The sequence below is a fragment of the Pinus tabuliformis genome, chromosome 8, assembly GCF_031772625.1.
Source record: "Pinus tabuliformis cultivar Carrire ecotype Pingquan chromosome 8, CPIR1, whole genome shotgun sequence".
Lineage (NCBI taxonomy): Eukaryota > Viridiplantae > Streptophyta > Pinopsida > Pinales > Pinaceae > Pinus > Pinus tabuliformis.
The window spans coordinates 1,516,799,247-1,516,943,425 of NC_142294.1; positions in this window are offsets into that span (position 1 = coordinate 1,516,799,247).

Consider the following 144,179-nt stretch of genomic DNA (forward strand, 5'->3'; position numbering starts at 1 on the left):
ACATTTAGCATTTAAAAAATAGATTACTCTTGGTATAATAACTCTTTCATTCAGGTGTTCAGTCTTAAAGTTATTTAGTCATAAAATTTTTCCATAATTTCATGCTTGAAATATTTTGAAAACTTAAGATTGTTTTGTAGTCATAATCTTTTGTTTTAATTCCATGGTTGAAAAATTGTCAAGATTTTAATGTTTTTCTAAGTCATGATATTTTATCTTTAATGCTAGGGTTGAAAATAGTTATAAGTATTTTTTCTTTAGCACCATGCCTATAAATTCTTGGAATATTGAGGTTTTTCAAAGATGTGATATTTTAAATTTAATGTCATGCCTAAAAAGCATTGGAATTTTAAGGCTTTTCAAACACGTGATATTTTATCTTTAATGTTATGCTTGAAAATCGTTGGAAATTTAAATTTTTTCGGAGTCATGATATTTTATTTTTTACTTCATTATTAAAAAATGTTGAAAATTTACTCTGAAAAAAAATACGTTATTCCAGCATCAACACTTTTTGTTTTTAGCCTATTTGTTCATGTTTTTTTTGGTCGTTTTGGCTAGAGTTCTCGTTTGACAACTATGTTATAAGTGAAAAGAATCAAAAGTGACACTTGTGACAGTAAGAAAAGTGAAAACGACACTTGCAAACGCTAAAGAAAGTGAAAGAAACACATTTTATAGTGAATCAAATAGAAAAGCGACACTTGTTAAAGTGAAAGCAAACAAAAATGATAGCCACGAAAGTGGACACGACACTTGTGAGAGTAAAAGTGCGCGATATAAATCCCCAAGGTGGATCAATAAGAAAAAACACCATATAATTACCATACCGAGTTAAGGAATGAATATTATAAATTAGATACAGGCATCAAAGTTCTACTTATGGATTTCCGTTTGAATGAAATATATTTTCCATTCAAACATCATTAACTTTAAAATATGTGTGGCCCCAAATAAAAAAGAGCAAGACAAATTAGCCAAGAGTTTCTCGTCATCACAATTTCCTTTTCAAAACTTTTCCACATTGACTTTTGAGCTAGATGAGAGAAATTTTCATACATGGTTTTATCTAAAAAAACAAAAAATAAGATACATGACAAAACAAGAAAGAAAAGGCATGAAAAGTAGCATGCAAGACAAAAACAACAAAGCAAGTGCAAAATTAGATGGAAAGCAAAATTTGAGGTCAATGCAAATACAAAAGAAAACTAAAATGAAACCAGAACTACTCCTAATGTAACCTACTAGAAGGTCAAGGTTAAGTGTAGTGAAATTTCCAATGTACCCATCGAGGCTACTCCCGACCTGTAAGTCAAAAGGTAAGAGAAATTGAAAACAATATAAAGCAATGTCTAGAAGTAAATATAACAACTGGAATATCTTGCACAAGAAATTGAAAGTCTTGCCTACTGGTAGAAAGGTGTGTCATAACAACTAACCTTAACCATCTTGCAGCCTTACCTTTTAGGTTAGAACAATAGTCATACAAACCTTGAAATATTCTTGTGAATATACCTTTATTCATGTTATCATCCTTAGAAAACAGCAAGAGAGACTGAAGCTTATTATTATTCACAGAGCTTGCTAAATATGATGCTTCTAGCCAATCATAGATTCCATCATGAATTCCAAAACAATCCTCTTGAAAAAACCCTAAAATCCTTGAGAAAATGAATTTTAAATTAATGGCATAGAATCAAGGGGAGAATTTTATAAGGGAAATTGAATTTGATAATGTTCAGAAGGATTTTCAAGATCATGAAGTCCCAACATAACCATAAACAATAGTTGAAGTGATTCAACTACTCAAAAGGTATATGGAAATTTAAATGATGAATCATAGGAATTTATGTCCTTGATGAGATCAACAAATGTATAACAATTATCATCATATACACTTATGGGTAAACAATTAATTGAAAGACAAGTGTTAAGGCCAATGTTATGATCAGATGGGTCAATTAAGACATCAGATTCTCCAATATTTGAACATAAATATGGATATTCAATTTGACAAGCTTCACAAATTCTTTGAATAATAGAATGATTCTCCTCACAGGTTGAATACGAAAAATCACTACCTTGTATCCAATCAGAAGAAGTAAAGATGAATGCTAGTATAACACGTACAGGAAACCAATCAGGATACTTTGGGTTAACATGTGTTGCATTAAATTTAACCTCTATATCACCATAGAACATTAATCTATCAAGAAGAGGAATTTGACTCACGAGCTAACTCAATCATTCACTAACACTCAAGAGGACATCTCATGAAAGAAGGAAAATCATTAGCATCACAACATTCATAAGAATGACCAAGAGATGATTATTCTCATAAATGTTTGACAAATGTGAATCCTTTGGCATATGAGGACATTTATAATTAAGAGGATAATCTTTAGAACTTTGTGCATCCATTGAAGATGTGCACTCCAATATTGAATTCAATGCAAGAGATTTATGTGAAGATAAATTAACAGAAGCCTTGATCTAATCAGAAGCCTAATCTTGAAAATTAGAAAAATTATTTCAGAAAACCCCAAAATTTATCAAGAATGAGTCTGCATCCAGTGAAACAATACAAAGAATTTTTTTTTGCTAGAAAATCCATATCTGACATGGTTCAAGGATCTCATTAGGATTGTGAGAAACTGACATAACTATCAACGAGAGTTGAAGTGTATCTACTCCCTGACAAGTCCTATAACTATGAAATGTTGGATAAGTACAATTTGAGAGTTGAGTCAGATTGTGCACTGTGTGTGTACAACTACTACGAGTTACAACAATGTCACTATTATTTGAATAGTAGCTATCTACATCACTACATTGATCATATTTTTCAACTTCAACAAACAAATTACTCAAGTCATTAGATTTTTCTAATTACAAATATAAATATGTATAAATCACAAAAATATCATGAGCCACTTGAATTGAAGAGTTGTCCTCATGCAAAATAGGAAATTTCAAGGAATCAAATGGATGCTCAATGATTTGATTATTCTCTTCTTCACCATGGATGATCTCACTATTTTGTGTCAATTCAAGATTTTTCTCATCAGATTGTATATTTGAAGAGCATGTCATGTCTTTATCAAGATTTAATTCATTACAAGCAATGGGACACAAGGGATAATGAGCTAAATAAGGAGTACTTAAGAAAGAGTCTTCATGAGAAATCAAAATATTGATCAATGTATCTAGGCAATCATCACCACATACATTATTAGAATCATTGTTATCAAAATGGTGGTTGTCCAGGGCTTCAAGTTGATTAAGGGCTTTGATTTCATTTGATTGACTGCTTAGATCACTAGAATTTAAATCATCCAAGAATAAAGGAACATCATCTTGACATAGAGGATTTTGGAATAGATAAGAGAGATTAATATCATCTTCACACTCATTCTACCTACATGTGGAATGTTACCACCTCATATCTAATCACAATTTCGACTAGAAACTTGAAAATAAAAAGTATCTGAAGAAATAGATGGTGGAGAAGATTGATCAAATGGATCAAGGTATGAAGGGTCATGACATGTAGATGATAGAGAATGGCATATGCCCCTTTAAGAAATAATACTTTCAATCTAATTAGATGCAAGAATTGGATTATGTGTATTAATGTCATTTGAAGGAGTCAAGGGATTAATCTTCACGTGTTGTTTCATGCGATTAAAATAGCATTCATAATTTTCCTGGATGAGACCTTGATGATAGGTATTATGAATGGATCAACATCTAGATTTTTAGATTTCCCAATGCCAACATCGGAAGGAGGAGTGAGGATAAAGGGAGTAGTTGATTCCTCCTTTGATACTGGAGATGTGTCAATATTAATAAAAGTTGGGAGAACACTATTAACCAAGGATTCCAATTTAGATTGCTTGAAAGAGATTTAAGCCAAGTGTTGAAACTTTTCCTTGAATAAATCCTAATCCACATCTTCATCAGGAAGCTCATAGCATGGATGATGAAATCTATTATAAAAATCCTCTATTGATTAATTAGAATTCATTTTGAGTTGATTAATTCTTTCGTAAACAAATAAATAATCATACCTATCAAATAATTGATGAAGCTCCTTGAGGAGTTTTTCAAATGAATTAATAAAAGAATATGGTAATGTATGACACCATAGTTTAACTCAACCTTCAAGGGTGAGGGTGAATAATTTACAAGAAACATCTTCACAATTGATTTCATGAGATTCACAAAATTTGAGAAAATTAGATGTATGTTGGGCTATGGATATTGCACCCTTTCCATCAAACTTTAATTGAGACAAGTTGTAAAAATGTTTTGTGAGAAGTGAACATTTAAGATTAGATCTATTAGAAAAACATCCCAAGAGTAAGGTTTGGGAATGAACCATTCAAGATGAAAGTTTGAAATCGGACTTCACAGGATCAACTTGTGATCTAGCCCTCCCTATAACACCAACTGTTGACGGTGTTGAAAATCTATCAACCAAGGGGTCTCCTTGGTATAGTGTCCCAATTAGACCTCACATCATTTGGAGTAAGAGACCCAACTAGAAACACAACAATTTTCCATTTACTCTTAGGAATATTCCTTGGTTGCAATTATTAACATAAGAGATTATACAAATAATCTTTGTGACAAGAAAGTAAGCTGACACTATGAGGCATACAATTGCAATGTACATAAGGTGCTTTCATGGTTAGGAAAGAGAGAGTGAGCTTCTAGAAGAAAAGTAATAGTATTATCCTAAAAGAGACATATGAGAGTATAAGATGATCATTAGTTAACCTAGAAAGTAGTTCACAAGACAACAACGATCATCAAATAAAGTAACAACACACATTGAATAATATACATACCAAAGTCAACAAAATAGTTCATTTTCATTAGTAGGTGTTAACATAAACATACATAATAAAGAATGAAATAATGGTCTCACAATCATTCATGACGTATGCATGAAAGTGTGTTGGATCTAAGAGCTTCATATATTAAGTGAATCTCCCAAGATATACAATTACAATTCTACCTCACCAATCCCATTAGTGGAACATTAAGTCACTACTTACACCTCCAAAGAAAGAGCTTCACTCCTATGCCAAGCTAAAGAAGCCAAGGTGAAGGGTTCAAGTCCCAAAAGGCCCCTTTTCTTGAGCTATGTGTGTGTATTTATAACAAGTGATGTGACTCTTGACCTACCTCATGAATTGAGCATCTACTATGACTTTTCAAATTCTTATTTGACCTTTAGGCTTCTACATGAATGTTTAGAGCTTTTTAGTGGCTCTTCACATTCCATGTGGGACCCTTTTTCTTCCACACATTTTACATTTCCTCATTTTAGAAAATATAATAATTATATTCCATAAATGATGTGGCAAGAGACATTGCCACATATGACATTGTGCTGACACTTGTGTAGGGCCATGACTTGGAAATGATGACATGGAACTTCATGATGATGCGGAAATTACAAACTCTTCCCTTTGCTACTGTGACTTCTTCATGATGGATATTTTCTTGCTCTCCATTTTCATACTCCAAAGAATTTGGACGAGTATCGAAACCTTCCAAGTTGGCATATTTGTCTTGATCCAAGATCCATTCATGTCTTTATGATGGTTGATCTCGTGCTTCTTCTTCTTCACACGTGTTCTCTTGTAGCTTCTTCTTGATGACCTCCCTTATATCTTCATCATAAATCTTGAATGTGTTTCATCTTCATCTTCCAAGAGCTTGGATGATATGGAGTATTCTATATGATCTTTATATTCCATCTTCTATCATAATCTAGTGTCCCTTCATCTTCTTGCTTGATGATCATCCTTCTCTTTTCAACTTCATAAGTGTCCTTTTGCATGATCTCCTTGGAATCGTGATTGATCATCATATTGTCATGTCGAGATATAGTACCTGTAGATGGAATTTACTAATGACATAATGAAATTAGTCCAGAAATATCCTTGTCCACTGTGTACTTCATGCAACATTCACCTACCCTGGAACAAAGTGCAGGACTGAGGAGGCTTGGGGGTTTTGTATTTAACAGTTTCAGGAGGTAGTGAGGAAGGCTTGATGACTATGACTACACAATGCATAGTGGTTTAGGCATTGGAAAACATAACTACGTAGTTGAGGGAGACAATGACATAGTGAGGTAGGCTTAGCCACTCTGTTTGAGAAATTTGTAGTTCAAGAGAGACTAGGCCACAAGATTGTGCAGTTCCATAAATCAAAGAGATAGGGAGGTTGACTATTGACAGAAACTGTGCAGTGCACAGTGGAAGGTTGAATGGGAGGTAGGACTGTGGAATTCTAAGGGGAAGGAGACAATAACTGGGTACTGTGACTACACAATGCATAGTTTTTGAAGGTAGTGACTATGCAACGTACAATCCTAGAAAAAAAGGGTGGCTGACTGTGGCTTGAGATTGCATAAAGTCTAGTTTAGGGAAGTAGACTAATGTGGTTGTTCGAGAAAGTTACAAATAGAGAAAAACTTAATGAATGGAATAAGTGTGGGATCAATGAGGTGAGATATGAACTAAAATGTGACTTGAACATGATCACACACTCATAAATGATAAACCACACCCAAAATCAATATGTACCCATTGAAATGATAGCAAAATAACACCTATTTCTAATAGCAACAGTTGAAACGCTAGTTTACAACACTTAGAATACAAGTTAGGATAGGAGTTTCAATTGCAACCAGAAAGTGCGCTTAGCTGTGGGAATGTATCTAGCGCATACTCTTTTGACATATGAGATCAACTAATGCATAAGAGTGTACTAGATCTACTGCTAGTGATGTGCTAAAGTGCGACACATGCAAAAGTGAAAAACACAAAAGTGACACATGTGACAGTAAGAAAAAGTGAAAACGACACTTAGAAATCCTAATGAAAGTGAAAGAGACACATGTTATAGTAAAGAGAACACAAAAGACACTTTTAAAAGTGAAAGCAAGTAAAAACGACAATTGTGAAAGTGAAAACGACACTTGTGAAAGAAAAAGTGCGCAAAAGCGACAATTGAGGAAATTAACTGGGATTATGATAAAATTACCACTGAAGGTAAGAGATACTATCAAATGATGTTGGGAATTGATTGTTAGCATGGATTGCACAGTGCATTATCTAGGAGGAGTGTGCAATGCACTATCACTAAAGACTACGCAGGCACTACTTTCAGGGACTACGCATTGCATTCCTTCCGCAAATTGCACAAGAACTCTTTTGGAGAATTGTAAAACCTCCGTTGGCAAGGGTGGGAGTTGAATTTCAAGCTTGCTAGAAAAGGGTGCACTTGAGAATGCATCAAAATCCTAAGAATGTGAAAGCAAGTGGGTTTAACACTTAGATTCTCTAAAGAAGACCTGATCACTTGGAAAAACATCAATCGACCATGAAACAATTAAGAGCAATCAAGGAACAACAGATCATAGGATCACAGGTAGGCTCTAAAATTCAAGTGCAAGAAAAGTTTTGGAGGGTGTTTGTTGCAACAAAAACAAGTCTGACATTAGAAACTCTTTGTTGTGATTCTGTAACATCTCTCATTTTATGCAAAAAAAATTCAAATAATTATCCTAGAGATTGGAACAATGAATTTTTTATTTAATAAAGTAAAACTTTACTCAAGCTTGCATCCATAATTATTTATGATATTTTCTTGCATACATTTAACTCTTATTGATTCCACTTTCTCCCATATATCATTTTTTATAAAACTAATATACATATTTTCATATTCTTAATATCTTTGCTTTAGTTAAAATCACTGTGAGATCCTAATGGATTAAGACATTTTTCTTTCCCCATTGATCCTTGTCTATTTATGGATGATCTTTGTGTTTATTTCTCCATACACATGTATGCACTCCACACACACTATTTTAGACCTAATTCTTTGACCTTCACATCTATATTCAACATTCACAATATTAAAGTTGTATGGTCTCATGGGTTTTGAAGAATTACATATCACCTGTGTGATGCATATATAGTCATATGTTTTTTATGAACCTACCTTGGATTAATTCACATTCGATTGTATATTTTTTGGGATAGTTGTGAGTGTTATATATATAACTCACAACTATCCCAAAAAATATATATTATCAAAATTAATATTATGCCATCCTTTGTGATGGCAACTACATAGATATGAATTCACGTAGGCATATGTGGTGGCTTGGGTCTACCCACCTTTTGTGAAACCCTAGCCAGCTGTTAAATTCAATGTTGTAGATATAATTTTGATCGAAGGATGACAGATATTGATTAGGGGTGTTAAGGTAACTACCCTACCCAGCCTTGTTGGCATGAACTCATTATGTTGTTTCTCTTGCGGCGAGAATGATTTCTGCAACTTTGTTCAAAGCCTACCGCAAAAAGGGTTTTATTTCACCTATTTAAAGGGTTTTCTGATAAATTATAGATGGTTCTGCTTAAATAAACTTTCCAAATTAGATAATGGTTACATCTATGCCTACAATGATGTATAGGCACGATTCTAGTAAGTTTTCCAAAATTTATGGAATTTTTTGTTTTTGTTTTTGAAATGCTTTGAAGTCGAAGTTTACTCCAAGGTCATTCTCCATTGCAATTGCTAAGTGGTGTGATATGAAAATGGGGACTAAAAGTTTCTTTTCATGCTTACAAGAACCTCTCCCACTCCAAAGCTTATATATTCCCATGGTCTATCTTATGCTTGACAAATTGCAGAATAAAAAACTTGAAAGAGGTGTATGCTATGTTTGTTTTTAGACTGTTTATGTGCTTTAAGTTTATTTGCTTAAACTGATATGAAATGCATATAACAATAAATAAAGCAACACATAAGCAAACACATAACACAACAATATAATATGGAGTTCACCTTGATGCCTTGGGCTACATCTCCTTGAGCTCTATTCAACTCGACTAGGCTCTTTGGGATTATGGCTTAAATTCTTTTACAAGCTCCACACTCAACTCCATTGGTTTACAATTGAACCTATGGGTTTAGAATACCATCTTATCCTGCTAGCTATCCACACTCTGCAAATAGATCTAGGCTTCTTTGGACTTGACTCCTTCAGTCAATGCTTTGAGCTTCTTGAGCTTCTAGCATCTCTGACTCCCTCAAAATTATGTATTGTCTCTGGAATCCTTCTTTTGTCTTCAGCACACATCAGACACCAGAAACAGCTTGATCATTTCGATCTCTTTGTTGTTCTGAACTTCATTGCAGCTTCATGGCTCTTTAGAAGTCCATTTGAGCTCTCTGGCTCTGCAGCTTGGATCTCGGCACTGGCTTTGGCTCTAGCTCTAGCTCTGGCTCTGGCTCTAGCTCTCGGCTCTGGCTCTGGCTCTAGCTCTGGCTCTGGCTCTAGCTCTCGGCTCTGGCTCTGGCTCTAGCTCTGGCTCTGGCTCTAGCTCTGGCTCTGGCTCTCTTTGTTATCAGTGGTTTGCTCGACCTCCAAGCGAATCTCGACAACCTTCAATAGCCCTGTCAATTGAGCTCTCTGTGTATTTGTAACCATTTGGTTACAGTCCTCCATCGTGGAAAACAACGCCTTTTCACAAAATAATCAGTTTCTCATGGAAATGAACCCGCAGGCACTGGAAACCCAACCGTTCGGCCTTCCTCCTGTAGAAATCCCGCATTCGAACACGTGACTCAATACGCAGGGAAAACAGGTGAAAACACATCATTAAGCCTTTAACCAGACTTCAAATAATATAGAATCACCCCTATAAACATGTGGGGTCTGTATTCTTCATCGCTCATCGCAAATCGCATTGCATAAGGCCAAAACCCAATTACACGGAAATACAAAGAAAATCCACAAATTCGGATTTCAAATAATATGAAATCACGTCTATAATCCTTATCGGGTCTGCCTTTGGTCGCAATATCGTAATCACATTGTCGCATGGTCAAAAACCCAAATACATGGGAATACATAGAAATACATTGAAAAACAGATTAACCCAGATCTCAAAGAACAATAAACTTGACACTATAATGTTGTCGGGTCCGCCCATCACAATCGCATGTCACATAGGCCCCTCTCCTTTGTATTGTGGCCTCCCCATTCGCCGATCGCCGATCAGCGCTATCAGCGCATCGCACATCGGCCCTATCGCATATCGGCAAGTCACATGGTCATGGGTCTTGGTCCTTCAACCTTCCCGATTAGTGATCGCTGATTCAATCACAATTGTTGATCTGTCTTTTAATCTGAGGGTTCACACTGAACGCGGAATGGAAAACAGCTTGCTCAATCTTCATCGTTGATCCGCGATCTCTAATCCAACGACTGACAGTCATTTCAGGTGCACAACTTGCACGGAGATTAATGCCTAAAAAAGCGGTTTCCTCTCTCCTGCGCTGTGCTATGTGTCAGCCAATGTATGGAATCGGGCGGAGCCTGTCCAATAACGCTTACTGCTTGAAGCCCGCCCGAAATACTGTTTACTTACCTCCTGTCGGAACTCAAAAGGTTTTAGTTTATTTTCAATAAATTCTTCGGATCTGCCTAGTCAAGACTGCCCACGTGTTTTTCAATGTAAATGTGCTGTATAAAGGTTTAGCGCTTAACAAATATTTTTAGCACATAAGGCTAATATTAACCCTTTAGGCCACATTTAATAAGAAATGCCTCCTTTTCCAAGGACATTGGGAAAATCTTCTTTTTACAATAAATCCTTTGTCCGGAGTCCATTTTGGCCCGTTCAAATTGCATTGGATTCAGAATGAAACAATCTACGAGATGAGACTATTTTCAAAATAATCCAATGATTTTCATTTTTCCTCTGTGAGGAAAATTCATAGACTTAGAAGTCTATGTTAGATCCATTTTGGATCATGCCTTCCCACTAAAAAGCTTTTGGTCTCCAAAAGTCTGATATACTGATCTGAACAGTAGATGAGAGTACAAAACCCTCTTCTTTCAGCCTTCAGACACTTGCCTTGCATAGTTCCCCTGAACCAACGCCTTTAAGCACTTTCCTTCATGGATGTGCTTGTCCTCCTGGGAAGAACTGTTTTCCTCCTGTTAACATTGTCCTCCTTGATTTCATGCAGAACTCCTACTGAGAAGGTTACAAAAGGTAGTTTGAACTTCTCTGCCTTGATCATTTATCCAAGGTGGCTCAAACAAATGTGAAGTTGCATCTTCTTCACAAAATTTTCATTTGTACCTGTTTGGCATACTGTCAACAACAACTGTTAACAACAACAGGATTACAGACAACAACTGGAAGGCTTAAACTCCTGCTTCAAAAAAAAAATAGATTTCACATCTTGTGAACACCTCCATGTCTTTACATCTGCATACAAATGATTGACTAGATAACAAGCCAACAAAAACATGCTTTTAAAACAATTGACCCTTCAAGTCAAGCATGTAGAAAAAGAATTCCATAGTTCTTTTTCAAAGATGAAACACTTCTTCATCATCTCCATGTTGGAGACCAAACCAACTTTTCTCAAGTCGATAAGGCATTACATGCATGTTTACAACAAAGTAATCAACCCTTCAAGTTAATCACACATACATGTTTAAATACAAGGAAATCATTAACATCCCTGTGTTCATGCACATCATTCTCATGCATGCATTTCATCCTTCAACTTTCGCTTAAGCACACTGTACTTTTGAAGCTGAAATGAAACATAATGTTGCAACAATAAAGTGAGTCTCCTACTCAACTTTTCCATTCACCTTCTTGGTAAACCCTGCAACTTGCATCTCATTAACAAAGAAATGCAAATAGATGTAATTTGATATAATGCATCTTCAAAAAGACATGCAACTTTAATTGGATAAGAACTCTAACCATTTCTTACCAATCCATTTCAAAGGTCCTTCCTTTGTCTACACATCAACATCAACATGTGAATCATCTTGAAACACATCATTCATGGAATCTTTCTTTCCATTCCTGCCATTTTCTCTTTCCACCTTCTTCAAGTTTTGTGGAAGCATTGTTGGATTCAGAGTCCAACATTTTGCAACAATATGTCCTTGCTTATGGTAGTAAGTGCAACACATGTGCATCCTCTTGACAACATGATTTGCCTTGTCCAATGGACCTTTGGCTCTTTGCTTCCTTTCCTTCAAAAGTTTCCTGTATGTGGCCATTCTCTTCCAACATCTAGAAACATTATGGTTATCCAAACCATAAAAGGAACATGCAATTCTTTTCCCATGCTTATATTGAAATTTATCATGCTTTACATAATCAAAAGGAATATGGTTAGAACCATAGTTATACCTTTCTCTTTCACCTTTATTGCCCTCATGAGGAGGTGAATTGAATGAAGAAGTAGCTCCCTTTGGAACACCATCAACCTCTTCAATGGTTTCAGAGTTTCCAAAACTCTCTGGTTCAAGTGTATGCTGATATACACCTTCTTTATGCAAAGTATGTTTCACACTATTGCATTCCCCAAGAATACAATCTTCACAATCTTGAGGTAGAAGACCTGCAATGAAACTCCTTCTTGGAGCTGTTTCAATGGTCTTCATGGTAGCTTTGGAACTTTCTCCATAAGATTGTCCATAGCCAAGACCCAAATAGTTAGGCCTTTCCTCAACTATTATTGGCTCAACAATACCCTCTGCATGTTTTCCCAAGCCTTTTCCTTCATAGCCCATTTTGGACATTAACTTGGAACCAATGCCTCTGCTATGTTTTTCAAAAGAGCCAATATAAACATTCTTAGAGGAAATTGAAGGCAAACTGGAATTATTTACCTCTTATTCAAGCTGATACTTGACTAAGGTTTCTTTTGCAACAAAGAGCTGTGTCTCCAACTCATGCATCCTTTCCAGGTTCATATTTTCAATATGAAGTTACCTCTCCATTTCCTACAATTTGTCAGAAAGCAACTGATTCTTTTCCTTCCTTCATGGAATTCAAATGCTCTCAAAGTTCAGTGCTCTTCCTTCCATCCTCATACATTTCTCTCACCATATCCATCATGGTGAACAAGTCTTGCTTCATGTCTTCATCAAGGAATCTTATGAAGAAAGAAGAATTTGAGGACTCACTTGTAGAAGTAGTCATTATCAAAATGAACAAAGGAACTTCAAACAAGATTAACAAAGAGCTTATTCAAACAACCTTTTACAACAAACCTCTTGTGCTTCAAGGATTTCTTTGAGGTCCTTTGGGATGAGAACGATGCCTTCAGCCCTTCTTCCTTCTTGTCCTCTCCAAGACTTAGCTAACAATAGCTTTCCCTTCACCTCTGCAAACTCAAAAAATAGTCAATTTGCAAACAATCAAACAACGAAATCCTTGCTACTGTTTGAACACCTTTCAAGTCAACCAAGCATATAGTTTTCTCTGTCAATCAAGCACCCTGATCTGATATCACCTGCATCATGATACAACCTGCTCTGGTATAACCTTCTTTGAAGGTGGAGTTAATCAACCTCGCTTTGATACCATTTGATCTGAAAATGGGGACTAAAGGCTTCTTTTCATGCTTACAAGAACCTCTCCCACTCCAAAGCTTATATATTCCTAAGATCTATCTTATGCTTGACAGATTGCGGAATAAATAACTTGAAAGAGGTGTATGCTATGTTTTTTTTTAGACTGTTTATGTGCTTTAAGTTTATTTGCTTAAATTGATATGAAATGCATATAACAGTAAATAAAGTAGCACATAAGAAAACACATAACACAACAATATAATATGGAGTTCACCTTGATATCTTGGGCTACGTCTCCTTGAGCTCTAATCAACTCGACTAGGCTCTTTGGGATTATGGCTTAAATTCTTTTACAAGCTCCACGCTCAACTCCATTGGTTTACAATTGAACCTATGGGTTTAGAATACCATCTTATCCCGCTGGTTGTCCATACTCTGCAGACAGATCTAAGCTTCTCTGGACTTGACTCCTTTATTTAGTGCTCTAAGCTTCTTGAGTTTCTGGCCCCTCTGACTCCCTCAGAATTCTGTATTGTCTCTGGAATTCTTCTTCTGTCTTCAGCACACATCAGACACCAACAACAACTTGATCATTTCGATCTCTTTGCTGTCCTGAACTTCATTATAGTTTCATGGCTCTTTAGAAGTCCATTTGAGCTCTCTGGCTTTGCAGCTTGGCTCTCGGCTCTGGCTCTGGCTCTGGCTCTAGCTCTCTGTGTTATCAGTGGTTCGCTCGACCTCCAAGCGAATCTTGGCAACCTTCAATAGACCTGTCAATTGAGCTCTTTGTGTATTTGTAACCATTTGGTTACAGTCCTCCATCATGGAAAACCACGCGTTTTCACAAAAGAATCAGTTTCTCATGGAAATGAACCGGCAGGCACCGGAAACCCAACCGTTCAACCTTCCTCCTGTAGAAATCCTGCGTTTGAACACGTAACGAAATACACAAGGAAAACGGGAAAAAGCACATCATTGAGGGTTTAACCAGACTTCAAATAATATAGAATCACCCTTATAAACTTGTCGGGTTCATGTTCTTCATCGCTCATCGCAAATCACATTGCATAAGGCCAAAACCCAATTACACGGAAATAAAAAGAAAATCCACAAATCCGGATTTTAAATAATATGAAATCGTGCCTATAATCCTTATCAAGTCCGCCTTTGGTCACAATATCGCAATCGCATTATCGCATGGTCAAAAACCCAAATACATGGGAATACATAGAAATACATTGAAAAATAGATTAACCCGGATCTCAAAGAACAATAAACTTGCCACTATAATGTCGTCGGGTCCACCCATTGCAATCGCATGTTGCGTAGGCCCCGCTCCTTTGTATTGTGGCTTCCCGATTTTCCAATTGCCGATCACCGATCAGTGCTATCGGTGCATCACACATCGGTGCTATCGCATATTGACGAGTCACATGGTCACGGGTCTTGGTCCTTCAACCTTCTCGATTAGTGATCGTCGATTCAATCATAACCATTGATATGTCTTTTAATCCGATGGTTCGCACTGAACCCGAAACAACAAACAGTCTGCTCAATCTCCGTCGTTGATCCGCGATCTCTAATCCAATGGCTGACAGTCATTTCAGGTGCACAACTTGCACGAGGATTAACCATTTGAAAAAGCGGTTTCCTCTCTCCTGCATTGTGCTACGTGTCAGTCAATGTATGGAATCGGGAAGAGCCCATCCAATGTTGCTTACTGCTTGAAGCCTGCCCGAAATACTATTTACTGCCCTCTTGTCGGAACTCAAAAGGTTTTAGTTTATTTTCTATAAATTCTTCGGATCCGCCTGGCCGAGACTACCCACGTGTTTTTCAATATAAATGCACTTCATAAAGGTTTAGCACTTAACAAAGGTTTTTAGTGCATAATGCTAATATTAACCCTTTAGGCCACATCTAATAAGAAATGCCTCCTTTCCTAAGGACATTGGGCAAATCTTCTTTTTACAATAACTCCTTCGTCCAGAGTCCATTTTGGCCAGTTCAAATTGCATTGGATTCAGAATGAAACAATCTACGAGATGAGACTATTTTGAAAATCATCCAATTAATTTCATTTTTCCTTTGTGAGCAAAATTCATAGACTTAGAAGTCTATGTTAGATCCATTTTGGATCATGGTGTTTGGTTGTTTTCTGTGTGAAGTGTTTCCTTAGCCATGGTTCTAGGATTTCACAAGGAGGCTTGTGGAAAATTTTAGGCTTTTTATCAAGGATTAACTATCGAGTTTCTTTAGGGTGATATTTCTCAAAACCTAGCTCCAAGATCATTTACTTAAAATGGTCTTTTTATTTATATTTCTTTTATATCATCTCCTTCATCTTTTGGGTTATTATTAAGGGCCAAGTATTATTTCCCGTGCATGAGAAATGGTGACACTACATGGACACTTACAGGTAAATAAAATTTACTTATGACCCACATAGCGTTGGTATTTTCATTTTTATAAGTTTTCACGGAGGGTTTGGACAACTATTAATGTCGCTTAGTTTTTTTTTTAAACCTTATAGGTATGCCACTCATTTTGTCTGACGCGTTATAGGTGCTCATATTTTCTTATATTCTTGCAAGGTCATTCACGCTTCCCAACATTTTGGCTTACTTTTGGAAATTTTAATTTTATAAGTTAGGGTTTTTACAAATTTGGCCCTAGACCTACCATAGGCATACTTCCTTTGCTTTAAATGCGTTACAGAGGTTATGTACTTGGGCATGGTCCCATTTATGTAAAACAATGCATGGTATGAATTTGATACTTGTACTAGTGAAATTGTGTAAGGGTTTTTCCTTCTTTATGAGGGTTTTATTTCCTTATCTAAAGTGTATTTGTTACATGGCTGGTTCATTTGGCCGTGGCTATAATTTATTTTTGAAACACTGTAGAATTAACTTATATATATGTGTGTATGCATGTATGTATGTATTTATGTATGTATGTATGTATGTATGTATGTTTTTATGTCTATATTTGTCTCCTCGTTCTACCATTCTTTTAATAATAACATGTTTCTTGATTATAATTAGATATGATCTTCCCTCAAGGCCTTATTTCTTTTTCCAGAAATTTTCACTATGAAAACTATTAAACTACTAGTTCCTACCATCCTTATTATATACAAAATTTGTTAATGTAATGTTCCTTCATAACATTGTTTTCTTGATGAGTAATTGTATCTATATGATCTTCTTTTCTCTTAATGTGTAAAATTGTTCTATCGCAGTTTAAATGATTTCTCAATGTATTTAGTCTTTTCTTCCTCAAGATGTTATCGCTTTAGTTTATATATATATTGTTATGCAACCAACTCACAAAATAGAAGAAAAGATGGATAAATGACTTCAAAATCAGCCTCTTCGAGGGGTCAACCTCCTTTACATTACACAAATGAACAATTCTTGGATGATACAAATGAAAAAACCTCCTTTCTATATATAGGAGTCTAAGGGGTAACAATATAATCAAGACGACATAACAATAATAATATAAGGGCACAAAAATAACAACAATGGGCTTCTATGGGACACAATAATAACAATAAAGGGACAATAGGGGCACAACAGTAACAATAAGGGATCAAATGACAATAGTGATGTGGGAATCACTAGTATTATAGGGACCTAACATGCCCATCTCCTTCAAAAAAATATTGTCCTCAACGCTTGAGTAGTTCTGGATTTTTTGGTATAAAATTCTCATCCTCCCATGTGGAATCTTCAGCAGGTAAGTTCTTCCACTTGATGACATACTCCGAAATTGATTGATTTCAAAGCTGTCGAGTTCTTGTTTCTGTGACTACTTCAGGTTCCAATATGATTTTTCCTTCCTTGTCAAGTTCTGGCAATATTGTTTAAACTGGGAGCTTGTCACCTATAGCCTTCTTTAAGCATGAAACATGGAAAACTAGGTGCACTCAGGAAGAAGCAAGAAGCTCCAATTTGTATGCCATAGTACTAATCTTTTGCAACACCTTGTATGGAGCACATTACTTTGATGATAATTTATTATCCTTCTTAGCTTGCTTGAGGGACATTTGTTTATATGGTTGTAACTGTAGAAATACCCAGTCACCTACATCAAAACTTCTTTTGTTGCGATGTTGAGTTGCCTGTTGTTTCATTCTATTCTGCGCCAAAGTGAGGTTATCCTTTAAGAGTTGGGGAACTTGTTGTTGATGCTCGATGTGATCTTCCCCTACTTGAACCTTAGAATTTTCTCTTAAATATGATGTGATGATGGTGGATGATATCCATAAAGTTCCATAAATGGGATCATTTTTGTTGTAATATGGAAGGAAGTGTCATACCACCATTTAGCCAGAGGAAACCATTTGACCCATTGTGTCTGTTTATCAAATACAAAGAAATGAAGATATCCTTCCAAACATTTGTTTACTATCTCAGTTTACAATTATCTTTGCGTTTCCAGGTAGCTTTTAAATTGTTTCCATAAATGCAGTAGAAACTCTAGTGGCCTTAAATGGATGAGATAATGCGCAAAAGTGTGCATACTTGGTAAGTCTTTCAACTACCACCATGATGACACTCTTTCCTTCGGACTTGGGTAAAAATGTGATAAAATCCATTGAAACCTCCTCCCTATGTTGGCTTGGAATGGATAAAAGTTGAATAGACATGGGTCTTAATTGTTTCAACTTTATTTTGTTGGAAAACCAAACATTCTGCCACACACTTTTGAATATCCGATTTAAGGCCATTCCAAAAAAATTCCTTCTTAACCCTATGGTAGGTTTTTAGAAATCTTGAGTGCCCTCCTAAGGGAGAGGTGTGCAATTGCCTAAGAATCTTTTGTTTGAGTTGGGAATTCTTACATAGGTATAACCAATCCTTGTACCATAACGAATCATTTTTCCATCTAAATGTATTAGATGTACTGGGATCTTGTTGTATCTTTTGAATGAGTGCTCACACTTCCTCGTCATTTTTCCATTCATCCCTTGCTTCGTTTATCCAATCTGGTTGGATAATAGAAACGGCGCAAAGAAATGCTTCCACATCCTCATCCTTTCTTGAGAGTGCATCTGCCACATCATTTTGCTTCCATTTTTTATAGATGATTTCAAAGTCATAACCCAACATCTTTGTGAACCATTTTTGCTACTCTTCTGAAGATAATCTTTGTTCTAAAAATTATTTAAGACTATCACAATCCGTTTTTACCTGGAAGTGTCTTCCCATTAGGTAGGGTCTCCATTTCTTAAGTGAATGTTGAGTTGCCAACATTTCCTTCTCTTAAATAGCTTTGTGTAAATACTTTCCTTTAATTGGACGACCTTTGAAAGAAATGGGTCTTTCTTCTTACATTAAAACAACCCCAATTCCATTTCCTAAGGCATCACATTCCACAATAAAGGTTTTTGTGAAGTCCAACGTAGCTAAGATCGGTGCTTGGCACATTTCCTCTTTAAGATGTTTGAAGGCCTTCGTTGCTTCTGGAGTCCATGAATATGCATATTTCTTCAATAATATTGTTAGAGGTGTTGCTATTCTCCCACAATTATTAACAAAATTGCGATAATACCCTGTCAACCTGAGAAATCCTTGCAGATGCTTTATGGATTTGGGGATTTTCCATTCCTGAATGGCTTTAATTTTGCTAGGGTCTACCTTAACACCTTCATGAGATACACTATGACCCAGATATTCCACCTCTTGTACTCCAAAGAAACATTTGGAGCTTTTTGCATATAATTGTTTCTCCTCCAATAGTTTGAGCACCCTGTCAACATGTTGAACATGATCCTTCCAAGACCTATTGTAGATTAATATATCATCAAAAAAATACTAATTTTTTTTTTCTAAGGAAGGGTTTGAAAATGGAATTCTTTAAAACTTGAAATGTAGAAGGTGCATTGGTAAGGCCAAAAGGCATGACCAAAAATTCATAATGATCCTCATGAGTTCTAAATGTTGTTTTTAGAATGTCTTCTGTCTTCATTCTGATTTGATGATACCCTAAACAAAGATCCAACTTGGTGAAGTCAATTGATCGATGCAATTCATCCAATAATTCATCAATGATAGGAATAAGAAATTGATCTTTAATAGTGAGCTTGTTGAGCTCCCTATAATTCAAACACATGCACCATGATCCATCCTTCTTGTGCAACAATACTACAATATCGGAGAAAGAACTTTGACTAGGTTGAATTATACCAACCTCTAGCATTTCTGCAACCATATGTTCAATTTCACTCTTTTGGGAATAGGGATATCTCTAAGGCCTGATGTTTGGAGGAACACTTCCTAGAATCAAATGAATATCATGATCATGATCATGAATAGGTGGGAGGCCTTTGGGAGTTTCAAATACCTTGGAATGATTGTCCAATACTTTTTGGAGATCTCGAGAAATAGATGATTTCGATGTGGGAAGCTCTAGTGAACATGATTTTGTAATTACACCTCTTTTTTCTTTATTTAGAAGATTTTTCATTCAGTTAGAGTTGATTATCTTTCCCGGTTTCCCTGCGATACCCCTTAATTCAACTTCCTTTCCTTCCAAAAAAAATTCATGAATTTTTTTTGAAAATTAAAAGTTATCGTACCCAAAGATTGTAGCCATTGGACTCCTAGTACAACATCAGCAACACCCATTGGAATGGAAAGAATTGGGCTATTCAATAGATATTCTCCTATGTATAACTTGATATTATGGCACTTTCCAGAGCAATTTATGGTTCCTCCACTTGCAACCATCACTTGACACTCTGGTGCTAGATATAGGAAGCAATTCAATTCCTTGGATATCTTATACTGAATAAAATTATGAGTACTGCTTGAATCAATCAACAATATTGCCTTCTTCTTCTTGATATTTCCTTCTAATATCTTAATAGTTTGAGGAGTGGCAATTCTGGCCAATGCATTACAAGATATGGTCAGATTCATTTCTTCTTTCTCTAGGGTTTGTTCTTGGTGTATATCCTCTTCTTTTGACGTTTTTGTTCCTTTTCTTCCTCCTCTTCACAATCTATGTAAAATAATTTCTTCTCAGCACACTTATTGCCTTTAGTGTATTTGCTATCACAACTATAACAAAGCCCTTTTTCTATTTTTCCTTCCAATTGTTGTGGTGTCAGCCTTGTAGGTTGTGGAGGGCTAGGGGCAAAAACACTTCCATATTTATAGTTGTGAGTGGTAGGCTTCCTTGTTGCCATAATTTTTCTTTCCATTTTTCTTATCAACCTGAATTCCTTCTCCAATGAATTAGGTTCCCAAAGGTGAGCCTCATGTGGGATGCTATCCTTTAAAGCCCCTATGAACACATCAATTCTATGATTCTTTGGAATATATTTTACCCTTATATTCCATTTTTGGAACTCCTCAATATGCTCCATCATTGAACCCTTTTGTTTGAGATTTATCAATTGGCTAAAAAGGTGTTTCTTTTTGTATCCTCATTATGTTATATCATCTATTCCGTAAAAATTGCCCAAGTGACAATTTGTTTACGAGAGCAAAGCCATCGATACCATACAAACTGATTGGGCTCCAAATATAAAGTTGTAATGCGTATCTTTTGTGTGTTTTGCACATTATGTAGATTGAAATATTGCTCCATCTATAGTATCCATGTTACAAGATCCTTGCCATCAAACTTCCTCATATCGATCTTTGAAACATGGTGGGTCTTCAATCCAACGTTAGAGTTGATGAAATCATGATTAGCATTTCTTTTTTTTCTCATCATGAGTTTCCTTTACTACCCTTTCGCCATTAGTAAGCATTTCTTGTAGCAACTTTGTCAAATCTATCTCAAATCTTCCATGTTTCCTTTAAATTTTGCTTCTGTCTTAGCTTCCATGCCATCCATCTTAGCTTCCATGCCATTCGTCTTAGATTCCACGCCATTCATCTTAGCTTCCACACCTTTCTTTAAACCATCCATCTTAGCTTCTGTTACTTTTTGTGAGAGTGAAATTTGCTGCACTTGGTCTCATAATTTTGATATATTATGTTGCATTTCTTCTTCTTCTTCATGAGTCATGATAGAGCTTTCAGGTTTCTTAATAGGTGTTTCCATTTTCTATCTTCGGGGCATCAATTAATGATAATCATGCTTCACTTTGTCCTTTAAATTCCTTCAAACTAATTTTTCAAACCAAACTTATGAAAATTTTTAAAAATACTACACACCTTTTTTGGCTTTGTAGGAGCTCTATATTGAATTTTTTGTACCTTTGTAATTTTGGATCTCCCAGGTCTGAAATTCCATCCTATGGTATCCTCCTATGTCCTCGTTCCAACCCCGCAAGTATGATCAAGATTGGGTTCTCCAAGAAAGAATTTTACCAAATCTCCCACGATGACCTGATTATAGACTAGTTCAATAGAGCGAACTTGTATGAAGTTCCAGATATCACTGTTTCAACCTTCGGACCTCAAATCAATACACAGAAACATACATGCCGTCCTCATTCTGTACCTTTTTACGAAATTTCAATCTGATGCTCAGAGAGAAAGTTATGACGATTTTCCCCAGGTCACCTGTTTGAGATATAATTCGGGAGCCCGTAAAAACCATAACTTCCTTGGATCATATCTCCTAAAATATAGTGAGACAAAATCTGAAATTTGGACCCGAGATTCATCGAGATTTCGACTCAAACGAGTTTTAATTTCAGATTCTGAAATTTCGTAAAAAAATTCCACGATGACCTATTTGGAGCAACGAAATTCTAGAATCCAAACCTATGATACAAAATGTTATGAAACCATCTCACAAAATAGAAGAAAAGATAGATAAACGACTTCAAAATCAGCCTCTTCGAGGGGGAAACATCCTTTACATTACACAAATGAATAATTCTTGGATGATACAAATGACAAAACCTCCTTTCTATATATAGGAGTCTAAGGGGTCACAATATAATCAAGCCGACATAACAATAATAATATAAGGGCACAAAAATAACAATAGTGGGCTTCTATGGGGCACAATAATAGCAATAAGAGCTAAAATGACAATAGTAATGGGGGAATCACTAGTATTATCGGGACCTAACACACACACACACATGTCTAGGCTAGAGGCCTATTGGACCCCTGTAATGCAGGACTACTATTGGTTATCTAAGCCCTAAACCCCATTTTCTCATGACTAACTATGCTTGTCTTAAGACCAAGGTATTTGTTATTTACAAGCCTGTACATCTAATCTATAGATAAGCCACAAACACTACCTTAATAATAATATAAGTATACACACTGGGAGACCACACCTTATAATACCAATAAACCCATATTCAAAATATATTTATCTATGATAACCCAGTTTATCACCTGGTTCTATATTTATTTAGGAGAAGCTATATGGTAAATTATTCTACATTGCCTTTATCTTATTTATGTAATTTTCACCCATAAAGCTCTAATAAGGTTTTCAGAGTACCCTATTACCACTTTCAATGGCCAGAATAACCTTTTTCCTACTACTTGCGCATATTTCTTTCCCTACAACAACATGGTTAGCCAAACAACATCTGAAAATTCTGATACATTAATATTTGTGTCTATCAACAAAAACATTTTCATGAGTCTATAAACTCAAACCATTGACTTGTACAATAATCATCTAATCTACTCTTTACTACTCATTCACTTAGACCGTTGACTTATACAATAATCATCTAATGTACTCTCTACTTCTCCTTCAATTCACTACTTAATTATCCATATACTTATCTAAGTAGTTTCATGAATAGGTTAAATGTTTCCAAATTCCTCCCAAATCTTGGTCAACTCCCCCTGAGCTCCAATCCTTAAGAAAACTATGCACAAATCCTTACTTAGGATTCACCTCCTAAACCCCCTTAACAACGTCCTACTAATATTCTAGGTTCCTAACTAGTCTTTCTCCCCTAATGGTTTCTTTTTTTTAAAGTAATTGTCTTTATCTCCTAAAATTGTTTTCACATAATCCACCAGATGACATTTATCTTTAGTCATGAAAATTTTCTTGGTGGTCTATCTCTATCAAAAAATATTTCTTCCATAATAATGATAGAAGGAGGTTTTTCTTCTTTTTTGTTCTTACCCCCTTGAGAATTACTAATTTCAACTGTTTTCTTGTCAGCGAGGAGTTAATTTCACGTGTCATCCTTTAACATATTTCTAAAAGGACTAAAAAGCTAAAACTAATTTCTTATTTCATTATTTAAAATAAATATTTACGTCAACATTTTATGTCACATGTCTTTTAATTTTCCAACCAACAATAAAATGTAAAAGCCACATATTAAAATTTTCAATGTATTATGGATTCGAACCAAAGACATTAAGTTTGGTATTTTTTTGTATATATTACTAGTAAACATATATGGTTTCCCTTGTGGCAGAAACTAGTAATATTTTGAGCTTTGGTGATGGCTATGAGGAAATACAAATTTAACACACACACACACATATGTTGACCATAGGAAAATATTTCAATTCTCATAAGAAATATGTAATAAAAAGTAAAACATGTTAGTTAAATCCTATTAAAAATATTCAATATGAGTTATAAATAAAATATTTCACTATGCATAGTTAAATATTATTGACATGTATTTAAAATTATATTAACAATTGAATCCATAAATAAAATTATTTAATGTCCATATTAAATAAAATATTTCATTGTCATTTATGCATTTAGGTATATGTTATATAAAGAAATAAAAAATATTATGGTTAAAATATTATAAAACATTTCAAATAGTTTTCGGTCATTTTTCAAGTATACTTAAAGGTCAATTTAGTCTTAAGACTAGCAAAGATTTGTTGAAATTCTAAATTTAAGTTTTGTAGTCTATATAAACCCAAAAGAACTTTTAAAATATTGTATCCATTTATACATTCAAAAATGTAATTTACACTATACAAAATTACACATGTATTTTAATCATAAAAATTTAAAAATTTTGAAATAATTTTTTTTTTTTAATTATAATTTTATTCCAAAAAAATTTATATATCAAAAATTTAAATTTTTTAAAATATAATAAATTAATAATTAAAATAAATCAATACTATTATTTAAATAAATGTATGTGTATATTAAATATATAAACATTGATATGCACACAACATTATATAGCAAAATATTGTACACGTCGACTAAATGAGCATATTAATGCTAATAACCGTATATGTACATTGAAATTTGCAAGAATGCGCAGATGATGCTTAACCATAAATAAATATTTAAGACTTTATAATATAATATAAAGTGCATGCGTTTATAATAGTGGTACACTCATACACTTTACTATAAAATACGCATAGTTGAATAATCCTATACTAAAACCTTTTATTATTCAAAATTTTTAAATGTAATAAACAATCACTTTACTATAAAATACACATCGTTGAATAATCCTATACTAAAACCTTTTATTATTCAAAATTTTTAAATATAATAAACAATCACTGAAACCTATGTAAAGGCTAAATTTTGTTGTTAAAAATTTTAGCATAATTTTTTTTTATTGTTGAAGATTTTAGTAGAGGTTTTCTAAATATATTTTGTCATTTGTATAACAATAAATGTTTGCTTATTCATATTTTTGTTAATGTGTTTTTTTAAGGATGATACAAAACTTTTATGTTAATAAAAAGAAGGATTACATTGAGGGTATATAACCACGGGCATTTCAAAAAGATTGAGTCGGGAGAGCATGCTTTTAACTAAGTAAAACACACTAAGCATCATTTTTACCTTTAATTATATGTGAACAATGAGGTGATACATAAACAGGGGACAAAATATAAGACTAAGAAATTGATAACATAATATATTTATAGGTCATTCCTAATTTTGTTTGAGAAGGATCATACCACTATAATAAGACCATATCAAGATGTTTTTCATAAGGAAACAATGACTAAACACTTCCAAATTTATAACAAAACATATTATTTTGAAAACTTGCAGAGAGGGCGAGAAAGCAACAAACACCATCTCTATGTAAAAAAACGAGACCAAAGTTCATGGCAATTTAGAGAAAAACATGATGTTTACTTCCAAGTTGCCAGAGAAGGTACTGAGGGTGTCTCCAAGAGTTCCAAGAAGCGACGCCGCCAAAGGAAGACAAAAAATGATCCATCTAAGCACTCATTAGTCTGATATAATAAATGGAGAAAAAGCAGAGGAATTAGCAGGTGGTGCATTTATTACTACAAGGGGGTCATTGAGCTCCTCCATCTCATACTTGGACTCAAATACCACATATTTTTCAACCTTTCTTAATCGTGAAAAAGTGTAATCCAAGAAAAAACGTACATTCCGAAGAAGTCATTTGATATCCTCTTTCCTTGCAAAAAGTTTGTAATTATCCACTTACTTATCTCTAAGAACCATGTGGAAGAGGGTATCTATCTCATAGTGCATTGCCAACCTATGTAGAAAGTGAAGTCTTCATTTTTTGAATTTCCATGGGTTAGGGGTCCATTTGAGGCCATCTCCCCCCATCTCAGAATCAGAGAAGTATAGACAGTCGTTAAACTTCTTTAATTCAAGGTGGGGTATTTCCCTTCTGATTTCACGAGGAATGAAATCAAAATAATTTTCCATCGACTCCCACCCAAACAATCTACGATGAAGAGAAGTAGAACTACTCGCATCCCCTCTACGACTTGCCATACTCTATCAAGGAGGCATAGTTAGAGAGGGAAACCTGTAGTTCACACAAATCTGGGCAATACAATAACCAACAAGAAGAATAAAGGAACAAACCCCCAACTCTGCAAATCTTGCCTCAAGCACGATAAAGTCGTCTCCAAAACCATAGAAATGGAACCCACTACCAGTACATTTTGGAATAGCTTAAAAGATTGCAATTAGACTCCCTCAACAATGTCTTAGCCCAATAGCACTAAAAGGTAGAAAACCCACTTCAAAGTAAAACAAATCACATATGTGACACCTCTAACCTTTAGAGAGACATAACAAAAGGATTGACCTCGGAGACTTAATACACCCCAATTTCCAACATAAGAAGAAACCCAAATTGACTGATACAAGCGACAAAGGACATCTGAAACCCATAAAACCTTACCAAATTGGAACATAAATTGTAGTTGTGGAAACCATACAAATAAATTAATTGGATACCATATGCCATACGCCAAGAGTAGACAGTTAAATGAAATACCTGCGAAATCAGTGCCTTGGAGTGCCAAAATGGGTAGAACACCCACCAATTTGAAGGTCGACCTAGTCGCTGTGTTGTGAAAAAACAAAATGAAAAACATTGACCCACTCTAGTGCTCCAAGAATTGAAGGAAAATGATTCAATATAAATTATATAGGAATTCAAGAAAAATAATTTTGTTAGCATGAAATAGTGTTGATTTAAGACCTACACTCAATATAATATTTCTTCTAATTTTATTTAATATAATTTATTATTTATTATATTTATATACATTTTATATGTTATTATAAAATATTAAATTATAAAATATGATATTATTTGTTTTTTTCACACCACAATTATAATGTTTGATTTATTTATTAATTATTATTAGTTTAGTGTTATAATATTTAATTTTGAAAAATACATTTTATTTTTCAATATTATTCAAGAACTATTTCAAACATGTGAATAAACCATAACTTGAAGATATTATTATAAGTTTTGTACACTATAATGCCACGCGGATAATTATCTCATAGATTTTATACATTTTTGGATACATTTACAATATTCATGTCATGATTTTTAGATATTTGTACAATTATTATGACCATTATTTATGTGTTCAACACTTTTATAAGTAGAAGCAAAAATGTAAATGTGCATGCCTACTCATAGTTACTACCTACTTGATGAGTAGGGAATTGATTTCTCCCTTTATATATCAATTTATTAGTTCTTTCTAAGGATTATTGCAATTGGTTTTCTATTGAATATTATTAGTTTAACATTGACCCATACAAATTATGATGTTTAATTTTGAAAAATGAGTAGGGAATATAAATACCAAAATTCCCATGATCAATACATATCAATTTCAAATTCTTTGTCTTTTTGTAACATTCATTTTCTCTAATTCTACCAAATCCCTATTAATTACAACTCAAACTAAAATTTCATATACCCATCAAATACCCATCAAATAATTTTAAGTTAATTTGGACACAACAATCCTATATACAATTTTCTAACTACATAATTTTTAACTAGAGTGGTAACGATTAAAGTGCTCTACAACAGTTGTGAACTATTTGTTTATAAATTGTGAGCTATTTCATTATAAATTGTAGTAGGAAGTTTATAAACCTGGTTTACTATAATATAGTTAAAAATATATAAACATATTTTAATTTTTAATTAAAATTAAAATCAAAATTTTGTATTATTCTAATTTAAACACACATTTAATAATAATTTATCTAACTCGTAGCAGACTTAAATTATGGTTCAATTTTTGAATTTTAGTACATTTATTTTTTATTTTTTCAAATATGATTTATATTTTATCTATATAAATGGTTAGAATTTTAATTTTATTAATAATTTACATATTATAGCATGTATGTTTCCACAGGTAGTAACATATTGTTGTTGAGAACTTCTGGAATCTTGTGTGCATTGTTTGAAGAGCCCAACATTTCGGGTGAACACTTCACCCATCTTTAGGGGCAGGAAGCAAACTGATGATAGGAAGAGTGCTTGACCAGAATATATAGAGAATGGAGTGAATAATTAGCCGTTAGAGATAGTAATATTAAAGGACCATTGACAAAAAACCATCTCTATTCCCATCTCTTAACCAAAGTAACCCTTCCTTACATTCAAGGGGTTACCGATAATTTATCCAAGATCCTCTTTAAAAATAATATCAAAACCTTCTTCAAGCCCCAGAAAACCCTCAGCTAACTTTTCAGATCAGCTAAGGATAAAAATGACCCTATGTTAGGTCCTAGAGTGTATGAGATTCCCTGCTCCTGCGGAAAGTATTACTTAGGGAAAACTGGAAGATCCTTCAAAAATCGGTTGAAAGAGCACATGGCTGACACCTTCCAAAACTGCATTGCAAAATCCACCATTGTTGAGCATTCCCATTTGACCAAACACCTCATTTTTTTTTACAAAACCAAAATCTTAGCTTCTGCCCCTTATCATTCCAGTCAGGTCATTAGGGAAGCCATTGAAATTAAAAAGCATCCTAATAATTGTAATCGAGATGATGGATACCAGTTACGCCAATCTTGGAAACCCACCATTCATTTCTTTTTATCTTAACCCTTCCCTCTTTTTAAATTCCCCCTGCCCCCTCTTTAGTTTCCTTCCCTACCCCACTTTCCCATCATCGAATTATTCTTAGGTTTATTTATTCTCAATTCTTAGTGAGTTCTTTTCCTCATTATGTTATTTACTAATTTAATTGGATCATTAATTACCCTTCTAATTTATCCATTTTAACATAAATAGTAAAGTTAGGGTATGAAATAATATTAATAATTTTATTTTATTTTTTTCCATTTTTAACCTTTTGTACCTTTTATCTTTTCCTTTTCTCTATTTTTACATTTATATATTGTAATTCCACATTTGATTTAGTTCTATAAATTTCCCTCTCATTAATAATATGTCTTTTAATCTTAAAAGCAATCATGGCTCACGGTAAGGGCTTCGGTGAGATATTCGGTCTGCGGCTTCGGTGAGATATTCGGTCTTCTGCGGCTCCGACAGATCTCTTCTGCGGCTCACGGTAATAGTATTAGTATATTATTAATACAATAATAAAGATTTTAATATTATTATTGCCGTAAGTTTAAAGATCTGCGGTCTTCTGCGGCTCCGGCCTTCTGCGGGTTTGTATTCGGTCTTCTGCGGCTCCGGCCTTCTGTGGCTCCGGTCTTCTGCGGATCCGGCAGATCTCTTCTGGCAGATCTCTTCTGATCTTCGATCTTGCAGTAGGGTTGCATGGTATATCTCGCAGATCTCTCGCAGTTTCTCGCAGTTTTTTCGCAGATCTGAATATCCAGCATTCTTAGGGTCTGCGGTTCAAATATTTGCTGTTGTTCCAGCATTCTTTCGATCTGGTGCAGATCTGCGTAAAATATGGCTCCGAGCTTCGCAAAAATAACTGGTGGCTCATCCGCCTCTGGAGGGCAATCTCCTGCCCATATCGTGAGTGAAGCCCCAGCTCCCACTATCCAAGTGGTCCAGGACTCACTCGATGAAGCTTCGAAGTTCTCCGAAAGTGCCCTAATTTGCCGGTTCAATGGTTTTTGGCCGCGGCTGATAGCACTCCACAATTGGATCTCGGAGGTATGGAAGCCTATCATTTCTGATGACATTAATATCTACCCCTATGCTAGAGGTTTCTTTATAGTAGATTTTGAAAATACTGAAAGCAGACAATGTATTCTAGATTCCGGCCCTTGGTTTTGGGAAAAATCAGGCCTATTCATGAAGCCATGGAACCCATCATTCGACCCCTCTACAGCAGTGATAACCTCAGCACCAGTTTGGGTGAGATTGCCAAGCCTACCCTTGCATCTCTGGAATCTCTCCTCACTAAAAGCCATCGGAAATGCAATTGGGAAATTTTACTGCAGGTGCCCAGAAACAGAGGAATATGCCAGAACCACCTATGCACGCATCTGTGTGGAAATGGATTTCAGCGCCGGATTCCCAGCTGAAATAAACCTAACAAGTAAAGACTATGTGTGGAACCAGAAGCTTGATTATGAAAGTGTCCTTTTCAGATGTCGATCGTGCTTTGAGACGGGGCATCTAGCCAAAAATTGCCCAAAAGCCTCTGAGAAAAATTTTGCTAGGAAAAACCTCCACAGATCTACATGGTGGGAAGGAGCACAAAAAGAACACTACACTGTCATCAAAGAAGAATATTCTAGCGAAAACTCTGAGTCACAATAAATCAAGGAAGAAGGAAACAACTCTCAAAGCAAGCAAGGAGAAAGCCCGCCCCAACAAATCAACAGTTATGAGGATTTGAATACCGCAGAAAATAAATCTTCATTTAACAGCAAAGCAGATCTCCTAAACCAAACTTCTCCGACTATAGATCGCGAAGCTAAGACACCAATGTCCCAAGAACCAGAAGAGATGAAGGAGATGCAGGACAAAGGAAGTTGGAAGACCGTAGAGAAAAGAAAGAAAGCTACAACACCAATCTCGCCAAGAAAGACGAGGAGCCAGACAAGTAAAAATTAAGAAAATTGTAGGTCCGATAGACCAATTTGGTCTCAGTGGACGTTAACCATCATCATCATCATCATCATCAAAATAAAATAAAAATATTTTTAATTTCAATTTTTATGTTTGTCCTGCCCCTTTTTTTTAGAATTTTTAACCCATTAAAATAAATTTATAATCTCTTTAGGATAATTTATTCATTTTTATAACTTCCAAATGTAGACTTTATAACCAATTGGATTCCAATTTAATTTATTTATTATAATTTGGCCTTTGACATAATCAATAAATTATATTGAATTATAAATTTCAGTGACTTTTTTGAATTTTGACCAATCCAAAATAAATTTTAAAGTTTAATTGTTTCATTTCAATCCTTTAAATTATTTGTATTTTTGTGATTTTGATTTATCAAGGAATTATATTAAATATTAAATTAAATCTTTAATTCAATAAATTTTTTTCTTCTCTCTATGGTTTAGTCAAAATTATTACGCAACGGTCCTTTAATATTACTATCTCTAACGGCTAATTCTTTGCTCCATTCTCTATATATTTTGGTCAAGCACTCTTGCTATCATCAGTTTGTTTCCTACCCATGGAGATGGGTGAAGTTTTCACCCAAAATGTTTATCTTTTTCTGGGCTCTCCAAACAAGGCACACAAAATTCCAAAAGTTATCAACAACAATAATTTACATATTGTAACAATTATCATTTATTTTTAATTTTTTGATATAAACTTCATAACACAATTATATGTTATAAAATAAAATATTAATAAATTAAACTATATTATATTATATATATATATTGTCTATTATATTGTGTAAATTTTAGATAAGAAAATTATGGTTTATTGCTAGCAGAGGTTTATCGTACAACTTTTTTTTTTGGTTGATAAGTGGGTGAAACCTGAAAATCACTCTTACCCTGTGGCTGAGAGGCCATGACTCAGGGGCGTCTAAGCCGTCAAAGTCACCCAGGGATCACACTCGGCCTGAGCCGCACCAGAGAAAACCATGCTGGATTTTTTGGTATCGGCAAGACTAAAACCGGTGACCTTTGCTTACAGAGTGCCTTAACAACACACTCTTTCACCGACTGTTCTAAATCTCTTTGATGGTTTACTGTACAACTTAACATGAGGAACTTGTGCAATTTCTTCCGTGTTCAACTAGTATTAAATTTAATTAAAATTATTATAAAACATCATTCTAATTAGCTAACTTAATTTATTTTTAACATAAAAACCTTGTGCACACCTTAAATTTTCCAATAATTTTATGTGGTGGGCTAAGCCAAAATATGCCCCTTTTATGCCTTATGTCTAACCAAAACCACCACAGTCGAGATTGGTTTACATATATGACACACTTCATCAATTACATGGGTTCCCCACTTCCCAACTCTGTTCCTCTCCTCATGCCTCCTAGTACAAGCCACCATGCATGTGACCATACCTGTAAGGTCCTCGGTTATTCAACTCGGTTGGGCGCCGGGCGGACCGGGCACGGGCATGGGCGCGCAGGCGAGTTGGCCCGCACGATGGGTGCGCGAGCGAGTTGGCGTGCACAGCGGGCGCACAGGCGAGTTGGCGTGCACGGCGGGCGCGCGAGCGAGATAGCATGCACGACAGGCGCGTGGGCGAGTCGGGCCACACGACGGGCGGGGGCGCGGGTGGACCAGCGAGTCACGACACACACGACGGGCGCGCGCGGGTGGAGGACGAGTCAGAGCACACGGGAATGCGACGAAAGCAAGAGTTGTGTGCGACGATATGGGAAACGATGGAAGTTATACCCAATTGAGCATGGAACAACGAAGATAGGAGGCCGACTTGTGTTGGAGGCTAGGCTGACTTGTAGTTGGGTGTTCAAGGGGTGTGTAAAAGGAGATTGGGTGGTCGGCTGGGCAGCCCCACCCACGCTTACGATGTGTATATATATGGATGTGTTTTGGAGCATTCAACATTCATTCAATACAAGCAACTTCACACAAGAGCAAGAGGCGTAGGTCTAAGTGCGCAGAAGAGAAGGAAGGAAGGCGCATATCTCATGCGTTGGTTCTTGGTTTAGCCGCACAGTAGAGAAGTGTCGTACTTGGAGTTGGGTGAAGGTGTTGGGCAAGGTGTGCCCGGTGATCAGTTAAGGTCTGCATGATGGTCGTGCAAAGTGCTGGTTTGTGCCTAGACTTGGTGTGGGTGTCTTGGTGGCTCGGGTGAGGACCCGCCCATCGTGCAAGGTGTGCACGAAGGTGAACGGAGGTACACCTTGATTGTAAAATTGATTAAGTGTAAATTTGGGGTTTCCCAAGGACTTAGTCTATACTTTGTAAAAGTGAAGATTATATAATATATTGATTCGGGCAGACACATATTGCAGGGAGTTGCCCCTCCCTTTATACTGTGCAATTGTGTTCTTGCTACAATTGCTGTTGATAATGAATGAGTATGGGTGTTCATTGGTATAAAGGCTAAACATAATAATACTTGGTTGCGAAACACAAACTAAGTAAGAGAAAGTGAATTAGGCGTAGTCCACGAACATAAGTATTGGTGAAAAGAAAGTGTTTGATGGTGCCGCACCTCGCTATAAGCGGTTGAAAGACTACCGCAGGTGTAGGGGCATGACAGTTGGTATCAGAGCAGGCTGATGACTGGGTTGATGAAGAAGTGTTGATCCCATTACACTATCGTGAGTTGGTATCAGAGCAGGCAGATGACCGGGTTGATGAAGAAGTGCTGATCCCACTACACTATCATGAGTTGGTATCGGAGCTCGGTTGGAGCTGGTGAGCAAGGTTGCTCGTGACGAAGTGACAGCGGAAGCACGTACTTGCAGGTGAATGAATTTGGTTTCACATACAAGTGGAATAAGGGCCGGTTCATGATTGCAGGAAACTTGGTGAAGCTCGTGAATGGTGAAACAGGTTTAGCAGGGGTGAAGCTTAGTGCTTGGGCCAAGTTGAATGACAAGACATGGCAGGTTTGGAAGAATGCGAAGGGAAGCTCTTGCTTACCTTATACAGGTTGAAGAGGTTAAAAGAAGAGAATCCCCGGATTCGAAAGGAACTTGAAGTCTTGGAAAATAATGTTGAAGACAAACTTCTTCAACTTGGTTGGACAATGAAGCAAGGTGAAGTTGCAGATTGTGCTATCAAGGAAGAGGAAGCCGTGATGATTGAGGATGTTGTAGATGTGACAACGATGGATGATGAACTTGAGATTGATCAAGTTGGACCAGGATCGTGCAGTTTGAAGACATGGATGAATGAGGAGCCTCATATGGAGGAGCCTCATGATGATGATGAAGTAAGTATTGATACTTGTGTTTCACTTGAGCATTTGGTAGATGGACCGTATGCAAGGAAAGGCAAAGCCAGTTTGCCGATGCTATGGAGGATATTGCCATGGATGACTATGATGAGACTTTGTATGGAGAAGCAAGGATTGTTGATTGTTGCAGGACTTGTTGGGTTTGTTTGTGAACTTATGGTAAAAGGTGCAAAGGCCCGTGATAAGGGAGGAACATGATGATCATTGTGGAGGATTGGGTCATGCTTTAGCCATATGAAGAATTGGCTAAGTTCCCGGCATGACTCATGGACATATTAGAGGGAACACTCTTGAGGTATGATGATGCTTGGGTGGACTTCTCATGGTAGAGACCAAGAGATAGTCTTGGTGAAACTTTTAGTGGGGAAGCTATGATGGAAGGAACTCGTGATGATGATATGGTTGGGTGACCGATTTCACTAGACCGAAGATTGCAGACTTGGATGAGGATGATTGATTGTTGTGATGAGTCTACTTGGTTGGACTACATGGGCAACTTAGTCATGGACATCAGGTTGGAGACATGGAGCATGGCAGTCTTATGCAGGAACATTGTGCAGGAGCACTTGTAGAGGTTTCACTTATGGGCATCCAATGAGGAGTGCCAAAGCAGGGATGTTGTGTAGGTAGATTTGCTAGTGTGACATGGAGACTTATTACTTATGAGCCGATGGAGAGGTTGTGCACTCTTGTACAACAAGGCCATGGACTTGGATGGAGTTGTGAGCAGACTATGGAGCATTCCTACTACATGGAGAGCTGAGGCATCTTGCAGAGACCTTTGGGCCGAGACTTGTATGCTTGCTGAGGTGTTGGTTGGGGATGGTTTATGGAGCTCATGTTGACATGAGATTGTTGTGACTTCTAGGGAGACTTCATATATGGTGGACTTGGAGGATTTGATGCATTGAGGCACTGAGGTCAGAGACTTTGATGCAGGTGCATACTTTCAAGTACATGTATGGGTGTGGCTTGGAAGAGTGACTTGATGTGGAGGATCGATATGAGACACTTTGGAGTGATGGAGTTGCGACGATGATGATGCCTTGGTGGCAACACTTGGACATGGGTTGAGCCGAGACTCAACCACTTTTGACACATGGGGCTGATTGATCTATGATCATGGGCAGCACATGGATAGATGAGACAGGTGTATACTTGTTTCTATGGCAGACTTGAGGGATGGCACATTGCAGATATGATGGAGGTTGCTTCATGGACCTGGATGTGGCACACCGAGAGTTGGAGATTGATGAGATGATCTCTTCATATGAAGGAGATACACACATGGATGATGTTGGGATAGATGTGGCTAATTTCATGCAGCACATTGGCACCAAACATCATGGACAACATGTTGCAGATGAGATGAGGGCTACTTCATGGACCTGAGCATGGCTTACACTTATATGGAGATGGATTCTTGATCGAGTTGAGGATGTGACAGGATGTTTTGAGAAACAACTGATGGTGGCATGAGGATGTGCATTCTCATGGTTTGAGCGTGACAGTTGGATTAGCTACCCAACTAGTTCAGACATGGGGGTCGACAGTGTGCAGAGATGTGTTAGCATTTTGTTGGAGTATCATGGCAGCAGTTCACATGAGGATGACACATGATGAGGTCGACACGGGATGTTGCAGTGACATGTAGCTTGGATGGAGGGGCCAGCCTTCCACGATGGAGAGCAACATGTGGATATTGTGACAGGTGATCGATGATCATGGATTGAGATGATCTTTGATGTATGACGTACCGATGAGGTGTATACCTTAGTATGGTGATCTTGGTGACAGATGGTTGCCGAAGCGAGACATGGTGGAGATGGTGGTTCTACATATGTTGCAGTGATAGTTGCAGTATGTGGAGGAGTTAACATCATGGATATTGATGATCTTGGTAGATGGTTACTGGGATGGTATGATGTCGAGGACGACAATGATTTCAGGTGGAGGAGGATGTAAGGTCCTCAGTTATTCAACTTGATTGGGCGCCGGGCGGACTGGGCACGGGCACGGGCGCGCGGGCTAGTCGGGCCGCATGACGGGCGCGGGCGCAGGTGGACCAGCGAGTCATGACACACGCGATGGGCGCGCGCGGGCGGAGGACGAGTCAGAGCACACGGGAATGCGACTAAAGCAAGAGTTGTGTGCGACGATATGGGAAACGATGGAAGTTATACCTAGTTGAGCGTGGAACAACGAAGATAGGAGGCCGACTTGTAGTTTGGCGTTCAAGGGGTGTGTAAACGGAGATTGGGTGGTTGGCTGGGCAGCCCCACCCACACTTACGATGTGTATATATATGGATGCGTTTTGGAGCATTCGACATTCATTCAACACAAGCAACTTCGCACAAGAGCAAGAGGTGTAGGTCTAAGTGCGTAGAAGACAAGGAAGGAAGGCACATATCTCATGCGCCGGTTCTTGGTTTAGCCGCACGGTAGAGAAGTGTCGTACGTGGAGTTGGGTGAAGGTGTTGGGCAAGGTGTGCCCGGTGATCGGTTAAGGTGTGCACGACGGTCGTGCAAAGTGCCAATTTGTGCCTAGACTTGGCATGGGTGTCTTGGTGGCTTGGGTGAGCACCCACCCATCGTGCAAGGTGTGCACGAAGGTGAACGAAGGTTCACCTTGATTGAAAAATTGACTAAGTGTAAATTTGGGGTTTCCCAAGGACTTAGTCTATACTTTGTAAAAGTGAAGATTATATAATATATTGATTCGAGCAGACTCATATTGCAGGGAGTTGCCCCTCCCTTTATACTGTGCAATTGTGTTCTTGTTATAATTGCTGTTGATAATGAATGAGTATGGGTGTTCATTGGTATAAAGGCTAAACATAATAATACTTGGTTGCGAAACACAAACTAAGTAAGTGAAAGTGAATTAGGCGTAGTCCACGAACATAAATATTGGTGAAAAGAAAGTGTTCGGTGGTGCCGCACCTCGCTATAAGCGGTTGAAAGACTACCGCAAGTGTAAGGGCGTGACAATACCCCTAACAGAGAAAATAGATTGAATGGCGTCTTCCCACCAAGTTATCCAAAAAACATGTTGGAGAATATTCCAGATTTTGTGCACGCCTTGATTTACTGACTTGAACGAAATGAAAGACAAATATAGCCAACTTGCACTTTTCTACTTATTCCGATGGACAGTGGGGAATATATAGTGTCTAAAGACAAATGCGTTATATTGCTAGTTTGGAGATCGAAATAATAAATTCATACTTTGGTGATATATATATATATATATATATATATATATATATATATATATATATATATATATATATATATATATATAATATATATATATATATAATATATATATAACCAGCAGAACCACCGTAGCCCGACCTTTTAATAATAATCAAAAGAGGAGGGGCCCAAGCCTTTTATTTTGATAGTCGCAAGTGGCCCTACCTTATAAGCTCCTAGTGCATCCAAATTCCCTCTTGTTCAATGCTACGTGAACACACAAGGCCTAGGTCTCACACGTCATCTTGGTGTGGTTAAGTAATGCTATTATCTCTACATACTCTTAAGTTCTACTCCTTATAAGGACTCTCGTCGAATTAAAAAAAAAAAGCATTACATGACCCGCCTATATACTCTGTTTTCAAATCCATTAATTATTGTTCATCCTCTTTATTATGCCTGCAAGTATTCCACTTATGCAGTCATAAACGACATCTCAATCGGCCTATCTCTGGTTAATGGGACCAAACAAAGCACGACAGAACCATAGACCTATACAATACTATTAATATAAATATATGTGTGCGATCAATGGAATAAAATAAAGACTCTTGCAGAAGAACTAGTTTTTTTATGGAAAAAGTACAGTCGCACACTCCACACACACGCTCTGTCTCTGATTATATTAACAATCAATCAATAAATAAATACATCATTACAGGTTGCTCTAGATTCATGGAAATAGGATCGAATGGACCGATTTTAGGAAAATAAATAAATTACAATAATTAATTAATTTTAATGAATTACATGGCAAAAAAATAAATTCTATTTTAACAATCTACTCATTGAGGAATCAACTCTTCTTGTAGATAGTTTCAACCTCTCGGTCAATAAGGTTTTTACAGAGGTCCCCACATCATTTTCCCAAGAAATAAAGAATCCACTAGCTCTTGCGCATGAGGTATTCAATAGTTTTTCCACTTTTCTATAATAATGTGGCAGCCATCCAAGTTACATCAAATACTAGATGATCCTTCCACTTGACCAAATACTAATAGAATTCCTTTCCCCTAGTCTTCTTAATTAGTATTTTGTCTAAAATGCTCTCTGGATGCAAAGGCTTTGCTGCTGGTAATTGTTTCTACCACTGAATTAGTTATTGTCGACTATCATCTTCTTTTCGCTGATACTTGTATAGGTTTGCAACATTGAATATGGGAGAGATGCCAATCCATGGTGGAAACTCTATCTTATATGCATTTGCTGAAAATTTCTTAAGGATCTTACAAGGACCAATTTTCTTTAATTTTAATTTATTGTATTCTCTTTTAGGAAATATTTTCTTCCTTAAATGTGCCAACACTAAATCTCTCACTTCAAATCTTTGCTCTTTCCTATTAAAATATGCTTTGGACTTATATTTGAGGCTTCTTTCTTGTAGTTTTTATTTCACCTGTTCATGGATCTCCTGCAGAGTTGAAACAAAGTCTTCTCCTATTGCACTCCTTTGTTATTCTCTTGCCATGTTTCTAAGTTCATGTACTCCTCTTGGATGCATCCTGTACATAATTTGGAAAGGACTCTGGCCAGTTCTTCTGTTTAGAGCATTGTTATAGGAATATTTAGCCAGGGAAAGTGCCTAATCGCACTTCTTAGAATGATCTCAAACCAAGCTTTTCACAATATTCCCAAAAGTCTTATTGATTACATCAGTCTACCCATCAGTACGAGGGTGGTAATATGAACTAAAGCTCAAATTGGTTCGAAGTTTCTTCCATAAAGTCCTCCAGAAATGTTCCAACAATCTAGTATCCTATCTGAAATAATGCTCTTGGGCACTCCATGCAATCTCACCACTTCTTTAAAGAACAAATTAGAAACATGGGTATCATCACTGTTTTTAAAACAAGGGATGAAATGGGCCATTTTTGAAATGGTCATACGTTTGAATGACTTACTTAACGTAGTTGAATCCCAAAAATGATATCTAATATAATGCACTGCGTAAATCCCCCATACTTAAATATTGCATCATTACCCTTTTGAGTTTTCATAAAACCCAACACGAAATCCATGCTTACCGAATTCCACAGTTTGTCTAGAATTGGTAATGCTGTATACAATCCTTTATTATCGCTCTTTCCTTTTGCATGATAGAAAATTCAACAACTACTCACAAACTTCTATACATTAGTCCTCATCTTTGGCCAATAGTAAATATGCTTCAACTACTCATATGCCTTTTCATGTTCGAAGTGTCCACCAAGGCCTCAACTATGTTTTCCCTTAATAAAATTATCTCTGATCAAGAATTTTGGAACACAAAGATAATGTTTTTGAACCATAATCATTCTCGACTCATGTAATCAAGTCATGGAATCTTATCTTTGATTGTTGGGTTTTTACAATATTTGTAATCCTCCTTAAAATCTGCATCTTCCTCATACAACTCCTTCATGAAGTCAAACCCCATAATCTACACTTGACTTTCCTGCATAATCAAATTCCTTCTATTCAAAGTATAAAAAAAAATTATTAGCTTGACCACTAATTTGATTTAAAAAAAAGGTGAAGTTTTGGATATATTCAATCCACTTGACATGATTTTGACTATATTGAGGATGTTACATAATGTACTGTAGGGCATGATTATCTATATACCAAAAAATTCTTTAGACATTAAATAATGCCTCCATTTTCTTAGAGCTTGTACCATAACATAAAACTCCTTGTCATAAGAAGTATAATTCCTCCTTGCCTCATTCAAATTCTCATTGAAATATGTTATGGTTTTGTCCTCCTGAATTAATACAACACCAATCGCTTCTCCACTAGCATCACACTTCACTTGGAAAGGTTTTTGGAAATCTGGAAACACTATAAAAAATTATTTTGTGATCTTCTTCTTCAATAATTGAAAGCCCTTTTTTGCTTCAATTGTCCACTGGAATGGTTGTTTTTTTTTCTTTATGGTATCCACAATTGAAGTGTTCATCTTGCTGAAATTTTTTATGAACTTCCTGTGAAAACTAACCAATCCATGAAAAATTAAAACTTAAAAATGTTCTTAGGAGAGTGCAAATCAACAATAGCTATTACCTTCTTAGGATCCATCTTCAAACTATCCTTAGATATGAAAAATCCCAAATACACAAGCTATATCTTCATGAATGAACATTTCTTCAAATTGATCAATGATTTCTCTTATTGTATCTTCTCTAACACATACCTCAAATGCGTCAAGTGCTATTATTTGGACTGGCTATAAACAAAAATGTCATCTAAATATACAATCACAAACTTACCTATGAACTATTTTAACACCTTTTTCATCAATCTCATAAAGGTACTAGGTGCATTGGACAATCCAAATGGCATGGTCAACCATTTATACAACCCATAATTAGTTTTAAAGGTTGTCTTCCACTCATCTCCCTCTCTAATATTGATCTGATGGTACCCACTCTTCAAATCAATATTAGATAAATAAATAGCACCACTTAAACAATCCAACAAATCATTTATGTGAGGTAAAGGAAATATGTACCTAATTGTGATCTTGTTCAATGCTCTGGAGTATGTAAACATACACCAACCACCATATTTATTAAGACAACACTATCAACACTGCACATGGACTAATGCTCTCTATGATAAGTCCTTTATCTAACATCTCATGCACTTGTTTTATGATTTTTTTATTCTCTTGAGGGATCTCCAACTTTATTTGGTAGACTTTCTCCTGGTATCAATTCAATATGGTGACATATACTCCTCACAAATGACAACTCATTGGGCAAGTCATCCACTATAATATCACTATACTCATTCAACATATCTTGAATCTTAAAAGGAAAATCAGTCATAATAACAAAATAAGAATAACCCTAGGTTTACATAAGAAAGAAAATCTCATCTCATTATCTTCCATCTGTTGTAAAATTTATTTTCCTGTCAATAACAATACTTCGGAATAATTACTCTTAGATGTCCCCTCTTCTTACAAAGGTAACAAGGTCTGATTGATCCATCCTTCTGGAATTTGTAGATATTCTTCTTTAATCATGTACGACACTGGTGAAATTGCTATGGTCTACCAAAGAGAATATGACACACATCCATGGGCATGATATCACACAAAAATGTATCCTTGTAGTGTCCTCTTTTCAACTTCACTTCACATTGTTCATTCACCAATAATTGATGACCCTTTTGAAGAAATGACACCTTATAAGGCGTTGGATTCTTGATCATCTTCAATTTCAATTTCTCCATCACTTCTGTAGACACCAAGTTTTCCGTGTTAGCGCTATCAATTACCACCTTGCAGCATTTCCCTTGGATTTCACAAACAATCCCAAACAATTCGTTCCTATGAGTTGGCTCAATATATTCATTCTCTAGTTTCAACAACACTTTCTTAAGAAATAAAGACTCTGTTGTCTCTAGTACATTCTCTGCCTCCTGCACCTTTGGTTCCCCTTGTTTTTTTGGGGAAAAGATTACACTTCTCTGGCCTTCATCTATGTTTCATGGACATTTATATGCCCCCTTTCCAAGATTTCCAGACTTGTAGAAACAAATCTCTCTTCCTCTACCTCTCCCTTGTCCTTTGGAAAATGGTATTCGGCCTCTGAAGTCTCCCTCTTGTTGCCATTGTGGACATGAGCTACTAGCTTCTTTTTATGTCTACTTGACTACAGACCTCTTCCTCTAGCATTACTTTCTCATTTTCTATATTTCTTCCTTGCAAGCTTCTCCTTAGCCTTCAAATCTACCTAGTATGCTTCCTCTATTATTATGGGAAATAACACACTCATTTCATCTTGAATATATAACCTGAGATCATTAGTATATTCAACTATATTCTCTATAAACTCTTATACATATCCAACCATGATATTCACCTTATAGAACTCTTTTGAGTACTCCTCACAATCATCAATATTTTTCTGAGATTTTAGATATATCTAAATAAAGTGAGTTGATAATCTTTTGGTAACAACTTTCCTCCGAGTTTCACTACCATTTTGTCCCAACTATTAATCTTCTACTTATTCTTCTCCCTTCTTTCAGTCTGTACACCATCCCACCATAAAGCAACATGTCCTTTAAATTTAGTCACTACAAACTTGACTTTCTTTTCCTCATCCATCTCTTCATACTCAACGAATTTACCATCTCTATAATCAAATCTATAAGCTCGTCTAGATTCAAGCTACCAATGCAGGAAGATATAACTAGTTTCACCTTTATGACAGATCCTAGAACTGCTTTCAATATTTTGGCTGCTACGTGATCTTCAACTACTTCTTCCTCTGGAGATTCTTGTTCTTCCTAACCTACATCTCCAGCTTCAGGTTCTCTTTATTTACTCATTTCCATGGCTACCATTCTTTACTCTAACCACTGTATATCTCCCATTACTTCAACATTGGAAACAATCCTTCTTCAGCCTCCTTTAGCACCTCATCAAATTCTACGTGCCATGGTCAATTAATTTTTCTTAGAATGGATGAAAAATATAATGTGATACAAACTGATAAAAGCCTTAATTTTTCCAATAATTTTATATGGGGGATAATCCCAAATATGCCCCTTTTATGCCTTAATTATAACTAGAGCCATTGCAACCAAAATTAGATTATTATATATATATATATATATATATATATATATATATATATATATATATATATATATATATATATATATATATATATATATATATAAAACCCAAATATTACCAATAGAACCACCACAGCTGAGTATTTTAATAACAATCAAAAGAGGAGGGGCTCAAGCCTTTTATTGTAATAGTCGCAAGCAACCCTACTTAATAGGCTCCCAATGTATAAAAAATTCCTCTCATTCAATGCTATATGACCACACCACAAGACCTGAGTTTCACTCCTTTAGTTTTTCAACTTGTATGCGTCATCCTAGGCTTATGTCACCTTGGTTGTTCCAAAGTGTCTGCAAAGAAAATGTTTTGAGTGACAAACTCTGAGATTTCCCATCAAATGTCGACCCTAACTCTCGTCAATTGACATTCCTAGGCCATTTTCAAAGCACACCAAATTGACCTCCGATGGAGTTAGCATACCCTCGTGGTCCTACTCATGTTACACATTATCCCAACCTTCTTTTTATTGGATAACATTCACATGTCAACCCGATCATTTCCATATATTCTACTCTCTTTATCGTCGAGGGTAAAACCTTCGAAACATGTTAGCCCAACATCATTAATTAACACTATTATGCCGACCTGGGTTGGAATTTGGATTTCTCTTTAGCCGTCATACAATTGTTTTTGACATTTTGGGTCTTTATGCTTCCCGTCAAGAAACGTTACTTTTAAAAAAATTTCCTTCAAAAGTGATGTTCTCGTAATAAATTAACCCTTCACCAAAAAAATCTTGATTAAAAAACTACCCTTCAATAACATAATTATGTCAAAAAAATTCACATATTTATCATAAGTAAAAAAAACAAATTGACCATAGCACACAAATGCCTTATTAAATCTTGAATCTTCTTTTGAAATTGCATGGAACACTCACAATAAAATCATTTGAACCTAAAATAATTTTTTCTTAACCCGGGCATTCCATAGCATTTGTATATATGAGATATGACTAAAGAGATCTTATGGGACATATAAGATGATCAACATATTAAAACTGTTGAATGTTATCAATAAAAACTCAAAAGTAGATTAATTAATACGGTTTATGTTATGATTTACATAATCTAATATATACTATTGGTTCTAAATGTAAGTACATTTTATCTTATATTTTAGCATTGCTTTGGATCATGAGATATACTTTAATATGAACAAGATTGGATGCATAGTTTTTGAACCTTTGAAAAATTAAAAGGCTAAACTTTTAATAAATGGACATTGTAGATATCTTAACATCATGTTGTAGGATTACGTTATTATTTCTTCCTTCATTATTACATTCTCAGAGAGAAAACACTTATAAGTATTAAATATGGTAAAAACAGGTTCTAATCACTTATAAGTATTAAATGTGGTAAATGCATGTTCTAATCAAATATTTCTTTCTATTTATCACCAGATGTAGTAAAATATGTGTGTGTGTGAACAAGAAATATAACGTGTTTTAAACTAACATTGAATAAAATCATAACAAACTCACTCTACAAGGGTTCCATCATGTATCTAACTAGTTTATTTTTTACACAAAATAATTTCATTGAAAATTGAAAAATAATTTTCACCTAGGTGTATTATTTAGAGACTATACCCTTTAATCTAACTTGTAGACATATCAACTAAAAATTAAATATATTTAAATTATAATACTTTGACAACTACAATTGTGGAGGTTTCAACAAAAAGTGTTGAACATTTGAAACATGTTTATTTTTCTCATTGAAACTATATGACGAGTCCTAGGTAAAGTACTTGATGGTTATCCATTGCATATCTTTAAACTATCTTTTAAAAACAACAATTTATATTATACCACCGTAATAATTAGTTTCCCAATAAGGCTAAACTCCATGCAAATTATTAATTGATACATATACATACTATTTCAAATGATGGTTTACTCCAAAATCTAGTTACACCAATGTCACAACTTACAAGTTTCTAAATTTCATTGCTCCAATGATAATAAAAATGACAAAATGTCTCAAGTTTCCAAGAAGTTATGCATTAAAGCTGAAGAAAGAGGGCGATTGGATATTTGTGCAAAAGAATCTGCTCTTAAATGCATCTTGAGAAGGATAAAGGGAGAAAAAATAGGTGATTGGATATTTGTGCAAAAGAATCTCCTCTTAAATGCATCCTGAGAAGCATAAAGGGAGAGATAGTATGTCACAGTAGCAAAATGTTCCAATCTAAATGTGTCCCAGATTTTAAGGCATTTTTCAAAATTTTGGTAAGATGTGGGCCACCTAGGTACATGAGATAATACAAATGGATGAAAAAATAATCAACATCTCATTCTCCAATATGTGGTGTAGTGGGCCTTCAATGTGTGTTGATGAAATGACTCAATGAACATATTATGTAATCTCTACAACATTAAAAAATACAATTTAAACAATGAAAAATTACACATTGTTTTTTGCACTCTAAAATAAGTATGCACCTAAATAAATTCTATGAATTTGGGCTCAATTTAGATTAGTGTTTAAGATATATCTATCATGCTTAAACTTAAACAATTATAAATTAAATTTGCATTAAAACACATATAATAAAATAATAAATAATTATTATTTTTATAATTCAATTATCATCGTTCCAATTATTTTTGGAAGAGAATTCTCAAATTTGATCCTCTAGCTTCTTGGTAGATGAGAGTTAAGATGGATCTAGGTTGGCTTAACTAGTAATTATAATTATAATTACAAAGATAATTACTAACTTTTTCTTTTTATTTTTTATTTAATTTATTTATTATTCTAATTTTAATTGGATTGAGACAATATTATACAGGGAATTACAATATAGGAAATTACAATATCTCTACTATACTTTTCTTATTAAGTTTATGTTTTTATTTTAGTTTATTTCATTTGATATGTTTAATTTAATTTAATTTTTATAATGTTGAAGGGTCATCATCTCTACAATATTGGAGATCACTTCTGAATGCAAAAATTGTTGCTTATGAATATTTTAGAAACATAAGAGGGGACGAGAGGATGAAGGAAAATGGCGCACTAAGGAACTAGGGTTCCTGACAAACCCTTCCACGACGCACAGTCTGAGCACGCAGCTTTTCAAGCCCAAACAAAAATTTCGTCAGGACTGGCTCTGTGATTCTGAACGCAGAGGACAATGAACAATCCGATGGGGGAGGCATCAACACCTCCCCCCAAAAATTACAATAATGAAAACCCAACTGAGAGTAGAACTGAGAATGTAGAGAAGCTCGAGGCACGGCCTACGCAGCAGAAGGAGAAGAATGAACAAGAAGATCTGGAATACGAGAAGGTGGACAAACAAGCAACATCTGGCAAACCAAAGAAAGCTTCATCGCCCACATGCAAGCCCATTGCCACAGAAAGGCCCAAGATCGAGCTGCCTAGTCACAGGATCAATGCGCAAATACAATATATGAAAGATCACGCCCTGATTGGCAAATTCATAGGTTTCTGGCCAACTGAAAAAGCCCTGCAAGGCTGGATAACCTCGAAATGGAAGCCCAAAGGTCATGTAACTCTATAGCTGGGCCCTAAGGGCTTCTTCACAGCCACATTTAACTGCCTTGAAGACAGGAACCGAGTTTTGGATGGAGGACCCTATTTCTTCAATGCAGCAAGTCTTTATCTACGAGATTGGGTCGAAAGATTCAACCCCGATAAGGAAGATTTCAGCTGGGCGCTAGTATGGATCCGCATGTACTCACTTCCACTGGAATACTGGGACGAGGACTCACTAACAGCCATTGGCAATGGATTAGGCGAGTTCATAAAGGCATCGGAGGAAACTAAGCTTCGAAGATACACATCCTACACACGGATCTACGTTTACATGAAGCTGGGCCATGCGCTACCGGACACGGTAAGTCTTCTGCACGATGACTTTGAATGGATTCAACCCCTTGACTATGAACATGTACCCTTCCGATGCAGGAGATGCCATGCCCACGGTCACCTCTTTCGTGATTGTCCCTTAAACATGCCGCCTAAAACCACAGAAACTGGAAACAAGTCTGATCCAGCAGGATTCACCAAGGTAGCCAGCAGGAAAAGGCATACCAAAAAACCTCCCTCAGCACAAAAAAAATGTTGCTCCAGCTTCTGATTTTCCATCCTTTAGCAACAGCTTTGATATTCTGACAAATATAGAACAACCTGAATCAGATATGCCTATGCAAGCAAATCCAAACTCTGTTCCATCCACCCATCTGTCCCCCACACTCATCCACTCTAAAACCAGTCATCCTTCAAATTCCATCTCCTCTAAAAAGCCTGCCTTAGATTTGAAACTCAACACCAACCTTGTTCAGTACAAAGCCCTATGGTCCGATAAGATTATGGACATTGATGATACTCCAGCAGAACCTTCTCAGCCACCAACCCACCAAGAAGGAGGCAGTCAACAAAGCTTAATGGAAGAAGAACCAGAAAGCTTTGATCTCGGGGAAATAGACATTTTCAGTCTAGAGCAAGCCTGCAAAAGGAAAGAGTTCGACACAATACCAGAAAGACAACTGGAAAATTTGGAAGTAGTGCTCACAAGAGTGCATCAACATAATACTTTGGGCATACAACAAGGAGGCAAATGGGATGGGAAACATATCATTAAAGCTGGGAAGAAAAGAGGCTGAAAGACAGATCTACAACGTACCATATTAATTGGGGAAATGCCAATGGATTCAGGAAGGTGCTCCAAGTTGACCAAATATTAGCGATCCTTACCTACTAGTCAACCATGAAGCTCATCTCATGGAATGTAAGAGGACTTAATGATCCCGGGAAGTACAGAATGTTAAAGAACATGATTCAGCAAGAACAACCATACATTGTATTTATGCAAGAAACAAAATGCAGCGCCAACACATTAGAATCCATATTATCCAAAGCCTGGGCAGGATGTCAAATAGTAACAGTCAAAGCAACGGGTGCCTCGGGAGGTCTAGCCATAACATGGAATACTCAGCATATATCCTTAACAAATTTCCAAGCTTTGCACTACTTCATTCAAGCAACGTTCCACCTGATCGGCACCAACATACATGGACATTTAACCAATGTTTACTTCCCTCAGGAAAGTACACAAAAAATTAGGCAATTAGAAACATTGGAGATTCTTAATTCTCCAAGAACTTATCCACTTTGGATAACGGGAGGAGACTTCAATATGATCACACAACTGGAGGAAAAATTGGGAGGCAGAAGAAAGCTGGAAAAAGAAAGTAATGACTTCAAAGACTACATTCAACACAATAGTCTAATAGACTTACCTTTTGATAACGACATCTTTACTTGGAACAACAAAAGAGCCGATACTCAACAAATAGCATCCAGGTTGGACAAATTTCTAATTTCAGACAATTTTGTCCATCTTGGTGGCGATATATGCGCCTCTATCCTACCCTTAGCTGGCTTAGATCATTGGCCCATTTCTTTGCAATGGAAAAATCCCGGAAAATCAAACAGAAGACCATTCAAGTTTGAAGCTTTCTGGCTTACCCACCCTGAGTTCAATACAGTGGTCAAAACAACATGGGAAAGTTTCATTCCCAATGGTGGCTCACTCATGTACCAATTCCAGCAAAGACTGAAGCATATCAAAAAACAAATCAAAACCTAGAACTACACCACCTTTGGCAACATCCTTCAAGAGAAAAAAACTCTTAAGCAAAGCATGACAGTGCTTCAGCAGAGGATCATCCTAGAAGGCAGAACAGGGGAATATGCCAGACATGAAAAAATACTACTAACATAACTAAATGAAAGAGGCAGACAAGAGGAACTGCTCTGGAAACAAAATTCAAGAATCAGAGGGCTAAAAGAAGGGGAACGAAACACCAAGTTTTTTCATCGTACAACTATAAAAAGAAGAATGAAAAATACAATCTCACACATTCAAAATTCACAGGGAGACAAAATGGAGACACAGGAAGACATAAAGAAGGAGCTCAAAAATCACTTCAAAATTGTTCACCAAGAGCAGCCCACAGACAGATAGCGTGCTATCAATGAGATACTTCAGCATATTCCTAAACTCATCACAGAGGAGCATAATCAATTATTGTTAAGACCAGTCACCATCATGGAGGTCGAAGAGGCTTCAAATCAACTGAAGGCTGGGAAAGCGCCTGGACCTGATGGCTTCACGTCCAACTTTTACCATCACTTTTGGGATCTAATCAAAGTAGATGTCTGGAATGTGGTAGAAGAATCAAGAGCAATGCATTGGTTACTCCCTTCGCTCAATGCAACTTTCATCGCCCTTATTCCCAAAGTCACACAACCAAGCACTCTGGAGAAGTTCAGGCCTATTGCCCTCTGCAATGTCATCTACAAAATTATCTCGAAAGTCATAGCCAATCGCCTCAAACCGCTCCTCCCTCTTCTCATCTCTCCAGAGCAATCTGGGTATGTAGAAGGTCGTCAAATTCTGGATGGTATTATTCTTACTCATGAAACCATCCATTCTCTCAAGAAAAACAAACAGGCAGGTATGCTGTTGAAAATCAACCTTTCCAAAGCCTTTGATAAACTCAGTTGGACCTACATAAAACATATGCTAACGGCCTTTGGATTCAGCCCGACCTGGGTTAGATGGATGATGACCCTAATTTCCTCCCCACTTTTCTCTGTTCTTGTCAATGGGATCCCCTCTAAACCGTACCACCCTTCAAGAGGAATTCGTCAAGGTGACCCTCTGTCCCCTTTTCTTTTTATCATTATGGCTGAGGGTCTAGGCCGTCTTATAAAGCATACCATTCATTCCCATGATCTTAGAGGACTCTCTGTCCATGGATCCCCTGCTATCACCCATCAACAATTTGTTGATGACAATATGCTCTTTGGTCATCCTTCTGTAAATGAGGCCAGAACCTTTAAAGCACTTTTAGACACATTTTCAGAAGCTTCTGGCACCACCATAAACACTACCAAATCTCAAATCTTTTTCTTCCATACTCCTATTCCCACCCAAAGAATCATTGCTCGAATCATTGGATTCTCTCAAGCCAAGCTTCCATCTCAGTATTTAGGCACCCCTCTCATAGATTCAATCTTAAAGCATGCTTCCTAGCATCAACTAATAGAGAAAATGGAAATTCGGCTCCCGTCTTAGACATATAGAACTCTCAACATGGCAAGTAGATTAGTCCTGATAAAGGCAGTCCTACAATCAATGCCCCTCTATCTGTTCTCAGTGCTCGCTGCACCGAAATGGGTGCTGAAGAGAATTCAGAATGTGCAACGCAATTTCTCATGGGGCTTCATAGGACAAAACAGAAAATGGGCTTTAGTCAAATGGGAAAAAGTTTGCAAGCCTAAAAAGCAAGGGGGTCTAGGCTTACGTGATCCACAACACAACAATACTTTGATGGGAGTGCGGATTTGGTGGCAATGGGTTTCCTGCCCACAGAAGCCATGGGTGCAATTATGGACTGCAAAGTATCCAAATAATCCACCGCAACAAGAACTAATTAGGATAACTACCACGCTTACAGGATCCCTAATTTGGAATGCGACCAAGCAACACAGAGAGGTCATCCATCAGCATAGCTTCTGGGAGATAAGGGACGGGAGGACGACCCATTTCTGGATGGATTCTTGGCAACAGAGACCCAAAATTGCAGCACTCTTACCAAGCACAAATCATAATGGAAACGACATTAACCAGGAGGACAATGTAGCACATTTCTGGACTCTTAGCACTATACAGGGATTCAAGCAATGGAAACCGGTGAGGCAAATAGCACAGCAAGAAACGGAAGCTTATAACATGGAGCTACACAAAGAGCTTACCAGCAGAAGAATCAGAGTCAATACAGGAAGCGATGTTCTAAGATGGGGATATACACCGAAAGGAACATACACCACCAAAGAAGCATACCAGATAATGTTCCAAACTCAGGAACCAATAGATCTTGCTTGGAATCATATATGGACAACCGGGATCTGGCCCAAAGTCTCCACTTTCATCTGGCTGTTGTATCATCAAAGAATTCTCACATGGGACAACTTAATCAAAAGAGGATTTCATGGTCCTTCTTATTGTCCCAACTATCAAAACAATGAAGAAACCATTCAGCACCTCATGGACTCCTGCCACATGGCCAATCAACTCTGGGAAAATCTCACTTTCAGATGCCAGAGACCATGCAGACTTCTTGGGGATATAAGAGGCACCATTAGCAACTGGACTCCAGAGCCCTATAACAACAAAGTTCTCAACAAGTTGTGGACTATCTTGCCAGGTCTCCTTCTATGGACAATCTAGAAGGAAAGAAATAAACGAATTTTCAAAAATCACAAAACTTCCTTAGAAATCATATGGAATAACCTATGTTAGAACATCAAGGAAACTCTTGCATTGCATCAATGGACAACTGAGGACTTTCCGAACCAGCCCCCAAAAAGAGTGATCAAGTTAAATTTCGATGGTGCCTCCAAGGGCAACCTGGGAAAAGCAGGATACTGAGGCATATTCAGAAATCATGAGGGCCAACCCCTACTATTGTATTTTGGCTCCATTGGATGGGACACGAACAACTTAGTGGAATTGGAAGGATTGTGGCAAGGTATGAAGCTAGCTGACCAACATAATTTTTATCCCATCCTTATAGAAGGGGACACTCAAATCCTTATCAACATGGCCACTCAAATCCAACAAGGAAGCGCGGCTTCAAAAGTTGCCAAAAGCTGGAGATTAATGGCCAAGCTTGAAACATTAGAGAAATGGATAAAAGACAAGAGTGCAATAACTTTTATTCACGTCAAAAGGGATAGTAACAAAGCTGCTGATCTCCTAGCAAACATTGGGGTAGAACAGGACCAAATCCTACATTATGGCCTTCTCAACATCATAGATGACCACAATCAACTGCAAATTTGCATTGACCTGGTGCACAAGGAAGCTCAACCCCCGGATGCGGGTGTTAATTAAGGTGATTATGATGATGAGACGGGGCGACGGCGGGCGGGGCGGCCACATGGCCCTCTGCAACCATCCCAAGATCAACATGAATGATATTCATGGCACCTCACAGGTGGCATTTAATGCCTGCTCTAGTCGAGGCAAGGCCATTACTTGCATAACCATGGAGCCGGAGAACATTCCAGTCATTTTGCCCCTGTTTCACTGTGCTTGCCCTCCGCAGGCGGGAGAGCCGACTGAGCGAACCAGCACTGGGCGCAGATGCTGGATTGTGTGTTGTCTTGACTTGGGTAATGGCTTCCACCACTCCCATACAAACCTCTGCAATTCGGCTCTTGTCCCCCAGCACTCTGTAACCTCTGCGCAAAATTCTTCTGTCAATTCTTCTTCCGCCCCCCCTGACTCTTTAACTGCTCCTATTTCCACCATGGTCCGCCACCGTATGCGTAGCCGACGCAGTGGCACGTGAGGCGGAAGCTCTCGCTCCCCTGCTTTGCATAGCCATAATTCAGCTTCCCCTGCCTCCTCTGCTGAAAATCCCCGCCAGTATAGTCTTGCAGGTCAGTATCCGAATACCAGAAGTGGCAGAGGCAGAGCCTGCCTCCACTGCTCAAGACGTGAAGAAGCAGCGGTACGCACTACAACCTTTCCTCTGCCTCCGCATCAGGTTCCTCACACGACGCAGTTTCGGTTCTGTAGCTCTTTGAATTGCCCGGTTATTGTTGCCACCGTCTCCATCTCCATTACTGAAGAGACTGAGTAGCACATTCCCATGACCATTTCCATGGAGGAGATGCACAGAGCTGGCCCAAGCCAGAATAGGGGCAACAATGACGAGCAGGAAGGTAATGGAGGTCGGAACAGAAGGCATGGGAAAGCCATTGCTGGCAGCTCGCATGATGATTTGGGCGTTCAAAGTGACACGCAGGCCGTGGAAAGCCGTCTGGAGGACACGTCGAGCCTGCCGGTTGAGGCCGGAAGCAGGAAGGAGGACATCAGGCAGCGGGACGTGGCGAGGCAAACAACCCGAATGACTGGGTGTGTCCAATTGTGGAGGAACCTGCTCCAGATGACCTTGCGACGCGTGTCACATCTGCCAGGTGGCATTTCTTTTAGTTCTTGGTCTAGTTTTGTCTTGTTTATGTGTCCTCAAGGTAATCTGCTGGTTGGTTGGTCCAGTCAGGACAAACTGTTGTTTTTTGGGTGGTTTTTGATGTTGGTTTTGATTGGTTGGTCTCATCAGGAAAACTGTGGGTTAAATCTGGTTGTATTTTGGACTTTTTTTCTTTTGGACTGGTTTCCCCTTTGTTGGGGCAGTCTCAGACAATTTTCATGGTTGTGTGCTGATTAAGGCCGAGTCCCTTTATGGCCAGGAAACTTTGTAACTAATTTTTGTATTATATCAATAGATTAACCTTACTTAGGGAAAAAAAATGAGAAAAGAAATAAATCTTTTTTTTTTTTTTCCAAAATATAGATTTTAATAAAAAAAATAGGGCATAGTCTAACTGACCATATCCTTCCAAGCAAGAGTGCCATCTTTTGTTGTTTAAAATACATTTTTAATGCACAAATGAATTCAACATTCCAAATCTACAAATGAAATAACTTACACTAAGTTTTAAAAAGGTCATTTCATCTATAAATTAAACTAAACCAAAAAATAGTGTTTACATCAAAACAAATTCATTACTCAAATATAATATTAAAAGATATCCCCATTTAATTGAAATATGCTTTTTTCTTCATTGTTTAATTTAACAAAGCCTATCTAAATATCTTAGATAATTATTATTAGTAATTAATTTATTTCTTATACGCATAGTTTAATTAATAGACGAATTAGATTTTTTCATTGTAATTTTTTTGATTAATTTTAATTTAATTTTTAGAGTGTCTAATCTATTTTTACATTTGAAAAAATGTATTTTAATTAAACAAAAATCGCAGTTTTTCTTAAAATTGTATGATTGGGTGAAAAAACCATTAGCATATTAATTTGGAAAAAATAAAAAGTAAAGCATAAAATATCACACCACGTGTATTAATGGTCATTTACTTTTTTTTTTTTCAATGAATTGCTTAGGTGGATTGCTATGGGCCATTGTTAAGCTGTATTTATCTCGTGAATATATATAATGTTTCAGTCTTCCATTTGGGAATGATAACTAATTTTTTTAAGCAACTGAAATTTATTGTAATTATATGGCCCTTCCTCACCTCGATACATTTTGCAGTGACCTCTCGCAAATTAGTCCCGCGTTTCCTGAAGCAGTGCTCCTCGGAAGGCTCCATTCTTTGCAGCAGAGGAAATATTTCATCAAACCTGTCATTGGTGTTATCAGTGGCAATGCATTTCCTCTTGGGATTCACTTCTAAAGCTGAACATGATTCCAGAGGGTGGTTACTTGTGGTGATCTCCACAAAACACACCAATATAATCTCGTTAAATATGCAAATGATCCATTAAATAAACCACCTATTTTCAGTGCTCAATTAGAAGATCTAAAATATAACTTTATTTGGATAACTTTCCATAAAATTTTATTTTTATTTTTATAATTCATATAAGGTTTTGTTACAGTCCAGTAAATATTTTATTTTCGGTGAAGATAAAAAATGTGATTTTATTCCACCAATTTTCTTTGAAATTTTATTTTCAAAATAAAATAATGAAACATAAATCTAGGTTACAAGAAAACATGGTTAGTGTTTCATCATTAAATCTAAACATATGTATATACAAATGGTCAAATCTGGTATATATTTTATTTTCCATGAAATTCTATTTTTCTATTCATCAAATTTCAAGATAAAATAATTAATCATAAATATTAAACCTATATAATATATTTAGGTTATAAGAAAATAGGTGGAATATACATATACACATGCATAGATTTGTGGTTGAAGTTTTTGTTTATAAATTTATTAAAGGTACTATCTTACCACATGTACACAGTTGTGTGGATGCATATGTTTAAGGACATTTTGTATAATTTGTGACCCTAACATAGTGGGTTAACTAAAGTTTAGGTATTTCCTATAGAGTTTAGGAAAACTAGTAAAGTGGTCATTTTGGGCATTGTTATTGAAGTAGAATCCATTGTCTACCCAAAAGTGATTGGAGGCTGTGATTTTCCTAAATTTTGGGACTTGAATCACATCAAGATCACACTGTAACACTTGTCTGCATGAAATTACTACTTTTATTCAAAGGTGATTTAGGAAATATTTTGTAAATTTTGGGACTTGAATCACATCAAGATCACACTGTAACACTTGTCTGCATGAAATTACTACTTTTATTCAAAGGTGATTTAGGAAATATTTTGTAGAGTGAGTGAGTAGAATAGCCATGAATGTGAACGTGAGAGAAAAATAACCCTTTTTTCCCAAAGATATCGGAAGGGTATGGATTAAACCAAAATAAGAATGGACACACATTTTTTTAACATGATCCTGAGAGGAATATAGCATGTCATAGTCTCTGCCCGAAGGCGAGATTATATGATGCAAGTTGCTTGTTATCGTAGAGTTAGAAAGTTTTTCACATGGTAAGACACTCTTGACAATTTAACCTTATCCCCTAGCACGAATTTAAAGTAATATAATTTAAAATCAGTGATTAATGACGCATAATCACATTTGAATCTTGTCAATACAGATATGGATGGTTATACGATTTAGAAACATGTAGGAAGGATTGAGCCATTGATTGGATCTAACTATATTTCTTGGAAAATGAAATATCTTTCATACTTGTTTGTATGCATTATGATTTGGTCTTTTTGGAAGACAAGCCTGTTACTGTTTCCACATATTCTTTAGAGTTTGTGAAGGCCCACTTTTCAAAGTGGGAGAAGGTCTATAGGATGTCCATGATGATTATTTTAGCCTCTATTAATGAGGCATTTGCTGGTGGCATAGAAAACATGAATATGGAAAAAGAATTACTTGCAAACGATGTAGGCAGCAAAGAGGAAATCCCAATTTGTCTCGATTAGGAAAATATATAGATCTCTTCCCAATCAAGAGAAAGATAATGAAATTAGACAAACTTGAACTTAGAATAAAAATGAAGTTAACAATCCATGGTAACAATTTCAAGACTTGCTACTAATTCAAACAAATATGTATATTCAGTTATCTGATAAATAGTTATTAGATCTCTATTGCACACATATATAAATTCAAATAAAATGAATTCAAAATAAGTAGTATAATTGTATTAAGGAAATATTTCTCATGATACAATCATGTATAAAACAAAGATCAACTTGTCATCAATATGCTAAATAGTTATCAGTGATAACATGCCTGTTTATTCAAATTCATTGCCCAACTTTGATATGAATCAGATACATCACGAAAAGATTAAATTTCTTATGATCTAAATAAGCCTATAATTGAATAAATTTAGAATAACACAAAACCCAATAATCAAATACTTATCTGGATCGAAAATCAAATCAAAATTGAATTAAAATGTAGGCTGTCAATCAACCTTTAAATTTGACAAGTTGAAGGTCTGCTAAAAGCATCCGGTGTACATAAAATTCTCAACAATTCCATGATAACATGAAATTGTTGGAGTTATAATACATCTCTTTGAATCTACTCCAAAGATAGCCAATCTTTGACCAAAATTGATCTTTATAGTAGTGCAAAAGACTCTCTTTTTGCAGAAAATTTAAACAGTGTTTTTCTTCAAACTCTTATTTATAATTTACAAATGAAATTCCCCCAAAGGAAAGTGTACTTCTAAGCAGTTTTCATCTCTTACTTTGTTGCTGTAAAAATCCCTTTTCCTTATTTGTTACTCCAATCCCATATTTCCAAATCCCTTGAGAGTCATCCCTTGAAACAAACTCTCTATGAAATTACCAAAATTGAAGTTAAAACTAATAAAATTTGCACACCAAAATCCAGAATGCAAAATTACCAACAAAAATTCACAGATTATAATTAAATTTAATAAATAAATAAAAGAAAATCGTATTTTCCATTTCTCCCCCTAAATATTTCTCTACAAAATAAGTAATATGAAACGAATTTACAACAACAAGAGACTCATGGTGAATGCAATTCCTCACAACAAACTTAGAAAGTTAATTTTAGCCATAAATCTAAAGCCTTGACTTTTCCTGATTTTTGGATTACTGAATCACTAGATTTGGTCAAATAATCTTTACGACCTTTTCCTCTCACAAATAGCTTTTCAACAGACGTTTATTTACCTCATTTGATGGAGTAAAACTCAAATTGTTTCCTCTCCAAATCTAGTGATCAAAACTGACCCAACTCGGGTTAAAACACAATGCTAAATCATTTTATTAATATTTTGATTTAAAAAAAATGAAAAAAATCTAAATTAAACCAAACAAAATATAATAAAATAAATAAAATAAAGGGGAGGCTTCATGTGGTATGGTTTCATGTTAAGTGTTTTATGGTGAGGTAGGCGTATGTAGGGAGTAGATTGTAGTAGAGGAAGGGTGGCCATAATGCAGAGTGGGCCCCTCGTTCCACCATTATTGAACAACAATGCGACCCCTTTAAATATTATTTGGAAGCCTTTGAAAGTCCTTTACGCTAATGCTTCACTTAATGATATATGGAATTGATTGCCCAAGTTAATCTTCACCGCAGGGTTTTCTTCCTCAGGGGTTTTAGAGTGTGCACCACGTAAAATTTTCGGGAGCCGAGGGGTATTTTTTTTTAATTATTATATTTTACATTATATTACTCGACGACGATGGTTATATATATACATATATAAAAGTAATTTATATTTACGATAAAAATTATAATTAAATTAAATTTACTAAAAGTAAATAAATAAATTTAATAAAATGTTATTTACATATTAAAATAATTTTTATTTATGGTCGAGAATAAGATGAGAAAAACCGGAGCAGTAGTAGGTCCATCTAAAGGGGCATCACACTTCAAGAGTAAATAATGATTATAGTCTCATGGAGATGTAGAGGATTATGATTAGAAAAGAGGATAAAAAAAACAAAGTCGCTGATTGCTAAGGAACATCCAGCCATAACCCTCTTCTAGGAGATTAAATTAGATGAAAAAAGACTCTTAGCCAAGCATAACAGGATTTGGAACAAGAGTAATCTCCTCTTGGTCAGCTCCCGGGGAACCTCAAGAGGTTTGCGCATGTTGTGGGATTTGGATCAGATTAAACTTCTAAGCATCAAGACAAAATTGCACTCGATAGCCATTTCTTTCAAACTTTTGGATTCAAATAAGGTATGCAATGTGATAAAACTATACATGCCTGTATATTTCCAGGAGAAGCAAGAGTGTTGTAAATATTTTTTGTACTTAAACGAATCTCCTCTTGGTATAAATTGTATCATAGGTGGGGACTTTAACACAATTATTCATCAGAAGCAAAAGAGGGGTGGGTTGTTGATCAGAGACCCCTTCTAAGAGAATTTGTAAGATATTATAAATTCTCTCCTTTCATTACACCTCAACTAATATGAGGTCTAGGCCAGGACACATTGTTCCCCATCTAGATTGCTTCATGGCCTCTGATAATTTCTCTCCTTGAATATTGCACTTGATTCTTTCATCCTTCCATAGAATAACTCCGACCATTGCCCTATTTTTTTGAAAGTTAGCCCCCCTCTAAACTATGGTCCAATCTATTTCAAGTAGTCTGCCTTATAGCTCCATTATCCCTACTTTCCTCAATTGGTCACCTCCTCCTGGGCATAGTGGGTGGATGGTAGCCTCATTTTTATTTTGGAATCTAAAATAAAACATCGCAACCATGATATCATCCAATGGCTCAAGAAGGGGAAATCAAGCAACCAAGAGTCAATTCAAGGCTTGGAGAGGTAGGTTGAGAATATTCAATCTCAAATGGAATCTGAGAGGGTCACTGAGGATTTGTTACACCAAGAAGTCAATATCTTCAAGTCTTACCATGAGAAGCTAAAACAAGAGGAAGATAATTGGAGACTAAAATATAGAAGTATATGGTTAAAAATGGGATACAAGAACACTAAGTTATTCCACAAACAAGATAAAAATAGAGAGTAGGAATAGTAACATCTCGGAAATGAAATTCTAGGTGCCAAACAATGAGGACTTCAACCAAATCGAAGAAGTTGCTACAACCCACTTCAGCACCCTGTATCACACTAATGATAATGTTGAGGAGGTAGATGATTCTGACATGTTGTCGCATGTCCCTACGTTCATCACCGAGGAATTGAATTCCCTTCCTATAGTCCCTCCCTTAACTGATAAAATTAGTCGTGTGGTATTTTCATTTCACCCTGATAAATCCCTTGGCCTCGATGGCTTCCATGCACATTTCTATCAACACTTTTGGGAATTAATTCATAGAGACCTTATCAGGATGATTGGATATTCACTCAAGTAGTCCTGTATGGGGGGTGGCATTAAATCTTCCTTTTTGGCCCTGATCCCCAAAGAAACCAACCCATTCTCCTTTGATCATTTTTTCGCTCTCTCTTTGCAATGTTTCATACGAGATCATTTCCAAGCTTCTGGCCATGCAACTTAAGAAAATCTTGTCCCATATCATTTTCGAAAATCAAGGGGGCTTCATCCCTTGGAGGAAAATATTTGATAATATAATTATGATTTATGAAGTTGTGGACTCTAGCCGACACAGAGAGGATCAAGCTATGGCAGTAAAAATTGATATTGTCAATGCATTTGATATAGTCACTCATATTTTTCTCTTTAAAGTCATGAAGAAGATGGGATTTTATGAAATTTTTGTTAAATGAGTAGCCCTATGTATCAACTCTCCTTGTATTTTCCCCCTTATAAATGGTCAAGGAGCCAACTTCTTTAAATCCCGCAGGGGCCTAAGGCAGGGTTTCCCTCTTTCACCATTCATATACATTATAATGGATGACTCCCTCAATAGGAGATTGGAGCATGAACGAATGGATCAATTATCGGGGATAAGACTCTCTACAGGTATAAATAGCATTAACCATGGTCAATTTTTAGATGATGCCATCATTCTTGGTGGGGCTCAATGGTGATTGCAATGATATATAAAGTTATTTTGGGCCAATTTTTTGTGGCCTTTGGAGGCACGGTGAATGAAGTAAAATCCCATGTTTTCACATGGAATGTTAGCTTAGTGTGGAAAAAGAAAATAAAGGAAGTGTTAGGCTTCAGGGTAGTGGTTGATTGGAAGGTGTTTAAGTATCTGGGGATCCCAATTTGGTTAAGTAAAACCACTCCAATCTTGTGGCAAAAAATATTATGCAAATTCGACTTAAAAATGGAAAATTAAGGAGTAAGGTGGTTCAACTTGGCAAGTCGAGTAGTTCTAACCAAAGCAGTTGTAACAACTCCTCCCATATCTACCCATTTTAACCAGCCTACCACGGTAAACATGAGTTGAGGGATACTATGAAATGATTTAACCTCCTAGATAACCTTAGGGAAATAGATCCAAAAAACAAAACCTTACTGACCTTTATTAGGAGCTACAGGACCTCAAGGTTCTAACCAACCACTCTAGGTGCCCAACCCCTGAGTTAAATTTCTTTTTCACTGAACTAAATCCCCAATCACTCCCATGGAAAGCCCTCCATGTGACTCTAACCCTCCAATTTCTCCCACAACAAGGCCTCCATGCGACTGCAGATTTTTTCACACAGTTCTATCCGAGCAACTGTGAGATTTAAGCCACCTTTTTAGGCTAGTATCCAGACCACTGCTCGGAACTTCATGAAACTTCCAAGAACAATGAATGAAACTAGGAAAAATCCTTTCACACAAAACTTATTCAAGGAATTGACCTTACTTGGTTTAACAATGACAATCATTCCGCGAAACACATCGTGAACATGAAATCCACAGGTCATGAATGCACATCTAAACATAGAGATATGAAACTTATCTGAGAAACATCAAGAAGGTCTAATTCCCTCTTGCAATAGCTGCAATGGCATCTATTAGGTCATGCATTCATTAGCCATTAATTTACAAGTAAAAGTATGATAAGAGCCATAACTTGAATCTGTCATAAAACCATGCTTATAACCAGCCCATAACTAGATAAATAACAATGATAGAACAACAATTAAAGCCACATAATAACAAGTAGAATTACACATGAATTACAATGGGAAAGAGATCTTATCAATCATATGCAAAATCCAACCAAGTCAGGGACTTCCACATACCATCGTACCATAAATTGAGCTAAACCAAACCTCTCTTTCATCCAATCACCCTCGTGCCATATTCAAAGAATGAATGTGGGATCTCATGGGATAAACCAGTCCATAAAAAACCAAGGGAATCCAGAGTTTAAACCACATCCACCCTCACAATATCATGATCTCACCTAAACCGGTTCTGCGATCACAAAACCAAAACAATGTTGGATGCCTGATGATTCCTTCACCATCCCTTGAGGAATTTTCCAATCTCCACGCACTTGTTGAGGGCTTCTCAGAGAAAACCATCTTCACCCCAAACCCTTGGGATTTTCCTGAGACCACCTCACCTAAATATAAAACCTTCTGGGAATCCAAATCTCACTAATAATGGATCCCATCACATCATGACAATCCATAAAAGGCAAGGTACAACTAAAACCACTATTGAAGCATGACAAAACCCATGCTAATGACAACAAATGGACCAAATACACATATTCATATACCATGCATGTCAAAACTAGCTAGGAAATCATACATGAAACCTGTTACCTGCAAGTATTCCAATTGAAGCCACTTGATCTAACCTTTCCTTGCTTGATCCTTGCTTTCCTTTGCTTTCTTATCATTCCTCTTCTTGCTTGATTTCTTTCTCCTCTTGGTGCTCTTCTCCTCTCTGAAACCAATTCCAAACTCAACTAACAAAATCTTGACAAAAGTTGTGAACTAATCCTCTGATGCCTTTTTATTATTGATGCCTCTAATTTCTTCATTTTTCCTCGATTTTCATTCAATTTCCTCCTCACATACAACCTATGACCTTTCACCTTCCTTTTCTCCTATTTTCCATTATTTTCATAAACAAAATTCCAATAAATGCCTCTTTTCCTTTTCAAAGCCGTTTCCATTTCCTTTTCCAATTTCCCCTTAGCCATAACAAACAACAAGTGATGCCCACTAGGATATCTTCCCCAACATTAAGCTTGGAATATGTGCCTCGTGACCTTTGTATTATTTTTTCAATATTAAATTTATTACATGAAATTTTAACCTGGGGTTTTTATAATGGTCCTCTCTGCCATCCCCTTATTTCAATTCTTTGCACTCCTCGCTCCCAAGTATATTCTACATTTCTTAGGTATCCAAATTCATAATTTCTTGTGGGAAGGGGGGAAGTCTTCCATGAAAAAAATTCTACTTGATCAAGTGGGATACCATTCGAGCACCCAAATCCCATAGTGGCTTGGGAATCTGGGACCCTTCCCTGATGAATAATACTTTTGGTTCTATGCTTTATTGGAAATCAAAAACTCAACCCTAATATTGGTGGGTCTAAATATTGAAGGAAAAGTATCAACAAGAAGCTAAGGGGGACCAACCATTCCTCAATTGCTCCCATTTTTGGAAGTTGATCTTCTATACCTCTTCTTTAATAAAAAACCATTAAAATTGGATTCCTGGAAATAGATATAACATCAAGTTGTGGGAAGACTCTATTCTCTCACACCCTCCTCTAGCGACTCTAGTAGATCTGAAACCTCTCATGGCTTATTTTCAATGGATGGGGATAAATTATTTAGGCCAACTCTCAATATGGAACAAAGAGGGTAATTGGAAGAACTGGAATTAGGGGGATCTACCGGTTTATCTCAATATCCCCTGGGGGAGAACTTATGAATAACACTAGTCAGATGTGCTCCTATCAATCAACACTCTCATGAAAAAATTATATGGAAGACTTCCTCCTACTTTGTTAAAGAAGGCTATGTTGATATCCTCTTCTAATCTCATAGTCCCCCAAAATCCTCCCTTTGGGGGAAGATTTGGAATCCTAATGCTCTTCTAAAAGTTAATATTTTCTACTGGATACTCCTTCATAAAGAAATTATCACAACAAAGAAGCTCAAGAAGAAATGTATCCATGGCCCTTCGAGATGCCCTCTGTATGAAAACCATGAGGAATTTATCGCCCATTTATTTCTATATTGTTCTTATACTAAATTTTTTTCGTCAAACATTTTAGTTACTTTGATCCATCGTGTTCGTTGGCCATCCAAATTGCAGGACCTCTTCTCCTCCTAACATCGCCACTATCAGGGCTACCTTCAAACCAAAACTTCCTTCAAATTTGTCTGGATTTCCTTACCTAAATTCACATGCTGGAAAATTTGGCTCGATAGAAATTCAAAATTATTCAAAGGAATACCCCTCTCATTCATATATATGGCCCTTAAAGCTCTTTCCTTTTGCCTAGAATGCAACCCTCTTCTTCTGGACTCTTCCCTAGACAACATGGGGATGCAATGGGCTAACCTATTTGTTAGAAAATGTAAAGAGACAACTATTATATCTTATTTTACTTCACAATGATAGTGCTTGTGAATCTTTAGTTATCTTCTTTATCTTATTTAGTTATATCTTTCATAAAACAATATCAAGAAAATAACAACAACAAAAGAGGACACAGATATAGGCTCTCAGCGAAGGCAAAACCCCTCTAAGGGGAAAACCATAAATCTCTTCTCTTCTTAGAATCTACTTCAAATGAGATATAAATACCCTATCTCTATACCAAGTCCTTCTCCCAATACCAAATCATCCCTTCTTCAAGTCCTTCCTTGAATCTACACCAAGCTACTACACACTACAACTTCGACTTTCCAAGGACAATACTACTACTAAATCTACAACTTTGACCCTACAATTTCATCCTTGCATCTCCTGAATAAACCCTAGATGAACCTCTCTGTGGGACCTTCCAAGAGCAAGACAACTCTTCCTAAGGTCAGCGAGGTCTAGACAGAGTTTCTTTCCTCTATGCTACAAGATGCTGCACTTCGTCCTACTGCAGCTCAGTCATGCAACTTCACCCTCTTTCTGTAGCCCATTAACCCTATAATTTCACACGTATGAGAGTGATAGAACCCAAAAGCCAATAAATTTTGTCCTTCTTCCTTCTCCATGACTTTCACTCTCTTTCTTGTAGATACCCAAATATAGATCGAACTCTTTCTTGTAGATTGAAATTGTGTGTGACTGTATGTCAAATGAAATTGAACTTCTCCTTTATATCACCTTCTCAAGGGGTCGAATTCCATACTTTAGGATGGCTTGATGATCCCAAGGATGAATTGTACTCTTGGAGATTCAATTAATTTCTATAATAAGAAAAAATCTTTTTACAATTAAAAATTTCCCGAAAGGGTTTTATAAGCATGATGTCGACTCCATTGACTCATGCCAATAAATACTAAGACCTAAAAAACCCTAGAAGCACGAAAAAAATGCTTTTACCTAGAAGACCATATATAATGAGCATGAAACCCATGCTTTAATGATAATAACTTTCTTTCTTCTTTTTGTGTTTGTTACATAGGATACATATTTAAATGAGTACAACAATTATGAAAATTGCAACTAGTTACATTTCTCAACACTCCCTCCTAACTAGGGAGAAATGCATAATTGTACAAATAGTACAAAATCATATATAAAACTAAAGAGTTCTCACAAGAAGAGTTGGATTGATAATCCATACTGTAAGCATCATTATCATGACCAACATTGTCCTTAAGGCTTAACTAGGCAAGATATACTTTAATTAAGAGCACTATGTTGAGAGGCTTTATGTGTGATACTGCACTACCTCTACAAGGTATAAAATCCATCCAAATGTCTACAAGGCATGTCCTTTTAGGACTATTCTAATATTGTATCTCCAATCCTGAGTCCTCAAAGAATATTGATCCTCTTCGACCACTCTTCTCTCGGATACCTACCCCATCCTCAAAGATTGTTGGTACCTTTCCTTTCTTGGATGCTATATCATCAGGGAAACCAAATTTTCTTATCCAATGCTATGTAATTCTCTCTTCTTTGCCTAAAGAGGATAATGCACATGTAATGTCCAACATCACTCCCTCTCAACTAAAGAGGGTATCCATATTCTCCCTTAATCTTGACAATATAACCTTGCTCCTATACAAGGAGACTTATTTACTCGCCTCAAAACAAGAAAATATCCAAAATTCATTTCTATTTATGAATTCATCATCACAAGCCTTACATCTTGGCTTCATAAGAGTATTAGATAACAGTTCTCCATAGCTTCACAACTCCATTTTTCCTCTATATCATCGAGCTTTCTTTATTTCAAGGTATCATGGAGCCAGCTTCTCTCTTTGATCTTGTGATAGGTTCCAAGCCAATCTTCTTGCTCATCACTATCTTCTTTTATATAAAGGAATTACATTGAGCCTTCCCAAACTTTAAGATGATTATAAATTCTTCATAAAAGTGATTTTATTTTGACCTTCACGTTATCTTTTTCACTACCACCTTTCAATCTCAAGATGTCTATGTCTTGAATTTGTAGTTTCTAGGTACCGAATATGGAGCTTCCCTCAATATGTTAGGAAATTTTATATTACAGAGAAATGAAACACATAAAAAATACTACAGAAATATAAACATAGAAAACACATAAAACAAGAGAGACACAGATATACGTGGTTCACCCAATTTGGGCTATGTCCACGGAGAAATAGCCAGTCCTTCCTTTTATATTATCCAACAAACTGAAGAGATACAACCTACAACAGATCTGTTGTAATACCCTCTTTTCTCTCACACAATCTCCTCTCTCTTTCTCACTTAGAATACAAATATACATAGATGCAATACAATTCCCTCATATATAGCAAGAGGTTGCCTTCTAGGGAAAAAAACCGTAAATTAAACATAACTTAATCTCCACCTAATGAACAGACCAGATTGTCTATGAAATTACAACATTTTACAAGGAAATTTTACATCTATTTTTAGCTTTGGGGGCGCTTCCCCCAATCCACTGCCAGGACCCCCCTCGCAGTGCAAATATTATGAGTGGCGTTGCTGCCACATTACGAACTGGGGTCCAATGTGGTGATACCTCTAATTAAGAATATAATCAGGCTCCACACCCAACACAATATCCTTCATTGATACAACTGATTTTTCCTCAACTGGCATCATATATCCCTACAACACCCTACCATGTAGCACAATAATATGTTAAGCATATAACCAATAAGAATGAAAATCAAACTTAACTCATCATGATAATCTTCTCACCAACATCCTCATCGACCAACTCCACTTGAAACTTCATTCATGCATCAAAGTGCCAAAGGATTGAACTTGATTACCAAGTCACAAATTTTCTTCCGAATATTCTACTAGATGTTAATCATCATTGTATGTCTATTCTAGAGAAAGTCTTGAATTCTTTATACATCGTTAAGTAAGTCAAATCTTATTCTTCTGAAGCATCATATATCCATATACCTAAGAATATTTTATGACCATCATTTTCTCCACAATATTATATATATGAATCTTACACAAAGTTTTTATGTCCAACATACATTCCTATGTTTTCATTTGGTTATCTAGCTATTCATATATCTCACAAAAAGCTCGTGTCCTGAACCATTTATCTCCTTCATCCATTTACTATTATTGAATCCACATTACATGGAATGCATACTAACCTTGTCATAGTTATTTTTCCAAGAACCTTCCATAATCATGGTTCTTATAGGATCATGATTATCCACCTAAGAAATATGACTACTTCTAACATAATGTTAGATAATTCTTGGAAGATCAACATCAAAAAATGGTCTATCTAGAAATTCTAGACATGCTACTATCATATGATTCTTCCTATGATGTTATGAAAAACATGCTATCCTAAAAGAAAGAATACACTTTATAGAGACTATTAGTGAACCTTCATTAGTATTAAATATCCTTCACTTCTTCCTTATTTTCCTTCTTCTCAGGTTCTCCCATGGCTTCAACTACATGATCTTCACTCCTTTCCTTTATCTTATTGATTGGGTTGTTTGGACAATACCTCTTAAAGTGTCCAAATTTATTACATCCAAAATATTACACTTTGGACATGTCTTTCTTCTTGGAATTACTAAGATTCCCATTATTCAACTTCTTGACTCAGGCTAGAAGGGCTTGAGATTTCTCATCTGATCCAATATAATCCTTCACCTTGATCCTTTATCATTCCAATACACACTACGCTTATAACTCCTCAAAGGGAGTTGAATCCTTCTTGGATTAGATCCTTGTTACAAAGGTGATTCATGATGGTGGTAGTGCATATAGTTTACAAATGTCTACTTTGGAAATAGTGATTGGTTCCCTAATTCCTTGCAGATGGTCTCTTAGTTGAGAGACTCCCATGAGGAAGGATGCCACATCCTCATCCTTTGATTTATTCATTATATATAGATTTTACTTCAATGTCATATTGTGTCCTGTTGTACTTATCGAATACAAATTCACCAACTTGTCATACATCACCTTCAAAGTCTTTAGATTTGTAACAAATGGAACAAGATAATCCTTAATTGATTCAACTTTGATCGTTTGAGCTCTTACTTCCCCTTTATTGTAATTTTCTAGTTCTTTTGTCTTATCTTTCTCGAGTTTAGTAATATCTCGAGTAACATATCCCATTACTTCTTGTTTTGTGTTGTCAAGTCAATTATTTCCTTCCATCCTAGATAGTTCAAAACCCCAATGATCTTATTACTCTTCTTGCAGAAAGAAACCATATGACTCGAAGATTTAGGAATGATGTAATAATACATTATTAATTTATGACCAAGATTCACCTTGATGATGTATACAACCTTCTTGATTCTTTCAGGACCTTTGGAGAGTTCTTGATAATGTCCTTGAGATATGTTCTGTAGGATTCCTCCACTAACAACTTCCAATATTGATTTATTACAAATAGACTTCCTTTTTTCAAGATCAACACCCTCCTTATGAGATTGATGTAGTCTTGATCTTCTTCAATGTAGAAAATCTAGATTAGAAGGGTCTTCTACCAACGAGCCCTTAACCAGATCCCTTCAAGAGAAAATTTTCCTTATAGGCTTCTTGTTTTACGATTTGAGAGCTTCCTATCTTTCGATCAAAAATTCGTTTTAGCGTCCTTCCAGTTTCATTCCTTGTTCACCTTAGCTCTAATACCATGTTAGAAATTGTAAAACGACAATTATTATATGTTAATTTCCTTAACCTTGATATTGCTTGTGAATATTTAGTTGTCTTCTTTATCTTCTTTAGATAGATATTCCATCAAACAATATCAAGAAGAATAACAAGAACAAAAGAGGACACATATATAGACTCTCAACCAGGGAAAAACCCCTCCAAGGGGAAAACCCAGAAACTATTAGTCTCTTAGAATATGCTTCAAATGAGATACAATGACCCAATCCCTAGACCAAGTCCTCTGAGTATACTATCCCTTATTCAAGTCCTTCCTTGAATATGCACCAAACTTCTACACACTGCAACTTCAAAATGCTAGCTACAATACTCCTACTCGATATGCAACTTTGACCCTGCAATTTCAACCTTGTAGCTCCTGAAGAAACCCTAGATCAACCCCTCCTAGGGACATTTCAAGAGCAAGATATCTCTTCCTAAGGCCAACAAGGTATATACACAATTTTCTTCCTCTGTGCTACAAGATTTTTCACTTCATCGTACTGCAACTTGGTCCTACAACTTTAGCCTTAATCTCACACATGTGAGAGAGATAGAGCCCAAAAACCAAGCAAATTCATCCTTCTTCTTTCTCCTTGACTTTCACTCTCCTTCTTGTAGCTACCCAACTATAGATTGAGCTCTTTCTTATAGATCAAACTTGTGTGTGAGTGTATCTCAAATGAACTCAATTTTCTCCTTTATATATCCTTCTCAAGGTGTCAAATTCCCTCCTTTAGGCCAACTTGGTGATCCTACGACTGACTTGTACTCTTGGTGATTCTAGGAATTTATATACTAAAAAATAATTCTTTTTAGAATTACAAATTGCCTAGAAGGGCCTTATAAACATGATGTTGACTCCATTGACTCTTGACGATAAATCCTAGGACCTAAAAAACCATAGAAGAATAAAAAACAATCTTTTACCTAAAATACCATTAATAATGAGCATGAAACACAACCAGGGAGCCAACTTTGATCTTCAGGAAAAAAAGGTTTCATGTATTCTTCCTAGTTGAAGAGTATAGATCATCTTCTGGAATTGAAATAACAAGTCGTTCACCTGGAAGATGAAGTGGAAGCATTGTCAGGATTTCTTAGGGAATGTATGGTTGGAAAATCTCTCCAGCATAGGCAATCCAATCAGCATCAGGTGGGCTCAAGAAAGTGAGACATTGACCTCAATCAACTGACGAGGAAAAATGATTAAAATTTTCCATGATGTAAGATTTTTGTAAATGAAGACCATTTCTCTTTCAATTTTGTAGAATTTATGGTGGCAGACCAATAGTGGGAACAATGAATCTAGGTTTTGTATTGTGTTCTTTTCTTCTTAATATATTGGATGAAACTTTGGTCTCTCTAGAAACATCTGATATGTAATCCCTTGTGTATTTTTTGTGACTGGGCATGGAATTACTACAAAAGTACTCATTTTTGTTTAAAAAATAAATTATTTACAATTTATAAAATTATAATAAAATACATATTTACATATTTTATTGCTTGGACATCAAAAAGACCAAACTTTGACCAAGGATGTATTTAAAATCGTAAGTTGAAATGAAGTGAAACTTGAACCATTGGAAAGCTCGCATCAAAATGAAAGCACTGAATGTGTTAAAAATGAAAATCAAGGAAAGTGGAAATTGCCAAAAATTAGCAAAATTAAAGAAATATAGAAGCGATATTAGCCAAATTTTATATGGAGGGACCCATAATCTCAAAGAAATTAAGGGGGTGGTTTATTCCACAACAATATTTTTTGAGTCAAATATTATTATTGTTCCTACAAATATTTGATGGATTGACTGAGGCACATTTGTGCGCATTACACATTCCTTGTAGGGGTTTAGTAGTAGGAGAAGCCCCAAATCTAAGGATACGATTTTTCGTGGAAATACTGAGGCGATAGTTCAAACCATTAATATATGTCATCTTGTTTTATATTGTGGATTTAATTTGGTTTTGGATTTTTTTTTTTATGTATCCTCATTTATGTTCCTAAACTTGATGTTGTTGGTTATAAATTTACTTTGGAAATGGAAAATTGGTTATTTATTATCATGATGATGTTTTTGGAAATGGATTATTGGTTAATGGTATTTATAATTTATCTTTTTTTGGTATGTTTGCATCTTCCATGTTAGCTTTGGCTATTGATTCTACACTCTCTAGGTATAAGCACCCAAACTTAGTAGAAGATTCTTCAATGTTGTAGCACAAGAGATTAGGTCAGGAAAAGGTTAGAGTGCTTGGTTAGACATGGTATTGTAAAACATTTGGATTTATTTGACTTCACAGTTTTTTTTACTGTATCAAAGGTGAGGTTACTAAGAGGCAGAATTTTGAGGCCCCTAGGGATTTAGACTTCCTCGAGTTAATCCACATAGATATATGTGCAACTTTTCCAATTCCTTCTCATGGTAGTCAATGATACTTTATTAGATTTATTGATGATTTATTTATATTTTCATATGTTTATATAATCCACCATAAATTAGAATCTCTAGATGTATTCAAACTCTACCAAGATGAAGTCGAGAAGCATTTGGGTAAAAAAATCAAGGTTGTTCGATATAATAGAGGGGAATGTTTTGGTAGAATTGATCATGATGGAGTCAATCATGAAGCTTTTGTGGAATACTTGAAAGAGTCGGGGATCGTTTCTTAGTACACATCTCCAAAGGACACTTGAGTAAAATGTTTTTTAGAGAAGAAATTGCACTTATTAGGGCATAGTCCAAAGCATGGTGAGCCATTCAGATCTACTAGAAACATTTTTGGGTGAAGCTTTGATTAATGTTTTATACATCATGAATAAAGTTCCTTGTAAGGATTCCCCTGAAACTCTTTTCAAGATCTAGACTTGAAGCAAGTTGTGTCTTGGTGATCTTAATTTTTACGGGTGTCTTACTGAAATTATATAACCCAAAACTTAAGAAACTTGATCCTAGGACCATAACTTGCCATTTTATTGGATATCTTGAGAGGTCAAAGGGATACAAGTTTTATTTTCCTTCAAGACATATGGATATTGTAGAAACCAGTCGTGCCAAGTTCCTTGAAAATGATAAGGACAGTGGGAGCTTGAAGCATAGAAAGGTTGCTTTCTAGGAAGATCATAGAGATATTTTAGTTTTCTCTCTACCTGTTTCCTTACCTCACCCTATATTTACACCATTTTATACTATTAGAGTAGATGAAGAGGTTGTTATCCCTTAGGATCCCATTCCTCGGTGACATTGGCTCCAACTATTGAACCTCTCACTCATGGAAAATTTTGGGGGCTAATATTCACAGGTGGGCTAATTTACCATGGTTTTTCCAAAAAAAAGATTTGTCAATTTCCATTTTTTTCTAAAAATGATTCACCCAAATTTTATAATATAAATTATTTTACTTTAAAAATTACCAAAATTTTACAAACACTATATAAAATCATTATAAATTTGAATATTTTTGCAAAAGTATCTTCAAACATTTTATACTTTGCATGTTAGTGACTAGTAAGATTCGCCAAAGTTTCTAAACTTTAAAATAAATTTGTATCCTGAAAATTTTCCCTACTCTCACTCGTAGGAGATGTACTAGAGAGTGCATATTGGTTATTCTTGATCATTATACATTATATATTTAGAAGGGTGAGATTGGAGATCTTGACATAGATGATCCCTCTACTTTTAGGGATGCCATGGAGAGTAGTGAGTTTCAATATTGGCTAGAGGCCATGAGGGAGGAATTAGAATCTGTGGAGAAAAGCCATGTTTGGGATCTTACGACTCTTCTAGAAAATTGAAAGATGATTGTATGTAAATGGGTTTGTAAGACAAAGAGGGGTTTTGAAGGAAAAACTGAAAGGTTCAAGTCTAGATTAATGGCTAAGGGTTTCAAGCAAAACCTAGGAGTTGACTTCTCTGAGACATTTTCACTAGTATTTTCAAAGGATTCTCTTATAATCATTTTGTTCATTGTAGGCCATGATGACTTGGAGTTGTAGTAAAGCATGTTAATGTGTATCACTTTTTCCCTTTTTGTGGCAAAGAAGTTTTATAAAAATAAATGGAGTTGGAATGTTTACTCTTAAATTCACAAAATCATCAAAAACTAGGTGGTGGTAAAAGAAGACAAAACATGTCAATTTAAATTCAATTTCATGTCATATTTTTTCTAAAATTTAATATATAATTTTTATCTAATTTATTCATTTTCTTTAAAAGGTATCATTAATATTTTACATAAATTTTTAAGTAGTGACAAAACCGCGACCCCCCATTTCTCTATTGATTTATGTTTTTTAATTCCAATGTCTTTAAGAGATGTGTTGTAAACATTCTAAATATTGCTAAACAAATTTAAAAATAAAAAGTAAGCATATTTTTTAATTATTATTAAAATACTAGTAAAAATGATCATATTTTCATATATATAAAACCGCGACCCAAGAAACTACTCTTTCAAGTTTATAAAATCATTTTTTTTAATAGAAATTTGAAAATAACATATAACAAAATGTTAAAATTATTTTTTGAAATTTTTTAAAATATATTTTATATTTTTTATAATAAAATTTTTAATTATGATTATAATAACGTATTTTATATTATTCAAAATATAATATATAAAATTATTTGTTTAGAAATTATACTTCTATTTTTATATATATATTTAAAGAGTTTTAGCATTTCATTTAGCTTTACATCAAGTTATTTATATTTTGTGAGTGATTAACCATAGCTTTTACCAATATTACTATCAGTTGACTTATTTGCAAATTTAGTATTTACTTTTTATAATATTATTTATATTTTCTAAACCCATTAAATAGGTTCACTATAGCTTTTACCAAAATTTATTGTGAGTTAGATTTGTTACAAATTTAGCATTTATTTTTTATAATTAACAAGTATGAACCTAAACCCATTTAATTGATATTTTATATTTTTTTTTTTATCTTTTTTTATTTGAGTACTTTTTTGCTTTTGCCATATAATGAGACACATTAACATGCATCTAGAAGTTTCTAAATTATGGTTATCTTAAGGAGAAAAATTATGTGGTTTAGCTCGAGGATTTCATGATCCAAGGGAAAGAGATTTTTGTCTGCAACTTGAAGAAGTCTATATATGGTTTGAAGCAAGCATCAAGATAGTGGTATTTGCATTTGACCAGGTTATGATCAGATATGGTTTCAAAGAAGACATTAAAGATAAATGCATATATCTCATGGTGAGTGGGAGCCATTGTGTTATTCTTGTAATCTATTTTGATGATATTTTTATTGCAAGCAATAACGTTCATCTATTGCAATGACAAAAAACATTTATGTCAAATAATTTTGATATGAAAGAGATGGGAAATGTAGAGTATGTTATGAGGATTAAGATTCATAGGAATTGACCAACCAAACTATTGAGATTATCATAGAAAATATACATTGATAAAGTACTCAAGAGGTTTGATATACAAAATTATGCACTTGGTGAGGCCCTAGTAATCAAGGGAGATCTTTTTAGCAGAAAAAGTGTTGTGGAAATGAAATTGAGAAAATCCAAGTAGACGTTAAAGAGTACACCGTTGTGGTTGGTAGCCTTATGTGCGCAATGATTTGCATTCGATCATATATTAGTTATGTTGTGGGTATGATTGGAAGATACTACTACATCCTTGGATTTCCTCATTGGAAGGTTGTAAAAAAGGTACTAGTGTACTTACAAAGAACAAAGGATTTCATGTTGGTATATAGGAAATCAAGCGAGATTGAGGTGATTGGTTATTCCAATTCTCACTATGACCACCCCTCTCATATCTACCCACTTTAACAAACCTACTGGGGTAAACATGAGCTGAGGGATACTATGACCTGACTCAACCTCCTAGATAACCTTAAGGAAATGGAGTTGACAAAACAAGACCTTACTAACTTCCCTCAGGAGCTACAAGACCCCCATGAATCAAACCATCCTCCCAGGTGCTCAAAATCTGAGTTAACTTGTTGTTTCATTGATATGGACCCATAGACGCTAGCATAATACTTCCTAAATTCGACTCTAACCCTCCAGTCGCATGCACATTCCTGCAATGGAGCCACTGCATTCTTTTTTATCTAGTTCTCTACCAGTGAATGTGAGATCTAAGCCACTTTTTCAGGACAGTCTCAAGACCACTGCCCATAACTTGAAAAAAAATTCCATAATGATGAATGACATAGGGAAAAATCTTGTAACATAAAACTTTATCAAGGACTCGACCTAACCAGGCCTAACCATGACAGTCATTCTGTCAAACACATGGTGAACATGAAATCTACAGATTACGAATTCATATCTGAACATATAGATCTGAAACTTATCTGAGAAACGTCAAGAAGGTCTAATTTCCTTTCACAATATCTACGATAAAATCTATTAGGTCATGCATTCATTAACCAATAATTTACAAGTGAAAACATGATAAGAGCCATAACTTGAATTTGTCATAAAACCTTGCTTATAACCAACACATAACCATATAAATAACCATAATAGAACAACCATGAAAGCCACATAATAACAAGTATAATTACCCATTAATTATGAGGGGAAATATCTCTTATCAATCATATGCAAAGCCAACCAAGTTAGGGACTTCTACGTACCACTTGACCATAGATTGAGTTGAACCAAATATTCTTTCTGCCAATCACCCCCATGCCATATTCCAAGCATGAATGTGGGATCTCATGGGATAAACCAATGCATAAACAACCAATGAAATCTAGAGGTTAAACCACATCAACCTCACACGATTGTGATCTCACCGAAACCGGTCCCGATATCACAAAACCATAACGAGTTGGATGCCTTAGAATTCCTTCACCATCCCTTGAGAAGTTTTCATGTCTCCACCCACCTATTGAAGGATTCCTGGAGAAAACCATCTCCACCCCCAACCCTTGGCGTTTTCTTGAGACCGCCTCACCCTAGATCCAAAATGTTCCAGAAATCCAAAGCTCAACTAGGAATGGATCCCATCACACCATACTAATCTAGAAATGACAAGACAAGTCTAAAACCACTATCCATACTCGGAAAAACCCATGTCAATGACAAAACATGGACTAAATACACACACGCATATACCATCCATGCCAAAACAAGCTAGGAAATCATATACACAAACTATTACCTACAAGTATTTCCATTGAAGCTATTTGATCCAACCATTCTTTCTTTTTCTTGCTTGCTTGCTTTCTCCTCTTGGTGATCTTATCCTCTCTAAAACCAATTCCAAAACTCAATTGACGAAAGGCTGTGAACTGACCCTTAGAAGACTTTTTATTATTGAGGGCTCTAATCTCTTCATTTTTCCTCTATTTTCCTTCTACTTTACTTCTATTTCCTCCTCACATGCAACCTATGACCTTTCATGTCCCTTTTCTCCTAATTTCCTTTATTTTCATAAATAAATGCCAATAATTCCTTTTTCCTTCTCAATGCCTTTTTCCATTTCTCTTTTCCATTGCCTTTTATAATTTCCCTTAGCCATAATAAATTGAAATGAACACCCACTAAGATGTTTTTCCAAACATTCAACTTGGAATACGTATCCCATGACCCTGGTCTTATTTTTCGTTTACTAAATTTATTGCATGAAATTTTACCCCGTGGCTATTATAGACCCCTCCTCCTTAGGGGAACACCATCCTCGATGTTCTGTGACACCTATAACCAGCAAAACTATCTAAAACCAAAACATTCTACCCATAGAGCTTTATAACTTAGCTTGATGCAGTATTTACAATGAATATTCTTCTCAAAAGAAAAACCATCACGACAAACATGACAACCATACAACTTATTACAGATTTATAGCACAACTCGTTGCAGTATTTATGATAACAAATACATAGACTTATGCACATTTGCTTCAACAAACAAATATGTTTTATGGATATTTATAAATCCAGATCGATATAGTATTTACAATAATATGCACATATACACATGCACATTTTCTTTGACTAAGAAATAAAAGAATATGATGCTTGCATCCACAACAAGGGAGTCTAGAAGCTCACACCTCCACCCTCAAGTAATGCCAGGATTCAACTCCTTCTGAGGAAGTCCAAAATCCACTGCTAAAGTCAAACCTGCATTCAATATCCAACCCTACGATCCTTGCACTACCTGTCCTATCAGTGAACATTTACCTTCTCATTATTCCAGAGCACACTCTGAATGTGCATCTGATTCCATCTGGCAATGCTAATGGTGAAATCAAATCCATTCCCTAGCCTTCCCTTCTCTGCTACATAGTCCCTCGGGAAATTTGGTCACCCCCTTCCGTGTAGTCACTCACCTTCCAAGTTTCGCAGCGTCCACTGTCTCAGGAAATCCAGCCCTTGGAAAGGTTTTCTCACATCAGAAGGTCTAAAAACCAAGGCATATCCTAGCCTAAAAACCATCATACCGGTCATATCATGTGCATGGAAATCAATGAACGCTATTGGATACCAGTGTCCCACAACGGCCCTGCTCCTGAATGCTTCACCATCATATTGTTTCCTATTTTAATTCCTTTTTCCACTACTAATCCTTGCATTCAATTTCAACCACCCACTCTAGGCATTTTCAACCACCTGAACTGGGCATTTCCAACCTTGCTTTCATATACCAGGCACATAACTTCCATTAGACCCAAAAGGAATTGAAATAAATTTAAATCATAACGCATTGTTGGCTTGTCAATAAGGTATGTTAGTGTCCAATAGTCACAGTGATCAAAAGTACTCTTTTCATATTGTGGATAGGGTCTTAGGGTCAAATTATTATATTTTCAAATAAAATTTGACATTTCTCTTGGTTGGAAAAGGGTCTTGAGTCAAAGTATAAATGTATAATGTATATTATAATCTCATCAGAAGCCTAAGGTCACGGTCATCAGAAAATCTCATGGGTCTTTTGAGGTCATTTGCTCCACATAGGGACAATTTTACTTCAAAATCAGTTTATGAAGTAATGGAAATGAATTTTAAAAACATGAAAGAGGTTTTTGTCGATAATAGAACAAAGAACAAAAACCTCCTTCATTTTATGCACAGTTGGTACAATTTGGGAGATATGAAGCGATATTTGAGGCTTATGTTCAAAAAATCAAATTTTGAATTTGTTCTACTGTTTTAGTAATTGTTTTTTGGTGCGCTTTTCTAATAGCTAGAAACCAATTTTATGAAATCCAAGGAGGTTTTTGTGAAGAACGAGCCAAATATCAAAAAATTCTTTCGGTTTCTTCATAGGTGTCATGGATTGGAATATTTGACTAGATATTTACAACCTAGTTTTACAGATTTAAACATTTAATGATTTCATGTTTTAGTCATGATTTTGCATCACATATTCCGAGGAGATGGAGATGAATATAAAAAAATTGAGAGAGGTTTCTCGCAATACCAAGCTAATAGACAAAAAATATTTCGGTTTTGTAATATATGTCATGATTCAAGAGATAAGAGTTAATCTTTGACCCCTACTTTCAAAAATTTGGTCCCTATTCCTAGCAGGGAGTGCCAAATTTAATCCAACCGTTTCTCTCTTTAGGAAGATGGTTGAGCTTGACTCCCTTAGTCCAGGAATGAGATAATTGTATATATTTCATGAATTTCAGAGTGAAAAATTTTGGACATCAGCGAGTAGAACTCTTGGAGCTTGTACTTCATCACTTTTGTAGAAAATCAAAGGACAATTGCAACTATTATTCAGGAATTATTTTTTTGTGAGTTTGTGATAATGTTTTGTCTCTATTATAGTCTTATATGAATTATAATTACATATTATTTTCATGTCTATGCTTTTCAGTGATTTTCCTAAGAGGTCTTAAACATAATTCCTAGTTTTAAGCTCCTTTTTGTTAGGAACTTCATGTTTATGTCACCTAGCTTCTGATAAATGAATTCATGCTTTCCATGCTCATTTTGATCCAAAATGGATGCATTTTTTCCTCCAGATAAAAGTATTCAAATGCATATGAAAGTGGAATAAAGTTGAAGTGCCCTTCGATATGATTCCAATGGTGTGAACGGCGCGTAAATCCGAGTTCGAATGAAGAAGTTAGAGGTAGTCAAAGTTTATGGAAGACTAAGGAAAAAAGTCAAAAGTCAAAGGTCAACAATCAACGGTCAATGATCAACCTAGTTAATGCCTACGTCAGCAGGGACATGTGTTAGCCCAAGAATGAGCCACGGGTCCTGGATGATGTCAGCAGAGGAGGTGACGTGGCAAATTTTGATTGGTTCATACAGGCCAATCTGGTGCTGGCACGTGATAGCTCAGATTTTGCCCAATTTGGCCTTATTTCCAAATTTTTGGGATCAGCAAGGATCGAACCCCTGACCTCACAGAATGGAAATGTTTTCGCCAGAACTAGCTCACCGGATGAGCTATCGTAGGCCTTGGTAACAGAAATGATAAGTTTGTATTTATTTTGTATCGAGGTTTTCGCCAGAAAAAGGCCGGACGGTCGGGGTCAACCCCACGACCGCCGGACCTTTGATTTATCGTTCGAAACATATGCAATATCCCACATTCACTGCAAGTCATAGTTATATGGTATATTAATACCATATGATTAATGTTTAAACCAACAGATATACCATATATCATATAAACCAACCATATACGATGTATAACGTAACCAATGGCGGAATGGTCGGGTGGGGGTTTCAAACCCTCGACCCACCAAAACACTATATATGAAATGCTTTAACATACCTCCACTAACCAACATGTCACATGTTCGAGCTTGATACAAAGCCGAACAAATTTATATTTAAACAATTACAGGTGTCGAATTTTCCATACTGCCAACATGCAGACTGATGCAGTTTTATGCAGCCCGAGGTGGATTTTGTCAAACAGAGAGTGGTTTTGCAGGGACAGAGGTGGTTTTGGACAATTCCATGGGGTCTGGAGGTCACAGTGGCCAAATATGATCAAGTTTATGCTCATTTGACTCGAAATTTTGAGCTGAACACAGTGGTGAGGTTCATTTTCTCGTCTAAGTCTCTGTTTTCGAGCTCATACCTATAACAACAGTTTGAAGACAAAATAAAGCGGTCAACACTGAAATATAAAGGACCAGGATACGTAGCCAAGAAGTCTGGTGAACTCCTTTATTAAATTTTGTTGTGTTTATGTATTTGAATGTGTTTTCAACTTGTTTACGTGTTTATGTTATTTGCAATTCTTTTGCTCCATTGCACTAAGTAACATAAGAAAATTCACATAAAGTCTGTAATACCTTTTTCATTAATGGATCACATTTTTATCTCTGCTTTTCCACCCTACACTACATCAAAAAAACCCCAAAATCATCACAAAATAATAACTACCCTACTCCTTTATATCTCTTGCAAGTGAACTTTTTGATCTTGTGACCTAGTTCCCTGATTTTCCCTCCTAATCCAGCAAAACCCTAAAGATTTCAAAACCCTAGAGCTGAACATATTTGGCCTAACATCTTTTCCCATTCTAGTCATCATTGGCTTTGAATTCATAGAGAGATCCCTCTCTGGTTTAGCAGGGTTAGCTGCTGAACCCTAAGTGGTTTGAGGTTACCTCTGTCGATCTCCTTTCTCAGCTTTGGGATATTGTAGAGGATAACATTTTGGCGTCGTTGACAGGGAACCTAAGATCATATCTTCCCCGAGAAAGAATGACAAGGATCAAATCTGATTTGTTGATGGTGGACCACAGTCAGACACATATTAAGGTTGCAACATTCACCTGACAACTCCAGCTTGATTCAAAGACTCCACTGGCAGCAGGATCCAGAAATTGAAATGAGTTCTCAATCCAAAATGTATGCTCCTACGCATCGGGATCATGTTCTAGGCTTTCCAAATCGTATTCCTTAGGTAGACTGGAAAACATACTTGCCAAAATTTAGAGATGGAAAATGTGATGATGCTACACTTCATTTAATAAGAGTTCATATGCATGTACGTAATATGAGGATTAATTTTCATGAAGATTGTTTAATGAAGATGTTCATGATCACATTAGAAGAAAGAACATGGTTTTGGTATGAAAGCTTTCCTCTTTCTTGTATTTATTCTCTCAAAGATTTTCACTCAGTATTTTTTGAGAAGTATAGAGAAGCCTATCCTTCTTTGCTTTTGATTGAGGATTGTTGTGATCACTTTGAGAATTTTATTCAAGAGTTGGAAAGTGCTTATGGCGATGAAGAGTTTATGGATGATGAAAGCTTGGATGCTTTGAATGAAAACCCTTTCCACCACCATGAGAATATCATGGATTCTACCATGGATGACAACGAACTTGAGTAGAATTCTTCAAAAGATGATAGTGGTCTTCCATCATACGAAGTTGATAATAATTTGCAGTAGTCTTGCCAAACTTCAAGAGATCAAGATATATATAAAGATGTTCTTTCCTGTTTCCTTTCATTCCTTTCCTCTTATGAGTTTTTAATCTAGAAAGGAATATGTGTAGATCAGAATTTTGAGTTTTCTTGTATAGAAAGTTTAGAGAGTCATGATTTATCGGTTGAGGTCAAAAATAGTGTACAACGGGCTTGTTGCCTTGATTTTTATCAACATGTTCAGCAGCTTTCAAATGATCAAGATATAGAATTTTTTTGAAGCCTAGACAATTATTTTTCTGATATACATGAAAAGTCACTTGTAGATATTTGTGTTGATTCTGATTTGGCTACCTCAATTGAAGATCTGCAAGAACATACAAATCTTGTCTCTGAACTGGATGGTATGGAAGTTGGCATTGCTGCATTTCCATTTAATAAGGATCACCCAAATGAATAAGAACAATCAACCATTATATTTGAAAGCATCTTCTTTCTCTTTTATAATCAACAACAGGTAACATTTCATGATTTTGAAGACCCCATGCGCAGTCTTTTCCAAGCATCAGAAAAAGTGGATTTTGTTTTATTCACCAACATAGGTTTTGGACTTAGGTATCATTTTGAGTTGCCATCTTCTAAATCTTTCTTTATGTTTGGTGGAGCTGAATACAAGCATCAGTCAAGTACTCACGTACTTGACTGGTTACACTCGATCTTCGACTTCACTTGATCAGATCGCTTACGGATTAGTTAGAGTAGGTAAGGTGTGGTGAATAAGCTCAACATTTCGAGCATATTTTTCAGTGTCAATTTTCAGTAGGGTTTGCAGTTGATGGTACAATTCGATTTTTAGTTTAATTTGAGTCAGTTTGAAGATTGTAGTTGCAGTGACTCCATTATCGAATGAAAAAGGCTACCTAGTCTATGGTGTTCTTGACACCTCCTAAGGATATGTCATCCCCATTTGGAGCCAATGTTAGTTTCCAATAGTCATAGTGATCAAAGGTACTCTTTTCATATTGTGGATAGGGTCTGAGGGTCAAATTATTATGTTTTCAAATAAAATTTGACATCTCTATTGGTTGGAAAAGGGTCTTGAGTCAATGTCTAAATGTATAATGTATATTCTACTCTCATCACAAGCCTAAAGTCATGGTCATCATCAAAAGTATCATAAAAAAATCTCATGGGTATTTTGAGATCATTTGCTGCACACAAGGACATTTTTACTTCAAAATAAGTTTATGAAGTAATGGACATGAATTTTAAAAAATTGAAAGAGTTTTTGTCAATCACATACCAAAGAAAAAAACCTCCTTCAGTTTATGCACAGGTGTTATGATTTGGGAGATATGCAGTGCGATTTGAGGTTTATGTTCAAAAAATTAAATTTCGAATTTGTTTTATTGTTTTAGTAATTGTTTTTTAGCGCACTTTTCTAATAGCTGGAAAATAATTTTGAGAAACCCAAGGATATGTTTTTCAAGAATGAGCCAAATATCAAAAACCTCTTTTATTTTCTTCATAGGTGTCGTGGATTGGAATATTTTATTGAATATTTACAACCTAGTTTTATAGATTTAAACATCTAACACATATTTCATTAAAATTGGAAAAATTATATTACAAGAACATTACCGAAATTGAATTTTATGGGTACTTTAGTCCACAGGAATTTGGAATGACTATGAATGGGTGCACTGTTAAGGCATTCCTTGGGATAGGTCCTCGATTCAAATGCCCAGTGGGTCTAACCTACAAAAAAGGAGAGTTCTATAGGTACTTTGAAATTTTAGATGCACTGTTTAGGGGATGGAGATGAATATGAAAAAATGGAGATAGGTTTCTCTCAAACAAAAGATAATATACAAAAACCTCCTTTGATTTTGTAATATATATCGTTATTCAGTAGATAAGAGTTAATCGTTGACCCCTATTTTCATAAATTCAGTCCCTATTCCTAGCAAGGAGTGCCAAATTTAATGCAAATGTTTCTATCTCTAGGAAGATGGTTGAGCTCAACTCCCTTAGTCCAGGAATGAGTTAATTTTATATATTTCATGAATTTAAGAGTTCAAAATATTGGACATCAACGAGTAGAACTCTTGGAGCTTGTACTTCATCACTTTTGCAGAAAATCAAAGGACAATTGCAGCTATTACTTAGGAATTCTTGTGTTGTGAGTTTTTGATAATGTTTTCTCTTTGTTATTGTCTTCTATGAATTATAATTACATATTATTTTCATGTCTATGATTTTCAGTGATTTTCCTAAGAGGTCTTAAACATAATTCTTAGTTTTAATCTTTGTTTTGTTAGGAACTTGATGTTTATGTCACCTATCTTCTGATAAAATGAATTCATGTTTGCCATGCTCATTTTCATCTCTGCTTTTGCACCCTACACTACATCGACAAAACCCCAAAATCATCACAAAATCATAACTACCCTACTCCTTTATATCTCTTGCAGTTGAACCCTTTGATCTTGTGACCTAGTTCCCTGATTTTCCCTCTTGATCCTGTAAAACCCTAAAACTTTCAAAACCCTAGAGCAAAACATAGCTAGACTAACATCTTTTCCAATTCCAGACATCATTGGTTGTGAATTCAAAGAGAGATCCCTCTCTAGTTTAGCAAGGTTAGCTGGTGAACTCTAAGTTGCTTGAGGTTACCTTAGTCGATCTCCTTTCTTAGCCTTGGGATATTGTGGAGGATAACAAGGCACACTTTCAATTTTGTTTACTTCCTGTCACAACAAGTCAAACTATCTCTTTGATCAAATCGTCATATATAGACATATCACATTTGATTAGCTCGAAATGTAACTATCATAAATTAAAATCGTAAATCACATGCAACCATCATAAATCTTAGTCATAGATCACATGCATAATTAAAAGTGAAATAAAATATTCATACTTATCTTTGAAATGATTCTTTTTCTTCTTCCTTTGTTCTTTATCCTTTATGTACACACATTGAATCGGTTGCCAAAGCCTACAAGCACCTAGTAACTTCTCTTCAAGCAACAAGGTAGGGAGACTAGACCACCTCCTTCCTCAATATCAACTACAAGGGTATCTCAAGACTAAACTGTCTCAACCCTCAATAGCAACAATGGTATCCTGAGACTATACCACCTTAACCCTCATTATCAACAACAACGGAATCCAAAGAATAGCCCAGCTCAACCCTCAATAGCAACAACAAGGCCTAGATAGTCCCATACCTACCCATCTCATTACACCGTATGACAACATACACATACACAGTGTACCACAACACATACACCTACACCCGATCTACAACACAACATATACACCAACATGCGATGTATAACACCATGCATACATCCACACCCAGTGTAGAACACCACAAATACACCTATACCTAGTGTGAAACACAAAACATACACCTACACCCGGTGTATGACATGACACATACACCTACACCTAGTGTACAACACAATACATATACGTACACACCGTACAATACCACAAATACACCTCTTGCGATACAACAACTACACAATACTTGTAGCACCATACCAAATATACACAACACGACATGTACAATGTGTACACAATACCACATATACACAGTGCCACCTGCATAATGTGTACACAAAACTCAATGTACACAACACCACATGTGCACAATAACTAATGTACGACATGTACACAACACCACATGCATGACGTGTACACAACACCATCTGCACACAACACCCCATGTGCACAACACCATATGTACACAACACCGCATATACAACATGAGCACAACACCATGTGTACACAACACTGCATAAACAACATGTACACAACACCATATATACATAACACTGCATGTACACAACATCATAGGTACAACATGTACAACATATACACAACAATAGTAGCACACATATAGAGATTACACTATCTTTGCGAGGCAACCTTGCTTCCAGTGTCTCTCCACCATCTATGCTTATCCCATCATGCCATGTATCACACTGCTTTAATTATGCTGGTGTATCCTTTAGCATTACTTATCCATGACATAAACGTAGGCATAGTGTATCCTTTAGCATTACTTATCCATGACATAAACACAATATCAAATCATATCCACATGATACTAACCTCATAGATATTTCAAGGTTACTCTTCCTACTTGATACCGTGAACCTTCTCATGCCATTCACCAGCATAAGAAATCATTCCTTCACAAGAATTATCCTTGATGACCTATCACACAGTGACATACATACATACATACATACATACACACATACATATATGGATGTCAGCATAATCATAATCACAACATTATTACCAGATATCATAAGGTCAAGGTTAAGAGAACTCCCTTTATCCGTGCACATCATGCACAACATTGAGAATAATCGTTTCCAACATAGCCAAGGCATTTGATACCTCAAGTCCATTTACTTTACCTTTCCTATTACCTTTTTCACAACTGTCATGCCATTATCCATTTACCCCAATGGACCCAACCAATCCAACTGGTTGTCATATTCTTACCTTCAACTTCCCTTTACTTATACACCGAGCTTCGTCCAAGTCTTACATTACTTGTTGGGTTTCATTCAGCTCTCCCCGAGCTCCATTAACTTTCTTTTTTTCACAAACCAATTCCCAAGACCCTCAGAACATAAAAGACAAGAACAAACAGAAGCCAAGAACAAAACCATGAAAAACAAATAACAATACGACACCACAAACCAAGTGGCATGGTCATGCACCAGACAAATGAAACTGAAAATCAGGCGCAAACAAATCATAAAAGACAAAAAACACAAAACTCCTAACAAACACCATGACTCAATTTCCATGGATTCCAAATGCTTCCAAAGGAAAGATAAACTTGAGCCTTCTTCAAGATTTCGTAGAAATCTCTTTTACCATACAATCCCTTGCATCATAATCCCATAAACACATAACTGTCAATGGTTTTCAAATGGTGGTTTGGTGTAACATATGAAGATGACATACCATGTATATGAAGTACAATGGACCGAGGAGTAAACATGTTAGATTGCGTAAAATATGTGCATTGCTATTATACTAACTCTATAAAGAATTACCTAAAGTTAAGCTCTCTCGTTCATTGATGGTGCTAGTTTTGTGGAAATGAAAGTATCTTCATATCAAATAGGAATACTATGAACATCCATAATGTATTATTAGTGGTATCCTTAAATTTAGATGTGAGTTCACGCAATGTTATTTTAATAAAGAGTGGCCCATTGATATTTAAAGATTCCAACCCAAAATTAATAGTCTATGTTGCTAGTTTTGTGGAAATGAAATTGTCTTAATATCAAATGTGAATACTATGAACATCCATAATGCATTATTAGTGGTATCTTTAAATTTGGATGTGAGTTCAAGTATCACCTCATGCAATGTTATTTTAATAAAGAGTGGCCACTTGATATTTAAAGATTCCAACTCGAAATTAATAACCTTGATATATACGAGGACCAAGTAGGACATTGTTTTAATTTTAATAAGGTTAAAATTATAAAATCATCCCTATATATCAAGATTAATGGATAGAAATCTTTGTTCTTCATGGCTCTCTTGATGGATGGGAGGGAAATCTTTGTTCTTCCGGCTCTCTTGATGGATGGGAGGAAACACATAAATTTATTAATATAATAATGTAGTTGTTTCTTTTTCCTCAAGCTAATAATAAGGTAGTTAAGGTAGTTGTTTCTTTTTCCTCAAGCTTATGAAATTTTATTAATAAATCAAAAGAAAGAGGGAGGGTAGATATATATATTATTTGAGAGAAACGAAAGAAGGTGGCACTAAGGCTATTTCAGCTAAATGAGAAAAAGTAGAATGAAGATTAAAATATTTAACAAAATTAATTGATATTTTTAATAATGTTTGGTGAAAAATAATCAAAAAAACCTAGACACATTGGTTTGATGAACTTATTCCATTACAAATTCTGAAATATTCTCAAAATTTAAAAATATATCAAATTTCAAAATATTCTCAAACTAAATAATGAAAATAAATGTCTTTTTCCAACCTAGCCGAGTAAAATCTTCACCACGCTTCTTTTCATAAAACAATTCCTTTACGCTGACGATGTACATGACGCATGTAAATATGGGAACCTAGGAGGATCACAGGTTTATTCGAATTGTGATACCGGACAAGAATTGAAAAACATAGGGATAGAAATGTAAGAAATTTGAACAAGTACAATGTGATTGATGTTTTGACTCTACATGCACACATAACAGAAATGATTCGGTTTTTCCATATCTGCTCCTAGCAACACAACACAAAATCGCAGATACGCTTCCATACAGACATATATTGCCAGAGGGAAGTTTGTATCTGAATCCTCAGTAATATCTGCACATGACCTGTCTCAATACCATTGCTGTCACACACACGACGCAGACGTTCGCCATCAGTATAAATGTGGCTTTTGTCTTTGGGACCATCATTTTTATTGAACGTCTCTCGAGTGGAAAGGTGCACGAATTACATAAAACAAAAAAATTACAAAAGAGTAATTATAGCGTCTATTCCGTTTTCCAAATTCGGTTAGAGTAATTACAGAGTAAGATGTTTAATCTCTTCGGTTAGATTATTAAAGAGTAATTGCTAGATTCCAAACAAAAAAAACCATTTAGTTTATTGGTTAGAGTGCGATTTATAAATAAAGGGTAATTAGATAGGAAAGATATTGTCAATTTAATAAGTATAATGTTGGAGTCACGATTGTCGCTACACCAAAAACCGCATGTATTGCAGCATTGACCTTCTACACTGCCATTAATGGGGAGCCAACAATCTCCCCCAACGCCGCATGTATTGCAGCATTGACCTTCTACACTGCCATTAATGGGGAGCCAACAATCTCCCCCAACTCGTTGGAGTCACGATTGCCGTTACACCAAAACCCATAGATATTTGTAAACACACACATCACTAGATTTAAGCACATGCCAGGAAACACACTGGCAGCGATGACCTTCTACACCACCATTAACGAGGAGCCAACATATAATTATAGTAATAAGAGTTTAGTTTGGAATAGAAATTTCAGAATTTTAAATTAATTATCAATAATTAATAGGTGGATGGTAAGGATTTAATTTCCATAGAATATTTTTGTTAGTATTGAGAAATCAAAAATTAAGATTTATCTCCAAAATAGTAATGTTATTTTTAGTCATGGATTGATGCTTACCTAATAATGTCTATAGACATCTCTATTTTGGAATAGAGATTCCAAAATTTGAATTTATTTATAAATAATTATTAAGTATTTGGTAGAGATTTAACTTCCACGGAGTATTCTAAATTATTCTAGGAATATTAGGTGGTTAAATTCATATATCTAATATAGGGTGTACAATACTATGTTACATATTCCTTTGTCATATAATATTAAATTCATTTGATATATTGTTGCACCATATAATCTAAATCTTCAATGTGGTAAAATCCAAAGTATAATGTATCCAAAAAGAATTAAATGTGTACAATACTATGTTACGTATTCCTTTGTCATATAATATTAAATACATTTGATATATTGTTGCACCATGTATTCTAAATCTTCAATGCGGTAAAATCCAAAGTATAATGTATCCAAAAAGAATTAAATGTGATGCCTAACCTAATTAATGTTTTTTTCCAATCAAAAGTTTAAAAGCTTAAATCGTTGAATTATATTAAATAATATACTATTTATTTTTTAAGTTTAAAATAACATTTTATATAAATCAAAGTTAAGTTAATTAAATTAATAGGTGTGTCTATTTTAAAATAGTGTTTTTGGAATATTAATTTAATGTTTTGATATACCACGGTATTGCCCCCAATGTATTCTAAGAAAACCTATTTATAGATTAACATAATTTTCATATTCTCACATGATATCATTTATATTCAAAGTGTAAAATAAAACAATTATTAAACAAATTAATAACATTTAAACTTTTCAACATAAATTATTCAAAATATAACAATGGTAAAATATTTAATTAAAATATAATAATCATAAGAATATTGATCATCTAATCTAAATCTTCAATTTGGTAAAATCCAAAGTATAATGTATCCAAAAAGAATTAAATGTGATGCCTAACTTAATTAATGTTTTTTCCAATCAAAGGTTAAAAAACTTAAATTTTTTAATTGTATTAAATAATATACTATTTATTTTTTAAGTTTAAAATAACATTTTATATAAATCAAAGTTAAATTAATTAAATTAATAAGTGTGTCTATTTTAAAATAGAGTTTTTGGAATATTAATTTAACATGTAGTTTTGATATGCCACGATATTGCTCCAATGTATTCTAACAAAGCCTATTTATAAATTAACATAATTTTCATATTCTCACATGATATCATTTATATTCAAAGTGTAAACTAAAACTATTATTAAACAAATTAATAACATTTAAAAATTTCAAAAAATATAACAATGGTAAAATATAATAATCATAAGAATATTGACCATAAATATTTGGCCATAATTTTCATATTCATGACTCCTATTTTCACATTCATACATGATACTATTCATTACATGAAGTGTAAATAATAATTAAACAAATTAATAATAATAGGAAATTTTAATATAAATTATTTAAAGCTTAATAAATGTGAGATAATTAATTAAAACATAATAATGATAAGATTATTAACCATAATTAGAATGTAAAAATAATTAGAACATAAAAATTATAAAACTTATTGAACATAATTCTCATAGTCCCACACAATCCTACTTATTAAAGAAAGTGTTAAAAAATTGATGTAGTTTAACTTATAGACGAAATAGACTTTTTCCCGGAATCAGTGGCAAAACAATTTCAAGAAAGAATGTGATTCTTTGTTGTTTAAAATGCAATTTTGAATGCATAAGTGGATTGTGTGTCTGGAGCACTCTAATTCCACAATTTAAACAACTTAAACTATTCTAATAGATTTTGGTTAAAATTAACGAAAAAAAATCATGAAAAAAACCAAAAAAAAATTATTAAATAAATTAAAAAAAGTAATTTTTTTTAACATAAATTAATCAAAGCATAACAACCATATGATTACTAATTATAATTACAATATTATCTTCCATATCAACACCAAACATTCAACAAAACTCATGCATATCACATTGAAATATCTTAAATAGGTCTCATGAAAGAGTGAAAATTGAAGCTTAAAAATCTCATAAGAGTTTTACTATACTGCTAAATTTAACATTAATAAGTTTTATTATTAGATAAATTAAAAGCACTAGAAAACTTCAAGATAAATTAATAAAATATAACAACCATAACATAATTAATTAAAAAATAATAATCATAGGATTATTGATCATAATTATAAGATAAAAATAATTAAAGCATATAATTATGAAATTATTAACAACAATTCTCACATTCTCACATAATATTACTTATTATAGAAAGTATAAAAATAAAAATATTATCCAAATTAAAAGCACTAAAAACCTTCTAACATGAATTAATCATAGAGAAGTAATCATGAGATCATTAAGCATAATTACTTGATCATCTTTTATATCTACACTGAACATTTAAGAAGACTCATACATATCACATTAAAGTATCTTAAAAAGTCTGGGGAGAGACTCAAAGTTGAAGCATAAACATCTAATAAAAACCCTTATATCTTATTCAAGTTAACATTAATAAGTTTCTATCATTAACTACTAAATTAAAAAGACTAAAAAAGTTAACATAAATATTAATAAAATATAACAACTATAAAAATTAATTAAAATATAATAATCATAATATTATTAACCATAATTATAAGGTAAAAATAATTAAAACATATAATTATAAAATGATTAACTTCAACTTATGAAAATGCATCTTCTATGTCATAATATATGATATTTAATTAGTAGAATGAAGAATATTGATGATTCATTTCATACTAATTATAAACTGGATATATAAAACTTAAAAAACTAGCATCCAACCATTAGTACATAATATATTTAACACAAGGAATATGAACACTCGTAACAATTCACGATGCAACTATATCCAAAATTATTAAGACTATTTTCCATAGTAGTATGAACAAAGATAGTAAATAATAAGTATTTCAAAAACTACTACATTTTTTTGGCCGAAATGTAATTATTATCTTGTTGTTGCAAGATGAGATATAGGCAATTTTATTTCTTCATTACTTTTTACTTCAAATCAACTATATTTAAACAAAATGGAAAGTACTGACTACTATGTCATACTTGTTTCATTGTAAATTCTAAATATTTTTGGAAATTTGAAAATCAATAACTTTTCAAAATATTCCGAGATTATCAGATCTAAATAAGTATAACTCTTTTGCCTTGCAGGCTCAGTAAAAGCTTTACCACACTTCTTTCCATAAAGCAATTCCTTTATACTGACACCGTACATGACGGATGGATCCGTCATATGCGAACATGAGAAAATCACAGGCTTATTTCAATTGTGATACCGGAAAAGAATTGAACAACAGAGGGATAGAAATGTAGGAGTCCTGAACAAGTACAATGGGGTTGGCGTTTTGTCTCTACATACACGCATAACAGAAATGATTCGGTTCTTCGATATCTGCTCCCAGCAACACAACACAAAATCGCAGCTACGCTTCCATACACACATGTATGTATGGCCAGAGGTAATTAAGTTTAAATCTGAGTCCTCCCTAATACCTCCACATGACCTGTTCCGCTACCATTGCTGTCACACAGATGACACAGACATTCACAGTCAGTATAAATATCAACATTTTAAAACGATTAATGGTACCAGTGGCTTTTTGTCTTTTTCACCATCATTTTTGTTTAACATCTTTTCAGTGGAAAGGTTCATGAATTATACCAAACTCCTGCTTGTAGGCTTTCAGAATCAAACAGCGTCAAGTCAGTACATAATCCAAATCATCCTCAACCTTGTTTTGGCTTACTCCTGGTTGGCTTGGCTGTGCTGCTGAAAATGATAATAATGGTGATAGACTTCAATAATGTGTCAATGATACACCTCAATAATACCATAATAATGGTAATACACTTCAATAATGTGTCAATGATAATAATGGCTATACACCTCAACAATACCATGATAGTGGTAATCGACTTCAATAATGTATTAGGGTAATAATGATAATATACTTCCATAATGTATTAAGATAGTGATCAAATTTGAAGAATAACCGTATATATTTATTAAAGTCTAGAAAGTATATATTTATCAAATTTTTAGTGATAAAACTTTGAAAAACTAATGGTATTACATTTTGTAATTATAAATTAAATATATGCTTTAAAAACGAGTGTAGTATAACAATAAATGAAATTATTTTCTTTATAACATTTTTTATTGGTTAATTTATTCAAAATTTTATAGAGATTTTTAAGAATTATAAGTTTAAGTTATTTAATATGTAAAGTTTAAAAGCTTTGTGTTTTTTAGAGTATTGCATTTATTTATGTACTCAAATGTGCATTTTAAATAACAAGAAATTGCATTCCAAATTGTATTTCTAGATTCAGGCCCTAACAAAACTATTTAGTCTATTAATTACACTATACCTTATAAATATTTTATTTTCAATTATTTAAAATATGAAAAGTTAATTTCATCCAGAGTGATGAGATGAGGAACAAGTTGTCAAATTAAAGTGTGTGTAATTATAGTAATAGGTGTGTCTATTTTGGAATAGGGCTTTTAGAATTTTAATGTAATTGTCAATAATTATATGGTGGATGGTAAGTATTTAACATTGATAGAATATTCTAGAATATTTTTTGTAGTATTCACAAATCAAAGGTTGAGATTTATTTCCAAAACAATAATGCCCTTTTTACTATACCTATCGATGTTTATCAACTATCTATTTTGAAAATCCAACCCTGGTAGGGATTTAACTTCTATGGAGTATTGTAGGATATTCGTAGTAGTATAGACAAACCAAAGGTTGGTATTTATCTCCAAAGTAGTTATGGATTTTTTTCTTTTAATTAAATTAATGGATTAAAAAAAATCCATGTAAAAATGACATAATTACTTTGGAGATAATTCTCAACTTTTGATATGCGATTATTAAAAAAAATATTCTAAACATTATGTTATTTAAAAATTTCAACTCAATCAAATTACATAGAAATAAAAATAAAATAAAAATTAAAAATAAAATTGAGGTAAACTAGTCAATTTACAGTTGATGGTTTTGGGCCTCTAGGTTTTGTCAACCCATGGTTTTGCCAAAGATATTCTTATGTAAGAAGAAATATATATTATATTAGCCTAAATTCATAACTCTAGATCTACCAAGCCATGAGAGAGACCAAATCTACCAATGTGCAAACCTATTTTAGAGTGAGAAGAGATTTGATCCCTCACAGTGCTTGGTAAATCTGGAATTAAGATTTATTATAATTTAATTGTTAATTAAAAACGAAGATAATGAACATTGACACTTTGAATGATGCATCACCATTATTAAAAAATGTTTTTAGCAATTAAATTCCTTATATGGAGGAAGACATGCTTTTAGTCAATTAGAAGTAATGTTATATGTTACTCTAGGGTAAAAAATGATAGCTTCAACTTAAATAATATTTGCAAGAAAGCGTACTCTTTTCCAAGGCTACTATCAATGGGTTCATGTTCTTTTTAATAATTCAAGTAGTTGGGAGCACTATTTGTTCTTCCATTAGCTTTGGGTTCATGTTCTTTTTAATAATTCAAGTAGTTGGGAGCACTATTTGTTCTTCCATTAGCTTTGGTTCAATTCCAAGGGACTTTTTTGGCCCATTATGATAAGGCTAGATAGATATGTGCCTCCACTATGAAACACACTTCAGCTCTTGCTAAATTATATGTTATTAGTATATTTGACTATACTTTGGTAGATTTAATCTTAAACCTCATCGACAATACTCCAATAAATTATCCATTCACCATATATATAAAAAAAACTATAATCTTATATATAAAATCAAATATTAATAATATTTACGGTTTAATATTTTATCAAAAGAAAATATTTACTTTGTAAAAATGTAAAATTTAATTTTCTTAAACAAAGTTAATTAAATAAATATAAAAAATTATATTATAATTAAATTTAAATTAATTGTGAAATTTTAATTTATTTCACCAATGCCAACAAAATCACTTTCTTTTTTTTTTTCAGAGAAAAAAAACATCATGTATTATATTAAGACAATATAAAAACCAACATAGGATACAAAAAAGTGGCAAGAGAAGCCACGATCCAGGACATATGAGACATAGCAGAAAACAAATGTCCGAAAAAGCCCCATATACGGAAGAACAGATACCTACATCATGGAGAAGCAGGAGCATAAAACATATACAAACACATTTACAGCAGGCCCCATATACGGAAGAACAGATACCTACATTATGGAGCAAGCCCCATATACGGAAGAACAGATACCTACATTATGGAGGAGCAGGAACATAAAACATATACAAACACATTTACAGCAGGTTCAGAGATATGGAAAAGATGCACAAAAAATATAACCGGGAAAATCATTTTCCAGGAGCAGCCAGAATACCACATCTATCGATGATTCCAAAAACAAAATAGCCATAAACATAAAGCAATTTAGTATTTCTAGCTTGATGACCCTAAAACATATTAACAGACCTAAAATCATAACAAAATAGTAAAATTAAAGGAAAAAAAATAAAAAATAAAATCTGCCTAGAATATCAACAAAAACACAAAATTGTAAAATGAAAGGAAAATAAAATTAATTTTTACCTACACCATCATAGCCGTGTAACAAATAACTAAATAGTCTCTTGTGACATTACGAATGCAACAACCAATTAGGCATCTACTTCGCTGAAGCTATGATTGTGTGCTTCCATTTGACCACCATCAAATAAAGAGTTGAATAATAAGATGACATGATACAAATTTCCTAACTGCGTTAGATAAGTAGTTAATGTGACAATTTATTTTTTGTAAAATTAATTGGTGGAGGGAGATTTGATCACATTAATGGTTAAATACTTACGGGTTAAATGGTTAAATACTCACGGGTTTTTGTATAAGCTAAATTGTTTTATAATGATCAAGGGCATTTATATGAAGTTGATGGCTCAAAATGCCGCAACCCGAAAATTTGTGAGAATATATATATAATTTTGTAAGAATTTGGGTGAATTGTGAGATTGGTTATTATGAAGTTTTCTAAATCAATGTGTATATGCGTTAGAAAAATGTATTTATTAATAACGTATTAATAAATAGGAAAAAACTAAATTCTAGTTGACTTTAGCTTGTACTCGACTTGTGCATTTTCTATTAGTATTTACTTTAATGCTTTCTAACAATCTTTTGTTTAGTATCGAAGACAAGCAACTTACATTTGAATTATGGCTATTTGATCAGCAAAGAAATTTGGATGTGATTCTTGTTTCCTCTCTAAAAGAAGCCCTAGCTCCTTTTATACCATTGGACAACATTTCAGGAAGCCATTCTCAATATTGGTTGTATACCGTTGACTATTGAGTTTTGAGAGTGACAATCTCACAATAATATGTAGGATGTTCTGTAAACATCGCAGCAGAAAAATATATATGGTTACTTTTTACATTTTTAATCTTTGTTTTATCGAGACTATAACATTAACATTTTCTTCCTAAGCAAAGTGCATTGAATTCTCATTATTTTGATGAGTTTTTGCAATTTAAACCAATGTTTCAAGAAAATGTAAAATATTCCTAATTTTCTGTAAATACAAAATTAATTTTATAGTTTTTAGAAATCTTATTTTGATTTTTTGATTGGTCGAACATAATTCCCATGGTGGAGGCCCATTCATTTTTGGTATTTGTCAGTACTTGACAAATCATTTTAAAATAAAAAGGAGACTAATTTTATGAGTGACCATTTCGTTAGTGACTGGTCTGACATTGACATTGACAGAATGCTATGAGTAGGTCCTATACGTAAAGTGCGGGGAAGGGGAATATTTTTTTTGTCATTGCTCCTTTATGTAAAGTGGAGGGGGGTGTTTCTTTGGTTAGTGCTCATATATTGACAGTGAGACATGTATTACTAGTGCATTTATCTCTTATTTCACTTTACCAAATCCATTTTAAACTTTCATAGATTTAGATGTGCGAGAGAACAATTACATAGAGTTGTGAAGCTTTGTGGAATGAAGGATGTGCAGAGGAGGAGATATGTGTGTGCGAGAGAATGGGGGTAGGGAGCTTTATTCCATAGAAACACAATTAGTTTAACTTTAAACAAAAGCTTAATATCTAATATCAAATAAAATCTCTTTTTAATGCATGTGAGAAAGAAGTGTTGTGCGGGACAACGGGTGTGCGGAACAAGAAACAAAAACTTTAATTTGTAATATTTTTCATATTCGTATATATTTTCCCTTAAGGGTGAATAGACATGGAATGTGTTGTTTTCAAAACTAGGAAAAGTAGTTTAAAATCTATAAACAAAGAATCTTGTTATTGAAGGGTTTTGAACACTGTGCATGTATGATTTCACATTTGTGGATCGACGTGGGCTCGTTTTATTAGTCCTTTATATTTATTATTATGCAACAGTAAATCAAGTGTCATTTTAATGTGTGTGAAGAAGAATTGTTGTTTAGGAGAATGGATGTGCGGAGAAAGGATCAAATAATTTATTCCGCAATGTTTTAGTCCTCCTTTTGAATGCTCCTCTCCCACACAACAATACATATGAATCAATTAATAGTAAGCAACAAAGGTGTAGAGGGAACCTTATTCCACTAAAATGAAATTATTTAGACGTTAAACAAAAACTTAGTATCCAATATTAAATGAAAGAAGTGTTTTGCAACAGAATGGGTGTGTGGAGCAAGTAACATAACCTTTAATATATAATGTTTTGCATTTCTGGCCACATTTCATCTTAAGGGTGGATCAACGTGGGCTTGTTTTATAATTCTACCTCGCTAGGGAATATAACACTTTCTTCATGGTCAATGTGTGTTGACTCTCTATTATTTTGATGAGTTTTTGCAATTTTAGCCAAAGTTTCAAGAAAATGTTGAATGTTTCTATTTTTTTATGTTCGGTTGATTCAATGATTCAATGTGTGGTATTCAGAACTATTTTCAATCATTTTGATCATTTAAAAAATAGAAACATATAATGTTGGTATTCAAGGTTCTTGAATATTTATTATGCAATATTTAGTACATTTGTGAACTTAAAAATTATTTTGCAATATTCAATGAAGTGTCTTTTTGGTGTGTGTGAAGAAGAAGTGTTGTGTGAGATGATGAGCTTGTGGATCCATTGGAATAAGGAATTACTGGGGTGAATCAGTAATAGTGAGGTTCTTAAAACTTTTACTAAATATGTTCTTAGTTCCTTCCTCTATTGTCTAATACTTATGAGAGCATTTATACATAAAGAAAATGAGAATCAAGAAGAAACATTCACATGTACATACAATCCATGACATGAGAAACATATACATATTGACACCAGTATTTTCATTTGGAAACCCAAAGGGAAAAGATCATGAATATGTTTGTTGTTATGATGTAAATTAAGCACCTACTTAATTGCATCAATTTGTTTGTGTGCACCCACTCACAGGAGGCACTAACACCCTTAGGATAGCAAGAACCTAGTTGTTGATTGGCACCAACATCTTATGAATGTAGGCCACCACCTGTTCTTGCCACTATTCTACTTTTCATACAATTTTAAAACTGAAAATAAAGGCACATACAAATATAGAAAAGTACCAAACTGGTTTATTGCAGAATCAACTTCTGCTCTCAATCCTCCATTGTTCTATAGTCTCTCTTGGCCTCATGCAGCAACTCCCTATTCTATCCACTTTTGTGTTCTATTCCATAGGCTCTCTACAAAACACTGCTCCAGTTCAACACTTGGGCTAGTTTCTCAGCTCGCACACACTTTTCTCTCATTCTTCACCACTTGCAACAATACATTCTTTCCCCCACAGTCCACAATGGAAATCAATTGTTTTGTTCGTGTGATGCACACTACTCAATGTTGCCTTTTCTACCTATTGCCTCACTTCTTAAGTGTACCTCGGTATAGATCCTTCATGTTGTTGTTGTGTATAATGATGTAGTTCTGCTAACTCATTAAACTCTTAATATGGGAACCTGAGCACTTTACCGACTCTATGTGTGGTTCTTAATCCTGAGAATTAATTCTCAGTCAATAATGCACACTTCAACTTGGCACTTTCCTCTCTGTGAACCAATCTCTTGTACTTGAGCTTCTCCATGCTTATTCATGGCTCTATGAGATTGATTGTACCTCAGGATGGCCCTTTTTTTTTATAACCTTGAGATAGGCCTGACGCTCTTATATGCGACTCATTGTCCTTGTTGCCTTGACACAAAATCTTTGTCTATGCCATTAACTCCATTAATAAACTCCTTTGTCTTGCATTTAATCTCAAGCTGCCAACCCATTCATCCTTTAGTACCATTGTACAACAGTATCAAGGCTTCTCATATCGTAACTTTTGTTAAAGGAGACGTTACAAAATTGCACGGTCCTAATGGTCCGAGCCCCTACATTCTTAGTCCCTTCTTGTTTTTTTCATATGACCAGGTGTTGTGACCGAGGGCTTAATGCTTAGGTGCTAAGGCTTCTAGGCTCCTATTGGGGGCCTATCTCCTTATGTATTTTCTCTCCCTCTTTGTTCTTGGAGCTAAGCGCCAATGACATAAGATCTCTTCTGCATCGTAACTTTCTCAAATTAATTACGGAGGATTTCTAAGCTTACAACCTCTGGAATAATTTTCACGAGGCATCACACAACACTTAGGTGTTAAGATCTTCTCTATGTCCTTGGTCCTTTCGTTCCCCTCGACTAGATGCCAAACAATATCGGAGCCCCTGGTATCAACATTCCTCTCCAAATTACAATTTCGTAGGAGTCCTAAAATTATCACCCCTGAAATACTCCATAACTCCTCTGTGCTAAGTCTCACTTCTACGCCCTTTGTTTTATTAGTTTCCTACAACCAAGTGCCATTCCACATTAGAGCTCCTTTATCAAATCTAAGATTTTTCATAAGAATTCAATGAGATTTTATAAAATCTCGACCTCCGAGATGACATCATGATGTCATCATTACTCTACGTGGCACCTCCTTAGTGGTGACACATGTCACCCAGATTTGCCCCAATAGGTTACTAAAAATCCTGAATCAAACTGATACATGTCCACTGTACAATTGTGACATGCTGATGTCATCTTCCATGTGAACTTCACAGGTCCAATCATCTGTTGCCATGTGTTCTACCAAAGGAGAGAGAAAGGGTCCTATTAATCCTTGGTTTCATAATGAATTTCTTCGTTAATTCCTTGCACCTCAAAATCTCGAAGCTTCTTAAGGAATTCAAATCATAACGACTTATGAAAATCCAAGGTTCCAAAATTCCTTTATTCTAAAACTCGAGAGACTCTAACCTATGATATTTTGTCCTCTCGAGGTCCCAATATGCTACCATGTGCCTTGATATTTCAGCCTTCTGAGCACTTCAAGACCCTAACTTCGACATTTAATAACTTTTGATCCAAGAGACCATTTATGGACTTCCACATACCGTTGGAAATCTCTTTGGCACTAACCAATTGTCCTAATTCCAAGAGTATATGAGCTAATATCTTAACGAAGAACCTCCTCCAATTTCTAGGACTCCCAGCCATCGTAGTCATCATTTTATGGCTTCTCCAATAAACTTGCTACTATGGTGATTCTCTATAGAGAACTGCAGCAACCATAGGACTCCTCCTAAGCTTCACATATCAAGCATATCAAACAAGTCCAACCCGATTTGCATTATGCCAACACACTTGCAGCCACTAGCCATCCATACAATGCCAACTATCCAACAATATCCCCCTTTGGCATTGATGGCAATATGATCCAGGTGGATGTTGGTGGCCACCCACCTATCCCATTTGGACCCCCACAACTATCTCTTTCAATTTTTCTGTGTCCTTAATTATAGCACAGTTTACTATTTTTAACAGTTTTTCGGGTCCTAAACTACAGGAGCCATTTTGAGGCCCTAAACGACGTTTTTTGGGAAATCCACCGCCAGCGATTTTTCTGACTAAAAGTCATCTTTTACATTGTATTCCTCAGAGAGATCTTTCCAATGGGCTATCATGCGCATCAAACGGAGATAGTATGACCAATTCGCGACCCCGGGAAGTTGATGTACCAAATTACCCAAAAACGGGGCCCACAATTTGGTGTTTCATCTTCTAGGGTTAGGTTTTGGAATGTGAAGGGTTTTCCATTGTTTCTCAACAATAAATAGGCCCTCGAGCCTCATTGTAACACAGTTTTTGGAGAACAGTTCAGAGGCATGTAGCCGACACATCTCTTCTCAGAGATAAGCTACCATCGCCCTAGCTGGGTTATTTCCATTTCTATTTGTAAGCATATTTCAGTATTTTATAGTAATGAAATGAAGTATTATTTCTGCTGCATATTTTTCTTTATGGTTATCTCTATATTTTATTGCATTCCTATTTAAATCTGGATCACAATAACATAAGCTCCCCATGAAACTAGGCATGGTATTCTCGGTGGCTTCTCCAATGAGGAATAATATTCTCCCCCTTTGGCATCAATGGAAAAGGATGCTTTCAATAACTCCCCATAAACCATTGTAGCCTACTCTTAAATTGATCCAACATGATCATTAGCTGCCAACACACACCAAAATTCAGTGATTTGGGAGGAGGAATCATGACTCCTATATGTTTGATGAGATATTCAAAGGGTTCTCTTGCTAGTGGCTTAGTAAATATATCTGCAAGTTGGATTTTAGTGACCACATATTCTAGTTTAACAACATTGGATGCAACCTATTACTTTAAGAAATGGAACTTGATATCGATATGCTTGATCTTTGAATGCATGGCTAGATTCTTATAGATGTTGATGACACTAGTATTATCACACATGATTGGAAGAGGATCAATCAAATATACCTTAATGTCCTTCAAGGTCTTCTTCATCCATACGATTTTCGAGAAATAAGTGGTAGCACCAATATACTCTACTTCAGTTGTTGATAAAGAGACGGAGGCTTGTTTCTTGCTGACCCATGACACTAAGCATTTTCCCAAGAAGAATGTTGCACTCGAGGTCCTTTTCTTATCATCCATACTGCCTATCCAATCAACATTAGTGTAGGCCTTCAACTTAAATTATCTACTCTTAGGATACCACAGTCCATAATTTGTTGTTCCTTGAAGATATTGTAAAATCCTTTTGACAATGATAACATGACTTTCGTGAGGGAAAGCTTGAAATATGGCCACAAGGCCCACTGCTTGCATGATGCTAGGTCGCAAAGCTATGAGATACAACAAGCTTCATATTATGGATATGTATTTCGTCTGATTTACTAGCAATGTTTCATTTTCTTTGCACAATTTGTAGCCTATAACCATAGGTGTGTTAACTAGCTTGCAATCTTCCAACCCAAACTTCTTTAGAGGTTCTAGTAAGTACTTTGATTGGGAGATAAACACTCTAGTCCAAGAATGAGGAATTTGCAATTCCAAGAAGAAAGACAACTCTCCAATCATGGACATTTGCAACTCTGTCTGCATATATTTTGCGAATCGATATCCCAATTGTTCCATGTCACTACCAAAGATTATGCCATCCACGTATACTACTACAATCAGTAGATGATCACCTTCATATTTGATGTATACATTGTTGTCTACAGAACATTTCTTATAGACCTGTTGCAGAAAGTATCAATCCAATATTATGTACCAAGCTCTTGGATCTTGCTTGAGTCCATATAGGGAATTTTTCAATTTTCACACAAACTCCTTATCTTCGGTGAGCATGAAGCCTTCTGGCTGCTCAATTAAAACCTCTTCTTCCAGATATCCACTAAGAAATGCAGACTTTAAATCCATATAATATAACTTGATAATTTTATGACTGGTAAAGACAAGAAACATCCTGATAACTTCTAGTCTCACTACTAATGCAAAGGTTTCCTTGAAGACTATCCCTTCTATCTCGGCACACCCTTTGTAGACCAATCGAGCCTTGTTTCTAATTACTTGACTCTACTCATTTAGCTTGTTTTCAAAAACCCATTTGGTTCCAATGATTTTTTCTCTTTAGGTCTTGGAACAAGCTCCCACATATTATTATTTTTAATTTTGTCAAGTTCTTCATTCATAGCTCTCACCCAGAACTTGTCCTCACTTGCCTGACTAATATTTTTCGAATCAATTTGAGACAACAGAGCAATATTTTCACAACTTGAACTACCAACAAGTTTCCTCCTGTCCCAAACACCATGTCTTTGATCTCCAAGAATCTGAATCTTAGGAAGTTCCTTTTGTACATACCTGGAAGGTGTTTTTGGCCTTGGAGTTGTTCTCATTTCCTTGCCTTCATTCTATGAATCAGTTTCTTCTTTATTTTAGGGTTCAATATCTGAATTTCCTTCTCCACCTGAGTTCATCGTTCCCTAAGAGGGCCTAGTTTGTGAAGAAATTTCATCTACTACTACATCAATTCAATATCCAACCATATTTTTCCATTTGTTGTAACACTTGTATCCTTTGCTTCGAGCAGAGTACCCAAGTAATATGCCCTCATCGGCGCGTGAATCAAATTTTCTGGGATTTTTACCATTCCTTTTGATAAATCATTTTCTGCCAAACACCCTGAATTGTTTCACTAATGCAGGTCTTCCCTTCCAAAACTCATAGGGGGTTTTATCATTGTTAGTCCTGAGTTGAGTTCTGTTTGATAGGTACACTATTACTTGAGTTGCTTCTCCCAAGAAGCTGTGGGATATGTCTACTTCATCCAACATAACTCTAGCCATTTCTTAGATTGTTCTATTCTTTCTCTCCACTACTCCATTTTTTTGTGGAATTACAGCCACTAAATACTACCTCCTAATGGCATGCTCTTTACAAAATTATTAAAACTCTCTTGAAGTATATTCTCCCTCTTTGTTTGATCTTAAGCATTTTTATCTTTAAGCCTTTCTCATTTTCTACTTGAGATTTACATTTTTTTAAATGATTAAATGCTTCTGACTTTTCTTTTAGGAGCATGATCCAAGTGACCCTTGTAAAATCATCAATGAGTAGCATGAAATACCTTTCTCCTTTTGGGGTTTTTCTATCATTGAGCCATAAATATTTGTGTAAATTAGCTCCATTGGTCTAGATTAGGAGAACTCTTTTGACTTGAAATGTGTCATAGTTTACTTGCTAAATTGATATGTAGGTTGAGTTATTGGGCCTTTTCAAACTTGGTAATACTTTCAGAACTCCTAGCTTGCTGAATTTCATTGAACTGTCAAAATTCATATGGCCAAGCCTTTTGTGCCATAAATGTGCTTCATTCATATTTCTTAAATAACAGTTTACTCTAGAGTCATTAAACACATATACATTATTGTGAGTTCTAATTTCTTTTCCCACCATCTTTCCAGTATTCATATTGCGGATCTCATAGTCCTTGGACCGAATGGTTTCATTATAGATATGATCGCACAGTTGGCTAACACTAAGAAAGTTTTGATTGATACCTTCCACATACAACACATTTTGTGATTTTATCTTTTGATCAAGACTAACTATGCCTTTACCTTTAATTATTGTTCGAGCATTGTTACTGAACATGGAATTTTTCCCTCTATCCTTTTCTTTTAGCGACAGAAAATTACTCTTATCCCTAGTCATATTATTGGAGCATACGCTATCCACATACCATCTATTTTCTTGATTTTGTGTTGATATAGCAAGACCACATTCTTCTTATCCTTTCGAACAAATGACCACCAAGTGTTCTGAGACTTGTATGGATACTCTATCCTGCTTCTGAACTCACTTGCCTTGTGCCCAAAATTATTACATTTAAAATATTCAACATCACTTATTAGGGGAGAGAAAACATTTCGATTTTTGAGTGTGTATTTTTGAGATCTAAAATTTTGAACTTATTGTATCTGAAATTTTCATCTCTTTCAGCTTTAATCCTTTTACAATCAACAACCTTATGCCTAAAAATGTGACATTTATAACCATGACCATAGAATAAATGAGAGTACCTGAATTTGGAAGGTTCATGAGTTTGTGCATGAAGGTACCTCTATTGTTTGGTTGATTGATTCATCCTCTTGTGGTGTAGTTCCTTGGGGTAGATGAAGTTATTATTCTAGTGAAGGGCTCCTCTTTGGTTTGCTCCCTTTTTATCTTCAATGATTATTTCTTGATGCATCTTCACATTGTTATGAGGTTCCTTAACTACTATGGATCTGAAATTCATCTTTCCCATAGAAGATTCCTGTGATCTGGAGTAACCCAGGCCTTTTTTGTTTCCTGAAGATCTCTAACTATGTAGAATCTGATCTAGATTTCTTGCTCCTTCTACAAATTTCTCATTTATTCCTTTACCGATCGTTATTTTATCAAGATCCTTTCTTAGAGAGACAACATCTGCCTCAAGACTCTAAAAATTCTCTTCCCATTCATGGATAAAAAATTAAAGAACCTCTTCCTTTCATTTAGCTTCTTCTAGTTTGATTTTCAAGGAAATAATTTCGTCTTTGCATGTTTTTGAGATTGTTTCCTTCTTTACCTTGAACAACTCCTGCTTTAATTGATTGTTCTCTTCTTCTAGTTTCTCAAATGTTCCTTGTTTTTCTTTTAGTAGAACAACTAAACTGTCTTTTCGTTTAATGGCTTCTTCAAGTTTTTTCTTTTTGACAAGAAAACTCCTTATTGTCAGATTCGTACATACCTTCTTCAGCACGTTGTAGCTACTCTCTGAGTTGCTTATTATTTTTCCTTACTTTATTTAACTCATTAAGAGAATTGATGAGCTCCCCTTCAAGGCTTGCACACCTTCTTCTTCTTCTTCTTCTTCCTCGTTAGAGTTAATAGTATTTTGATTCTTGGAGTCTATTCCAAATTCCATAATTAAATACTTATCTAACTCATCCTTCGAAAAGTTTTTGCTGCCTCACTCTGGTGCTAAGCTATCCTCTTTGGAGTAAAGCCTTTTTTTCTTCGTCTGATGTTTCTCAGACTTGTTTCCAAATTTATGATTATCTTCCATTTCATCCTTTTCTTTGTAATGGATTTTAGACAACAAATGTCCAACTCTTCCACAATAAAAACATTTAAAGGGAAACTTCCCTTTATATTTTCCTCATCCAAGCTTCAGTTTCCTGGATAATTGAGAGAACACCTAATTAGATTCACAACTGGAGCAATCTTGATGATCTTTGTGCTCCTTGGCCTTCTTGGAAACTTTGAACATTTCTTCCTTAGGTTCAAACTTTTCTCTTCCTACTCTCATATTATAAGTTGTGAGAGTACCAAGAAACTAATCCATCTTGAGATTCTTTAAATCAACCATCTCTTCAATAGTCGAGATTTTGGCATTAAATCTCATGGGCAAAGATCTTAAGACTTTTTGAACAATCATATCTTCCTTTACTTCTTCACCAATTCCTATAATCATATTGGTTACTTCATCAACTCTGAGGAATTATTCTGCTATGATTTCATCTTCACTCATTTTTAGGCTCTCAAACCTCATTTTGAAGGTTTGAAGTTTGGTCTCCTTGACTTTGTCATCTCCTTCATGAATCTAATTGAGATTCACCCCACACTTCCTTAGTAGACTTATGGTGTAACGCCTTTATAAGTTCTGATTGACTAGGGCCACAGAGAATGGAGTTCTCATCTTTAGCATTATTTCCTTTTTCCTTACAATCCTTTACCATCTACATCAGTGGGAGGAACATTAGGGACATTATAGTATACTAGTATGGAAGTATAAAAATCTACTCCTAGGGACATAAGATACGCTTCTGTCCTTACTTTCAAAACGACGTAGTTTTTCCCATCAAAGAATTGTATACCAATAGAGTAAGCTTCTTGACTCTCTTCCTTATACATAATTCCTTATGGATCTACCTTCTAGTGGTTAGACTATTCCTGAAGGAACCTTGCTCTGATACCAATTGTTGGAATAAGGAATTACTAAGAGGGGGATGAATCAGTAATAGTGAGGTTATTAAAATTTTTACTGAATATGTTTTTAGTTCTTTCCTCTAATTTATTATACTAATGAAGGCATTCATACATAAATAAAATGAGCAACAAGACGAAACATTCACATGTACATATATACACATATTGATATTAGTCTTTTCACGTGGAAACCCAAAGGAAAAATGCCACCAATTTGTTTGTTGTTATGATGTAAATTAAGAACCTAATTAATTACATCAGTTTGTTTGTGAGAGTCCACTCACAAGAGGCACCAACCCCTCTAGGATAGCAAGAACCTACTTACTGAGAGGCACAAACCTCTTATGAATGAAGGCTACCACCTATTCTTGCCACTTTTCTACTTTTCATACAAATTTAAAATTGAAAACAGATGCACATACAAATATATAAAAGTACCAAATTGGTTTTGCTACAGAATCAACTTCTACTCTCAATCCTCCATGGTTCTACAATCTCTCTCATCCTCATGCAACATATCCCTATTCTCTGCGCTTCTGCATTCTATTCCATAGGTTCTCTGTTATGAAACCATCTCAGAAAAATATATAAAATATAGATCAACAACTTCAAAATCAACCTCTTTGAGAGGGAAACCTCCTTTACATTACACAAATGAAAAATTCTTGGATGATATAACTAACTAAGCCTCCTTTCTATATATAGGAGTCTAATGGGTCACAATATAATCAAAGTCGACAGAACAATAATAATATAAGGGCACAAAAATAACAATAGTTGGTTTCTATGGGGCACACTAATAACAATATGGGGACAATAGGGGCACACTAATAACAATAAGGGCTACAATGACAATATTAATGGGGGAATCGCTAGTATTATAGGGACCTAACATGCCCCTCTCCTTCAAAAAAGTGTTGTCCTCAACGGTTGAGTAGTTTTGGATGCTTTTGTATAAAATCCTCATCCTCCCATGTGGAATCTTCAGCGGGTAATTTCTTCCACTTCATGAGATACTCCAAAATTGATCGATTTCATAGTTGTCAAGTTTGTGTTTCTGTGACCGCTTCAGGTTCCAATATGATTTTTCCTTCCTCGTCAAGCTCTGGAAATATTGTTTGAACTTGGCACCTGCCACCTATAACCTTCTTTAAACATGAAACATGGAAAACTAGGTGCACTCGGGACGCTACAGGAAGCTCCAATTTGTATGCCATAGTACCAATCTTATGCAACACCTTGTATGGACCATAATGCTTTGGTGATAATTTATTATACTTCTTAGCTTTCTTGAGGGAAATTTGTTTATATGGTTGTAATCGTAGGAATACCCAGTCACCTACATCAAAACTTCCTTCACTGTAATGTTGATATGCCTGTTGTTTCATTCTATTCTGTGCCAAAGTGAGGTTATACTTTAAGAGTTGGAGAACTTGTTTTTGATGCTCGATGTGATCTTCCACTGCTTGAATCTTAGAATTTTCTCTTAAATATGATGTGATGGATGGTAGATGATATCCATAAAGTGTCATAAATGGGATCATTTTTTCTGCAGTATGGAAGGAAGTGTTATACCACCATTCATCCAGAGGAAACCATTTGACCCATTATGTCTATTTATCAAAGACAAAGAAAAAAAGATATCCTTCTAAACATTTTTTTACTATCTCAGTTTTCCCATCAGATTGAGGATGATAAGATGAGCTATGAGCTAACTAAGTTCCGAGACAAGAAAATAATTATGTCCAAAAATTTCCAGTGAAAATGCGATCTCTATCACTTACAATAATCTTTAGGTTTCCATGAACCTTTTGAATTATTTCCATAAATGTAGTAGAAACTGTACTCACCTTAAATGGACAAGATAATGCAAAAAAATGTGCATACTTGGTAATTCTGTTAACTACCACCATGATGAAACTCTCTCCTTCGGACTTGGGTAATGTTGGAAATAATACTGAGAAGGGGGGGGGGGGGGGGGGGGTGTGAATCAGTATTATCAATATCAATAATCTTTTTCTTTTCTATACTTAGATTCATGTACGCAACTTCAGTTAAGGGAACCTGCGTGTACATGCAACTTTGTCTAAGGCAACTAGCGTATGTCCAGTAAAATTATGATTCAATTAATCCATTAAATGTTGATCTTTAATCAGTGCATCAGAACTTCAACAACCATATGAACAATAAACAAGTGTAGTAAAACAGAATAGATCATCACACATAAGAAGCACACATGAACACCATGATGTAAGGTGGAAACCCAATGTGGGTGAAAACCACCTGCTGCAATTCGTCTCTATCTTCTTTTAATAAGAAACTTCTTTTTACAATATTTTTGCACTGGTGCAGTCTTATACTACTATGTAGGCTTCTACCTGCAGAAGGCTACAACCTTCTCCCATTCTCCAGCTTCTCCTGGAAGGGAGCTACAACCCCCTTAGCTCTTGTACTAGTTGATGTACTAGTACGTAGGTGCTGACCTACAGAAGGCTACAACCTTCTCTTTCTTCCTCCAGGTACCATGTTTCATAAATTTTCATATTGGATACGCATAGAACACAACATCATAATATAAAGGCCACGTTTCATCCAATTTTCATATTGGACCCATCAATATCATTGAAGCACAAAATCAATCACCACTTGCATCATCAATCTCTGAATCACCCAATACTGAATCACTGAAACCCTATCAACGAAATGCAGTCACCAGAACACATAGTAGAACACAGAACTCTACAACAATATTCAAAGCCAACTGGATCATCAAAAATCATGCATCAGAGTGCATACGCTACTTGGAAGAGCCTAACCAGTGTGTATATGCAACTTCACCAAAGCGAACTAGCGTATATGTCATCAAATACTTACTTATAACTTTGTTGCACTTCTTGACTTCAGACATACCCAGATCATTACATATACAAGGATGATACGTGTGTTAGCAACCAAATCTAGTCCATCAGATAAAGATAAGTCAATATGATCCTAATCCATTATTAGATCTCATTCATCATCACTGAGGCCAAACACAATCAACCAATCTGAATATGCAGAATACTGACATCAGTGGACAGTCTCTAGAATTCAGAACTTTGCATCAACAACCAAAAACACCTGTAACTTAAAACATCATATTTTATATGGTATACGCTATTTAGATGTATATAACCTGCGTATATACGCACTTTTATCATAATCAACCAGCGTATACATCTGTAAATATTCATTCATGATTTGGAACTATTCCAAACTTGAGTTATACCCAGATCAAAACATTACATGCGTCAGTATATATATCTAGAATAAGCATGATCAAACCATAGAGAGATGATTCATTCCAAGCCATTAGATCCCGATCTATTCTTCGATCTTGTCCTCCATCAACCGCTGAGATTCCTCCTTGGCTCCGATCAAGCAAAGTATCATCAACCCATATCCTGCATACTGGATCTCATACTTCATCAGATATTCAAGACTTTATGAATGTCTTTGCCTAAATATCTTCTCCTCATTTTATAGTCTTAAACCTTACTCAATACCATGGTTCAAAACCATTTAGAACTAATACCTTGGACCACATACCTGGGGTCAATACGTCGGACCAGATACCTTGGACCAATACCATGGATCACAATACCATGGTCCAAATACCATGGACCAAAACCAAATGTACGTGCCTTTCCTTGCATGAAAGTGTGTGTATACACATACGCGCCTTCTGTACTGCTAACCCATGTGTATACGCGACTTGATCAAGGGGAACCTGCGTATATCTCTTTTTCTTCATTCTGTGAGATTGAACTGTGATCTGTCATCTTAGTAAGTTGCCATCAAGGACAACACCTGTATCATAATGCCAACAATCTCCCCCTTTTGACTTGATGGCAATGTTAACTTGCTACACTGAGAACTGTCATCTTAATGAGTTGTCATTGTACATTACATCTGAATTGATTCCTTTGAACTGCCTTACATCCCATGTATTTTGTAACATCTGATATCTCTTCTGTAGATTCATCTAGTTATATATAAGTGATTTGTTCCGCTACAAGTGGGTTGCCATCAAGTACAACACATGCATCATAATGCCAACAATCTCCCCCTTTGGACTTGATGGCAAGCACACTAACACCCAATCACTCTCCCCCTTGGACATCAAGGGCAAAGGGTCATGATCCCCCTAAGTGCATGCTGAAATCTCTGATTGAGCTCCCCCTCTGTTCATGCTAATATGTACTGTATCATCCATACTCCCCCTGAGTACATGCAGAGTCTGTAAATATTTTCAAGAAAATAACATGATTCTATAACTCAACTATGTGAGTTTGACCTTCCTATCACCAATGACTCATACATACATTCATTCTCCCAACCAAGTGGGAATAAACTTGACTCATCCACCTAACCAAGTGGGGATATACCAGATACCAATTGTTTATACATGACTTGAAATATTACATCATCCTTCCCATGCATAGTGGGGGTACGAATTACATCATATGACCAAAAGGGATTCATCAAACAACTACAATAGATAGAGACAAACTGATATGACCTTTACATCGAATGACATTTATAATAGAGACCAAATACCTAAACAAGACCATGATAGTCATCAGTAACTATCATACACAATGTATGATCTGCTCCATAAGCATCTGTCAACAACATCTAAACCAGCAACCTGTATATGTCCATTAGTGTAGATATCATCAACCTGTAACAAGGTATGTCTGAACATGGATATCAAATCATCCTTTTGAACATTATCATAGCCTTCCATGAATGAATTTTGCAAGATCATTCACATTATATCATATGTGAAAAACACCATAGTCATCATATTATCATCAAGATCTGTATGATCTTTTATACTATCCATGTATCATCACTCGGGAACATCCCTCATCTGATAAGCATTAATCAACATATGTGAGTATCAACCTATCATCACATAGGTAAGAACTTATGTCTTCAAATAGTTATGTCTTTATGTGACCTGCAATGACTCTATTATAATGCAACTTTGAGTAATCATCCACGTATTCAGCATATTGTATGTAGCACTATGTATCTAGCAAACCTTGAGCTCAAGCAACAATCCTCAACCAAGTGTGAGCCAAGAACTATAGGAATCCTGCATCATAACTATATTATATGACAACAGCAGCATATGAGTGACTCATCATCAAGTAATGAAGTTGTGTATTCAAGCTTTGTACTTCTCCTTATCCTTATGAATATTACCATGTAAGCAACATATATGCATCATCAGAGAATCAACCACAAATCTAATCTGAACACCAACTATGTAACCCCAAGAATCATATGAGATTTTGTCATGGACAACTCATAACCATATCATAGCAAGATGTATCATTTAGCCATATAAGCATCATCACCAAGGACTTCTAAGAATAATGCCAACAATGCATTATTCAAAGCATATGCTCCCCTTGAACCTGTGCTATCTATTCACTGTCAGATCTGAAGAAGTATCAAGGCATCATCATCATCAAGTTAGGACCATAAACATCTTACGAGTACCAAGACATTTCCACACAACATCAGCAGATTGTAACCATTATCAAACAGAGCAAATAATGGATTGAATCATGTCAAACCCTTTTTCCTGAGTCTGTCCCACTGCTTTTCCTCAAACTAACATATACGCTACTGTGAAGTGTCTAACTCGCGTATATACGCAACTTCTCTTCATGAAACTTGCGTATGAGATTTACAACACTGAAGTTTTACACTTCCAGCTCCCTCTGATTCTGTTATCTCTGTGCGTTGTGGTGTGCCACATCTTTCTGACTGTACTTCATTTTTCTTCCATATCTTCAAGTGTGATGATGTTTTCTCCTTTTGGTATGATGCCCGTACTTTGTTCTTGCATTCCTTTACTATATGTCCAAGCTTGTTACATGCATAAAATCTTACATGTTTCATATCACTTCTGTGGCAATCAACAGCTTTGTGACTAAACATATTGCAAGAAAAACAATATCCCTTAAAGTACCTAGAACGTGATGAGCTTTCTGTGTGATGGTATTGAACCATTCTACTTCTGCATCTGGCTGCAACATGTCCAAAATTATGACATACATAACATTCAACATTATTCATCGGAGGAAATAACTGACTATCACTTCCATAGTTAGGAGTAAAAGAATTTTTTTGAAGAATTTCTTTCCTTGGTTGCTGATGGGATTGACCTCTCATCTTCTTGTTGAGCATTTCAGATTTTGCATTAGAGTTCCTTGTCTTACTTTGTGAACTAGATTCACCTTCAATAGATTCATGAAAAGCAAGACCAGTTTTGATATCAGGAGACCTTTGACTACTAAGAATATCATCCAAGATCTTAGTACTATCTTGAAATCGTAAGAGCTTATCCTTTTCTTCTAATTTATCTTTTAGAATATTTACCTCAACTTGATGTTGCTCTTCCTTCTCAAGATACTATTTCTTCATGATTCCTTCAACTTTTCTTCCTTCTTCCAACTGATGACTTATTTCAAGAACTTTGTTTTCTTGTTTTTCAAGGGCTTGGAGTAGTTATTTATTCTACTTATTTGATTCTTCAAGATCTTCTTTTAGCGAGAGGATCTTAGATTCAAGACTTTCATAGTAACTGGATCTTTCTCTGAGTTTCTTGATTGTTGTGCTCCTTTCATTTACTTCATTTCTTAATGATGTCACTTCATCTTGTAACTTTTGACATTGATTTTCCTTTTCCTTGAATAGCTTCCTTACCTTGCTTCCTTCCTCCAGTTGAGCTTTTAGTTTGGTAGTTTCTTCTTTGGAGGCACATTCCCTTTTGTCCAGTAGATCTTGTTGATATTTAATTATGTCCGTAAGCCTTTTAAATTCTGTCTCTATTTGGTATCTTTCATCCTCACCCATAAGAGCAAGTTCAGTTGTTTTTCTATCACTTTCATCATCTTCAAATGGATGGAGAAATGTATCACCAGAGGATAACAAACTCATACCTGATAGTTCTTTTGATTGTTCATCTTCATTCTAATGTGATTTTGAATCTGAAGTGTTGCTTCCACATATTCCCTAATCGATTCTCCCACTGTCATAGTTCCTTTGATATGTCTTCTTCTTCTGAAGCGCTTTCTTCTTTAGCTTCCTTCCCATTGTCCTATGGATCTCCTTCAAGTGATCAAGCTTCTACCAAAGGACCTGCTCTGATACCAATTGTTGGAAATAATACTGAGAGGGGGGGGGGTGAATTAGTATTATCAATATCAATAATCTTTTTATTTTCTATACTTATATTCATGTATGCAACTTCAGTTAAGGGAACTTGCATGTACACACAACTTTTTCTAATGTAACTAGTGTATGTCCAGTAAAATTATGATTCAATTAATCCATTAAATGTTGATCTTTAATCAGTGCATTAGAACTTCATTAAAAATATGAATAGTAAACAGGTGCAGTAAAATAGAACAGATCATCACACATAAGAAACACACATGAACACCATGATATAAGGTGGAAACCTAATGTGGGTGAAAACCACCTACTGTAATTCATCTCTATCTTCTTTTAATAACAAACTTCTTTTTACAATATTTCTGCATTGGTGCAGCCTTATGCCAGTACGCAGGCTTCTACCTACATAAGGCTATAACCTTCTCTCATTCTCCAGCTTTTCCTAGAAGGGAGCTACAACCCCCTTAGCTCTTGTACTAGCTGATGTACCAGTACGTAGGTGCTGACCTACAGAAGGCTACAACCTTCTCTTTCTTCCTCCAAATACCACGTTTCATAAATTTTCAGACTTGATACTCATGGAACAAAACATCATAATCTGAAGGTCATGTTTCATCCAACTTTCATACTGGACCCATCAAAATCATTAAAGCACAAAATCAATCACCATTTGCATCATCAATCTCTGAATCATCCAATACTGAATCCCTGTCAACAAATGCACTCACTAGAACACAGAGCAGAACACAGAACTCTGCAACAATATTCATAGCCAACTGGATCATCAAAACTCATGCATCAGAGTGCATACGCTACTTGGAAGAGCCTAACCGGCATGTATATGCAACTTCACCAAAGTGAACCAGCATATATGTCATCAAATACTTACTTATAAATTTGCTGCACTTCCTGACTTCAGACATACCTAGATCATTACATATACAAGGATGATACGTGTGTTAGCAACCAGATCTAGTTCATCATATAAATATAAGTCATTATGATCTTGATCCATTGTTAGATCTCATTCATCAGCACTGAGGCTAAACACAATCAACCAATCTGAATATGTAGAATACTGACATCAGTGAATAGTCTCCAGAACTCAGAACTTGTCATAAACAACCAGAAACACCTGTAACTTCAAACATCATATGTTATATGGTATACGCTATTTAGATGTATCTAATCTGTGTATGACGCGCTTTTATCATAGTCAACTAGCGTATACATCTGTAAATATTCATTCATGATTTGCAGCTATTCCAAACTCGAGTTATACCCAGATCAGAACATTACATGCGTCAGTATATAGATCTAGAATAAGCACGATCAAACCATATAGAGATGATTGATTCCAAGCCATTATATCCCGATCTATCCTTCAATCTTGTCCTTCATCAACTGCTGAGATTCCTCCTTGGCTTCGATAAAGCAAAGCATCATGAACCCATAACTTGCATACTAGATCTCATACTTCATCAGATTCAAGACTTTCTCAATGCCTTTGCCTAAATATCTTCTCCTCCTTTTATAGTCTTAGACCTTACTCAGTACCATGGTCCAAAACCATTTAGAGCCAATACCTTGGACCACATACCTGGGGTCAATACGTCGGACTAGATACCTTGGACCAATACCATGGATCACAATACCATGGTCCAAATACCACGAACCAAAACCAAATGTACGCGCCTTTCCTTGCATGAAAGTGCGTGTATACGCATACACGCCTTTTGTACTGCTAACCTGCGTGTATACGCGGCTTGATCAAGGGGAACCTGCGTATATCTCTTTTTCTTCATTCTGTGAGACTGAACTGTGATCTATCATCTTAGTAAGTTGCCATCAAGGACAACACCTGTATCATAATGCCAACAGGTAAACATGTGATAATATCCATTGAAACCTCCTCCCTACGTTGGCTTGGAATGGATAAAGGTTGCAATAGACATGGGGTCTTAATTGTTTCAACTTTATTTTGTTGGTAAACCAAACATTCCACCACAAACTTTTGAATATTTGATTTAAGGCCATCCCAAAAAAACTCCTTCTTAACCCTGTGGTAATTTTTTGAAAATCCTAAGTGGCCTCCTAAGGGAGAAGTGTTCAATTCAATAAGAATCTTTTTTTTGAGTTGGGAACTCTTATATAGGTATAAGTGATCTTTGTACCATAACGAATCATTTTTCTAGCTAAATGTATCAAATGTACTGGGATCTTGTTGTAATGTTTGAAAGAGTGTCCCCACTTCTTCTCCATTCTTCCATTCATCCCTTGCTTCGTTTATCCAATCTAGTTGGATAATAGAAATGGCGCAAAGCAATGCTTTCAGATCCTCATCCTTTCTTGAGAATGCATCTTCCACAACATTTTTCTTCCCTTTTTTGTATAATATTTCAAAGTCGTAACCCAACATTTTTGTTACCCATTTTTTTTGTTCTTTTGAAGATAATCTTTGTTCTAAAAATTATTTAAGACTATCATGATCCGTTTTTACCTTTAAGTGTCTTCCCATTAGGTAGGGTCACCATTTCTTAAGTGCATGTAGTATTCCCAAAATTTCCTTCTCATAAATTTCTTTGTGTAAATACATTCCTTTGATTGGACGAATTTCGAAAGAAATGGGTCTTTCTTCTTGCATTAAAACAACATCAATTCCATTTCTTGAGGCATCACATTCCACAATAAAGGTTTTTGTGAAGTCTGACATAGCTAAGATCGGTGCTTGGCACATTGTCTCTTTAAGATGTTAAAAGGCCTTTGTTGCTTATGGAGTCCATGAAAATGCATCTTTCTTCAATAATGTTGTTAGAGGTGTTTCTATTCTCCCATAATTCTTAAAAACCTTGTGATAATACCCTGTCAACCCGAGAAATCCTCGCAAATGCTTTATGGATGTGGGGATTTTCCATTCCTTAATGTCTTTAATTTTTCTAAGGTCTACCTTAACAGCTTCATGAGATACAATATGACCCAGATATTCCACCTCTTGTACTCCAAATAAACATTTGGAGCTTTTTCCATATAATTGTTTCTCCTCCAATAGTTTGAGCACCATGTCAACATGTTGGACATGATATTTCCACGAATTTCTATAGATTAGTATATCATCAAAAAATACTAACACAAATTTTCTAAGGAAGGGTTTGAAAATGGAATTCATCAATCCTTGAAACGTAGAAAGTGCATTAGTAAGGGAAAAGGCATGACCAAAAATTCATAATGACCCTCATCAGTTCTAAATGTTGTTTTTAGAATGTCTTCAGTCTTCATTATGATTTGATGATATCCTGAATGAAGATCCAACTTGCTGAAGTAAATTGATCCATGCAATTCATCCAATAATTCATTAATGACAGGAATATGAAATTTATCTTTAATAGTGAACTTGTTGACCTCCCTATAATCCAGACACATGCGCCATGATCCATCCTTCTTGTGCACCAATACTATTGGCGTAGAGTAATAACTTTGACTAGGTTGAATTATACCAGCCTCTAGCATTTCTGCAACCATATGTTCAATTTCACTTTTTTGGGCATGGGGATATCGGTAAGGCTTGATGTTTGGAGGAACACTTCTTGAATCAAATAAATAGCATGATCATGATCATGAATAGGTGGGAAGCCTTTTGGAGTCTCACATACCTTGGAATGATTGTCCAAGACTGTTTGGATATCTGGAGAAATAGATGATTTCAATGTGGGAACCTCTATAGAACATAATTTTGCAATTACGCCTCATTTTTCTTTCTTTAGAAGCTTTGTCATTCTGTTAGAGCTAATTATCTTTCTCGGTTTCCCTGCAATACCCCTTAATTCAACTTCCTTTCCTTCTGAAAAAAATTCATGAAAAGTTCTTGAAAGTTAAAAGCTATTGTCCCCAAGGATTGTGGCCATTGGACTCCTAGTACAACATCAGCACCACCCATTGGAATGGAAAGCATTGAGAAGTTAAAAGCATATTCTCCCATGGATAGCTTAATATTATGGTACTTTCCAGAGAAATTTATGGTTCCTCCACATGCAATCATCACTTGACACTCTGTGCTTTATAAAGGAAGCAATTCAATTCCTTGGCTATCTTACAATGAAAAAATTATGGGTATTGCCTCAATAAATCAACACTATTACCTTTTTCTTCTTTATATGTCCTTCTATCTTAATAGTTTAAGTGATAATTCCAGCTAATTCATTACAAGATATGGTCGGATTCATTTATTCCTTCTCTAGGATTTGTTCCTAGTGTATATCCTCTTCTTTTGATGTCTCTTGTTCCTTTTCTTCCTCCTCTTCACAACGTATGTAAAATAATTTCTTCTCAGCAAACATATGACCTTTAGTGTATTTGTTATCACAATTGTAGCAAAGCCCTTTTTCTCTTTTTTCTTCCAATTGTTGTGGTGTCAACCTTGTAGGTTGTGGAAGGCTAGGGTAAACAAAAATTCCATCTTTATAGTTGTTAGTGGAAGGCTTCCTTGTTGCCATGATTTTGCTTTCCATTTTTCTTGCCAACTTGAATGCCTTCTCCAATGTATCAGGTTCCCAAAGGCGAACCTCGTGTTGGATGTTATCCTTTAAAGTCCCTATGAATACATCAATCCTATGCTCCTCTGGAATATCTTTTACCCTTATAGTCAGTTTTTGGAAGTCCTCAATGTGCTCCATCATTGAACCCTTTTATTTGAGATTTATCAATTGGCTAAAAAAGCGGTTGATTTTTGTATCCTCATAATGTGCTATCATTTCATCCGTAAAAATTGTCTAAGTGACAATTTGTTTACGAGAGCAAAGCCATTGATACCATACAAAATGATTTGGTTGAAAATATAAAGTTGCAATGCATACCTTTTGTGTGTTTTTCACATTATGGAGATCGAAATATTGATCTGTCTGTAGTATCCATGTTACGGGATCCTTGCCATCAAACTTCCTCATATCAATATTTGGAACATTGTGGGTCTTCAATCCAAAGTTAGAGTCTAAAATCATGACTAACATTTATTTTGTTCTCATCATGAGTTTCCTTTACTACCCATTCACTATTATTAAATATTTATTGTAGCAACTTTGTCAAATCTGTCTTCAAATCTTCCATTTTTCCTTCCATCTTAGCTTCTGTTACTTTTTGTGAGAGTGAATTTTGTTGCGCTTGGTCTGGTAATTTTGATATATCATGTTGCATTTATTACTCTTCTAGATGAATCATGTTAGAGCTTTAAGGTTGCTTACTAGGTCTTTCCATTTTATTTCTTTGGGCGATCAATTAATGATAATTATGCCTCACTATGCCCTTTGAATTCCTTCAAACTAATTTTTCAAACCAAACTTATACAAAATTTAAAAAAAAACTACACATTTTTTTTCACTTTGTAGGATATCAATATTGAATCTGATGTATCTTTGCAATTTCAGATCTACAAGATATGAAATTGCGCATTGTGGTAGCCCTCTGATTTCTCTTTCCAACAACACCAGTCTGGTCGAAATTGGATTCTCCAGGAAAGAGTTATGCCCAATCTCCCAAGATGACCTGATTATACACTTTTTCAGTAGAGTGAACTTCTACAAAGTGCCACGTGTTTCAAAATTCAGACCTGAAAATGATGAACAAAAAACTACATTCCGTTCAATTTTTGTAATGTTTTACAAAATTTCAATCTGATACTCAGAGAGAAAGTTATGACGATTTTCCCAAGGTCGCCTCTTTGGGATGTAATTTGGGAGCTTGCAAAAACCATAACTTCCTTAGATCATATCTCTGAGGATATAGTGATAAAAGATATGAAATTTGGACCCGAAGATTATCGATATTTCAGCTCAAATGGGCTTTATTTTTAGCTTTTGAAACGTCGCAGAGAAAATGTTATAGCGAAAATTCCACGATGACCTGTTTGGAGCAGTGAAACCCTAGAATCCAAAGCTTTGATACCAAATGTTATGAAACCAACTCACAAAAAGATAGAAAATATAGATCAACGACTTCAAAATCAGCCTCCTCGAGGGGTAAACCTCCTTTACATTACACAAATGAACAATTCTGGGATGATTCAAATGAGTAAACCTCATTTCTATATATAGGAGTATAATGGGTCACAATATAATCAAATCCGAAATAACAATAAAATATAAGGGCACAACAATAACAATAGTGGACTTCTATTGGGCACACTAATAACAATATGGGGACAATAGGGGAACAATAATAACAATATGGGCTACAATGACAATAGTAATGGGGGAATCACTAGTATTATAGGGACCTAACACTCTCTGCAACACACTACTCTAGTTCAACACTTGGCCTAGTTTCTCCACTCACACACACTCTCCTCTCATTCTTCACCACTTGCAACAATAGTCTCTTTCCTCCACTCTCCACAATGGAAATCACTGTTTTTTTAATATGTTCCACACTGCTCAATGTTTCCTTTCCTGCATGTTGCCTCACTTCCCAAGTGTGCCTATTTATAGCTCCTCCATGCTGCTATTACTTCAAGTGCCACAATTATGTTACCTTATTAAACTCTGAATATAGGCACCTGAGCGCTTTACCGATTCTCTGTGTGTTTCTTCATGTTGAGAATTAATTCCCAGTCAATATTGCACACTTCAACGAGGCATTGTCCTCTCTATGAACCAATCTCCTATCCCAGAGGCTCTCCATTGCTTATTCACGACTCTATGAGCTTGATTGTACCTTAGAATGGCCCTTTTTTTATAACCTCAAGATAGGCCTGACGCTCTTATCTACGACCTGTTGTCCTCATTGCCTTGACACAACAATCAATTCCTATGTCATTAACTCCCTTAATAAACTGTTTTGTCTTGCATTTAATATCAAGATGATAACCCATTCATCCTTTAGTACCTATGTATGAATATTGGGGCTTCGCATATCATAACTTTTGTTAAAAGATACATTACGAAATTGTGGGGTCCCAAGGGTCTGAGCCCCTACATGGTTAGCCCCTTCATGTTTTTTTCATATAACTAGGTGTTGTGACTGAGGGCTTCGCACTTAGGTGCTAAGGCTTCTAGGCTCCTGTCGGGCGCGTATTTCATTATGTATTTTCTCTCCCTCTTGTTTCTTTGAGTTAAGAACCTTCCACACTGGAGCTTTTTTGCATCGTAATTTTTTCAAATTAGTAACGAAGGAGTTCTGAGGTTTCAACCTTCAAAATACTTTTCACGAGGCATCACACAACATTTACGTGCTAAGATCTTCTCTATGTCCTTGGTCCTTTGGTTCCCCTCGAACAAATGCCTGATCTGAACTTAAAAATGAATGCAAAAAATTACAGATATAACCATAAATAGAGAGATGCAACAAAAATAACACTTCATTTCATTAATAGAAAAATATTGAACTATGCTTACAAATAGAATGGAAATAAACTAGCTCAGGCGATGGTAGCTTATCTCTTAGAAGAGATGTCGCTATTTATATTTGAATAACAAGAGAAAACCATAAACAACCAAAACCCCAATTCCAAGAGATGTAACACCAAGAGTTTGTGGGCCCTGTTGGGGTTAGTTGGGCAGCCAACTTCCCGGGGTTGTAACTTGGTTATATTATCTTCGTTTAGCGTGCATGATACCTTGTTGGAAAGGTCTCTCGAAGTAATATAGGATTTGCGGTAGGCCCTTGCCCATAACTATGGGGCTACAATGGACCTCAAAAAAACGTCATTTAGGGGTTCAAAACTGCTCTGGAAGTTCAGGACCCGAAAAACTGCTAAAAATAGTAAATGCTGAAATAAACAAGGAAACAGATAAAATCAACTGGAGGTCTAGGTGGAATAGGTGGGTGGCCACCAATATCCGCCTGGATCATTCCTCCCCCCTAGGAAGAAATGGTCCCCATTGCGTGCAAAGACTCCATGAGGTGAAGCAATTTGTGTTGAACTTGGTCCCTGGTGAACCACTTGCCCTAGTGAAGGAGTTGGCCTGCTTTGACAACTCGATATAGTTGGATCCTCTATTGGTGAGTGTTCTTGACCTGTGTCTCCATGAGCTAATAATTTTTTGCCTATTCCATGTAGTCCGGGTTGAGCTCTGTTCGTGTGAGTTGTTCTGCAATGTCGAATGTGCCCAACAATTGTGGAAAGTATGGCTGAATGCAGTCTATATTGAACATTGGGTGCAGACCAAGGAATGGTGGGATGCTGAGCTCAAAGGAATTTTCACCAACAATGCTAGTGTTGGTGTATGTCCCATATTAGAGCAGGCGAAGCTTGCAGTGGGGTCCAACTAGGCAGTCTTATTACAAATGTAGCCAAACTTTGTCACCCACATGGAGTTTGTACGACACTCGATGCTGATCATGGAGCTACTTATACTTAGAATTGGCTCTATCCAATATATCATGGACCTTCTCGCAGATGTTTTGAATGCGCTCAATGAAGCTATTAGCCCTATTGGCTTCATACTAGATGTGAGCCAAATCTATCGTAGTGGATGCAAATGGTATGGCCACATCAATGGGAAATAATGGCTGAAATCCCAGGCCTACTTGAAAGGGGTTGTGGCCTATTGAGCTGTGGAGAGCTCTATTGTAGCTATGCTAGACATAGGGGAGACTTTCATCCCATGTGTGTGGATGCTTCAAGTTTCACATGCACAGAATGTGTACGGTCATTCTGTTGACAACCTCTGTTTGGACATCAATGTGGGGATGGAAAGTTGTGGACTTAGTAAGTTTTGTATCCAACAACGACCAGAGACTTGACGAAAATGCACTCAGGAATTTGTTGTCCCGATTTGAGACAATGGACTATGGGATCCCAAAGTGTACCCACACTCACTCAAAGAAGAGCTTAGCAGTGGCCTCTACTATGATACTCTTCTTGCAGGCCGCCATGATGGCCATCTTAGAGAATCTGTTGATAACCATGAAAACATAGTTGTTTTCATGCTTAGTAGAAGGAAGGCCCAACATGTAATCCATATAGATAGATTCCTAGGGTTGACTAGGAGTAGGTAGAGGAGCATATAGGCCTTGATTCTTTATGGTTGGTTTGGAAATGGAATAAGAGGTGTAGGATCTAATGTATGTCCCAATATCCTGACAAAGTTTCGGCCAATAAAAATACTTCTGCAGTACCACCACTATTTTCTCTACTCTGAAATGTACAATGACCTGATTGTAGTGCGCCTCCAAAATCATCTTGGCACGCTCGCTTGAACGAACAGAAATGTGTCCCAGGTGGCATAACAGTGCATCCTGAAGGTGAAAATTTGGAACTTCTTTCCCTTCCAAGAGTGTTTGGTGTGTGCCACCAACTTTTGGATCGCTCTTGTAAAGTTGCAGCCACTCAAGTCTCATGCCCACAGGAGTTGAGCACATTGATCAACGCCATGACTGGTGGTCAACTAAGGCAGCCTGCAACATTGTTTGTGCTTCCCTTCTTGTACTTAATGTTCAGATGGAATTGTTGCAGGTAGGTGGACCATTTCTGATGGTGATCATTCTACAACTTCCTTATGTTTGTATGAACTACAGGGGTTGGTGGTCTGTGTAGATGATTGTTTCCTTCCCCAAAATATAATGCTTCCATTGAAGACATACCTCCATAATGGTATACATTTCTTTTTCGTAAGTGGATACTTTCAGACTGTGTCTGAAAATGTCTCACTATGGTAAGCCAATGGATGCCCCTATTGAGTAAGAATTGCAACAATAGCATAGTCAGAGGTGTCCGTCTCAATCCCAAATGCTTGTTGCAGGTATGGTAATGTGAGCATTGGTGCAAAGTAGAAGCGATGCTTCAACTTGAAAAATGCCTCTTGTTGGGTTTCAGACCAAAAACGTTTTTCTTTCGCTCGACCCTTGGTGACTTGACTTAAGGCCAAGTGATATGAGAGAACCTTAACACGAACCTACGATAGAAATTGGCAAGACCCAGAAAGCTAAGGAGCTCTGTTAGAGTGGTTGGGGTTGATCAATATTGAATGACTTGTATATTAGTTGGGTCCACATGCACCCACTGCTCATCAAATATGTATCCTAGATATTAAGCCTGGGTCATGCCAAAAGTGCATTTCTCCAAGTTAGCACACAACTTGTGTTGCTGCAGAGTTTGAAGGACCTATCAAATATGGTGGAAGTGTTCTTCCCAACTCTTCATGAATATTAAGATGTCATCTAAATACACCACTATGAATGCATTGGTGAAGGGTCACAAGATGTCATCTATCAATCTCATGAAGGTTGCAGGGGCATTCATCAACCTGAAAGGCATGACTGACCATTTGAAAAGGGCCTCCTTAGATTTGAAGGTAGTCTTCCACACATTGGAGGGTTCGATAGGCACTTGGTGATAACCTGACTTCAAGTCAATCTTGCTAAAATATTTGGCCCCTTTGAGCTGGTCTAGAAGGTCATCAATTTATGGGATTGGGTACCTATTCAAGATAGTGATCTTGTTCAGCACCCGACAGTTAATATAGAGTTTCCAGGTCCCATCCCTATTTTGTACCAATAGAATTGGGCTCCCACAGGGTGATGAGGTTGGCCTGATGTTCCCTTTCTACAATAGTTCTTGAATATTCCTCTTGATCTCATTGTTCTCTAGAACAGAGCATCAATAGATCGGGCCATTGGGCAGCGGTGTGCCCGGGGTCATATTGATGGAGTGCTTAACCTAACAGTCCATAGGTACCCCTTTAGGTGAGGCAAAAATTTCCTTATACTCCTCCACGAACTTTTCCATCTACTGTTGCTATGCAGAGGATCCCTATCTGGAAGTCGTGGCCATAACCTTCTTCTTTCCCTAAGGGCGAATGATAAGGAAAACAAATTACTTGGTCTAAGAAATGATCTTACAGCATTTCTTTGCAGTGATCAAAGAGATAGCAGTAGGTGGGGCTACCTCCAGTATCCTGTACAACTTATTGCCCAAAGTAATAATCACAGGGAAAGGTCTAGACTCATATACAACATGTTTCTTCCACAAGTATGGTTGTCCTAATAATACATCACAAACTTCGAGAGGAGTAACATCACACATTACCTCATCTATGAAGGGCTTAATGTTGTAGGGAAGGTGACATTGCTCGTTGACGCAGAGATCTCGTCCTTGGTGAAGCCACCCGATGGTGTACAACTGTGGATGTGTTGTAGTCTTTAGGTCCAACCGTTTCATGACCTCTGCTGAAATGAGGCTCTTTTGGCTCCCGTTATCGACAATGAACTACAGTGGAGAACCCTTCATCCACATCTATGAGTGGAAGAGGCATTCCCTCTACTCTGGATATTGAGGCTCATTCTTTTGGATCTTGTTGGTGGCCACGGTGGCACTAGGCTCTCTATCAATGATCTTGTTCCCTTTGCCACTCCCCTTATCAAGTTTTGACTTGGAGTGGGAACATGAATCTGATTCGGAGGCCTTCACCTTCACCACCAGTGACTTCTTGGCCCGACACTCACTTGTGTTGTGAGTGGAGCTCTTATGGAACTCACACCATTTTCCCGTGTCCTTCTTTGTCTTCATGGTGTTGTTCTTTGCTTGTGGCTTTGGTGGGTTGTCCTTGGTAGCCCCACCTTGGCTCTATCCTTTGATTTGTTGTTTGGGGACAACTTTACCTTGCTTCGGATTCACAGATCCAAAGTCCCTCTTATTTTTTTAAACTTATGCTCAATATTGATAGTGTATCGATACATCGTGTTGAGCGAGGAAATGTCTAAGAACTCCATCTCATCCTGGATGTACTTGTGTAGACCATCTACAATACTTGAGTACCAAATGCCACTCAGAATCCTTGATACCCAGCTTCGTTTGAAGGGTATGGAAAACATTTGTGAACTCAAGCACATCTTGGTCCCTTCCTTGCTATAGCATGGTCCACTTTATGTATTTATTTTAATAGCTCCTGACAGGGTAATATTATCCCTTGATAGCATCTTGGAAAGAATCCCAAGTGGGTGCGGCTGAAAAAAAACGACGGTTCACTCTCGTCATTTTGTTTACAGTAGGTTTCCCACAAGTCCTTGACATGTGGGGCGACTTTCAGAAGTGAAAAAGTAATCTTTTCCCAATTGGAAAAGTCATGAACTAAAAAATATCATTCCAATAGATTTAATCATTTATCTACAACATCTCCATCTATCTGGCCCTCAAATAAGGGAATATAAAAGTTAACCTGTACCTGAAAAGGATTGGCACCTCCAAAGTGGCTGTTGGACGAGGATGCATCGCTTGTGGGTAGTTGTCAAAGGATCTAGGAAATGTTATCCATCATCACGTTCTTATGTCGCTCAAGGGCTTCCTTGAGCAACATTTTGAAAGGATCTCTTGCCCCCTCATATTTCTTTTCTTCCACCATGGGAGGTCATCGGGGTTTGCAAGGCTAGTCTTGCAATGGTTCAACTAGATCGAGCCCTTACTCCTTATACCCTAACCTTGTTGGGGACATGCAAAGAAAAACGGAGAAAGAGAAGACTCCTATCATACCACTCTTCCGAACTTAAATAGAAACGCAAAAAGATATAGATATAACATTAAATATAGAGATGCAACAATAATAACACTTCATTTCATTAATAGAAAAAATTGAACTATGCTTACAAACAAAATGGAAATAAACTAGCTCGAGCGATGGTAGCTTATCTCTGAGAAGAGATGTGGTAGCTATATGTCTCTAAAATGTGTTACAATGAATCTCAAGGGCCTATTTATTATTGAATAACAAGAGAAACTCCTAACCCCAGGAGATGTAACGCCAAGAGTTTGTGCACCCTGTTGGGGTTAGTTGGGCAACCAACTTCCCGAGGTCATAACTTGGTCATATTATCCTTGTTTGGCGTGTACGATAGCTTGTTGGAAAGGTCTCTATAAGTACTATAGGATTTGCTACGCACCACTACTTATGGCTACGGGCTTGCGGAAAACCTCAAAAAACGTCGTTTAGCGGGTCAAAACTACTCCAGAAGTTCAGGACTTGAAAAAATGCTAAAAATAGTAAATGATAAAATAAACAAGGAAACATATGAAACCGACTGGAGATCCTGGTGGAATAGGTAGGTGGCCACCACCACAAATACACCAATGTAATAGAGTCATGCAATACCTCTAGACCCTAATTCTCTACAATACCACACCCGCAAGCTATGAACAAAATCTTCAGCAACCAAAACAACCCCCACCTAGAGTAGCCCCCCTTGATTATCAAGCTACTATCACAATCAAGTACTAACCTCCAACCCCCATTGACCTCTTTTGTACATTATAATTTATGATTACAATATTTTCAACATCTGTGTTAACACATACAATGAGGTTTAATGGAAAATGTGATTATAAATGGTTGATGGTCATGTTAAAATAAGACATAAAATTAGTTAGTAATCAACGAAATTTATGTTACGATTTATTTTTATTATGATTTTTTTTAATTAATTAATTAATTTATTTATATATATAAATTGTAATAAGAAAGAAAGGATGTAACTTAGATTTAAATATTTTAATTTGGTTAAATTATATAAAAATAAAGAAATGAAATAAATAATTATAATTATTAATTATTAATATTAATCTAGTCTAAATGTGTTTTTAATTCCCGATCTAATATTTTTAATTGCAAATCTATCAAACATAGAAAAAACAAATATATATTCTTGAAATTTATATTTATTTATTTAAGTTAATTAAAAATAAATTTATTTAATATTTATTTAATTTAATTTTAATAATTATTTTTAGGATGTAAAATAAAAATGATATTTTTCATGGAGTTTGAATTTTTATTTGGAAACGAGTATTTTTTAAAGTTAGGTAATGATGCAATTTTAATTATAAAAATTTGTTTTTATGTTCTAATATATTCATTATTGGATAATTATTTTATAATAAAATTAATTTATTTTATTAAGCTATTATATCTTTTTTTTTTGCTAAAGCAAGAGTCGTACCTTCTATTCAAAATAACCAAAAGGATTAATTACATAAATTACAACCCCAAGGGTAAGGGCTACGATCCAAAGGCTAAACCATAGTGCCAATGGTAAACTCCCCTGAAAAAGGTCATACACAAAACAAAAACACTTTAATCTGTTGCAACGGAGTGAAGGAAAATCAAACAGGATGAAACTAAAACCGAACCCAAAAAGTGCTTAAACCCCCAACTAATCAGATTTTGGGTTCGATAAAGGGGAATAAACAACGAATATATGGAATAAACAATACCATTATGCCCGCCGCTAAGCATAATGCATAAAGCATCTGAGTTGTTGATCTGCATCGCAAGATCCAACAGCTGAGGAACATATCAGAAGGCAAAGAAGCCCAGAGAATACTCACCTGATGAGGGTGGTATTCTCTCTCCTACTGTAGCCACATGTTGCATGTTGAGTGGCATCGGGCTTAAATCGGTGAAACCACTTCCGGTGTTGAGAGGTTCTGATAAATCGTAAACCACCTTAAACCGTAAACCCAGACCCACCAACATACATAAAGCATCTGGGCCGTTGATCCGCAACGCAAGATCCAACGACTGAGGAACATATTGGAAGGCAAAGAAGCCCAAAGAATAACCACCCGATGAGGGTCGTATTCTCTCTCCTATTGTGGCCACGTGTTGCATGTTGAGTGGCATCGGGTTCAAATCGGTGAAACCACTCCCGGTGTTGAGAGCTTTTGATAAACCGTAAACCACCTTGAGGGTGGTATTGCCACTACAAGCTGTTATGAGGAAATCCTCGAGTCCACTGTGGAAACCAAGACCCTGTCCGGAACCCAACAAACTTCCATTTGACTCTCCACCCTAGATCCTCAGACTCTTGATCCAACAGAGGAGAGTAGTCTCCCTGTGAATAGAACCAGGAGGGAATCCAGCTATCCGAGCACCCGAAACCTGTAGATCAGCCCTACTAGTTCATTGTGACCATTGCCAACAATAATGTACCTATGGTGGGAATCTGTTGTACTTTCTGACTGTAGGCTCTTCATCCCCTCTTCCCACCAGTCAAAACTAAGCTAATCTATATTAGGAGAAAGTTTAGTAAAAATCCACTCGCTGCCGATCAACTTCCACCCACGAACTCTATGTCTGAGCTATTCTAGGCTTATATAACTAACCACGGCTTGCGTACCGCTTTCAAAATTACCTCTGGTGAACCATTTCATGTTAAAAGTGAATCGACTAAACCCATCCTCTGCTACTATTGACATTCTCTGGTTAGATATGTCTCTCGGTCCTCATTCACCTAGTTGAGGCAGTCATCCCTTAGTTTGCCCTATGGAACATCTTGCCATATATATGTATTGTTGCTTTTAGTATAGAGAGCCCCTTTATTGGTAAGTATGTTCGCCAATTTGTTGGTCGCCCTTTGCACATGTGTGAAATTTAAGGTCCTCATGTTCTGAAGGTGGAGATGAATTCTTTGATAAACCTGAAGCAACCTCCAGTGTCTCGAGACCTTTTTCGGAGCTAAACCATAACAGATTCTCTTGACCGAATTTATGATTAACTTAGAATCAGCTTCAATTATGATATTCTGAAGATTGTTGTGCTTCAGGATTTCTAAACATTGTTCCAGTGCCATTAGCTCCACCATATTGTTTGTGGCTCTTCCCAAATTGTAATGAAAAATATATTGTATGCAGCCATTTTCATCCCTTAACACACCACCATAACCAACTATACCCGGATTTCCTTTTGAGGCCCCATCTATATTATATTTTATAAATCCCTGAGGGGGAGGATGCCAGAAGTCTTTTTCAGTGACCGGTTGCTTAGCCTTCCTTTTCATACCCTAAGGAATAAGCCCCTGCATACCCAACTGAAGAAGTATCTACATATCTGCATTTGAAGGGGGATTTTTAGGGGATGTTTGTAGTAGAGTTCCAACTCCCTAAGTTGTCTTAAGATCTGTTCCATGATGCTCTGAGAGGAAGTTTTTTTATTTTTGAAGATTCTATTGTTACGCTCTTTCCAGACATTCCATATTAGGAAGCTTGGAGTTAATGCCCAAGCTCTGTTTATCGTTTCATTATCAGAGAAGTTTCTTTGCCAGTTGCTAAGGGTATTGGTAATACTTCCTCTATCCCTGTCTGTTTGTCTAAAAATTAAGGCAATGCCATCCCACAACGTGGAGGTAAAAATACAGGTGTTGAGGAGGTGCTCCATTGTCTCCTCTTGAGACTCACATAGCTGGCATCTAGATGGGCCGAAGACACCTCTTTTCTGGATGTTCTCCCAAGTCAGAATTTTCTTATGATGTACCAACTACATTAACATTTTGGTTTTCATCCATCCTTGGTTCTTCCAGAGATTCTTCCAAACCCAATTCGGTTTTGTAGAATCAAACTCAAGGGCTAAGCACTTGGCCTCTTTAAGATTAAAGGTGCCTTCATTGTTATTGCCCCATCTAAGTTGGTCTTGATCAGTTGATATCAGTATTTTTCTTTGATCCAAAATTGCTATTAGAGCTTCAGCCTTTGCTTTCAAGGGGCTATTATCCCTGTATTCCATTTTCTTCTAGGTTCTCCACTTTCCTTCACTATTTGTCTGATCCCAAAAATCTTTTACCTATTGTAGCCCTTTGGTATTAGTATCATTCTTGAGATCCACAAAGTCCTATCCTCATAGTTTAGGTTCTTGTTGTCATTTATCCTCCCAAAACCATGCCAGGTCTCCCGTTCTAATTTCCCATAAGCTATTCTTTTGAACTATGCCTCTATTCTCCCAAGCTTTATTCCAGATGTTAGAACCTTTTATGATACCATACATCCTTATGTGGTCCTTGGTTTGCCAATTACTTGCATATTTTTCTTTCCAAATCCAAGCCCACAGAGCATCTGAGTCTTTTAACCATCTCCACCATAGTTTTGCCCCTAAAACTTTATTTAGCACTTCAGGATCATCTAATCCAAGACCCCCATGGTTTTTAGGTTTACAAATTGTTTCCCAGGCTACCAAGGCCCATTTTTTCCTCTCCTCCCCTTTACCCCAAAGAAAATCTCTTTGGATATTTCTACATTGTTGCATAACTCCTTTTGGAGCTGGAAGGGCTGAAAACATGAATATGGGGATTGTTTGAAGGACAGATTTTGTAAGCACTAATCGGCCCACCAGGTTCAAAGATATGATTGTCCATTTTCGAATCTTGTCCTGCAGCTTGTTGATGACTGAATCCCAAACATTCTTGTTCAGAGGTTTGTCTGTTAGCGGTACTCCCAAATATTTGGAAATTAGCATATATCTTTGAAAGCCTAGAATTATGGAGATATTCTGCTGAATAGAAATGTTAGTATTGAAAAATAAAAGCTTAGATTTGGAGAGGCTTACCTCTGTACCCGCTTCCATAGCAAAGTCACTCAGAATTTGTTTATAGGCCAGAGCTTCTTTGACCGTGGGGATGCCCTGTAGCATGGTATCATCTACAAATTGTTGATGCGTCAAGGCCTACCCATTCCCGGAAAGTTTGATGCCCTGGATCTTACTTGCTTATTTAGCGGACGTGATGGTTTGTCCTAGTCCTTCCATCATGAGAATAAAGAGAAAGGGGGAGAGAGGATCTCCCTGCCTGAGGCCTCTTGAGGGTTTAAAGGTCTTAGATGCAGATCCATTAACCAGAATTGAAAAACTAGAGGAAGTCACTAGGGCCATTACCCATCTTACCCAATTGTGGTCAAATCCAAAAGCTAGAAGGACCTTCCTAACATAGGTCCAATTTAACTTATCATAAGCCTTTTCTAGGTCCAGTTGCATAATCATTAATGCCTGCTTATTACTCATCAATGAATGAACCACCTCATGTGCTTGAAGGATATTATTGAGAATTTGTCTGCCTTCCACATATCCCGTTTGCTCCATAGAAACCAGAGTTGGAAGCAAGGGTTTAAGTCTATTGGAAATTATTTTGGATATAATCTTATACACCACGTTGCAGAAAGCTATAGGTCTGAATCTGTCTCGAGTCATAGCATTTTCGTGTTTGGGAATCAAGGAGATAAAGGATGTATTGAGCACCTTCAATATGGTTCTATTATTCCTGGAGTCCTCCACTACATTCAAAATATCTTGCTTGACAATATTCTAGCATGCTTTAAAGAAATCTATATTGAAACCATCTGGGCTTGGTGCTTTTCCATTCTCCATTTCTTTGATGACTTCAATAACCTCCTCTTCTTTCACTAGCCTCTTAAGATTGTGATTATCTCCTCTAGTTCCTATTTTAGGAATGTTCTTTGTGAAGTCCCTGATAGACTGTAATCTATCTAAGAGAGGTCCCTCTGCTATACTATGAAAATGTTGCACCAACACAGCTTCAATATCTTTATGGGTGTTGAGAAGTTGGCCTCTGGAGTCCTTGATTGTTGAGATCCTGTTATGAGACCTGTTCTCCATTGTAGATTTGTGGAAAAACCTTGTGTTTCTCTCCCCTTCTTTTATACATTGAACTCTTGATTTTTGTCTCCAAAATATTTCCTCTTGTTTACATAAGTCCTCACAATCCTGTTGATACTTGTTGGCTTGTTCATTTCTTTCCCCATCAAAGCCATCTGTGATAAGGGTTTGATTAATTTCCTGCATTTTTCTTTCCACAACTTTTTTTGCTTAAAAAATGTTACCAAACTCATTCTTATTCCAATCTTTGAGCCTGAGCTTGATGTGCCTCAATATTTTGTGTAATAGAAACATTCTTGTTCCTTGGATCTGCAGATCTTCTTTCCACCATTTCTCAATGTTGCTAATAATTCTGGATGGGCGAGCCAGATATTTTCAAATCTAAAAGGTCTGTTCTTTGGGGTTCCAATGCCAGTAACCTCAAATTGAACCGGTCAATTGTATGAGCCACAAAAACGAGAATTCTCGTTGTCATATCAAGGCTTATGAACATAAGGTCCTATGATATTATGAACCTGTCTAACTTTGAGGCTACTTGAGATTCTCCTCCTCTTTTGTTGTTCTAGGTAAAGAGGCCATTACTAGTGTCTGTGTCAACTAGCTTCATGTTGTCTATAAAATTCTGAAATGCTACAGAGTCTCTGCTTATATTTCTAGTCCCACCTTTTTTTTTGGACAGAGATTTAATCCTGTTAAAGTCCTCGTGCAGAATCCATGGTATTCCTTAATGTCCATCTCTTAGATCCTCTAGAGAAGTGAGTAGCCTGAGTTTATCATTAGGTCTTTGAGGGCCATAAACGTTTGTGATTAAATAAACCTCCCTATCTCCCACAGGCTAAATTACCATTGATAAATAATTCCTAGATGACTCTGCATCCACTATGCTAATATTTTGGGGGTTCCAAAGTGTAAGAATGCCTCCTATTGCCTTGTCTGCCTTGACTTCTAGAAAGTCATATCTATTGAGCCATTTGCTGTGTATTTCTCTAATTTTTTTAATTGAACATTTAGTTTCCTGGATAGAAATCATATTAGGAGTTTCTTGTTTCATTCTGTTGTTGAGAATCCTTTGTTTCCTTTTACTTCCTAGACCTCTAATATTCCAAGACGTGAGCTTCATTAAGAATGATTTGTAAAGGAGTAGCTGGTTAGATCTCTCATCCTACCTGAATCTATCATTAGTTTTCCACATTCAATCAGAAGCTCATTTTGCTTTTTCCTACCCCTTTTCCTTCCTAGGTTTCCGGGAGTGAGTCCTGATGTGGTTTTCATGGTTTTCACCCCTTCATTGTCCTGACTTTTGAGGTTTCTCTTCCCTCCCAGCCCTTTAGTCTGAGTTCTCCATAAAAGCAGCTACTGCACTCTATTAAAATCCTCTAGTGGAAGTGAATCCACCCCTTCCGTGGTTCCCTGTTTCAAGAACCTTTCTAGATCTAGATGTTCTCTTTCCAGAATATCCTGTAGTTCATGATCCTTCGTTTCTACTTCACTCAGGGTCATTTCTTGGTCCATTTCCAGTTCCATATTGCTCAACATATTCCCATGTTGCTGGTTAATGTCCTGTATCTTCTCACTATTTTCTTCCTTTTCATTCTCCCCTGGGCTACCCTCCATGGCCTGATCTTCCTTTATTACCTCTTCCTCTTCTTCTAGAACTTTGTACTTGTTCAGACTTGCCTATTGTCCGTCTGTGTGCTTTTTTTTTGCAACATTTTACCTCCTTTTCCTCTATTTCCCACTTTATGAAAGCTCTCAGTATCTTTCCCTACTGTAACTTTGCTTCTGCTCTTTGTTTTGTTGAGAGGAAATTCTCTGAAAAGATGCCCATGTTCATGGAATTTGCAACATCTAAAAGGAATATGTTCATAATCCACTGTTTGCACCCACTCTTCATCAAAGACTTCCAGGATCACCTCATCTGGTAGAGCTTTTGAGAGATCCATCTCCACACATATACGGGCGAAGGAGGTGTACTTTCCCCTTCTGGTTGCCTCAGATATTTTAACAAAATGCCCTAATTTATTTCCTATTACTGAAAAAGATTCTGGTTGCTAGTAATCTAGAGGTAAGGAGTAGAGACGTACCCAAACCGGGACCGAAGTGAAGGTCTTGCGCTCTGAGACAAAATTCATCATCCAAGGCTGCATATAGAGGCTTGCAGCTACATAGAAGTAGGGCCCTCCTTCAAACACCCTCTAAAGACGACAGTAAATAAACCCTTTGACCTAAGATGTAGGTCTATATCCCCTTTAGGTTTCAAATGATATTTAATCCACGCCTATAGCACCTTCTCTGTGGGCCATAACCCCATGAATTTACAAATGATAGCATAAGTCCTCATATGATCCCTATGTGCCTGTAGCGTGGGATCACTTAAAACCACTCTGGGTATGACCTCGGTCTTAGGCTTACATGGACCCTTTTGTTTTCATTTTCTACTTCTTGTTTGTTGTCCTCTTCCTCTTTTTCTTTTATTCTATCTTCCTCCCTTTTATTATTCTGCTCCTGTTCATCGTCAATGTTCCCTTTCCCTCCTCTTGAGAGACCTTTTTCAACCTCCAACGGTTTTTTGCCTCGACTGGAGACTGCCTGACTGTAGGAGGGAGTGGAGCTCCCCCCTTTATGCCTCTCCATGGCGTGCAACGTCTGAGTAATTTTGGTGAACCCTAGCTCTTACCAATCGTCGCCTTCTTCCGAGACAATGTCAAATTCCAAATTTGGACGTTAATCATCATCATCCTTTATTAAACTATTATATCAAAATATAATAAAAATTTTAATATAATTCTTATAAAATTATTATTAAAAATATTTTAGTTTTAAAAATATGTAATATTTATTAAATAAAAAATTATTATTATAAATAATTGAATTTTGAAAAAAATATTGTTTGTGATATATAATAGAATAATAATTTACAATCATATTTGAGATTGTAAATTTGTTACGGAATAAATTGATAAACTATATATAATAATAATAATTTATAATTATTATAATATAAAAATAATAATAATAATAATTTATAATTATTATAATATAAAAATAATAATAATTTATAATTATTATAATATAAAAATAATTAACGATTATATTTGACATTGTAACTATAATTTGAGATTGTAAATTAGTTACGATAAAATTGATAAATTATTTATTTTGTAAAAAATGGAATTGTCTTTAGTGCGGTTTTTTGGAAGGTTTTACGGTGAGTTTTTCGGTCAAATTTCTCTAAAATCCTGGAGGAATTTATTGAAATCACAAGTTTGATGGGTAATCCTATGCAATCGAAGTGCCCTAGAGCTTTTCGAGGGTGTTGAATCTATAGATACAGTAAAAAAAAAACTAGTTTAAATAACACAAATCAAGATTTCACCTCAAATTTTTCCACCATATTCTTGTGGAAAAGTCCAAAAAATTGCACTTAAAACAACTCCATAAAAAATGATATATAAATGTGCCTAAAGTTACTTTATTAAATATAGATTTATGTTTTTTAAAATTACTCTATTAAATATGTATTTATGTGAAAAAACATTATTAAATATGGATTTATGTTTTTTAAAGTTACTTTATTAAATATGTGTTGATGTGAAAAAACATAAAGTTACTCTAATAAATATTTATTTATGTGAAAAACAGATCTTCATAATTTTTTTTTATATTTTTATCTCATTTATATTAATATTAATGAATGTAATTTTTAATATTAATTTTTATAGGAATTTCATTATTATTATTTTTAAATATATATATTTATGATTATTGAATTTGTTTACATTTTTATATTTATTTAATATTATTTTCCAATTTATATAGTTTTTTTTATAGATTTATTTAAGAACATAGTAAAATTATTTCATTTCAAAGCATTAACATGTCGATATCTAAAACTTGAATTTAGGTAAGGAAAATAACAACTATGGTATCCAATTACTACAAACTAAATTCAATTAACATAATCATATAAACTAGCAATTGTACCAAAAGGTACAAAGAGAGGTCGATAGGAATATTAAATTAGAATTGTTGAACTTTTCTAGAAGAGTTAATTGGTTTGTGGAAAATTTTGTTTTCTTGGACTGGATCATTGTGCAAGTATTTCTCTTTAGATGTTTTGTTCATATCTATATTACAAGGAACACATTGAATGTCTTGTTTCATTTTAGAGTAAGTTAATTACCCAAAATCAAGAGGTTAAGTTAATTACCCAAAATCAAGAAACCTCTATAGATGGCCAAGTATATACGAAGAATACATCTCATTCATATGCAATACTAAATCCATCTTTTCTTTTCTCTAAGTAAAATTTCAAAAGCATGAACACATGCCATTTCGTATGCACAATAAACCAAACTTCTAAAATTTCAGTGCTCGGATGCAACGATTGTTGATGCATAAAAAGGCCTATTGGCCTAAACATAATCATCACACATATTCGACACATATAAACATAATCATCGTACATACTCGACATACATACTTATTTCCAACTGAAATGTATTCAAACAAAAACCCAAACCGCATATGGTTTGCTCATAATTATAAACATCCACTTCCCTGGTGAACGTTAATGCCTCTATGATTTTATGAACTTGGTGGTCCACTAACGTATTTGTTCGTTGAGTTTTTTGGTCCCGAAGATTTGGCACAAAATCGAACACTCTGCAGTCCTGTTCAATGTTGTTGATCTTTCTTCGAAAAGACGAAGCATACACAGAGGCAGACAAGGGTTGGAACAAGCTTCTTGTGAAAATTTTATGCAAATCTTTCTTAGAACAGCATAATGTATAGCCTATTGTCTGTTCAAGATTTTCACTGTTCAGAGATTGGAAACCGTAATCGAGCTAGAGAAGTTCCATTGCAATTGTAAGAACGTGAAGTCAAATACAAGACGCTAAACTTTAAATGACATTATTTTTTGGAAGGACTCATCGTATTTACTTTACCTTTTATGTAAATGACAGAATGCCTCAATCAAAGAGCTAACATAATGCCTCGATCAAAGAACTGAGATGCGTATTATAAAGAAATGATTTAGTTTGTTATTTTAATTTTCCAATGCTAAATGTTCACAATGTGAACAACTGAACATCTTAACAGAATTGAACTCGTCCTCGGTGTCAGTGTTTAGATAAGGTCTTCAAAACGTTTAACATGCAGTTACAACACAAATGAATTAGGCTATTTATAAAATACTTTCGAAATGCAAACATTTACACACTTTGCCTAACTTTGCCTTGTTTTCTTTACCACTGTTTAAGAGGCTAAATAGGATTTCAAGGTTAATGGTTGAGGGCAACTGCTTTAGATCTTTGGATATTTTATCACATTTTTATCAGCTTAGATGGAGTGAAATGGATATGAGCTTTAATAACTACTAGATTTTTATATCTTAATAAAAGGTTACCGTATGTTGTTTTTACAGCAAACACCGATGGAGATACTGCTGCTCCGTGGTACAACTTTGAATCCAGGCGACCATCTGTTTCCCTTCATCAACTTTGCCTAAACCAGATTGCAGACAACAGCAATAAACTATGCTTATTTCTGGAAATCTCGGTGTCTACTCCATCAAATAAAATTACAGACGATAAGAAACAACAAGAGAAAAAATAATATATAATTTATTGGTAAGAATTCCGAGTATTTATCGCCAGAATTGACAAGCGTTGTCATCTGATAGAACTTTGTCAAACTCAAACCATGCTTTAAACAATTGTTTCCAAGGATGGAAAATGAAGTTGGGAAGGCCAAAGATTTGATCGATCGCTCACTAACGCCGTAGCATTGCTTCGATTGTCTCCTCTGCAAGCCCAGCCTCTGGAGGCAAATTAGAAATGCTTAATACTAATTAGTGCTTGCCAGAAGTCAAGGAAGAAGAACAGTGCTTGCCAAAAGCGAGGGAAGAAAACCACAACAACAACTGGCAGACCAAAGAAACGATTAACTCTGAGGCCAAGAGTGACATAAAAGAATGGGAAAAAGTAGTAAAAATATCTTCAAGAGTGACATAAAAGAATGGGAAAAAGTAGTAAAAAATATCTTGCCATGTGCATATTTGGAAAAAGCAGTCACACTTTAAATCAACAGTGGAAAGTGTCTCACTTGATCGAACGGAGGAGGGTAAAAGTGTTGACAATTGTTGATGCATAGAAAAAGCTTATCAGCCTATTATTTATTTTTGGAAAATGTAAAAATGATAAATCAAATATATTAAATAGATTTAAATGATTTTTCATTACTTTTAGTGATAATCATATAAACTTAAATATACATCATTTTATTTATATAAAACTTAATTTCTATCACGTTATAAATTTAAATTTCATGTCAAAAATTAAATATAAAAATCATGAGAAAGTTTAATTATAAAAATCACTAGTAAAAATTCTTGTATTTCTCTTACCTCATAAAATTGATAGATTCAATAAACCTTTACATTGATATGCCCCACTTTGAAAACAATCATGGTTGGCTCTAACGGTAAATTTCATTCTTTTGCAAGTTGCCATGATGATTACCAGGTTTTCACCGATAAAAAAATTCGAAACATCAAAAGGAAAATAACAATCAACCCGACCCTTTACTATGCGACCCTTCCCCGCAACATAGCATTAAATGCTCGAAAACTTCTAAATGCAAGATGTCAAATATCGTGAAAAGGAATCCAACCATATGAAAATATATAAACTCTCGCTAAGTTTAGTGGGTCAGTTCCACTTTATGTCGATAAGGCCTATTTGGTTTTGAAAGGTGATAGAATACTACCATTTTAAAATAAGATATTTTAATTATATTTTTAAGAGTTAAAGAGTATTAGTATATTTTGTTGCGTCTTTTATATTAGCTAATGAGAATTTCAATATTAATTTTAGGGTATGAAATTGTGATGTTTCGAGTAATTATAAATATTTAATTAGTGCAATGAAATAAATTGGATATTATTATTATAAATTTTTATATATTTATTATTTTGAAAAGTTATGTATGAAGCGAATGTTTTGATTATGATAGTTATGTAATTTTAACATGTCACGTAGTTAGGATAGGTAGTTACCTATCTCTAACTATTTCCTCAAAGATTTATTCTCCAGGAAGAGATCAAGAGAGTATTGGTACCTAAGATCAAGAAAGAGAGATGAAACAAAAGATATCGCGCTGATAAGTCAGACAGGTTCATGAAGCTAAGTCTGGTTAAGACCAGATAGATGTGACATGTTAAGATTGTTAGTCTTAAAGGAAAACATCTTGCATGTGAGTAACAACTCGAGGGGAGACTCAGGCTTGGAAGCTGGTCTCAAAGTTGGGAGGAAATTAGGAAAATTATAGTCAATTGGGACTAAGCAGTCAACATTAACTGCTATAGCAAACATATAAGTATTTACTTCTTCGAAAAGTTAAATGTACTTTATTCTGTTGGAAAGGGTTAAATGTGTTAAATCTGTAAAGGCCTAAATACTATCAGTAGAAGTATACATTCAACATGTTAGTTATTTAACAGAAATTAGACTAGCCAAGGAAATTCCAAGAAACACAGTAAGAACTGTAATCAAAATAACAGTTTTCCTGTAAAAAGAATCTACTTCCTAAGGCTACATAATACATAAATCTTTAAGAAAGCAGTAAACCAGAAAGTAAAGAACTCTCAGAATTTATCATAACTATTTTATAAACTTTCAAAAGAAGTGGGTCACTGTTCTGGAAATGAACAAATATTGCTTACAGACAACCCAGATACAAAAAAGAAAATGTAGATTATGACTCTTTTAATACCTTGCTAGCTAGGAGAAAATGCAAGTAATAAACATTAAATTAAACTCTGAGGCTAAATCAAGCCTATCGAATGATTTTGAAATGAAACCTAAAATAATATGCCCTAAGATTAAGAGAAAACCACAATCGATGATAAGGTAAAACAAACAATTTTCATTTTAAAGTAAATTCCATTTGAAAAGAAACTAAATCTCGAACCCAAGAATTCAACCCCAAACGAGAATGGGTCTTCTGGGTAGAACATAACAAGGACTCTACAATGAAATTTTTAGAGAATCACAGTAAATTAATGAGGACTATTTATATTTGGGACGCTGGTAGAAACCCCGAAGTCGCATGCAAATACTGGAACAATTGGTATAAAACCTATAAACAAATTCAAGAACACGATAATGGAATATGGGTAACAATTAATACTTTATTAAACTGAGAAGGAATGCCAATCAGAGTTCAGATGAACATCATAACCTCTGCATAAGAACAGAACTGTGCAAGTAGAAACCTGTTCCATTCCAATGTGCAAACCATACATATATATATATATATATATATATATATATATATATATATATATATATATATATATATATATAAGGCACCAAATTTATAAAGAACTGAATACGAAATCACCGATGATATAAGCTTAAACATGAATAAATATACAACCAAGGAAAATTTTAAGAACCACCCTAAGTTTATATGTATAATAAATGGACGAATCCCCATGATACATAGGAAAAATGGGAGGCGATTTTATCACTAATATAATATATATATATATATATATATATATATATATATATATATATTTGGCGAATCTCTCACCAGATTATATTATCTTGTAAAGTCATGGAAAATCTTTCACTGAATTATAAAATCTTGTAAGATCATGGAAAATTTTTCACTGAATAATAAAACATTGTGAAGTTTTCACGAATGTTTTGTTAAAGTATGAAACCATATATGATAATAATAAAACATATTCATTAAACTGTAATATACTAACATACATGTTTGGAAAAAAGAAACATAATTTTCACTTCCTACAAACAATGTTGCAAGTTTTAGTGGCCATGTTTGTCATGGTAGGAGAGATTAATGTTTTCTCTACCACTTTTGTCAAGCTACCACTTTTGCCAAGCTATCAAATCTATTTCTTATTCCATAGACTCCAACTGCGAGATAAATAAAAAAAAACACATCAAGTTTGTTTACCCCAACACGCCAACAAGTAGAAAGCCCCAACTATGTAATATAATGAAGTAGTAGGTATCTCAAAGGCTTGAAGGGGATGTAATGGAAAGAAGTGACCGTTGTCAGAAGCCTTCGAATCAATATATAAATATATAAATGTAGATTTATTATTATTTTAATTGGAAATCTTCAATTGAATAATAAAATTTAATTACGTCTCTCCCAATATAAATTTCTTATTAGCATAATTCACTACCTTCATACCATTTTTAAGAGCGTTGTAACATGTGGATTAATTTCCTTTTTGGTGCACAATCTCCGCCTTTTAGGACAATATGGTGTAGTGACCCAACCCCTACAGATCATTACTACAAACTAAGAATAGCAGAGAAGATGAAAGGTTGTACAAACCAGCATATTTTTCAAAAAAGTAATCCAAGATCAGTACCTTAACTTTTTCAAGAAGATATCATATTGAGAATGTTTGAAAATTGGTGGGAAATATGGGCAACGACTATCTCTCTTATGTGAGGGTGACGCGGAAAGAGTTAAGATTTCATTTTTTTGAATTTTTTTTGTTAAATTAGATTAACCAATATTAATGGAGATATCGATATTTTTTACTAAATTTTGTGAAGTGACTAAATGTAGCTTTAACCATTCACCTTAAGTTTTTTTTTACAATATAATTTCCTAAGTCTATTTAGTATCTTCATTATCATAAAAACCAATCTATATCCATCTTAACTCCACATCTACCATTCTTAGAGGGATGAGATCTATTTATCCCTCCCAACACTTGGTAGACCCGGAATTAAGATGGATCTAGGCTGATAGAATTTCTCCTTTAAATAGTCTATGCTCACATGAATATCATGGTATTACCATGGGTTATCATAAACCTGGAGCTTAAAAACTACTATTAGTAGTTTATAAAAATTAATAAAATTAATAGTTGATTTTTATTTTATTTTTTTCTTTTAACCAAGTTAAAATGTTTAAGTGACATAAAATTACAAGATCCATTTTTACTCTTGATCTACCAAGACCCGAGAGGGATCAAATATTTTTTCACTCTATGTTAGTTTGCATATCAAGATATTTGATCCAAAGTAAAGATGGATATATGCTAGTTTAATTCCCCCCTTTAAATAGGTTGCATTCCATGTGAATACCATGGGTCAATACCATGTGCCATCTTTATTTTTATTAGTACTAATATTAGGGTTAATAATGTTTTTTTTGCATGGTATTAATAATAATTTGGCCCATAGACTTCACCTAAATATAACACATTTTTTGAGTGTCCGTAAATATAAGGTGGCTTATGGAGTAAATATAAAAAAATGTCTTATTTATTTACCATACCTCTCATTTATTTATATTTTTATTAATTTACCATACCTTTTTTATAAATATGGTATTTGGCCCATAGGATTCAATTAAATAAAACGTCTTTTTTGAGCCTTCTTAAATAGAAAGAGGGTTATGGACTAAATATAGAAAGAGGTTTTATTTATTTACCATACCTATAGTTTATTTATATTTTTATTTATTTACCATACCTTTGAAGTATAAACAGAGGTTTTATTTATTTACCATACCTCCACTTTATTTATATTTTTATTTATTTACACACTTGCATGTTCATAAATATAAGGTGACATATGGAGTAAATATAAAAATGCTTTGTTGATTTACCATGCCTCTCGTTTATTTATATTTTTATTAATTTACCATATCTCTTTTATAAATATGGTATTTGGCCCATAGGATTTACTTAAATGAAACCTCATTTTCGAGCCTTCTTAAATAGAAAGAGGGTTATGGACTAAATATAAAAAGAGGTTTTATTTATTTATCATACCTCTAGTTTATTTGTATTTTTATTTATTTACCATACCTATGGAGTAAGTATAAAAAGAGCTTTTATTTATTTACCATACCTCCACTATATTTATATTTATATTTTTATAACTATCATAAATACATTTTCTTGAAAATGAGGATACATTTTCTTGAAAATGAGGGCGAATGGAAGATTGTAACTCCTAATTTCAAGGGCTATTTTTTTTTTTACCCTCTCTCTTAAAATAAGGTGGGCTAACCTCCATACCTAATTTTTTTATAAAATAAATTTGAGGCGATTTGTAACAATTTACTATGATACAAAATATTCACCCAATAAAAATATAAAACCCCTTAATTTAGCGGCGAAAATTCACCCCTAAAATTTTCCATGTATACAACGGAAGTTTGCAGAACCCAATTCAAGCTGCACACCATAATTCATAAAAGAAAACTGGAAAAATGGCGCCGTGAGATTCTTAAAAAAAGGAACATACAGTCGTAGGGAATTTATACATAGAGCCCAAAAAATATATGCCTCAGCAAAACACAAGTCTGATAATAATTTAATTGAAGAATAACTTAAAGAGCAGTATGATAAAACCCTCTATGACTTAGAAACCCTTAACCAAGTATTTCATGGGATGCATCCGATTCACATTACCCTATGGGAGGACAGAGTTATAAGCCTACAACCTTCAGACTTGGGCGAGGACGTAGGAACCCATTCCATGATGGCATGGTCGTGCAATATAAAACCCTCCAGTGAAATCTAGCAGTCCAAATGAAAACAGTTTGTTAAGTAAATGAATAATGAATACACTGAAGTACAATATGCCAAGGATAGGGGAAAAACAAATACCTAGGTTGGACTATTGCGATAGAGAGATTCCCTTTGAACGGTAAGTGCTCGAGTGAGATCTGCAAACCTAATAGTCGGATACACAGTCATGGCGAAGCTAGGAAAGAACATAAAAAATTTTGTAAACAACATAATGAGGCAGGAGTAAAGCATGTGTAAAACCTTGAAAAACTATGGACTGGATCTGAAAAGCTCTATCGGATGGAGAGGGAAATTCGAAAACCACACAATGAAACAAATGCCAAAGGAGATAAGGTATCCATCATCGCCATCCGATGGAACCGATTCATTGAGTAATGTAGATGAGGAGTCAATCTCGAGATGCTGCCTAATAGCTGGAGGGCAGACAAAAGAACCCATAATCTCTGATCTCGCCAACTCTAAGGGAAGACTAGGTTAAGTGTATTAGTGTGTAGGTATATTAACATGTGAATTAACTTTAGAAATGTAATCAAATGAAATTCTGGAATATATTAAAGAGCATGTGAATCATCAAACTTTGTACAGTGAGCATTTATACTCTGCGTAAGGCTTGTACCAAGTCATTTATTCCATAGGTGACAGGTGTACTCTTTGGTTAATTATTACCATATGTATATGAAATGATTTTTATTTTTAATTTTACCATGATTTATATAATGATATTAACTAGATATGTGACAAGTGGTATTAGAGCACTCAAGTTGCAAAACTGAGACCTTTGGAACAAATGAATAACAACATTTGTGATATTCACAGAGGGAGAAAGAGGGAAAAGAAACTAGCATGAGGAAGACTGGACTTACACCACACAGACTCTTGATAAGAACAGGACCAACTTCCTTTCCAGAAGCCAATCTCGAGGTATGGGTACAATTGGGAGAGGAACCATGCAATATCAATGATGACATTTTTGAAATTGTACAAGAACTAAAGGATGAAATGGCCAGGTTGCTGGAAGATAATGAAAGGCCGATATAGGAACAAGAGAAAATTATGAAAATTTTGTCTGATAGACAAAATCAAGGACAACCAATTCCCAGTCTCGAACATGGAAACATGACTAGAGAACAGGAATTTAGAAATGAAAACTCAGAAATAGAAGGGGGCGAAGAAAATTGAGAGGAGGAATCTGACAATGTATCAGATCAAAAAAAGCAAAAAAGACAGAAAATTGAGCTGCAAGGAGAATTTCGAAAGATCAAACCTCCCCTCTTTGATGGTGAACATGAGGAAGTTGCTAAAGCCTGACTTATCAACATGAATAAATATTTTTTGTTGTATGAATATGACCATAATCTAAAGGCTCGCTTAGCCATCTATCAGTTACAAGGAAAAGCTACCTTTTGGTGGGAGGAGGTGAAGACGGTACGTGGAGTTAATGAACAAAACGTAACTTGGGAAAAGTTTGAAAGGTATTTT